The 139,418-nt window shown below is 55.8% G+C and overlaps 3 protein-coding genes and 1 pseudogene across 4 annotated transcripts; 2 read left to right on the forward strand and 2 right to left on the reverse strand.

Annotated features, from left to right (window-relative positions):
* Positions 1–5,145: 5,145 nt before the first annotated feature.
* Positions 5,146–75,216, forward strand: LOC135325595 (class I histocompatibility antigen, F10 alpha chain-like; the record flags this gene model as incomplete). The annotated part of the gene is made up of 7 exons (XM_064503694.1): positions 5,146–5,200; positions 5,540–5,800; positions 5,967–6,239; positions 74,224–74,496; positions 74,578–74,679; positions 74,811–74,843; positions 75,197–75,216. Coding segments are annotated over exons 1-7 (1,017 nt in total), but the record flags the coding sequence as incomplete, so codon positions are not given.
* Positions 18,672–21,231, reverse strand: LOC135325531 (class I histocompatibility antigen, F10 alpha chain-like; annotated as a pseudogene).
* LOC135325525 (apoptosis-associated speck-like protein containing a CARD) lies at positions 43,318–49,299 on the forward strand. 2 transcript variants are annotated; one of them, XM_064503652.1, is made up of 13 exons: positions 43,318–43,401; positions 43,509–44,413; positions 44,707–44,763; positions 44,857–44,910; positions 45,259–45,320; positions 45,767–45,828; positions 46,074–46,294; positions 46,466–46,722; positions 46,869–46,993; positions 47,687–47,828; positions 48,273–48,353; positions 48,569–48,616; positions 48,749–49,299. In XM_064503652.1, exons 10-13 carry the CDS (start codon positions 47,753–47,755, stop codon positions 49,000–49,002), a joined length of 459 nt encoding a protein of 152 aa, XP_064359722.1. In that variant the 5' UTR covers positions 43,318–43,401; positions 43,509–44,413; positions 44,707–44,763; positions 44,857–44,910; positions 45,259–45,320; positions 45,767–45,828; positions 46,074–46,294; positions 46,466–46,722; positions 46,869–46,993; positions 47,687–47,752; the 3' UTR covers positions 49,003–49,299. The 2 variants fall into 2 exon arrangements, with proteins under 2 accessions (XP_064359722.1, XP_064359721.1); XM_064503651.1 differs by lacking the exons at positions 43,318–43,401; positions 43,509–44,413; positions 44,707–44,763; ... (5 more) ...; positions 46,869–46,993; positions 47,687–47,828 and adding an exon at positions 47,850–47,986.
* A 41,572-nt stretch (positions 75,217–116,788) lies between the features above and the next one.
* Positions 116,789–117,274, reverse strand: LOC135325593 (olfactory receptor 14J1-like; the record flags this gene model as incomplete). The annotated part of the gene is made up of 1 exon (XM_064503693.1): positions 116,789–117,274. A coding segment is annotated over one exon (486 nt), but the record flags the coding sequence as incomplete, so codon positions are not given.
* Between the last annotated feature and the right edge of the window lie 22,144 nt (positions 117,275–139,418).

Raw genomic sequence — 139,418 nt, forward strand, 5'->3', positions numbered from 1 at the left:
GAGCCAGAGACTTGCTGCACACAGCCCTGTAGCACCTGCCGCAGCTCTGGAATCCACAGGCCTTGAGCTCGTGTCTGCAGCCTGGAGCTGTGCTGATGACATGAGTCTTGGACGTGACCGGCAGCTGGTGCAGCCTGATGTGGACAAAGGCACAAAGGAGCTCAGTGCAGCCGTGCCACGGAAGATATCGGCACACGCCCTTGGTCCAGCAGCAGTGGCAAAGAGAGCCCAAGAGGAGAGCAGCGAGCATGGCAAAAGCACAGCTGCCACAGCTCTGCAAGGGCCTGATGCCCACGCTCGTGATGGCAAAAGGAAGGTCACGGGGGCCGGTGCACCAGCTTCTCTGGGCAGTGGCCATGGACTGGTCACACTAGGATGGCAGCTTGCAGTGCAGAGGCCCAAACAGCAGCCTCTGGGCATCATCTGTCGCCTTCGAGGCACGCCGCTGCGCATACACCCCGACAACCCCGCGCAGTATCTCGCCGTGCTCTCAATCAAAACAGAGACGCTGGAGGAGCTCGACAGGAGCTGCGTGGCGCGCACCGGGCAGAGCTTGGCCCAGCTGCGAGAAGCCTGTCTGGAGAGGAAGGAGCCGAGGCCGAAGGAGAAGGAGGTCGAGGAAGAGGAGGGCAAGGGGAAACGTTTCTCCCTGACAGCATCGGGATGCCTCAATGTTCGCCCCAAGGAGGTGAGTGCAAAGGGTGGGCCGGGGCAGATGGTGACCCTCCGTGTGCTGGGGCCAGCCGCTGCGCCCTGCTGCAACAGCGTGATGGTGGCAGTGCTGGCAGGGCTGCGGGGGGCATTGCTGGTGGGAAAAGCAGCTGCCTTCACAAATCTCCCTCTCTGGCTTCAGCTCTGTGCCAGAAACTCCTTCTATAACCTGTGGCAACCGGAGGTGACGCGAGTGGAGCTCCTCAAGGACGCCAGGTCCAAGTGGGAGGTGCAGGAGCGGCTGTACGCCCATGCGCCCAGGAGGGAGCTGGGAGCTGGGAAGAGAGTCCGGGGAGCACCAGAGGATGCTGGCGTGGAGTGGAGCGATGAGGAAGAGGACGTTGATGAAGAGCCTTTGCAATGGGAGGAGCTGGAGAAAAACACGGCCTTGGTCATGAGCTGGGTCAGACCGAGCCTCAGGAGCCTCTTGGCAGACACAGAGCCGTGCCCTGCGGAGGTGCCCTGCTCCCCCGTTGTGAAGGGCAGAGATGCTGCCAGGGAGGCAGCTGGTGACCTGCAGAGCACGCCTCTGGCCCCAGCAGTGCCCCGAGGAGCCGAGGCAGCGGCATCTCCTTTGGCAGGAGGCTGCCAGGATGCGGGGGACAGTGTGCCTCTGTCCCCATTGGCCAGCACAGGGACAAAGGCGGAGGCCTCCCCCACAGCCAGAGGCCCTGAGGTTGCAGGGGAAAATGCTCCTCTGCCTCCATCGCTTCCCACAGAGGCTGCGCCAGAGGCCTCCCACTTGTGCGGAGGCCCTTGTGGGGAGAGCAACAGCCTGCCTCTCCAACCACCGTTCCCCGAAGAAAGCACAGCAGAAGGCTCTGCCCTGGCCGCAGGCCTTCCTCACCAGGTGAGCAAGGAGCATGGCGTCGGCACCCACCACCCAAGGGAGGTGCGGTGTGAGCAGTGTCTGGGGTGTGCAGGGTGGGTGAGAAGAGCTGCCCCATCGCATGGGTCCTCCCCGGCCGTGGTGAGAAGCTGTCCCCCCAGCCCTTTGCCCTCTGCACTCTCTGCCCTGGGGAAGATGCCTGGTGCTCTGCGTTTCCAAGTGCCAGAGGCCCAGGGCTGACGTGCCCTCCCCGGCCTGCACAGCACCCAGCCCTGGGGCATGGATGCTGAGCGAGGAGGGCAGGGGCAGCCCCAGCAGCAGCCGCCTCCCACAGCCAGCGAGCCAGCCCCCTTGTGCCCCGCACCCGGCCACCTCCATCCCCCGCTGCCCGCCGTGGCCCCCGGCCCAGCCCTGCTGCTACGGCCCCAAGACAAGCCTTGTGCCACTGCCCAGCCAGCTGCATGTGCCTCCCCTTGGGGCTCGCGGCCACCCACAGCATCCCCCCACCCCAGACCCTTTCCCCCCTCACATATCCCAGGGCACCAGGATGCTGAGCATGGCCAGCTGATACCACACAGGGGTGTGTTGCTGCTCTCCTCATGCAGGTTGCCTGGGAGCCCAAAGAGGAGCACAAGTCGTCGTCTTCCCTCCGGCCCACGCCAGAGGTGGACTCAGGTAGGTACCCAAGTCGAGAGCCGTTCTGGGGACGGCACAGCGAGCGGCACTGAGGTTGGCAGCAGGAAGCACCCAGGGGCTGGCCATGCCGAGGCCGTGAGCCCTCGGGAAAGCCCTTGGTGCCAGGGACAGGCGGGTGCTTGCCCTGCGCCTGCCCAGCCCCTCGCCCACGGCTCTCCTTCCTCCACAGGCATCACTGCTCTCCCGCATGCTGCGGCTTCCAGGCGATGGCCGTCGCGGCTCAGGGCAGCGCTTCGGGCTCTGCGCAGAGCTTTTAGCTGCCGCTGTGTCTCAGGGCAGTGAGAGGAACAGCGCGAGGATGCAGCTGCCAGACAGGTCGCCCGAGATGGGGCATGGCGCAGAGCAAAGAGGCAGAGCGACGGAGGCTCTCTCCTGGCTGCTACAGCAATGCTGCCGCGTCGTGTCCCACTGCCCATGTTCTGCTCCAAATAAACCCTTGGCAGCTGTTCCCGCCGTGTTACTTGGTGTCAGGGAACTGTCAGGAGAAAGACTAGTGCAGGCGCTGCCAAGGAAGGCAGTCAGGGCTGCAGAGAAAGCCCTACAAGCAGTCACAGAGTGAGAGAGCAGCTGGGGTGGGAAGGGTCTTCCGGAGGTGTCTGCTGCAACCTCCTGCTGCAAGTGGAGGCAAGCGGAGGAGGTTTCGCAGGGCCTGTCAGGGTCGAGCTCTGACCGTCTCTGGCGATGGATTCCCGCACGGCCCTGGCACCCTGCTCCAGTGTTGCACCACCATTCGGCTTCCAAGGCCATTTGCAGTCTCTGAGGGGACTTTTCCCTGCTGCAAGCTGTGCCGTTGCCCTTGTCCTGTCCCCAGGCCCCTCAGGACGTCTCTGGCTCCATGCTCTCTGCACGCTCCCGTTAGGCTCTTGCAGGCAGCAGTGAGATCCCCCTACGCCTTCTCTTCTGCCGGCTGCTCAAAGCCAGCACCCTTGGTCTCTGCTCCTGTGTGCTGTGCTGCAGCTGCCAGGCAGCTTGGGGGCCTGCGCTGGGCTTGCTGCAGTGTGGCCCCATCTGCGTGGGGCACGGGGCTGGGGATATGGTGCAATGGGGAGGGGCCCTGGGATATGGGTGCAATAGGGCGGGGGCCTGGGGATGTGGGTGCAATGGGGCAGAGGGCTGGGGATATGGGTGCAATGGGGCAGGGGGGCTGGGGACATGGGTGCAATAGGGCAGGGGGCTGGGGATATGGGTGCAATGGGGCAGGTGCCTGGGGACGTGGGTGCAATGGGGCAGGGGGCTGGGACCATGGGTGCAATGGGGTGGGGGGCCTGGGTCCATGGGTGGTGGTGGGTGTTGATGTGACCTCACGCCTGCGTCCATGGGTGGTGGTGGGTGTTGATGTGACCTCATGCCTGAGTCCAGGGGTGCAATGGGGGTGGACACCTGGCTCCATGGGTGGTGGTGGGTGCTGATGGGGTGGCCACCTGGGCCCATGGGTGACAACACGGGTGCAATGGGGCTGGACACCTGGGTCCATGGGTGGTGGTGGGTGCTGATGGGGTGGCCACCTGGGCCCATGGGTGACAACACGGGTGCAATGGGGCCGGACACCTGGGTCCATGGGTGGTCGCAGGTGCTGATGGGTGGCCACCTGGGCCCATGGGTGACAACACGGGTGCAATGGGGCTGGACACCTGGGTCCATGGGTGGTGGTGGGTGCTGATGGGGTGGCCACCTGGGCCCATGGGTGACAACACGGGTGCAATGGGGCTGGACACCTGGGTCCATGGGTGGTGGTGGGTGCTGATGGGGTGGCCACCTGGGCCCATGGGTGACAACACGGGTGCAATGGGGCTGGACACCTGGGTCCATGGGTGGCGGACAGTGCTGATGGGGTTGGACAGCTGGCTCCATGGATGGGTGTGGGTGCTGATGGGACTGGATGCCTGGCTCCAGGGGTGCAACGGGGCTGGACGCCTGGGTCCCCAGGCAGCTCCTCACCCATGGGTGCCACCTTGGGCAGGTTTCCACATCTTCCAGTAGACCTATGGGTGCAGGGGGTGGGCCGGGGGCCACCTACCAGCGCTCGGCCTTCGATGGGCGCCACTCCCTGAGCTCCCACTGCTGGCCCCGTGTCCCCATCGCCATGTCCCCGGGGTCTCCTGTCCCTATCCCTGCTCCCGTCCCTGCATCCTCGGGTCCCCATCTCCACCGCCGGGTCCCCATCCCTTGGCCGAGCCAAACTCCATCCCCGGAGCTGACCCCTGTCCCCACCGTGTCCCCCCGTCCCTGTGACAGAGCCAACTCCATCAGCGTCCCCACAGCATCCCCATCCCCACGGTGTCCCCATCCCCACAGCATCCCCATTTGCCTGCCGTCCTCGGCCTCACCATGTCCCCATCCCTGTGGTGTCCCCGTCCCCCTGCCCCTGCGACAGAGCCAACTCCATCTCCAGCCCCACGGCGTCCCCGTCCCCACGGTGTCCCTGTCCCCACCACGTCCCCCTGCCCCTGTGACAGAGCCAACTCCATCTCCAGCCCCACGGCGTCCCCATCCCCACATCGTCATCATCCTCCCACATCGCCTCCGCGCTCCCGCCCACCACGCGCTCCGCGGAGATATGCCCGGCGCCCGGTGGCGTCACCACTGCAGCGCCGCGCCATTGGCGGGCGGCCGCCGGCGGGGCCAATGGCTGCGTGACAAGGTGGAGCGGGAGCCGCGGCTCGGCCCTGCGCAGCGCCCTCCGCACGCGCCCTCGCTGTCGCTTCTCCCAACCTGCCGCGCCGGGATCTGCCCAGCGCCTGGTGACGCCTGGGTCAACGCAAGCCGCTATTGGCGGGTGGGACAGAGCGCAGCCAATGGCGGTGTGCCGCAGCAGAGCCAATGGCGGCGCGGGGGCGTGGCCCCCGTGGGCTTCTGCGCTGCGTGAGGGCGACGGCGATGGCAGCGAGGAGGCGGTAGCGGGGCGGGTGATGGGGCCGGGGCTGCTGCTGCTGCTGCTGGGGGGCAGTGGGGCGGCAGCGAGTGGTGAGTGCGGGCGGGGACCCCAGCCCCCCTCTGCCCCCCACCCCTGCCGCTGGGCTCCCCGTCAGCGGCCCCACGGACCGGCCTGCAACCGTCCCCGGGAGGTGCTGCCCCCCCGACCTGCCCCCCGAGACGTGCTACCCCCCTGGACCCCCTCGGGCTGTGCTGCCCCCCCGGAGCCCCCCAACCTGCCCCCCCAGGATGTGCTGCCCCCCCGACCTGAACCCTGGGACATGCTGCCCCCCCGACCCGCCCGTCTTGTCCCCCCAGGACATCTTGATCCCCCAGATGCCCCCCAATGTGCCCCCCCCCAGCCCCTCACTGCACCCCATGTCCCCACAGGCCCCCACTCCCTGCGCTACTTCAACACCGCCGTGATGAAGCCCAGCCCGGGGCTGCCCGCCTTCGTCTCCGTGGGCTACGTGGACGGAGAGCTCATCGATGGCTACGACAGCGAGACGCAGAGAGCGGTGCCGGGCGCGGCCTGGATGGAGCAGGAGGGTCAGGACCACTGGGACGAGGAGACCCGGATCAATCAGGACTGTCAGGAGACTTTCCGTGTGTACCTGGACACGCTGCAGAAGCGCTACAACCAGAGTGGGGGTGAGCACGGGCCGGGGCTCCAGGGGCCGGGCCGGGGCTCCCGGCAGCAGCCGCTCGCCGTCAGCCCTGGGGGCTGCGGGGCTGGGGTGCCCCCGGCCCTGCGCTGGGTGCCGGGTCTGAGCCTCTCTGCTGCCCCTGAGCCCCCGTCTCCCTGCTTGTGTCTCAGGGTATCACACAGTGCAGCGCACGTACGGCTGTGACCTCCTGGAGGATGGCGGGACCCGGGGGTTTAGGCAGCTTGGCTACGACGGGAAGGACTTCATCGCCTTCGACAAGGACACGCTGACATTCGTCACGGCGGATGCTGCTGCGCTAATCACGAAGAGGAAGTGGGAGGCTGAGAAGGAGCCTGAGCGCTGGAAGCACTACCTGGAGAACAGCTGCATCGAGGGGCTGCGGAGATACGTGGAGTACGGGAGGGCCGCGCTGGAGAGGAGAGGTGAGGGCGAGGCGGGACCCCCCAGACACGGGGACGGGCCCCGGGCTCGGCGCTGGGCCCAGGCGCCCGAGGGCGCTGCTGGCGGCACGGTGCGGCGTGTGCATCCGGGCCTGGGCGCGAGCTGCCTGACCTCCCTCCCTCGCGCCGTCTCCCCAGAGCGCCCTGCGGTGAGAGTGTCGGCCAAGGAGAGCCACGGCTTCTTGACCCTGTCGTGCCGGGCTCACAGCTTCTACCCGTGGCCCATCAGCATCAGCTGGCTGAAAAAGGGCCGCGTCCAAGCCCAGGAGACCAAGCGGGACAGCATCACACCCAACAATGATGGCACCTCCCCGCTTGGGCCAGCACTGAGGCCCTCCCCACAGAGAAGCACGAGTACCAGTGCCGCGTGGAGCACGCCAGCCTGCCGGAGCCCGGCCTCTTCTCATGGGGTGAGCGCGGGCGGCCAGAGCTCGTGGAGTGCCCGCTGGGGGCAGCTCCCGGCCCCTGCTCCCGGCCCCACTCTCTTCCAGAGCCACCGAGCTCCCTGCTGCCCGTTGTCCTTGGGGCGGTCGTCGCTGTGGTGGTTGTCATCGCGGTCTGGAAAAGCAGATGGGGTAAAGCTCCAGGGCCGAGGAGGCGGGGGGAGGGAGGCCGGGAGGAGAAGGGGCCCGAGCTGGCGCCCCAGGGCCGGAGCAGAGCCGGGCTGCGAGGGGCCACATGGCCTGATGCCTCTTTCTTCCCGCAGGGAGGAAGGAGCAGGGGTACGCGATCGCCAAAGGTGAATGCTGGGGCTGCTCTGTCCCAGGCCGCGCCCGGCAGTGGGGCAGCATTTGCTCTCTGGTTTCTGGCGGCCACGGGGCTGGCGCATCCCATCCCCCGCCTGCCCCCATCTCCCCTCTTCCGTGCCCCGCAGCTTTTCCCCGGCTGCGGGGCAGGGAAAGGGTTGGCATCCCGCCGCTGGAGGCTGAGGCGCCCGGGCGCTGCCCTCTGCTCCTGGCGCCTGTGAGGCGGCTCCAGGGCCGGGTTGTGGCCCAGCGGGCTCTGCCCTGGTCCGGCTTTGCCCGCGGCTGGTGCGGGGCCTGCAGTGCCACTGGCACGGGACCGGGGCTCACTGCCGCTCCTCTCTCACAGGCCACGACGGGGCATCCAGCAGCTCCGGAATGGGTCAGAGCTGGTGCTGGGAGCGGGGCGGGGGGCCCCAGCCCAGCGCGATACCAGGCTGGCACCCGCTGCGGGGCTGCCGGCTGGCTGGTCGCTGCGGCTGGGTTCCTGGGGGCTTCTGCCTGCTCCCCTGGCTCTGGGAGGGGGGATTTAGCCCCGCAGCGCAGCTCCCATGGGGGACGGCGACGTGGGGCTGGGACCTGCAGGACAGGGCGCGCACGGGGGTGCGGGGGTACCCCCGCCCCCCACACCTCTGCCTTTATTGATTTTTTCCTCTCTTGTCTTTGCAGGCAGCAATGCCGCCATTTAAGCGCTCCGTCCTGGTAAGCGAGGAGCCGCGGCCGGACCCGGCAGCGTGGGCAGCGGGGGCCCAGCCCACCCGAGCGCCTGCCGTCTCCTCGCTGCAGCTTCCGGGACGCCGCCAAGTCCCCTCGGCTCCCACAGCCTGGGAGCAGCAGCACCCGACGCCCCGCTCAAGGTTAAACCCGCCCCATTTGGGTGCTCGGGCACTGCGGGGTGCAGGTGGGCACCCGGGGGCAGGTCGGGGGGCTCAGGCTTTTGTCTCACTGTGCCTTGGATCTGCTCCCTGGCTCCGACGTGCTGCAAAAAGCTGTGAAGGTGGCAGAAAGCCCCCAGAGAAGAAGAGTGCTCGGAGCCTGCTCCTGCCGTGGTCCCAGCTCTGAGCTGGGGTAAAACCAGTTTTATCAGTGTGCGAGGCAGGGTTTCCATCTGCCAGTTGCCTGGGAAATAGAGAATTTGCTGGATTTTTTCAGCACTTGTCCTGGTGGCTCTCTTCGAACAAGAATGCTGTTTCTGTGGTGGGCCTCTTCAAACAAGAATGCTGTTTCTGTGGGGGGCCTCTGAACAAGAACGCTGTTTTTGTGGTGTGTCTCGTAGCACAGGAACGTTGTTTTTAGGTGTGTCTGTTACACGTGTGCAGTAATTACAGCTCGAGCTGGGTGCCTCCAAAGAGAGACCCCAACAAAAAAAAATCCTGGGCAATTACAGTTTTTTCAACTTACATTTCCCACCCCTCACGCAGTAGTTAGACCAATAGTAATTTTTAGGTCTGGGGTCTCCTGCTCCTCATTGGATCTCATTGTTGTTCCTAGGCAGGCTCTTTTTCTTCCTTATCTTTACTGTTGTGGTTTCTGCCAACGATTGTACCTTCATTTCTTGCTGGGTCTTACTGTTGTCTCTCAAGGTCCAGAGGAGGAGGAGGAGGTGATTCTAAATCATAACAATTAACACTGCCCCAGCAGTGAGCTAAGGCTTTGCCCCTCAAGGTCCTAATGCCCTGCACGGGTCTTATTTCAAAGCCTTGACACCCTCCCTTTCAGAGTGTGAGACGCAGGAATGCAGACTGCTTGTAACTCCCTTATCTTCCCAGCTGGAACCAGCTCTGAGGCCCTTTTCTTACTGGACTAAGTAAAAGTTCATTATTTTCTCTAAGTGCAGCCTAAGGCTTCAGCAAATGTAGCTCCTCATGCTAAGCAAGTTTTAGAGGAGTTGTGCTAAGCGGCTACCTCTAGACAGTTTCAGTTTGCTATTCTTTAACACAAGTGGCAGTGTCCCTCCTGAGGTGCCAAGAATCCCAGTCCCTGAGCCATGGGGCTGGATACAACCTCCTTGGATTATTCATGACATGGGCTCATGACACACACCCCAGAGTCAAATAAATATCTGTGGGAGAATGGGAGGAAGAAAGTAGAGATGAATCAAAGGAGGGGGAATACAGGCAAGGAGGCCCACCGGTAAACATCTCCAAATACAGGTGGATTTTGCCCCCACTCTGGCAAGGGCGTTCTTCCACAACCAGCAGCACCTGGGGGACGGAGGGTCTTTTCCTGATAGCCCTCATGGCACACAGGGCATCAGGATTTGAGACAGCCCTTCCAGCCAAGGGGCAATTTCTGGGGATCCATGGGATCTCTTCTTGCTTTCTCCGCAGGTCTCATTACTGATTACTTGCAGAAGAGATGGCTTTGGAGGGATCCCAGGGCAGCCTTCCAATGGCTACGAGGAGGTCATCAAGAAGATGGTGCCCGGCTCTTCACCAGGGTGCATGGGGGGAGGACAAGAGACAATGGGCATAAGTTGAGAGAAGAGACATTCGTGCAGGACATAAGGAAAAGGTTTCCACTGCAAGGATGGTCAAACATTGGAAATGGTTGCCCAGAGAGGCGGTACGGTCTCCTCCCTTGGAGGTTTCCAAGACCAGACTGGATGAAGGCCAGAGCAACCTGGTGTGACCCCAGAGCTGACCCTGCTGTGAGCAAGGAGACTGGGCTAGAGACCTCCTGAGGTCCCTTCCACCCTGAAGGAGTCCGTGATTCATCCCACTCTCGATCTTCTCTTGTTGATGTCAGGGAAACATGCAGGTTCCCTGTGACGGTGGAAGTAGGCCAGCTTTCTTGTGCTCCTCCAGGCAGAATTGTTCAGATGCAGGGCTTCTTGGCAGGAATCCCCAAGACAGCCATGACCAATGCTTTGCTTCACTTTTAATTTCCTTGTTTTTTTCTTTTCCCCCTTCTAAGTGTGTCTCTTTTACCATCCTAATCCCTTCCCCTACAGTCAGCCCACTCCTGATTACCCTTAACTCTTTGGTGCTGGGGATTTCTTGTTTTTTATTTTGGTGTGTGGGGGGTGTTTTTTTGTTTTGACACAGAGGAGCTTTTGTCCAGAAGGATCTTGAGAAACTCGGGTGATTCGGACAACAGATACCCTATGAAGATTTACAAGAGAAGTGTCAAGTCCTGTGCCTAGGCAGGAATGACCCAGTCCATGAGTAGAGGTTGAGGGACCTGGGCTTCTTTAGCCTGCTGACGTGGAGGCAAAGGGCAGTAGAGTAGGAGCCTGTGACTGCTTGAAGGGTGGTTTCAGAGATGATGGAGCTTTTCTTGGTAGTGGGAAACAGCATAAGAAGGGGAAAGAGCCACAAACAGCAGCTTGTGAGGTTTAGATGTGACATTAAGAAAAGAAAATGTGACTCGTAGGGCAGTGCTGTGGTGCAACAGGACACCCAGAGGGAGTCTGAGTTCAGCCCCTGGCTTTGTGTTTTAAGGAAAAGCAAGTGAGGACAGGAAGACATCAGGAGAGGTCGGGAGATCCCGGGGTGAGAACAAGGTGGGGAAGCAGGCTGGGTGTCTACATTCTGCAAGGAAACAGACACAGGCATGGGAAAGCATAGGACAGCCTGAGGTGAAGATGGCCAAAGGCACTGCCAGGGTTGAAAGCTTCTAACAGAACTAGGTCTTTGTCCTCTTGGCGATAGCTGGGTGCCTCTGCCACTGAGGCCCACAAGATGTCATTCCTTAAAGCACTGTGGCCTTGCTGCCTCCTTGTCCCTTGCAAGCACAGGAGGTGCCGTATCATGGTCCTGCACTCAGCATTGCGCACCCCCACCTGCACACTGCCCCCAGGAAGAGCCCTGAGCAATGCATGATGGAAAGGATCACCCTACCCAGGGGCTGGCTGTCAGTGCCTGGCTGCTCTGCTTGATAACACACATCCAGGTTGACTTGGCCTCAGAGCCACCTGCACATTGCCTTTGCCTACCTGCAATCAGGGCCTCCAACTTTCTGCTCTAATCAGCCCCTGGGGAGACTTTGTTGTTAATGACCCTCAGTGAGACCTGTTAACGCTCCAAGAAACTTGGAATTTTCTTCTGTATTTAACTTCTGGAGAGGTTTGTTCCATCTCCTCTCAGCATCTGAGGTTTGCAGGCTGAGCACCAAATACAGCTGAGGGGTCATTAAAAAGCAAAAACACCTAAGGAACCATGCATCTTTCCATAATTTTCCTCATTTTGTCAATTCTTGTGTGGCTAATTGGGAAACTTTCAGGAGAGTATTGAAATTAGGCAGATTTCAATGAACACCTGAAAAAGACAGATGTCTGCTTCTGAAGCTTTCTTTATCCCTCAGTTTTCAGAATAAGCAATACCCACATTCTCCAATTCACACTGACCCACTGGGTCTCCAGATGAAGTCTGGACATGTAGGACAAGCAGTATTTTTGATAGGAGACATGTATGGACAACCTTCTCTCCCAGCTCCCCAGCCCTGCCATTTCTCTCATCAGCCACTGGGGACTTAGATCACTCTTGTTAAAATCTAACCTTTTTCCACTCAAGGCTGTAGCTGAATGCTACAGCTCCTGTGCACCAGTTCCCATCTGCTTTCCTTAGAGAACTAGCTGCAAACAGGCACAGAAGGATTTGTCTTAATTGCAATCAAACGAAAATAAACATTATCCAGTTTCATAAGAAATAAAATACAGTCCTCAACTTTATGTCAACTCCACGTTGCCTGTACTGATGTCTAGAGTCTACAAGGAAATGTTCTTGACAAATAGATAGGAAAGGCTGGATAGACACACAGTGAAGGAGTTTGTTTAAGAGACAATGAGCCTGCTGAAAGACGAGGCAAGCTTCAGACTCCCAGAAGCTCTGAGCAGCAACTGGAGAGTTGAGAGCTATCTGAATGATAAAGAGCAAGGGGAGGAGGAAAATTGGGAAACTATGGAAAGTGCATATGTCCAGATCATCTGATGAAAAGATGCCTTTAGAAATGATCAGTTTAATCAGGATATTATGGAAGTTAGGCCTGTCGGCCACCATAACAGGGCTCGACCCTAGGTTCCCGCAGAAAAGTTCAGAGTTTCCCCAAGTGCATCTATTATCAATTGGTGATCTTTTTCATTCATTTTTTCCCATTGAGGTAATATCTCGGATGAAAGCCATTGGTTAGTTCCTAATGCTAATAAAGAAGACCTCAATGGATGTTTTAATCTGTATAAGTCACTTGTTGTTGTGCTCAGTTTATTTACGAGTACTTCAGCAGCTATACTGTTTAGTACTCCCAATCCTGTTCCTATGATACCGGTCACATCTCTCCTTGTTCGTTTTGGAGAGGTGAGAGTTCGGCTATGTAACCACGCTGTCCATCCCACATAGGACGTACCTAAGAATGGTGAACAGGTCGGTTTGATTGTAGAGATACTAATTTGCATTAATAGCTCTACTCGTCTGAGAGACCATGATGGATTAAATAACACTCCTTGTTGGCCTGTATTTCTAATCACATACGGTCCAATTTCAAAGATTTGTGGGGATAAGGTTTTCTTACTCTTCATGGTAACAGAGTTATTTATATTGGTGGAAATAATTGTAGTCAGGGTAGGTATTGCTGTACTGGGCTCAATAATGCCTATTTTAAATTTAAATGATAGTCCCACATTGTGGTGAGCCCACAGACAAACTATTAAAACAGGTTGTTCTAAGGTAAAATTGTACCAACAATCCAGTCTTTCAGTGGCTCAAATTTTCCTTTCTTTTTCATTTGATTTGATTTTAGTGAGAGATTTGAGTCGCCATCTCGTGGGTGGACCCGTTGATCATTCGACACCCTATCTTTATTTCCTTTCCTGTCCTTCCCAGGAGTTGGGGAAGTTGATTAGTATTATCCCAGCTCCATTCATTTTCTGAGTATACTTCAGTTCCGTGCATGACCAGGGTTGAGAGGTTTAAGTTTTTAGCAGAATTTAATCCCATACTTCCGGTATACTTAACACGAACTCTAAGGTTCTTTGACCACAGGTTAGGGAAAGTAGCATTGCCAGGGTTTGAAACAGCAACATCAGCACGGCACTTCTGCCTGCCATCCTGCACGGTGCAGTAAAGGCAGAGAGATTTGTGTTAGTGAGGCAAGTCTGAACAGATTACCCTGGGGAAGTTGTGTATCCCATTGAGCTTTACGTGGTTGTTTTCACTGTTCTGCTGCAACCTCTGCTGTGCTTGCTTCTTGACTGTCACTCGTTTCACGTGAGAGTGGTGAATCCAGTTCTCTTTTCCTAGAATTTTAACAGCGTAGTAAGAACTTAACAATACAGTATAGGGTCCTTCCCATTTTGGTTCTAATTTTGTTTTTCGCGAGAATACCTTTATCAACACTTTATCTGCAGGCTGTATATCATGTGCCTGAATGTCTGATGGCACCGGCTGAAACCACTGAGCCTGATTTTGCAAGGCCTTAAACCGTTCCTGTAAGGCTAGTACATATTGTGTCACTTGTTCATCTCTGTCTAATAGGCTGCTCTTAGCAGGGATATAAGTCCCTGGTATCGCTAAATGTCTCCCAAAAAGAATTTCTGCTGGTGGTAGTCCTATGGGTTGCCGTGGAGAATTTCGAACATCCCATAGAGCTAAGTTTAATGCCTCTGGCCATTTCAGGCTAGCATGTGTGCATATTCTTGCTATTTTCTCTTTCTTTCTTCATTCTTTCTACTTGTCCTGAAGATTGTGGGTGATAAGGAGTATGTAGGTTTCTTTTTATTCCTAACGATTTACATAACTGATTGATTATGCTTGCTGTAAAATGGGCAGCCCTGTCTGAATCAATGGCTTCTGGGACCCCATACCTGGGTATGATTTCTTTCAGTAAGGCTTTTACCACTCCCCCTGTGTCAGCCCTTCTTGTTGGGAAAGCTTCTACCCAGCCTGATAACTGATCTACTATCACTAACAAGTGTTTGTATCCATAGACAGATGGCATATGCGCATAATCTATTTGCAGCTTCTGGAAAGGGAAGTAAGCCCATGGTTGCCCCCCCAAATCTGAGCTTGGCTTGTTATTTGAAAACTTCTGGCAGGTCGGGCAGCTATTTGTTATTCTTTTAGCAGCTGCATAAATTCCTGGAGCAGCCCATACTTTCTGTACCTGCTTAGCTATTGCCTCGGCTCCCCCATGAGCTTTATCATGAAACCACCTAGCTATCGTAGTTAAATATTTTTTTGTTAGAATTGGTTTTTCCCCAATTGTCCATATTCCATCATTATTTTGTTTTGCTTCCCACTGCTCCCATTGTTTTTTCTCTTCCACTGAGCACTCTTTTTCATACATAGTTTTGGGGTCTATTAAGTTTGGCCACTCACTCTGGTCCATCCTTGGAACTGCCCCCATACATTCTCTCAGAGGTTGTCAAGCTGCAGCCCTCGCAGCAGCGTCTGCTAAAGCATTTCCTCTGCTAATTTCTGTAGTGTCTTTAGTATGGGCTGGGCAGTGCATTACCGCAATTTCTTTGGGCAGTTGAACTGCTTCCAGCAAATTACGTATTTCTTCTCCATTAGCTAATTTCTTTCCTGATGACGAAAAGAATCCTCGTTCTTTCCATAACATCCCTGTTACATCAAATACTCCAAATGCATATTTAGAATCAGTATAGATATTTACCTGCAGGTTCTTACCTATTTTTGCTGCTTGGGTCAATGCTATTAATTCTGCTCCTTGAGCACTTACAGACGGAGACAAAGGATTAACCTCAAGTACCTCAAAGACATTAGTGACAGCATAGCCGGAGTGACATCTTCCGTCCAAATAATAGGATGATCCATCTGTAAACAGAACTAAGTCCGGGTTCTCCAAAGGTTCATCTTTAAGGTCCTCCCGGGGCTTGCTCGAGCTGACGACCACCTGCTCACAGGAATGATATGGCTCTCCGTCCTCCGCTTGAGGCAATAGCGTTGCTGGATTCAAAATATTGCATCTCTTTAAAGTCACATTATCTGCATGCAGTATTATCAGTTCATAGCGGTGAGCTCTCTGTGGGGATAGTGCTTGAGTCGCATATTGTTTCATTAACAGTTCTACTTCATGTGGCACATACACAGTTAATGAGTGACCCAAAACTACAGGTTATGTTTTTTTCAATAAGAGCTGCAGTAGCTGCTATTGCTCTGATGCATCCTGGAGTGCCTTTAGCTACCTCATCTAGTTGCGTGGAGTAATAGGCCACTGGTCTACGGTGAGGGCCTAGTTTTTGGGTGAGTACCGCACTTGCTACTCCCTGTCATTCATGGACAAATAATTCAAATAGTTTGCTATAATCTGGTAACCCTAGAGCAGGGGCTGAAGCCAATGCTTTTTTCACAGATGTAAAAGCTTTCTCCCTCTCTGGGTCCCAGGCCAAAGGCTCTATCTCCTCCTTTTTTGTTGCCTGTACCAGAGGCTCAGTAAGTTCTGCTAACCCAGGAATCCACGGTCGGCATAATCCTACAGCTCCTAAAAATCCCCTAAGCTGTTTTTTTGTTACAGGACGAGGCAAATCAAGAATTGTCTTTACTCGTTCTGGATCAACTAACCTGTGTCCTTCTTTTAAGATAAAACCCAAATATTTTACCTCTCTTTGGCACAGCTGAAGTTTAGACAGAGATGCCCGATGCCCTTCTTCTGCAAGAGCGTTACATAGAGAAACAGTATCTTTTAAACGTGTCTCATAATCTTTACTTGCTAATAACAAATCATCTACATATTGTATTAATACAGAATGTCCTGGAAGTTCGATATCTGAGCGGTCATTTTTAAGTATATGCGAAAAAATAGTCGGAGACCCAGTAAATCCCTGTGGCAGCCTTGTCCAAGTTAATTGTTGTCCCTTCCAAGTGAAAGCAAAGAGATCTTGGCTATCTTCAGCTATCGGTATACTAAAAACGGCTGCGGTTAGGTCAATCACAGTAAAATAAGTTGCCCAATGGGGTATCTGTAGTAAAATGGTTGATGGGTCGGGGACTACTGGATGTGGAGCAACTACATGTTGGTTTATAGCCCTTGTACAAAGCGATACTCTGGATCACCATCAGCATCTTGCCTGTTCTTTTTAACTGGCAGAACTGGGGTGTTATATGGGGATTCACAGACTCTAAGGATACCCAGTTTCAGATAATGATCAATTTGTTTTTGGATACTCTTCTCTGCTTTCTTTGGGATAGGATATTGTTTAACTGCAGGAGGCAATCCCCCCTTTGTTTTTATCAAGACTGGACTAGCTGATTTTAGTAGTCCCGCATCCATTCCTGAAGAGCTCCACAACTTTTTAGAAACTGATTCTAAACCTGTTGGAATTTGCAGATTAGTTGACTCTGGTTCTGGTGTCTTAGCCAGAACACATGAACCCATAATTATTAGCTTTATCCCTTCCGGCTGTAAGCAGATCTGAGTATCCAAGGCTTGCAGGAGATCTCTCCCCAAAAGGCATATGGGTGCGTTTGTGGAAATTATAAAATGTCCCCACACTGTTTTACCCCCAATAGTGAGTAATAAGGGCTTAGATAACATTCGTTCACCTTTTCCCATCACTCCTTGTATCATTATTTTATCTGATGACTTGCATCCTTTAGGCTCAAAATTTAAAAGGGAAAGGGTGGCTCTGGTATCTACTAGAAAGGGAACTTCTAAACCTTCTATATTTGCCATTACGTGACCCTCAAAATCCAAATCTACATCCCATAAATTTACTCCAATTTCCACAGTATTTTCTGAGTCTCCTATCTCCTGTCATTGTGGACTGCCTGGGAATTGCCTGGTCTCCTTCTCAGTATTTGATTGCCTCATGCTGGCCCCTCTATTCCTAAATACATGGGGCCTCACTGGGCATTCCTGCTTCCAGTGCCCTTGTTCCCCGCAATAATGACAAACATCATTAACTCTTAATTGTACACCACGTTCACTTTGATTCCATCTATCTCCCCTGGTTCTTCCGCGCCCCCTCCCCTTGCCAGCCTGGCATATGCTCTTTAAAATACTTTGGTGTATCAGGGGCTGCTTGATCTATAAAAACAGTAATTGCAAGGAATGCAGACTGCTTGTAACTCCCTTATCTTCCCAGCTGGAACCAGCTCTGAGGCCCTTTTCTTACTGGACTAAGTAAAAGTTCATTATTTTCTCTAAGTGCGGCCTAAGGCGTCAGCAAATTTAGCTCCTCATGCCAAGCAAGATTTATAGAAGTTGTGCTAAGAAGCTACCTCTAGACAGTTTCAGTTCACTATTCTTTAACAGCTGCTCCGTATGGGCACCAAGGATCCTGCCTGGAAAGTACCAAGTGTGATGACATGGCTCTAGGCCTGGCAGGGCAGGTGGGGTTTTTCCTGCATGCTGCCAGTGAGGGGAATGGGCTTGAGCAGCAGTGCTTGGATCCAGCAGGTCAGCCCCTGGGTGTGCAGCTGCTGCTGGCAGTGTTAAAGAATAGCAAACTGAAACTGTCTAGAGGTAGCCGCTTAGCACAACTTCTCTAAAACTTGCTTAGCATGAGGAGCTACATTTGCTGAAGCCTTAGGCCGCACTTAGAGAAAATAATGAACTTTTACTTAGTCCAGTAAGAAAAGGGCCTCAGAGCTGGTTCCAGCTGGGAAGATAAGGGAGTTACAAGCAGTCTGCATTCCTGCGTCTCACACTCCCAAAGGGAGGGTGTCAAGGCTTTGAAATAAGACCAGTGCAGGGCATCAGGACCTTGAGGGGCAAAGCCTTAGTTCACTGCTGGGGCAGTGTTAATTGTTATGATTTAGAATCACCTCCTCCTCCTCCTCTGGACCTTGAGAGACAACAGTAAGACCCAGCAAGAAACGAAGGTACAACCGTCGGCAGAAACCACAACAGTAAAGATAAGGAAGAAAAAGAGCCTGCCTAGGAACAATGATGAGATCCAATGAGGAGCAGGAGACCCCAGACCAAAAAAATTACTATTGGCCTAACTACTGCGTGAAGGGTGGGAAACTTAAGTTGAAAAAACTGTAATTGCCCAGGATTTTTTTTTGTTGGGGTCTCTCTTTGGAGGCACCCAGCTCGAGCTGTAATTACTGCACGTGTGTAACTAAAATTTAATTATTTAATTTGTTTTGATTTGGCTCTGAATTTTACTTGCGGGAACCTAGGGTCGGGCCCTGTTATGGGGGCCGACAAGCCTAATTTCCATAACAGTACAGTCAGAAAACAGCATTGGTGTCGTAACAGACACACCTAAAAACAATGTTCCTGTGCTACGAGACGCACTAAAAAAACAGCGTTCTTGTTCAGAGGCCCACCGCAGAAACAGCATTCTTGTTCGAAGAGAGCCACCAGGACAAGTGCTGAAAAAATCCAGCAAATTCTCTATTTCCCAGGCAACTGGCAGATGGAAACCCTGCCTCACACACTGATAAAACAGATGAGTTTTACCCCAGCTCAGAGCTGGGACCACGGCAGGAGCAGGCTCCGAGTGCTCCTCTTCTCTGGGGGCTTCCTGCCACCTTCACAGCTTTTTGCAGCACATCGGAGCCAGGGAGCAGATCCAAGGCGTGGCGAGACAAAAGCCTGAGCCCCCCGACCTGCCCCCGGGTGCCCACCTGCACCCCGCAGCGCCCAAGCGCCCAAACGGGGCGGGTTTAGCCTCGAGCGGGGCGTCCAGTGCTGCTGCTCCCGGGCCGTGGGAGCCGAGGGGGCTTGGCGGCATCCCGGGAGCTGCAGTGAGGAGACGGAGCGCTTAAATGGCGGCATTGCTTCCTGCAAAGACAAGAGAGAAAAAATCAATAAAGGCAGAGGTGTGGGGGACGGGGGGTACCCCCGCACCCCCGTGCGCGCCCTGTCCTGCAGGTCCCAGCCCCACATCGCCGTCCCCCATGGGAGCTGCGCTGCGGGGCTAAATCCCCCCTCCCGGAGCCAGGGGAGCAGGCAGAAGCCCCCGAGGACCCAGCCGCAGCGCCCGGCCGGCCGGCAGCCCCATGGCGGGTGCCAGCCTGGTATCGCGCTGGGCCGGGGCCCCCCGCCCCGCTGCCAGCACCAACTCTGACCCATTCTGGAGCTGCTGGATGCCCCGTCGTGGCCTGTGAGAGAGGAGCGGCAGTGAGCCCCGGCCCCGTGCGAGTGGCACTGCGGGCCCTGCACCAGCCGCGGGCAAAGCCGGGCCAGGGCAGAGCCCGCTGGGCCGGGACCCGGCCCTGGAGCCGCCTCACAGGCGCCAGGAGCAGAGGGCAGCGCCCGGGCGCCTCAGCCTCCAGCGGCGGGACGCCAACCCTTTCCCTGCCCCGCTGCCGGGGAAAAGCTGCGGGGCACGGAAGAGGGGAGATTGGGGCAGGCGGGGGACGGGACGCGCCAGCCCCGCGGCCGCCAGAAACCAGAGAGCAAATGCTGCCCCACTGCCAGGCGCGGCCTGGGACGGAGCGGCCCCGGCACTCACCTTTGGCGATCGCGTACCCCTGCTCCTTCCTCCCTGCGGGAAGAAAGAGGCATCAGGCCACGCGGCCCCTCACGGCCCGGCTCTGCTGCGGCCCCAGGGCGCCAGCTCGAGCCCCTTCTCCTCCCGGCCTCCCTCCCCCCGCCTCCTCGGCCCCCGTGCTTTACCCCATCTGCTCTTCCAGACCACAAAGCCGGCGATCGCCGCGATGACAACCACCACAGCGACGACCGCCCCAAGGACAACGGGCAGCAGGGAGCTCGGCGGCTCTGGAAGAGAGTGGGGCCGGGAGCAGGGGCCGGGAGCTGTCCCCAGCGGGCGCTCCGTGAGCTCCGGCCGTCTGCGCTCACCCCAGGAGAAGAGGCCGGGCTCCGGCAGGCTGGCGTGCTCCACACGGCACTGGTACTCGTGCTTCTCTGTGGGGAGGGCCTCAGTGCTGGCCCAGGCAGGGAGGTGCCATCGCTGTTGGGTGTGACACTGCCCCGCTTGGTCTCCTGGGCTTGGACGCGGCCCTTTTTCAGCCAGCTGATGCTGTTGGGCCGCGGGTAGAAGCTGTGAGCCCGGCACGACAGGGTCACGAAGCCGTGGCTCTCCTTGGCCGACACTCTCACCGCAGGGCGCTCTGGGGAGACGGCGCGAGGGAGGGAGGTCAGGCAGCTCGCGCCCAGGCCCGGACGCACACGCCGCACCATGCCGCCAGCAGCGCCCTCGGGCGCCTGGGCCCAGCGCCGAGCCCGGGGCCCGTCCCCGTGTCCGGGGGGTCCTGCCTCGCCCTCACCTCTCCTCTCCAGCGTGGCCCTCCCGTACTCCACGTATCTCCGCAGCCCCTCGATGCAGCTGTTCTCCAGGTAGTGCTTCCAGCGCTCAGGCTCATTCTCAGCCTCCCACTTCCTCTTCGTGATTAGCGCAGCAGCATCCGCCGTGACGAATGTCAGCGTGTCCTTGTCAAAGGCGATGAAGTCCTTCCCGTCGTAGCCAAGCTGCCTAAACCCCCGGGTCCCGCCATCCTCCAGGAGGTCACAGCTGTACGTGCGCTGCACTGTGTGATACCCTGAGACACAAGCAGGGAGACGGGGGCTCAGGGGCACCAGAGGGGCTCGGACCCAGCACCCAGTGCAGGGCCGGGGGCACCCCAGCCCCGCAGCCCCCAGCGCTGATGGCGAGCAGCTGCCGCCGGGAGCCCCGGCCCGGCCCCTGGAGCCCCGGCCCGTGCTCACCCCCGCTCTGGCTGTAGCGCTTCTGCAGCGTGTCCAGGTACACACGGAAAGTCTCCTGACAGTCCTGATTGATCCGGGTCTCCTCGTCCCAGTGGTCCTGACCCTCCTGCTCCATCCAGGCCGCGCCCGGCACCGCCCTCTGTGTCTCGCTGTCGTAGCGATCGATGAGCTCCCCGTCCACGTAGCCCACGGAGACGAAGGCGGGCAGCCCCAGGCTGGGCTCCGTCACGGCGGTGTTGAAGTAGCGCAGGGAGTGGGGGCCTGCGGGGACATGGGGTGTGGTGAGGGGCCGGGGGGGCACGTTGGGGGGCATCTGGGAAATCAAGATGTCCCGGGGGGACAAGACGGGCGGGTCGGGGGGGCAGCATGTCCCAGGGTTCAGGTTGGGGGGGCAGCATGTCCCGGGGGGGAAGGTTGGGGGGCTCCGGGGGGGCAGCACAGCCCGAGGGGGTCCAGGGGGGCAGCACGTCCCGGGGGGCAGGTCGGGGGGGCAGCACCTCCCGGGGGCGGTTGCAGGCCGGTCCGTGGGGCCGCTGACGGGGAGCCCGGCGGCGGGGGAGGGCAGAGGGGGGCCGGGGTCCCCGCCCGCACTCACCACTCCCCACCGCCCCACCGCCCCCCAGCAGCAGCAGCAGCAGCAGCCCCGGCCCCATCACCCGCCCCGCTACCGCCTCCTCGCTGCCATCGCCGTCACCCTCATGTAGCGCCGAAGCCCACAGGGGCCACGCCCTCGCACCACCATTGGCTCCGCTGCGGCACACCGCCATTGGCTGCGCTCTGTCCCACCCGCCAATAGCGGCTCGCGTCGACCCAGGCGTCACCAGGCGCTGGGCAGATCCCGGCGCGGCAGGTTGGGAGAAGCGACAGCGAGGGCGCGCGCAGAGGGCACTGCGCAGGGCCGATCTGCGGCTCCCGCCCCGCCTTGTCGTGCAGCCATTGGCCCCGCCGGCGGCCGCCCGCCAATGGCGCGGCGCGGCAGTGGTGACGCCACCGGGCGCTGGGCAGATCTCCGTGGAGCGCGTGGTGGGCGGGAGCGCAGAGGCGATGCGGGAGGATGAGGACGATGTGGGGATGGAGATGATGTGGGGACGGGGACACTGGGGGGACGGGGATGATGTGGGGATGGGGATGATGTGGAGATGGGGACGATGTGGGGATGGGATGCCGTGGGCATGGGGACGATGTGGGGATGGAGATAGAGTTGGCTCTGTCACAGGGGCAGGGGGACACTGTGGGGATGGGGATGATGTGGGGTTGGGGACGATGTGTGGACGGGGACACCATTGGGATGGGATGGAGTTGGCTCTGTCACAGGGGCAGGGGGACGTGGTGGGGATAGGGACACCGTGGGGATGGGGATGCCGTGGGGCTGGAGATGGAGTTGGCTCTGTCACAGGGGCAGGGGGACGTGGTGGGGACAGGGACACCGTGGGGACGGGGATGCCATGGGGCTGGAGATGGAGTTGGCTCTGTCGCAGGGGCAGGGGGACGGGGACACCACGGGGATGGGGACATGGTGAGGACGAGGACGGCAGGCGAATGGGGATGCTGTGGGGATGGGGACACCGTGGGGACGGGGATGCTGTGGGGATGCTGATGGAGTTGGCTCTGTCACAGGGACGGGGGGACACGGTGGGGACAGGGGTCAGCTCCGGGGATGGAGTTTGGCTCGGCCAAGGGACAGGGACCCGGCGGTGGAGATGGGGACCCGAGGATGCAGGGACGGGGGCAGGGATAGGGACAGGAGACCACGGGGACATGGTGATGGGGACATGGGGCCAGCAGTGGGAGCTCAGGGAGTGGCGCCCATCGAAGGCCGAGTGCTGGTAGGTGGCCCCCGGCCCACCCCCTGCACCCATAGGTCTACTGGAAGATGTGGAAACCTGCCCAAGGTGGCACCCATGGGTGAGGAGCTGCCCGGGGACCCAGGCATCCAGCCCCGTTGCACCCCTGGAGCCAGGCATCCAGTCCCATCAGCACCCACACCCATCCATGGAGCCAGCTGTCCAACCCCATCAGCACCGTCCGCCACCCATGGACCCAGGTGTCCAGCCCCATTGCACCCGTGTTGTCACCCATGGGCCCAGGTGGCCACCCCATCAACACCCACCACCACCCATGGACCCAGGTGTCCACCCCCATTGCACCCCTGGACTCAGGCATGAGGTCACATCAACACCCACCACCACCAATGGACGCAGGCGTGAGATCACATCAACACCCACCACCACCCATGGACCCAGGCCCCCCACCCCATTGCACCCATGGTCCCAGCCCCCTGCCCCATTGCGCCCACGTCCCCAGGCTTCTGCCCCATTGTGCCCATATCCCAAGCCTCCCCGCCCCATTGCACCCATGGTCCCAGCCCCCTGCCCCATTGCACCCACCTCCCCAGCCCCCCGCCCCATTGCACCCGTATCCCCAGCACCCCTGCCCCATTGCACCCATATCCCCAGCCCTCTGCCCCATTGCACTCACATCCCCAGGCCCCCGCCCTATTGCACCCATATCCCAGGCCCCCACCCCATTGCACCATATCCCCAGCCCCCTGCCCCACGCAGACGGGGCCACACTGCAGCAAGCCCAGCGCAGGCCCCCAAGCTGCCTGGCAGCTGCAGCACAGCACACAGGAGCAGAGGCCAAGGGTGCTGGCTTGGTGCAGCCGGTGGAAGAGAAGGCGTAGGGGGATCTCACTGCTGCCTGCAAGAGCCTAACGGGAGCGTGCAGAGAGCATGGAGCCAGAGAAGTCCTGAGGGGCCTGGGGACAGGACGAGGGGCAACGGCACAGCTTGCGGCAGGGAAAATTCCCCTCAGAGACTGCAAATGGCCTTGGAAGCCGAATGGTGGTGCAACACTGGAGCAGGGTGCCAGGGCCGTGCGGGAATCCATCGCCAGAGACGGTCAGAGCTCGACCCTGACAGGCCCTGCGAAACCTCCTCCGCTTGCCTCCACTTGCAGCAGGAGGTTGCAGCAGACACCTCCGGAAGACCCTTCCCACCCCAGCTGCTCTCTCACTCTGTGACTGCTTGTAGGGCTTTCTCTGCAGCCCTGACTGCCTTCCTTGGCAGCGCCTGCACTAGTCTTTCTCCTGACATTTCCCTGACACCAAGTAACACGGCGGGAACAGCTGCCGAGGGTTTATTTGGAGCAGAACATGGGCTCTGGGACACGATGCGGCAGCATTGCTGTAGCAGCCAGGAGAAAGCCTCCGTCGCTCTGCCTCTTTGCCATGCCCCATCTCGGGCGACCTGTCTGGCAGCTGCATCCTCGCGCTGTTCCTCTCACTGCCCTGAGACACAGCGGCAGCTAAAAGCTCTGCGCAGAGCCCGAAGCGCTGCCCTGAGCCGCGACGGCCATCGCCTGGAAGCCGCAGCATGCGGGAGGGCGGTGATGCCTGTGGAGGAAGGAGAGCCGTGGGCGAGGGGCTGGGCAGGCGCAGGGCAAGCACCCGCCTGTCCCTGGCACCAAGGGCTTTCCCGAGGGCTCCTGGCCTCGGCATGGCCAGCCCCTGGGTGCTTCCTGCTGCCAGCCTCAGTGCCGCTCGCTGTGCCGTCCCCAGAACGGCTCTCGACTTGGGTACCTACCTGAGTCCACCTCTGGCGTGGGCCTGAGGGAAGACGACGACTTGTGCTCCTCTCTGGGCTCACAGGCAACCTGCATGGGGAGAGCAGCAACACACCCCTGTGTGGTATCAGCTGGCCATGCTCAGCATCCTGGTGCCCTGGGATATGTGAGGGGGGAAAGGGTCTGGGGTGGGGGGATGCTGTGGGTGGCCGCGAGCCCCAAGGGGAGGCACATGCAGCTGGCTGGGCAGTGGCACAAGGCTTGTCTTGGGGCCGTAGCAGCAGGGCTGGGCCGGGGGCCACGACGGGCAGCGGGGGATGGAGGTGGCCGGGTGCGGGGCACAAGGGGGCTGGCTCGCTGGCTGTGGGAGGCGGCTGCTGCTGGGGCTGCCCCTGCCCTCCTTGCTCAGCATCCATGCCCCAGGGCTGGATGCTGTGCAGGCCGGGGAGGGCACGTCAGCCCTGGGCCTCTGGCACTTGGAAACGCAGTGCACCAGGCATCTTCCCCAGGGCAGAGAGTGCAGAGGGCAAAGGGCTGGGGGGACAGCTTCTCACCACGGCCGCGGGGGACCCATGCGATGGGGCAGCTCTTCTCACCCACCCTGCACACCCCAGACACTGCTCACACCGCACCTCCCTTGGGTGGTGGGTGCCGACGCCATGCTCCTTGCTCACCTGGTGAGGAAGGCCTGCGGCCAGGGCAGAGCCTTCTGCTGCGCTTTCTTCGGGGAACGGTGGTTGGAGAGGCAGGCTGTTGCTCTCCCCACAAGGGCCTCCGCACAAGTGGGAGGCCTCTGGCGCAGCCTCTGCGGGAAGCGATGGAGGCAGAGGAGCATTTTCCCCTGCATCCTCAGGGCCTCTGGCTGCGGGGGAGGCCTCCGCCTTTGTCCCTGTGCTGGCCGATGGGGACAGAGGCACACTGTCCCCCGCATCCTGGGAGCCTCCTGCCAAAGGAGATGCCGCTGCCTCGGCTCCTCGGGGCACTGCTGGGGCCAGAGGCGTGCTCTGCAGGTCACCAGCTGCCTCCCTGGCAGCATCTCTGCCCTTCACAACGGGGGAGCAGGGCACCTCCTCAGGACACGGCTGTGGGTCTGCCAAGAGGCTCCTGAGGCTCGGTCTGACCCAGCTCATGACCAAGGCCGTGTTTTTCTCCAGCTCCTCCCATTGCAAAGGCTCTTCATCAACGTCCTCTTCCTCATCGCTCCACTCCACGCCAGCATCCTCCGGCGCTCCCCGGACTCTCTTCCCAGCTCCCAGCTCCCTCCTGGGCGCATGGGCGTACAGCCGCTCCTGCACCTCCCACTTGGACCTGGCGTCCTTGAGGAGCTCCACTCGCGTCACCTCCGGTTGCCACAGGTTATAGAAGGAGTTTCTGGCACAGAGCTGAAGCCAGAGAGGGAGATTTGTGAAGGCAGCTGCTTTTCCCACCAGCAATGCCCCCCGCAGCCCTGCCAGCACTGCCACCATCACGCTGTTGCAGCAGGGCGCAGCGGCTGGCCCCAGCACACGGAGGGTCACCATCTGCCCCGGCCCACCCTTTGCACTCACCTCCTTGGGGCGAACATTGAGGCATCCCGATGCTGTCAGGGAGAAACGTTTCCCCTTGCCCTCCTCTTCCTCGACCTCCCTCTCCTTTGGCCTCGGCTCCTTCCTCTCCAGAAAGGCTTCTCGCAGCTGGGCCAAGCTCTGCCCGGTGCGCGCCACGCAGCTCCTGTCGAGCTCCTCCAGCGTCTCTGTTTTGATTGAGAGCACGGCGAGATACTGCGCGGGGTTGTCGGGGTGTATGTGCAGCGGCGTGCCTCGAAGGCGACAGATGATGCCCAGAGGCTGCTGTTTGGGCCTCTGCACTGCAAGTTGCCATCCTAGTGTGACCAGTCCATGGCCCCTGCCCAGGGAAGCTGGTGCACCGGCCTCTGTGACCTTCCTTTTGCCATCACGAGTGTGGGCATCAGGCCCTTGCAGAGCTGTGGCAGCTGTGCTTTTGCCATGCTCGCTGCTCTCCTCTTGGGCTCTCTTTGCCACTGCTGCTGGACCAAGGGCGTGTGCCGATATCTTCCGTGGCACGGCTGCACTGAGCTCCTTTGTGCCTTTGTCCACATCAGGCTGCACCAGCTGCCGGTCACGTCCAAGACTCATGTCATCAGCACAGCTCCAGGCTGCAGACACAAGCTCAAGGCCTGTGGATTCCAGAGCTGCGGCAGGTGCTACAGGGCTGTGTGCAGCAAGTCTCTGGCTCTCAGCCCTCAATTCCATGCACGCATCTGCAAGGATGCTCTGAATAAGGCCAGCAGGCTCAGGCCAGGAAGGCCAGGAGGACTCTGCTGTGACCGTTTCACTGGGGCAGCTGCCAGCAACGGCTTTGGCAGAGCTGGGTGGCACCTCTGCGAAGCGGGGGCTGCTGAGCCCAACCTGCTGTGAAACACCTTTGGCCATTGTCTCCCACTGCGGGACCTCCCCCATGCCAGAAGAGGCTGATTCTCCTTGGGGATTCTCAGCGGGGGAAACTTGCCCTTCTGCAGGCTGCAGCTCAACACCTTGGGACGCTGAGGCCTTGCTCCGCACCAAGTCCTGCCTGTGCGCCATCGTCTCCAACCATTGTGCCTTGGTCTCCTGCGCACAGGCATCTCTGGGAGCTGCCAGCACCTTGCTGCCTAGCTCCTGGCACAGTCCTTCGACAGTTCTCGAAAAAGCCACCCTCAGCAGCAACGGTGGCAGCCTTGGCTCTGTCAGGCAGCCTGGCCACGGCTCATCCTGCTCCTTGCATGCTGGCATGCCTCGCATCTGCCTTTGAGGAATGCTCTGTGCTCCCGCAACAAAGGAGGTGCCTCCTGGCAGCTGCCGGCTTTGCACAGGAAGACTTGTCCTGGCACCATCAGCTCGCAGCAGCCTTGTTTTTCCCAGCGCGGAAGACCCAGCCCTGGCCTCAGGCAAGCAGCGGACAGGAGCTTGAAGTGCCCGGGGCAGAGCCCCAGCCTCCCGCTTGCCTTGTTGAAGGGCAGGCAAAGGAAGACGCACTGCCTGCAGACCTTCCTCTGCCAGGCTCTTCCTGCACTCCAGACACATCACAGCAGCACTAAGAGGCGGCAGCTGCTCCCTGGCTTTGGCCCTGCCTCTTGCAGAAGATCTGCAGGATGTCTCCAGAGCAGGCAGCTTGGTTCCACGGGCAGATCCTGCTGTTTTAGCTGCAGCGGCCTCCAGGCCTCCAAGGGGCTGCCTAGCTGCCTTGGGTGCACGAGGTGCTAAGCTGGGCAGATGGAGTGTTTCCGTTTCTCCCTTGAACGCTGCGATGAGAACATCTCTGGCAGTGTCCTTCACCGTCTGCAATCCAAGCCCAGGAGATAGGAAAGTGATTGCAGCCCTTTCCTCCCCCCCCGCCCCCACTCTCCATCCTTCCCACAATTTCCAGCACCTCTGATGCCCTCAACAGCGGCAGCGCTCTGCCACGCAGGCGGCTCCCACCCTGCTCCCAAAGGCTGCATGGGGACAGGGCTCATCAGCACTGCGCAGGACAGGGGCAAAGGCAGTTCCCCTGAGGACCCTGAGACCTCCTGGTCTCTCCCACCGCTTCCCGCCTGCTTCTCCGCAGCTGCAGCCAGGCAGGCAGAGGCTTTGCCACCATTGCTGCTCAGCTCGGTACCTCTGCAATGAGGTGTTCGAGGCCTTGCAAGCTCTGTGGGCCGGGCAGCAACGGCCGCCTGTCCCTTCGGTGCGACGAAGTCGGGGTCGGGATGCGTTGCAGTGCTGCGCGCGGCTCCCGCTGGCCCCCCTGCAGGGAGAATAAAGCCCATGATGGAGGTGGTTGCGTTCGTACAAGCGGCCCCTCAGGCACAGGAAAGCCCGGCCCCACGTCGAAGGGAAGCTCAAGGCCGAGCACGGCCCAGCTGCACTAAGCCCAGAGGTGCTCTCTGACCCTCAGCACAGCGCACAGGCTCCATTTGGGCCTTGCAGCATCCCGGTCGGTGTGCTTTGTGCACCAGAAAACCCCCAGCACCAGCAAGAAATACCCCCTGGCCGGAGAAGATCAGGCCTGGCTCGCTTGCCCCACCTCCTCTTCCCCACCGTCCTCACGCTTTCCGTGCGGCTCCCGGCCCTGCTGCCTGCCTCTCCCTCCAGCCCCACCGCTCACCTTGCTTCTGCGCTTCGGCCTCACAGAAAGCCCATCCACGGGCTGGGAGCCGGCATTCGCCTGCCGCCCCTTGTCCATCTGCAGGAGCTTCTCCTGCGCACCTGCCACTCTGGCCCTCAAGAGAGCTGCTCCCTCCTCAGCGAGCTGCTCTCCTCAGAGGACACACCCAGGGGCTCTGCTCCCAGCACGGACTCGGTCACCACGGGCACCGCCCCATCACAACGGCCTTGGGGGCAGGATGCCACCCCCATCACAAAGCCCTGCACGTTGCCATGGGGACCCCCGTGACCACCTCCTGCTGTGACCAGGGGCACCCGCATCACAAGGCCTTGCTGGTGACCGTGCTAGGACCAACATCACAAGGCCTTGCTGCTCACCGGGGGCACCTCCAGCACCACGGCTTTGCCTCCCAGCCTCTGGTGCCAGCATCTGAGCCCAGCTCCGAGCTGCCATCTGTGCCGCAGCAGGGATTTTCCTCTCCCCACCTCTCTGCCTCCCAGACCGTGCAGATGGTGCCCTTCTTCAGGCCCTCTAGAGCACACAGCAGCCACTGCAAGACCACTCCTCTTGCTGGGGCTACGAAGCCTCACCCATATGCCTCACCGTCCAGCCCTAGGCAGAGCTTCCTGCATTCCCGCTGCTTGCTCACAGAAAGGCCAACTGCCCCTCCGCCCCTTCCCAGACGGGCCTTCCCAAAGAGGCTGCAGCCATCCACCGCAGCGCTCCAGGCATGCCACGCTGCAGGCCCGCAGCTGCACACAGACTGCAAAGTGCTCCTGTCTGGTCCCCAGGCTGCAGGCATTAGCGGACAGACCCCCGAGACAGGTGCCCGGCTCTGCAGATTTCCCACAAAAGGTGCCAGAGATTCATTTCTCCAGACTGTTGCTCTCTAAGCACTTCCCCGTTGGCGTGCATGCACTGCGCTGGGCCCCTCCAGGCTTTCTTTGCTCCACATCACCCTGCACCTTTGCCTTGCCCTCCCATACCCTCCCTTCCTCACTCTTCCATGCATCCTCCTCTCCCCTCAGGGGCGCCGACTTTTGGGCTCTCCTCACCACCTTGGCCACCGGCTTGAGCCTCACGGCAGCACACGGGCACACTCTGCTTCCTGATGAAGCGTGACACCCCCCAGCCTTGGTGCCTCGCTGCTGGCTCGCCTTCGGGACGTCCAGCTGCTGGACCGCCAGGCCACCGGGGCAAGCAGGCCCTGCCCTCACCTGTGCACCTCTTCCTACTCACGGGGCTTGGGCTTTGCTTGCTTTTGCCCCAGGGGGCACGTGGGGACCATCTCTCCACGCCAGCCTTCATGCACAAAGAGGGGCCCACGCTCAGGAAACCAAAGCCCTGCTGCCAGCACCAGCTGCACGCCCAGGGGCTGACCTGCTGGATCCAAGCACTGCTGCTCAAGCCCATTCCCCTCACTGGCAGCATGCAGGAAAAACCCCACCTGCCCTGCCAGGCCTAGAGCCATGTCATCACACTTGGTACTTTCCAGGCAGGATCCTTGTGTCAAGGAATAGCAAACTGAAACTGTCTAGAGGTAGCCGCTTAGCACGACTTCTATAAAACTTGCTTAGCATGAGGAGCTAAATTTGTTGAAGCCTTAGGCCGCACTTAGATAAAATAGTGAACTTTTACCTAGTTCAGTAAGAAAAGGGCCTCAGAGCTGGTTCAAACTGGAACGATAAGGGAGTTGCAAGCAGTCTGCATTCCTGTGCTTCACACTCCGGGAGGGAGGATGTCAAGGCTCTGAAATAAGGCCTCGTTGGGTGCCAGGACCCTGGGAAACAAAGCCTCCTCCCACTGCTGAAACAGTGTTAATTACAGGGTCTGGACTATCTTGGGGTCTGGACTATATCCCCTTCATCAGGACCTTGGGAGATAACACCTACTGCCACTGCTGGGGCAGTGCTAATTGCTGGAACAACACCTCTCTGTCAGAGCCTTGAGAGACAAGGGCGGGACCCGAACAATTAAGACACATCTGTCAGCAGAAACCGCAACAGTAAAGATAAACAGCCTACCTAGAGACAGGGATGAGACCCAATAAGGAGCAGGAGACCCCAGACCTAAATATTACTATTGGTCCAAACTACCGCGTGAGGGGTGGAGAGCTCAGATTGGAAAGTATAATTGCCCAGGGATTTCTTTGCTCGGGGTCCCTCTTCGGAGGCCCCCGCTCGAGCTGTAATTACTGCATGCATGTCATTAAAATTTAATTATTTAATTTGCTTTGATTTGGCTCTGAACTTTTCTGCAGGAACCTAGGGTCGGGCCCTGTTATGGTGGCTGACAAGCCTAATTTCCATAACACCTGGGAGGAGGGAGGTGTAACCCAGGCCATTCCTGTGTCACCAGAATGCCAAGGGTGTTGTCCGCAACCCCAGGCCCCAGGGATTTGGAGCCATAACACCCTGTGGGGGTCAGGGACACTCGACCGCCCCAGGCTGGGGCTAGGCTCAGCACACACTTACTGGGGCTGGATTGTCTCCAGCTTGGCTGCTGCTTTCTTCTCTTCCACGGGGTGGGGGGAGGCTTTTCCACCTCTGCCTGTGCTCCTTTCTCCTTGGCTGGGCGGGAGGGTGGGGAGCCCAAGTCTCTTTACGGCCAAAGCCCTGCCAAGAAGGAGCGACTGACTGTCTGCAAACCAGACCGGGAAGAGAGGAGCCCTTTCCCAGAGGCCCTCTGGCAAGCACCCGGCAGCAGGAGCTGGGCAACCTCTCCACCACAGGCCCCCAGGGCAAGGGCAGGGTGGGAGCAGGGCTTCGCTGCAATTCCCAGCTGGCCCTCTGCTTTCCTGCTGACATCACTGAGAGCATGGGAAATGGGGAGGAGGGAATTGCCATTTGCAGGGCAGGAACTTCCAATGAGCTCCTCCCTAGGTTTGGCAGGGCACACCAAGCGATCCAAACCCTTCTGCACTCAGGTTTTACCCACAGCTTCAGGCCTCACTGCCCCACTGGCTGCTTCCCCAACCCCCGGCAGCCCAGCAAGGGGGATTTGATAACACCGTGACTTCTCCTCAGCAGGACACCCCTCTGCTGCTTGGCCTTTGGCTGCTGCAGCACTCACGGAAAAACACCCGGCAGGATTCACACAGCCATTAGTGGGGCGGGAACTACTGCTTTCCTTCCCCAAATGCTCCTACCAGGTGTGCTCTGCTCTCAGCTGTACTTCTGCTCCTGGCAGCTCTGGGCAGCTCTGGATCCTCCCAAATGCTGCAAGAAGCTTCCCTGGGGTGGAGGTCTTTCTCTGGGGCCAACTGTTAGGCAAAGAACAAAAAGAGGCCCTGCCTTTTGGAGGCAGCTGAGAAGAGAGCTTTCCGCAGCATCTGCAGCCTGAGGTGACTGCAGCACGATTGGGACCAAGAAGGAAAAAAGCAGTGAGGTGTACGCTGTTTGTCTGGCAGGAGTCTGTGTGGAGCAAGAGAGGCAGGTAGAGAGGAGGTGGGAAGCTGGTTGCAGCAAGAGAGCAAATGAGGCATGAGGACTCCAAAGAAGAAAGGAGGGGCCGGGGGAAACTGCAGCGGGGGTATCTTCCAACAGTGAGCGTGTGGATGTGTACACATGGCAGTGAGGCTGAGCTGCAGACCCAAGCTCATGCTGACAGCCTCGGAAAAGCCAGCAGACTCTCCACCAGTCTATGCGCAAAAGCCTTGGAGGGGCTGTGTGAAGTAGGGAGGGAACAAATTGCACCCTAGACACTAAGTGCTGGGCAGGGAAGGGAGATGCAATTGTAATCCAGTACTAGCTGGGTGGGAGTCCTAAGACCATGGGTGGTAATTAGTTGTGCTGCAGTTGCAAAGTGTCCCATTGACTGAGCAGCAACACTGCCCCCAAGGCCAGAGGACCTCCCGCCCTCGGCTCCGTGACGGAGAGGATGGCCGTTGTTCCGAAGGGTGTCCAATGGGGCCGGTACCTGAGCCGGCTCTGGAGCCTCCCCTGCACACCAGGCTTCCCACGCAGCCCATTCGGCCTCTGCTTGTTCCTGCCACTCTCTGTACAAGGAGCCCAGGCTCTGCCTTCGGTCCCACTGCGCACACAGCTCGCCGCTTTCCTGCAGGGCCACAGAAATGCCACAGCACACAGGATTAGTCTCAGCTGCTGCCAGGGCACGGCTTTCTGCAGGTCGTACCCTCACTCCTGGGCTCTCTCCTCAGCCAGCCTGTCGCCAGAGTTTGGCTCCGGAAAGGTGAGCAGGCCTGAAGTTACGCCCGGCTCCTCCCTTCACTGCACACACCATTGAGCGGTCTGGGAGGACCAATGATCTCAACTACCAAGGGTCTAGAAAAGACCTGTGCATTGCCACAGCCTCAGAATGCAGCAGGTCCTGCTGCTAGAGCCAACAGTGCCCTGGGGAAGTGTCCGTGGCTGCTTCCTGCAAGTACAGGAGGCAAGGACACACTGGAAAGGTAGAGCAGGCCTTTGGCCCACAAGGAGATCTGAAGGAAGGAAGAGCAATGGTCAACGGAAGAGTGCTTAAGGGCTCTTGGCAGAGTCGGTATGTGCACAATGGGGCTTTGGCACCGTTTGCAACAGCACAGTCATTACAGCAACCCAGGGCATGTACCTGCAATAGTCTCCAACAGCCTTCAGGAACAGCGAGAGCAGCCGTGGACCTGGCTGGAGGAGGTGGGTGCTGCTTGCCAGCCTCCTTGGTCCTGGGGGAGCTGCCTGGACACGGTGGGAGCAGACTACAAGGAGATAGCAGGAGGAGTTGGCATGAGCACAGCGGGACGTTGTTCTGCGTCCCGTGCGCCCGTGCTGGGCTCCTGCCTCTGCAGTGGGAGGCAGTTCTGCCAAAGATGCAGCTGTATTTCACTAATCGTGAAGCAGATCCTCGCTACGACACAGGGGCAAGCCCAGCTTTGAATCTCGCTTCTTACCAGGCCACGGGCTCTTCTCAGAGCTGAGATTCTTCTCCAGCAGAAACACCTTGTCCACCCGAAACACTCGTCTCCAAACATGCAAACTCTTCTTATCCACATCACACAAGTAGTTTCCCAGAACGGACATGTTACCCACGCCTGCTAGCTGGACAGGCTGAAAACAGGAGAGCAACAAAGGAACAAAAGCAGGGCTTTCACACACACAATAACGAAGACTAGACTTGTCAGGGCACACTAAGGGTGATCTCCAAAGGGGCAAGATGGGGCGCTTTGCAGGAGAGCCTTGCACTCTCCAGTCTCCCCCTCTCCCACGCCTTCACCTCCCACCAGCTGAGAGTTGACGCACAAGCAGGGAAAAACCCCTGGAGCCTCAGAACCTCCGAGGAGGGACCACACCTGGCAGAAACTCTCCACAGCATGCCACCATCTCTGGCGGGTTGTTCCACCCTGCCAGGAGCAGCTAGAGAGGGCCCCAGAGGAGAAACCCCACACTCGGCTTCTCCAGCTGCGCTTTGCTTCTGCTCTCCGGTGAGGGAGAGCTTGCTCTGGGGCAAAACTGCCAGCTGCAGGCTCCTGCTGGGGCCTGGCTGCTGCTTTCCAAGGCAGGCAGGAAGAAGGCTGCTCAGTGGCAGCATGCAAGCGGAAGCCAGCACTCATCAAGGTCGGAGGGACAAGGAGGACATGAGCCCCACCTCGTTCAGCAGCAGCGCTTGGCAGTAGCACTCACACACGCTCTCCCAAACTTTAGCCGCATCTGGGCAGCAAGAAAAACATGGGCTCTGCCTGAAGTCAACAAGCTCACCACCATCCCACCCGCTCCAAACCAAGCAGACACACGCAGCACCCACCACCACCACCTCCACCAATCCCAAGAGAACCTGCACAGCGGGCAGCTGCAGAGCTGACACGTTAACTGACATCCAGCCAGAAGCCCTCCGCTGGCCCCACCAGAGCTCTGGAGACAAAAGAAGGGCAGAAGAAAGGCTTGCCACGAGGGCTTCCTCCCAGCCAGGAGACCAAGGCGTCTCCGATGGCAGAGCCTCTTCCCCGCTCTGCAGGCACCAGCACAACCAGGGGCGAGAAACCAGGGGCCGTGACTGCGCTTCTCAACACAAAGCCAAGCTCAGCAGCAGGAATCACAGGCTCTGGCAAAGCAAACGATCCAGCTCGAACATGGGCGTTTCCAAGAGCCTCTCCAGAGCCCAGCAGCAGCACCAGGACACCTCAGCCTTCTGCCAACAGCACTCCTGTCCTTTCACAGCCTCCTCGCAAAGCCGGGCCCTCTCCTGGCAAAAACTGCCCCTTCGTCCCCAGCCCAGCAAGAGCACAGGCCTCTGCCCACGGGCACCTCGCGGGCTCGCGGAGCTCCAGGCCTTACCTGCCTTCCGGAAATGCACAGGCTGCCGAGACAGCGACAGCAGAAGCGGAGCAAGGCAGAAACGGGCCGGTTCCACGCCGTCGCCCCCAGCTCTGACGAATCCCCTCCGCGCTCAGAAAGGCTTTGGCCCAGCTCAACCCAGCCACAGCCGCCGCCCCACACCAGCACCCACTGCCCCACATGCCCCGCCTGCCCGCCCCCAATGCGAGTGAGGCCTCCCGCCTCGACGCTCTGCCCCCTGCCCCTCCCTGCTGCGCGCTCCCCATTGGCTGCGGCGGCGCGTGGCCTGCCGGGGCTGCACAGGCGGGAGGGCAGGGCAGGGCAGGGGAGGGGTGGGGCGAGCAGGGCAGGGGCGGGGCGAGGCAGTGGGCGTGCGCGTGCGCAGTGCGGGGCCCCGCGGCAGAGCGCCCCGGGCAGGGCGGGCGAGGGGCGGGCTGCGCGCATGCGCGGAGGCCGCAGGTGCTGGGGAGGCAGCAGCAGCTGCGTGTGCGCGGCCTGGGGCCTGGGCGAGGCGTGGGGGGGCTGCTGAGGTGCTGCCGCGGGGGCAGCAGCTGCCCCGGAGAGACCTTCCCGTGTCTCTGCCGGAGAGGATCCCCGAGGGCCTGGGGAGGGAGAGCTGCGGGGCCTGGATGCTTTTTGTGAGACTTCCAAAGCCAAGTGGAAGTGGGCAGTCAAAGCAGGGAGTCCCCTGCATCGTTGATGGGGAGCTCCAGAAGGCAGCTGCTGGAAGCTGCCCGTGACTGCACACGCCGGGTGAGCACCAGAGGGGTTTGGTCTCTGTGCCCTGCTGCCGAGCTGTGCGCCTGCCTGCGCAGCAGCAGGTGGTCCTGCAGGAGAGGGAGGTAGATGCGACTGCAGGCGTTGAAATCCACAAAGCGAGGGGCAGAGAGACAGAGGCACAAGAGGAGGCTCTAATTCCTCGTCAGGAGAAAAACGCAACCGATGGCAGAGTCTCCCCAAACCCTGGCACGCGCTTGCCCCTCCCAAGGAGACGCACCTCCCTGGGCCAGGTGTCCATCACTATTCCCAGGTCACACAGCTGTTGTGTCCGTGGGAATCACCTCGCTCCCCCATGGAGCACACGGCCCCCCCTTTTCCCTGGCCCAGACTCTCCCCTGGCAGGAGGCTCTTTGCCCACCCCTTTCTGCCTGTTGCTGCCTCCAGATGCATGGCAGTTATTGCGGGTGGAGGAGGCCCCCCTTGAAGGAGGAGGTGCAGCAAAGGGCGATTCCCTTTCTGACAAGGGAAAGCCCTTGGGACCTGTGTCTCAGTGACTCTACGAGCAAGGATGCCAGGCATCCCTACTTGCGCCAGGGGTAAAGGTGTCTGCAGCGGCCATCCAGTTTTCCTGAGTCCAAAGGAAAGGACGTTTTGGCACTTTCAGACTCCTCCAAGGAAAGAGCAGTTTGCAAGGCAGGCGAGGGAGCGCATTGCCATGGGAAAAGATCCCTTGGAGGGTCGGCTTCTCTAAGTATTTGTGCTTAAAGGTGGCCTGATAGGCTTCTCCGTGGAGATGACTAGCTTGGTGCCTGAGGGGAGAGCAGTGGAGGTTGTTGCCCTGGACCTGAGTAAGGCTTGTGAACCTGGAGGCTTTCAGCGTGCACAAGATGGCCAGAAAGTGTGTGAAGAGAATCAGGGACCAGAGTGGAGTAAAAGAGTGAATGTTCCCCTTGGACAACCCTGTTATTTTTCATACATGTAGCACTCTTGAAACGGTTTGTTTAAAGAACAGGGTTCTCTTCTGTTTCTTGCTTTCCACAGGCTACTAGTCACATTACAGGAAGCAGCCACTCCTCTGCCCCAGCGCGGGTTCCCACCAAGGCAGCTGTCCCTCAGGCATGTGCCTGCTCCAGCGTGGGTCCTCCCCGGGCGGTGGTCCCTCGGGGCTGTCCCTGCTGCAGCGTGGCTCCTCCCCGGGCCACGGTGCCCTCAGAGGAGGACCAGCTCCAGCATGGAGCACCTCCTTGCAAGAGTGCAACTCCAGCCATTTGCCTGACAATGTCCCCTGCCACGTAGCTCCTGCCTTTTGTTTCTCCAAACATGGTTCATCACAGTTCTCCTCACGGGGGCCTCTCATGTCTCCTGTATCTCCTCCCATGTGCCTCCTCCTGTGTCTCCTGCCTGCAGCGTCTCCTGCCCGTTCTTCAGCACGTTGGAGCAGAGGCACCATGGGCTCCTCTGACTGCCTGAAGTCCTGCTGCGCAATGGGCTGTTGTCGTCTGTTGCAGAGTTGGCTGGAAGTGGCTGAGCCTGGCCCAGGGCAGCTCGTGGTCTCCTCGCACACAGGGCCCCTGCAGAGCCCTGCTCCCAAACCGAGCCATCTGTGCCCAGCACGGCCCTCACTCTCACACACACACACCCGCACACGCGCACACACCCGCACTGTGGCTCCCTCCAAGAACTGCCCTTAGACACTCAGTCGGTCCTGTCGTTGGCCCTGGATCCCCTGGTTTCCCAGTTGTCACACACACACACACACACACGCGCACACACACACACACACACACACACACACACACACACATTCAGCAAGGCCCTGCCCGGCAGGGCCCCCACAGGTGGGGACGGAACCAGGCATGCCGTCACCACGGCCCACCTATGTCATCAGCAGTGACCTCAGCACTGCTGTTCCAGAGCTGTTGGGAGACCGTTGGTGGGAGAAGGGCCAAGACGGTGCTCTACGTTCCTGCCCGCCATGAGCCAGCCGGAGCGGCTGTGGATGAGGAGGAAGGCGGCGCTGCGCATCAGGAGGAAGGTGGGCCCGACCATTTGGGACCGCCGCGCCGCCCTCCTGCCGAGTGCCGCAGCCGCCCCGGAGCCCGTGGAGGTGGAGCGCACGGAGGAGGAGGAGGAGCCCATGCAGGTGGACCCTGTGGAGGGGCAGCCCGCCCCGCAGCCCCTGGACCTGCCCCAGGGGCCAAAGAGGAGGAGGAGGCGCTAGCCCGGCAGAAGGCCCCCGCTGCCCACAAGCCAGGGCACGGCCCCCCAGCAAGACCAGGCTGGGGCTGGCACTCAGCCCGGGGGAGCCGAGCCCAAGGCGCCGGCCTTGGAGGCTGAGGAGCGCCGGGCTGCGCGGCACCTCCTGGCCTGCCCCTGACTGCCGGGCACCAACATCTGCCCGGCAGAGGCAGGGCCGACCACGGGGCCACCTCCCTGCCAGGACTCCCCTCCACCTCCGCTGCAGGATGGAGACAGCACCCAGGAACGGCTCCCACCACCCTACCACAGCTCTCTTCAGGCGATAAGTTAGTTAGGATTATTAGTATTTTAGGATTAGGAAGATAAGTAGTATGAAGATAGTGTAGGTATAGTTATTGCAGTCTTAGTGGGTTCTTAGGCAGTTACTTTGAGAATTCTTAGAGCAGTTGTGGGGGGGGGGGTCTAAGTTCATAGGTATTTGGCTAAGTGTAGGATAGAGTTCTTATTTTTAGTTCCCCTTGGGTCAATTATTTCTTATAGGCATCCTAAGTAGCATTGGTCATAGTTATTGGTTAGAGCTATTCGGCACCATTAGGAGCATTAGTCCTAGTTATTAGTTATAGTTATTCTTAGTCAGATTTAGGGCATAGTTCTTCTTACCGTAGGACAGTTCATGTTAGGGCCCTGTTATAGTGGCCGACAAGCCTAGTTTCCATAACAATTTTGGCACCCCCGATGGGACCCTAGGCAACCACTGTCAGGGCCTCTCATCTCCAAACGATCATCTGGCGCCATCGGGTGAGTTCACCTGGGATCTTTGGCACCGAGAGGCACCGAAAAGGTGAGTCTTAAATTCCTGCCTAAATTCTAAATCCTGGTCTGGGAACAGTGCACTGTAAGGGGTATGCGGGCTGATCACCGTAAGGCGTACCAGGGGGACGGGTGCGAGTCCCATCCCCAGGGTTTGAGTGGGTTGTAAGTCCCAGCTCGGTCCGGCCGGAGAAGGGGTGCGCAGCTTGATCAGCATAAGGCGCACTGCAAAACTGTAAGACAGAAATCTAGAGTCACTGTGACTGGTGTGAGCGTGAACAGTGCTGTGTGTGAGTGCGTATAGCTTGGGAACCGATCGGGGCACCCGTTGGCTGAGGAAGCCGCCCGCTGCGAAGGGACAGCAGTCCTAGCAGTTAAAGACTCGGGGGGTGTGACTGCGGTTCCCAGAGAGTGAGAGAGAGAGAGTGTGTGATTAAAGGAAAAAAAAAAAAAAAGAGTTGCTCCAACTATGTCAGGAGGATTGCCCATTCCTGACAAAGGAGGAAAACTCAGCAGAACCCAGCAAGGGGCTTTGGATCAGCAGGCTAAATTGTCCCACAATTTTTTTTTTTCCACTAAAATGCAAAAGCGCCACAAAAAACTTATCATATCACAAGGGACTAGGCCCAAAACTTTATTCAAAGTTGCCCTGATTGCCAAAATGTATCCCTGTTACCACCCTACTTAGGGACCAACCCTCGAGGCCTGCAACCCTGCAGTATTTGACAGACAGACGTTACCCATTATGCCTTATTCAGAAATTTGAAATATGTCCATGTCTCTGTAGATACCTTTTCCCATTATGTTGTCGCTATTGCCCATTGTGGGGAAAAAAGCCGTGATGTATGTCGTCACTGGCTTGCCTGTTTCACCACAATGGGGGTTCCCACTCAAATTAAAACTGACAATGGTCCCGCATACAACGAACGCGGGCATTTCCTCAAACCTGGGGGTCACTCACGTGACCGGAATTCCCTATTCCCCAACTGGCCAGGCAATAGTGGAACGTACCCATCGTACTCTAAAAAGGGGGAATAGCCCCAGTGCCTCCCCACAAGAGCAGCTCTGGAAAGCCTTATATGTTCTCAACCTCTTAAACCGTTATACAGACCAAAGTGCAGTTAATAAGCATTTCTCATGCCCAACGTGGCGAGGACAGCCTCAGGTTCACTACAAGAACCTGGAAACAGGTCAATGGAGTGAACCAGTAGACTTAATAACATGGGGGAAAGGTTATGCTTGTGTCTCCACAGGTAATGGGCCTCGTTGAATGCCTGCACGGCTGATTCGACCTGTTGACGCATCCCTCAAAACACCAAACGAGGACTGAGAGCCAGTTAAGATGAGCCCATTTCAGGACATTTTCTGGCAATACCTGCCTGCCTCGTGCAGGGTCATAAAAGCTTACCGCGACTACGCGACCTTACTAATAAGTTGTAGATAGAATCAGAGTGGAACCCTTTTGAGGGACAGGACTGGATGTTAGGTTTGGGGTCGTGGGTTAAGAAGGTACTGGCGTGTGGACTGGTAATCTTGCTAAGATTTCTAGCCCTTGCTATCTATCTCCCCTGCTTAATAAGCCTTATGCAGAGAACGACTCGAAGGGCTTTGCATCAAGTACTTGCTGTACAAATACACACTGCACTGGCAATATTTAGTTTAGAAAATAAAAAAGGGGGAGATGTAGGGGCAGACAGCGAGGGATTGGACAAGATAAGAGTTAAGGAGCCGAAAGCCTTGGGAGGAATAAATAGCAGTATGTAGATAAGGTAGTAGCCGCGCGGAGTAAGGAGTGATGATGGGAACGTGACCTTCGGGAAAGTACAGATCCGGGCTAGAGCTCATGTAAAGGGCTTGCTTGCTTGAATAAAGTTGATTCTGATCCAGCACATCGGAGTCCATGAATCAATCCACCACAGTCCCTAAATAGCCCCCCCTCCCTGTCCCCAACCCCCTGTCCCCCCCCATCCCCAAATAGCCCCCAGGGTCAGTCCCTAACCCCCCTCGTCCCCAAAGAGCCCCCTCATCCCTGCCCCCCCGTGCCTGTCCCCAACCCCCCCTCCCTGTCCCCAAATAGCCCCCAGGACCTGTCCCTAACCACTCTCGTCCCCAAAGAGCCCCCTCATCCCTGTCCCCCCCCCAAGCCTGTCCCCAACCCCCCTTCCCTGTCCCCAAATAGCCCCCAGGACTTGTCCCTAACCCCCTCCCATCCCCAAATATCCCCTCATCCCTGTCCCCAAATCCCTAATCCCCAAATACTCCCCATCCCCCAAACCTCCCTATCCCTGTCCCCACCCTCGTCCCCAAATAGCCCCCAGGGCCTATCCCTACCCCCTCGTCCCCAAATACCCCCCCATCCCTGTCCCCCCCTTCCTATCCCCAAATAGCCCCCAGGGTCAGTCCCTAACCCCTTCCATCCCCAAATACCCCTGTCCCCAAAACCCCCCATCCCTCCATCCCTGTTCCCAAATAGCCCCCAAGGCCTGTCCCTAACCCCCCCATCCCTGTTCCTCCCATCCCCGTCCCCAAATTCCCCCCATCCCTGTCCCCAACCCCCCCATCCCTGTCCCCTCCTACCCCTGTCCCCAACCCCCCCCCCGTCCCCGTCCCCTCCCATCCCTGTCCCCAACCCCCCCGTCCCCAAATAGCCCCCAGGGTCTGTCCCTAGTCCCCCCCTCCCTGTGCCCAAACACCCCCCATCCCTGCGCCCCCCGTCCCGGTCCCGCCCCCCCCCAGACCCTGCGCGGGGGCCGCGGAGGGCGGCAGCGGCAGCAGCTCCCCCGCGCCAGGGCCCGCGGCCGCCTCCAGCCGCTCCGTCGCCATCTTCCCGCCCCCGCCCCCTGCCCGCGCGCGGGCGCCGCCGCTGCCTCAGCGCCCGCCCAATCCGTGGACACGCCGCCCCAGCGCCCGCCCCCTCCCCGCGGACGCGCCGCCGCCTCAGTGCCCGCCCAATGCGCGCGCGCGGGACGCCGGGAAGAGGGGGGGCGCGGCGGCCGCACGGCCTGCTGGGAGTTGTAGTTCCCGGCGGGGGGGACCCAGGCGGCGGAGCCGGCCCTGAGGTAACGGCCGGGCGCCCCGGGTGGGGGGAGGGGAGGTGCTCGGACGCCTGAGCCCCTGGGGGTTCCCGGACGCCTAGGTCCCTGCGGGGGGATGGGGATCCCCATGGCACCTGGGGGGGGGGGGGCCTGGACGCCTGGGTCCCTGGGGGGAGGGGACGGGGGACACATGGCCCTGCTGGCCCCCGCCCCCTCACACACACGTGTGCCCCCCCCCCCGGCATCGCCGTGCGGCTGCCTTGCACACACGTGTGCTGCCAGGCTGCCATGGGGCCCTGCTGTGGGGCTGCTGTGTGCGTGGGGCTGCTGTGTGCATGGGGCTGCTGTGGGGTCCTGCCGTGGGGCTGGCGTGTGCGGGGGGCTGCTGTGGGGCCCTGCTGTGGGGCTGCCATGGGGCAGTGCTGTGGGGCTGCCATGGGGTTGGCAAGCCTGGGGGCTGCCTTGGGCTGTGTGGGGCTGGCCTGTGCGTGGGGCAGGGCCGTGGGGCTGCTGTGGGGCAGCGCTGTGGGGCCGGTATGTGTGTGGGGCTGGCGTGTGCAGGGGGGCAGTGCCATGGGGCTCTGCTGTGGGGCTGCCGAGGGACTGGTGTGCATGTGGGGCAGTGCTGTGGGGCTGCCGTGGGGCCCTGCCATGGGGCTGGCATGTGCATGGGGCAGCGCCATGGGGCTGATGTGGGGATGCCGTGGGGAGGCCACGGGGCGGCCGTGGGGCTGCCACGCGGCTCCCGTGGGGCTGCTGTGCGGCTGGCGTGCACGTGGTGCAGTGCCGTGGGGCTGCCGTGGGGCCCTGCCGTGGGGCTGGCGTGTGCGTGGGGCAGTGCTGTGGGGCTGATGTGGGGCTGCCATGGGGCGGCCGTGGGGCAGCCATGGGGCAGCACCATGCACCCCCCCACCCCGAGCGGCCGCCAGGTTCCAGTTCCGGCAGGAGCAAAAAGCGAAAGCAGCTCCAAGCGAAAGCGGCTCCGGGGTGGCGGCGGCGGCGGCGACGACAACGATGACGACAATGAGGGTGCGACGGGGGTGCGAGGGATGGGGTGACATGGTGCCCAAGGGACAGGGGTGCAAGGGACGGGGTTGAGGGTGTGCAAGGGACTAGGGGTGCGAGGGATGGGTGTGTGAGGGACGAGGTGACGGGGGTGCGAGGGACCTGGGGTGCGAGGGACCGGGTGACAGGGGTGCGAGGGATGGGAGTGAGAGGGACCGGGGTGACATGGTGCCCGAGGGACGGGGGTGTGAAGGACGGGGTGTAAGGGGGATTGGCGTACACTAGGGACAGGGTGTGTGAGGGACAGGGTGTGCGAAGGATAGGTTGTGCGAGGGACGGGTGTGTGAGGGACAGGGGTGCACGAGTGATTGGCGTACACTAGGGACAGGGTGTGCGAGGAATGGGGTGTGTGAGGGACGGGGGTGCGAGGGCCAGGGTTGTGCAAGCAATGCACTGACCTTTTCAACATTTGGGTGGAAATGGCCTCGTTTGATCTCCCTGGTGGCCCCGAACTCCCCCAGCTTTTGGGGTGGGAACGGCCTTTTCCGTCTCCCTGGTGACACTGACTTCATTGACCTTCTGGGGGTGGGGTTGACCTTCTCCAGCCTTCTAGGTGGGCTTGATGCCATCCAGCCTTCTAGGTGGGCTTGATCCCATCCAGCTTTTGGGCCGGGACTGAGCTTTTCTAATTTGCCAGGTGGGATTGATCTCGGCCAGCTTTTGTGGTGGGATCGACCTTTTCCGGCCTTCCGGGTGAGTTTCAGCTCCTGCAGCTCTCCAGTTGGGATTGACTCCTTCTGATTTTCCCGGTTGGATTGTCCTTGTCCTGTTTTCTGGGTGGGATTGACCTTCTCCGACTTGCCTGGGGGGATTCAGCTTTTCCAGTGTTCTTGGTGGGATTCAGCTTGTCCAGCTTTCAGGGTGGGATTGATATCATCCAACCTTTGCGGTGGGATTGACCTCATGCAACTTTTGGAGTGGGATTGACCTCATCCAACCTTCTCTGTCTTTCCAGGTGAGATCTTCCTTCTCCTCTGGCTCTCCAGGTGGGATTTGGCTTCTTCAGCTCTCCTGGTGGGATTCACACCTGTTCTTCCAGGTGGGATTTATCTCCTCCTCCAACTCTCCAGGTGGGATTTGCCTTTTCTAATCCTCCTGGTAGGATTCATATTTGATTTCTCAGGTGAGATTTTCCTTCTCTTCCAGTTCTCCAGGTGGGATTCATCTCCAATTCTCCTGGTGGGATTCATACTTGATTTTTTAGGTGATGTTTATCTTCTTCAACTCTTCAGGTAGGATTTACCCTCTCCAAGTTTCTGGGTAGGTTGTATCTCCTCCCGCTTCCCAGGGGAGATTCAGCTCCTCCAGCGCTCGTGGTGGGATTTGGCCCCTCCAACCCTTGCGGTGGGATTCAGCCCCAGCTTTAGACACCAAAACTCCTTCCAGCTCCCAGTACTGCCTCGTCCTTCCAGTCAGTCATCTCTGTCGGGTCTTGGTGGGCTCCTCCGTTTCCGAAGTACGTGTGGTCCCTCGGACACGTGGTCCCTTGGACACATGAAGCCTCCAACACGTTGTCACTTCAATGCATCTCTATGGACTCTCAGCCAACAAGGATGCGATCTACCAGCTGAGTTGCTCCCAGATCATGTTTTTACTTCTTCTGGTGCTCAGTCTGGCCCTGTTTTTGGTTCTTTTTGACTGCTGAGGGTGCAGAAGAGCTGCTTGGACCCTCCTAGTTGGAGCAGCTACCTTTCTCCTCCTGGCTTTGTCCCAACAAGTGACGTCCACCTCCTTGCACGTGCGTTTTCTGAGGAACGAAACGCCCTGGAGCCATGGCTCGGTTTGACCTAGGTCACTTGGAGAAGGAGCCGGGACTTCCCAAGCCAAAAGCGGGGCAGAAATAATGGGTGTGAAACCTAGTCCTCTTTCCTTGCACCCCCTCCCTGGGACGGAGGTTGGAGGGGGGTTAAGGGTGTCCTCTTGGGTTGGGGTCCTCGTCCCACGTCGCGCCGCTGTAACGGGTTTCCCACCGGTTTCCTCTCTGCGTCTCCTTCCAGAAATGAGCAGAAGCAACAATTGTGGCTTTTCTCTGGTGGCAGCAAGAGAAGCAGGTCGGTCCCATTTTCATCCGCTTGGGGACGGGGTGTTGTGGTGGTTTCAGCCATAGCGTTGTGGGAACACGGGGACAATCCAACTCGGCCGGGACCTTGGGAGGTCTCTGGCCCAACCTGCTCGAAGCAGGGCTTGATCCAGCTGGGTCCTGAACCCTTCTGAGATGGCACAAAGTCCCTCCTGCTTGCTACGGGGAATGGGGCAGCCTGGCTCCTGCCTGCAGCCGGCAGTTTAGCGGAGAGCTGATCCGGGCTCCAGATTTTGAGGACTTTCCCCTCTCTTTCTCCTCCAGAAACCCACGGAGGAGCTGAAGTTGTGTCCTGGGTGCAGCAAGATGCTGCGCTGACGGGTGAGCGAGGTTATGTTTCCGACCTCCGCTGAGGCTCTGTGTCGCTCATTGTCTTTCTTTTGTGTCTTTTAACCTATTCTCGTGTCTCTTCAGTGATGTCCAGGTTTGGCTTTTCATCCAGCTCCGAGGAGGACTCATCTAATCCCGGTGAGTGGTGCTGAGCTTGTCCACAGGGAGGTTTCACGGGCGTTTCAGGGGCTTCGTGTCCCGTTGCCGGCGCACTGAATTTTGCTGAAACGGGGAGCTGCCTTTCACCGAGGCTCAGCCCTGGTGGGACCAACGGCGGGATGCAACTCACCCAACCTTCAGCCGGGGAGAGGAGGATGGTCCAGGTCTGATCTTGGTTGAAACGAGGTCAAAGGGGATCACGCTGTAGCGTCGCACACCGCGAGCGAGAGCGCAGCTGCTCTCGCATGCAGTTACCATTGCCTCACAACACCCTGAAGAGCCTCGAAAGCCGTCTGGGATTTATTTCTTCTGCTATTTCCGTGACAGATGTTTCCCTGGTGGCCCGACGCAGGGAGGAGGACAGCTGTGGCCGCTGTCAGAGGGACAAGGTGGGAGCTCCTTATCTCCGGCGTCCCTCTCCGTTGTCCCCAAGAGTCACCTCGCCCAGGGTTAGATGCCTGGGCAGCCCTGGCCGCATGGTGGGAGAGACGTACATCCACCTTGGGTCTCTGGGGACCTGCTGGGATGGGCTTGAGATGGGTTTTTTCATTTTTTCTGCCTGCTTTTTAATTTTTCCTGCCCATTTGCTGAGCTGGTGATGGAGAATGGTGTGATGCATCTTCTCCATCTGCTCTGCCTTTCCTTCCTTGCGCTGAATTTTGGGGATCATCTCCGTGCGCGTGATACTCCCGCAAGGATGCAAACCACGAGGCTGGGCTTTGGTCCCTCTCACCTCCTCGGCTCCAAAACTACCAAGCTCTTCTCCCACGGCACCTCGCAGAGCTCCTGGGACATCTCTGGTGGGTGCCAAGCTAACGCTCGTTCCTCTCTCCAGTATCTCCCAGAAGCGACTGTGCCAGAGATCATTTGAGATGAGGGTGACAAGAAAGCCTACAGGTGAGAGGTGGTGGCTCCAAATTGGGGGCATCTCAGGCAACATGGCCGAATGCTTGGCGGGACTGAGGTAGGAGCAGCCTGCTTGAATTTATGGTGTCTACCAGGCGGCTGCTGTTATCTGAGAGCTTTTGGCCTCTCTAGGAGGCAGGTTTTAAGCGCTGCTCGTGCAGGATGTTAACTCCATCATGGGTCCAAGCTAGACCTCCTGACCGTTCCCTGATCCAGCTCTCCTCTTTGCCACTCAGAGTTTCCCTCCCTGGTGCCAGCTTGTTTCGGTGCGCTGAGACCTATCTGTGCTTCGACGTGAAGGCGGTGGTTACCCTGAGCTACGAGTACGGCTCCTGGCAGCAGCACCTGTGGGGAGCTGACGCGGAGAGATGGACCTTCGTCGGCCCGTTCAACATCTGGGTGGAGCCGGCTGGCGCCGTGGGTGCCGTCTACCTGCCACACTTCGTGTGCCTCGGAGGTGGAGCAGCCGGGCCGCGGCTTTGCCCTGGCTTTGTGGGGTCCTGCACCTCCTTCTCTGTCCTCCTCTTCCTCCAAAGCCAAGGTCTGGGAGTCCCTGCTCCGGGCTCACAGGTTAAACCCTTGGCGGGAGCCTCTGGAAGCCGAAGCAGACCTCGTTTCCTCCCGGTAGGCCAAGACGACGCTTCCAAGATGCGAACTGGCCGCTTCATGGATGGGAAGCTGATCCTGGAGATGCCGGCGGAGGTGTAGCCGTTCCACACGGTGCTGGAAGACCCCAGCTTCTCCTTTCTGGGGGTGCTTTGGAGGAAGGTGGCTTCGCTTCTCCATTTGCCTCTCCACTCCCTTGTGCTGATCTACCACGCCACCAGGAACGAACCTGTCACCCTCCATCTCTACTTGATCCCCGATGACCGCTCCATAAAGCAGGTGAGATCCCAGCAAGCACATGCCACACTGTGGAAGCGTCACCGCTCCTCCAAGGCTGGGCGGCGCCTGACGAGTCCGGATCTACATGTACGTCCGTGTTTGCTCATCTTTCCCTCTTGGCGCTGACCATGTTTGACTTTCTGCAGGCAATCGAAGAGAGGGAGAAGTCATCCATGTCCTACCGGGTGGATAAACCGCCGTTGACCAAGCTCTCAACTGCGGGAGGTCCTACGTTGTTTCTGGCTCCGCACCCGCAGCCGTACACCCCAAGGTAACTGGGATTTGGGGAAGAGCTGAGGCCGGTGGTACTTCACGTGGTAGAGCCGAGCGTTTTAAGGGTGGAATAAGCCCAATCACGTGGCAGAGCGACGGTTCTTGCGCTGTTAGCAAGCCTCAACTCCTATATAAACATCCTCAACATGAGCTGTGACCTCTAGAAAATGGCCTGTGTCTCCAGTTCCTTCCTATGATCCCTTTAGGTTGGTAGAATGTGATGGTTCTCCAACTTCTGTTACTAAAAATGCATCTGTCTCAGGTGGAAGAACCATCTCAGGTTGCTCCACAATCAAGGAGACTGGTTTCTGTCAAAATGTAGTTTATCCCACCCCAATATCGGTGTCTAAGGTTGGGGCAAGAGTTGCCGCCTGGAGCCTAAGCTATTTGTTTACATGAAATATCCAAATTTTGGGGACATATGCTAAGACAAGGTTTCTTCTACTCTTCCATCTCATTCATACTCTTCCAAGATGAGCTTGACCACGATGGACAGTCATGGAGTTGGTTTCTTCTGCTCCTCCATTAAGTGGATGAGCTTGACCATGGCGGATGGTCATGGGGTTGGTTTCTTGTGCTCCTCCATCAAGCGGATGAGCTTGACCATGATGGATGGTCACAGGGTTGGTTTCTTCTGCTGTGCTGGCTATGAAAGAGCAGCTCCTGAGAGCAATTCCTGCCTTTCCACCAGATCCTGGACTTCCATCTCAGAGGGGCAGAAAAGCAGCAGATCTTCAGTGAAATCTACCTTAGTGTCATGGTAGAGGAAGTCAAACTCAGCTTGAAAGACAAAAGGAAGGACAAGTGCGTGTGGCACGCGGTGCTGCGAAGAGGTAGGTGTCTCGCGTCCTTTCCCCTCCAGCATGGTGAAGCTGTGAGATGTCCCAAGGAGGGAAGGCTGGTGCCCAAGTCTTTTCAGACAGAAGCAGAACCTTCAAAACGTCTCTTTTTCTGCTGGCTGCAGAAGAAACCGAGGGTGACGAGCTCGATCGTACGTATTTGCCGTGACGGTGTCTGAAATTAGGTTAAAGCTCCACTGCAGTGAGTTCCCAGGAAGACATACGTGTTGAACCAGGTGATGGGATCTCACCTCCGTGTCAGAGGTGCCCATCAAACATCACCCGTAGCTCCAGCAGCTCCCACGGCCAATGTGAGAGTGGTGGTGGGCCCTGATAGGGCTGTAATTAGCTTTGCTGCCACGTGATGGCACCAGCTGGCCGGGAACGGGAGCAGCCCTAGGGTGGAGGAACCCAACCTTGGTTCCTGTCCTCTTCCAGGAGACATCGCACCCAGCGGGGCGGGCGCAGATGCACCGCGCGCCAGTTGCCGGCCCCCCAGATCGCGGCGCAGCCGGCCAGGTAGGAGGCGAAGCCGTGGGAAAAGGTCACCAAGCCAAGGTCGGGAGGTGGCCTGGGAGGCTGGGTGCTCCTGCAGGACGGAGCTTCCCGTGGAAGTGCGTCTGCTCCGTCCCTGTGTCCTCCAGCGCCCCGTTGACCACGCGGGGTTGGAGATCCCTCGTTGGGCCCCGCCATCGCTCACCCTCTCGTGTCTGCTCCGTCTTGCTCTCCCACAGGCTGGGCAGACAGAGGACAAATCCCAGGAGCCTCCGCGACGACGACAGGTGAGACCTTTGGGGGTGAAATGCCCGCCCTGAACCCCACCATCGACCTTGGCACGGCCCCGGATCGGATGGGACCTTCTCACAGGCCTCCGCTTCGGGCTAGTCCGCTGAGTTCGCTTGTGGCCTCCGCAGAGAAGCACTTCCTGGATCTGCACCGAGTGGAGCTGATCAACCGCGTCGTCGAAGTGAAGGGCGTCCTGGACCTCCTGCTCGGGGATGTTCTGGACTTCGAGCAATACCAAAGGATCCTGGCGGAGAAAACGTCCCACAGCAGGATGCGCGAGCTGTTCAAGCTGATGCCGAGCTGGACTCCCTGGTGCAAGGACCGCATCTACGAGGCCCTGAAGGAGAAGCACCCACACCTCGTCGAAGATCTTGAGAAGTAACCAATGCTGCTCCTCAATACGGTCTTCCGTGGAGGAGCAAAGTCCCTCAGGCAGCTCACAAGTGACCTCACCAATGGCAGCATCACCGCAGGATCAACGGCTTGCTGAGGTCGGAAAGCACCTCTGGAGATCACCTACCCCCACCGCCTTTTTTATAGCAAGGTCACCTAGAACAGGTTGCCCAGGACCATGTGTGGTCGCATTTGGAATATCTCCAAGAATGGAGACTCCACAACCCCCCTGGGCAACTTGGTCCAGTGTTTCCATCACCCTCACAGTAAAAAATCTTATGTTTAATGGGATTTCTTGTATTTCTGTATGTTCCCGTTGCCTCTTGTCCTGTCCCTGGCTGTCACTGAGAAGAATCTGTGTCCGTCTTCTTCACCCCCTGTCCCCATCGGGCGTTTCTAGACATTGATAAGATCCCCCTGAGTCTTCTCCCCTCCAGGCTGAACAGTCTTGGCTCTCTCAGTCTCTCCTGGTATGGGAGCAGCTCCAGGCCCTTAGTCATCTCGGTGGTTGCACTTGCTCCACTAGGTCCATGTTGTACTGGTGGACCAAGCCCTCCAGGTGTGGCCTCACCAGCGCTGAGGAGAGGGGAAGCATCTCCTCCCTCGACCTGCTGGCAACGCTGCTCCTGATGCAGCCCAGGATGCCATGGGTCTTTGTGGCCACCAGAGCACGTCGCTGGTTCACCGTCAACTTGGTGCCCACCAGGTGCTTCTCTGCAAAGCTCCTTGCAGCTCAGCCAGGTTTTGGTCCACCTCCCTGGCCTCTTATCCAGCTCGTACTTCATCCGTGCGTCTACGAAGACACAACGGGAGAGGCCCAGGCTGCAGAAACATTTGGTTGGACCCAGTGGCCCCTCTCTCCCCTCCTGCACCGAGCTCGGCGACGCTCCTGATGCCTCCCCAGGCAGGTTGCTCCTTCCTAAGCGTGAGCAGCAGCCATGTGCCCGCCGCTGGCCTCTCCGGTGCCGAGGCACAAGTGACCTCACGAGCAGAAGCAGCAGCCATGTGCCTCCTCCTGGCTTCGCAGGGAGGCTGGAATAACCTCACAGGCAGCATTGACGTCATTTTAGGCACAAGGGACCTCACGGTCAGCCTCGAAGTCATGGGCCTGCTGCTGGCCTATCAGGTCCTGGCGCAGAAGTGACCTCACAAGCAGCATGGACACCATGGGACTGCTCCTGCCCGTCAGGCACTGCCAATTCGTAGCTGGAAGAGGCTTCCTGAGCTCACTCTTCCCCTCGGGACAGATGTTCTTCCTTCTCGGCAGTTGGGAGGGACTTGCTGTGTCCCAGCAGCCTCGGATCGCTGCCCACATCTGCAGCGGTGGGATGACAAATGCAGATGTTCAATGACGGCAGGGAGCGTGCCGAGATAAGCAATGGCGTGTGCTGGGGAGACCCACATCCCCCTGCTCCGCCCTTCTCCGGGGTGACAGCGCTGGCATGGTCATCTCCTTGCAGCACCCAAAAGCTTCGCTCTTCTCCCAGGCCAACTGCAGAAAGGGTTGAAGAATGAGGCGGTGGGGACACGCATACACGTAGCATCACGTCCCTGGAGGTCTTCTCGCAGGAGGTGTTTCCAGAGCGGTTGGTCTCGTGGCTGAAAGCATGGAGAGCTGCGGCGTTGCCGTTCCGGGGAGGCCCCGAGGACACAGGGACCTGGCCAGGCCATCGCCCGGCCCAGACGCCCGCACATAGACCGGGCGAAGGCTCCCTCCGCTCTCCATCCCGGACAGCACGGCGGCGTGCGAGCGGAGGCCGCAGCGATGCTGGGGGCCACGGCAGGACTCGGGCAGACACGGCATGACGACAGCAGCCCCGGGGGGGCTCCTCGAGGCCTGGCCCCATGGGGGCTTGGCCCTGCCCACCCACAAGTAGCCTGGGAGCTGGCCTCCACTCCCGGAACCACAGAAGCTCATCAGGGTTGAGGTTGGACGGGACCTCTGGAGGTCCTGTAGTCCACCCGGCCTGCTCAGGCAGGGTCACCTGGAGCAGCTTGCCCAGGACCCTGGCCAGATGGCTTCTCACTCGCTCCAAGGATGGAGACTCCACAGCCTCTCAGGGCAACCTGTTCCAGTGCTCAGTCACCCTGCGAGGGAAGAAGCTTGTCCTTCTGTTCAGATGGACCTTCCTGGATTTCAGGTTGTGCCCGTTGCCTCTTGTCCTATTGCTGGGCACCACTGAGAAGAGCCTGGCCCCATCCTCTCGGCACCCTCCCTTCAGACACTTACACACGTTGATGAGATCCTCCCTCAGCCGTCTCTTCTCCGGGCTGAACAGGCCCAGCTCTCTCCGCCTTTCCCCCTAGGAGAGATGCTCCGCTCCCTTCCTGACCTCAGTAACCTGTGCTAAGTGCTGGACTTTGCACTTGTCTTTATTGACCTTCATGAAGTTCCCCTCCGCTCGTCTCCAGCCTGTCGAGGTCCGTCGGAATGGCAGCACAGCCCTCTGGGTATTGGCTGCCCCTCCCAGGTTTGGATCAGCATGCAGGCCACCGATGAACACGTTGAGGATTGGAGCCAGCGTTGAGGATGTCATGGGAGACAGCGTTGGAGGCCGTCCTGGAGTCAAGGCAGACAACGTCCACTGCTCTCCCCTCATCTGCCCAGCCAGTCACTCCATTGTAGAAAGCTCTCAGGTTGCTGAAGCGTGATTTCCCCTTGGCGAAGCCGTGCTGACTGCTCCTGATCACCTTGGCAATGGTGTGCAGGATGAGCTGCCCCTGCAGCTTTGCAGGGCTCGAGGTGAGGCTCACCGGCCTGTCGTGCCCTGGGTCCTTCTTCTTGCCCTCTTGGAAGACCGAGGGGACATTTGCTTTCTTCCAGAGTGCCATGATGTATGTCCGCTTTGCTGAAGTGACCCCTAACCCAGTCCTCCCGCAGCAAGGGAAAGACGTGCTCTCTGCAGCCTTCCTCTGTGGTCTGCAGGGCCGGGGACTCCTGAGGCCCAGGCTTAGCAGTAAAGACTGAGGCAAAGATGGCAGCTGAGGAATGAACCCAAGCACAGCCAAGGCCTCTGCTGCCACAGCAGCCTGCAGCTCTCACAACCCTGGAACAAGCATTTAGGGATCTGCAGTGTGCAAGCAGAACCTCGGTGTCCGTGTAGGACATCTGCCACAGCAGACGTCCTGGACTTCTGCAGGCCCTCCTCTGGCTTTGCCAAGGCAGTTGCAAGAGTTGGTGTGGGCTTTCTCTCGCAGCGCCTGCTGGGGGGGTTAGTGAAAAGCTGTGGAGGATGAAGAGGCTGGAAACTTGTCTGAGGTGCACGTTCTTCCCCTAAGCTTGTCACTTTGCAGGGAGAAGGGCACTTGATCCTCGTGAAATGCTTATGAATGTTTTCATGAGCGGGCTCGCAAGCAAAGCTCCTGCATTTGCAGATGTGCACTTACCAGATGTAACGATGAAGCCCTGTCCTATGGAATCTGCCATTCCTAGTGATGGGCTGTAAGCTTTGCACTGACTTGGCAAGGCCTCAGGCCTGAGGCTTGTCAGGCTTGCTGTCACTGACCTCTGGGAGACCTGCCTGCAGCTTGCTTTCACTTGGTTTAGCTGTGAGAGCAATTTCTCTCTTGCACCACATTCATATGGCTCATGGGTTTTGTTTCTCTTTGAGTGCTATGACGCTAGTTTGATCTTGCTCGCAGTAGCAGGTAGTTCTTGGCTTGGAGTCCACAACACAGAAGTTGTGGCCTGGGAGAGGAAGAGATGGGGTGCAGGCTTGGTCCTGGAGACACCACAGCGAGAAACACCTCGCCACTGCTCACTGAAAGACATGCAGACCTGGAGGTGCACAGAACGGGCAGAACAGACTTGGCTGCTTCCTTGGTCCAGTAGCAAGGTGGAGCACTGCAGCACTTGGAGAAGGCTGTCCCTAAAGACCTTAAAGACCTGCCAGATCTCCCAAGCTCCTTTGTCCTAGCAGGTCCCTGCAGAAGGGGAAGTCTGCTCGCCTCAAGGCCAGGCTCTGTGCTCTGCTGCTCTCCTTCCTCGCTCCCCTCAGGCTCTGCAACTCCCGTAGTTCATGGATGCTACCGCCAAGGTGGCCATGGACTCTGCTGGCACGAAACCTCCTGGGTGGCAGCTTCCCCTTCTGGCCCTTGGCACCGTCCTTAGGCCCCTCACACCCGTAAAAGCCCCCACTCAAGGGCACCCAACACGTGTGTACACACACACACACACACACACACACACACACACACACACACACACAAAGGTGAAAGCTCCCTCCCACCATGCAGCCAGCACTGGGCACCAGTAAGGGAGGCTCAAGCCCTTCTCTGCCTCAGAGGCCTAAACCAGCTCTCTCCCCACACGCCCCTTGGCCCCAGGGCATGGGCTGCCCAGGGCACAGCCCTCTCCACGCATCTCGCAGGCACCAACAACATGCAGCACACCCCTACGCCACAACCACAGCTGCAGCCAAAGAGCTACAGCAGCACCTTGGCAGAGAGCTGCCCTGGAAGCAGCCACCGACATCCAAGCCCTGACTCCGCAGCTGCCCTGTTCAGGCCTCCCCAATGCTCCCATGCTGCAAGCAACAGAGGTCACAGCACACCCAGCAAAGAGCCACACCACTTGGGGCAGGTGGTTTAATTCAACCGAAAAAAGCTTCCTGTGTGCCCGCATGCCTCGCAGTCACTGCTGCTGCTTCTTCGGCCTCCGCCGACGGCTCCTCTTCCCCCTGCAGAAGGAGGGAGAAAGGAAGAGGCTGTGTTCTGCCTGGGCAGAAAGGCCGAGAAATACTGCTGACTAGTTGAGGCCAGCGATGTTTGCAGGGGCTTCTGCTGGTGGTGCCATGCTCACCGGCATGGGACACAGGCCCCTGGGTCCAAACAAGGTCCTGCGTGCAGCTCAGCAGCCTGTGGCTGAGTCTGCTGGCGCCAAGACTGGTGGAGGTGGGGAACGTGTGTCTTGGCTTCAGCAGTCAGTGAGAGCTTTGCAAAGGGGCACACAAGCATTGCAAGGATCCCTCTGCACTCAGCTGCTCAGAACTGCTAGGTGCCACCATTGAAGCTGGTTCTGAGCACCCAACAGCTACCCCTTGGATGGAAGGCAAGGCTGAGCCAAGGCCAGCCCTGTGGCTTGCTCCGGGTGCAATGGGGCTGCAGCAGCACTGACACCTCCTCTCTCTCACTCTGCCTCCGACCCCTCCTGCTCCTCTCCTCCCACAGCCCCTCCACCCTGCTCCCAGTTGCAGCCACAGCCCTTCAGCTCCACAGCAGTGCGGGCCATTTGCTTGGGGCTGCAGAGCGCTGCTTAGTGTCAGGCTTCCAGCCACCTCAAGCCCCTCTCAGGAAAGGTCACAGCATGCTCTAGGCAACCCAGGGGCTCTGGCACTGGGAGGGGCACCCCTCGCTGCCTCACTGCCCCTCAGCTCTGCCAGGTTTCTCCTGGAGCTGCCACATACCTGCTCTGTGGGGGAGGCCCCGCTTCAGCCGCCAGCCTTTTGGCCTCTTCCTCCAGGCGTGAGAAGTAAATGTTCAGGATCACCTCCTTATCTTCTCCCAGCTGGTACTTCATGACATTCCGAATAGTTAGCTTTTCTCCAGGCAGCTTCTCATCAGCCCGCCGCACCTGCCAGACAATTCCACACCCCTTTGTGCCCCACTTCCAAGTCCACTCAGCTGCTCGCAACATGCACCTCTCCAGCACCCAGTGCCTGCAGGACCTGGGCAGTCACCAGCCCCCCGGCTCTGGCCTGCCCTCAGGCACCCCGCATGACAACTGCTGCCCCAGGCAGCCATGCTGCAGCCCCAGCTGCAGAACAGCGAGGGGACTGCAACACGCCCCAGGCTAGCTCTCAGCCTGCGCAGGCTTCCCTCTCTTTCCCATGGGCTCAGTCTCTGATTTCTCTTGCTGTCAGAAAAAAAGTGGAGGGAATTGCTACTTGCAGAGCTTGAAATCTGGGGGAGACAGCTGGTCTGCTTTCCCGCAAGGGAAGGTTACTTCTCACCGTCTCCTCTGCCCCTTGCCCTGAGCCTTCCTGGCAGCACCCTTTTGCCGGAAAGGGAAGCCCAGCAAGGCTGAACAGCCCTTACTTGTTTGGACCAAGCAGCTAAATAATCACACAGCTCAACAGCCACCGCCCATAGCATGATGCTTTTGCAGAACGCAGGCTGGCTCAAGAAGGACGTCGATTCGGAGCACTTACCAGGCCTGTCCTCCGACGGCCGGTGTTGGCAGGGCGTGCAGCACGTGCTCGGGCTTCTGGAGGCTGCTTCCTTCCCGCTGGTGCTGCCTTCGGGGCAGAGCACTCCGGGATGACTGGCAATGGGCTGCGATCGCACGTCGTGGGGAGGTGGGATGAGCACAGGGGGAGTTGGGTCTTCCGCTCATCCTCACAAGGTGGGCACCTGCTCCTGCAGCAGAAGGCAGGACTGCAGCAGAAGCACATGCGTTCCACTGAGTTGAGTCACATCACTGTACATGGAGATCACCCCCCAATGAAACACCCAGGGCTGCACAACATGTCCGAAGGGAGCTCCGGGCTTGCCCACAGCCAGACTTTCTATCCATGCCACACGGAGAGCAGCAGGGTCATCTACAAGGACCCGCAAGACACACCATTACCCACTGCCCTGCGAAGTCCATTAGCCACTGCTCGGTGGCCCCAAAGACAAGGGACTGTTGCTGGGCACCCCGTGTCGAAGGAGGAGGAAAGGATCAAGGCAGTAAAGCACAAACCACTTGCAAGGTGGGAGCCAGCACAGAGCTCAGCAGAACCTCCCCCCCACAGAGCCCTTATGAAGGAAGAGCGTGCCTGCAGGTGCCTGGGAAGCAGCTGTTGGGAAGACTTGCTCCCAAAGCACTGCCTGAGCAGCCTGCGCAAGCCCTGGCAAGGCAGCCCTATCAGACCTGTGCTGAGAAGATGCTCCCTTCGTCAGCCAGGGGCGAAGAAGCAAACAAATACACTCACGGTAGAAACATATCGGGATGAGCTGGAGGAGCAGGGGCCTCAGTTCTAGGTTTTTTGCTGGCTGTGAAGGTAGAATTCCAGTCTGGTAGCATCTGCAAAGGTGAGAAGCACAGGTGAGATGCTACCAAGAAAAAGGTCTCGCTGCTCACAAGGGCACCCAACATTTCCACTGTTCAGAAAAGCAGCTGCTTCTCAGAGACTCGGAAACAACCCTCGCTGTTTCTCACAGCAGCTCCTCAATTCTACAGAGCAGCAGCTGCAGGGCAATACAGGAGGATGGCTAAAAGCCCTCGCGGGTTTTTGGCAAGGGCAAAGGCCAAGAGGCTCAGCCAGCACACCAGTTCTTGCCTAATGGAGAAGGCAAGGGAGGCAAGCACAGGGGAAGGCAGCTCACTACAATCTAGGGCAATCTGCAGTGCAATCCTGCCTGGGAGTGTGGGAGGGGGCAGTGGGGGCTAAGGCAGGTCTCTTTTCCTAGGAAGCTTATTGCTCACCCTCTCCTCTGACCGTGGTCTTTGGAAGAGCTCTTGTACAGCCAGCGCCCATAGCACAATGCTTTTGCAGAATGCAGGCTGGCACAAGAAGCACCTCTGTCTGCAGCACCTACCTCTCCTGCCTTCTCATGGCCTTCATTCACAGCCCATGCAGCTCGTGCTCTAGGGTCTAGAGATTGCTTCCTCCTGCTGGGTGCTTCATCCTTGGCAGAGCACGCTTGGATTGCTGGGAGCATGCTGCAAATACACACATCATGGGGAGGTGGGATGAGCACAGGGGGAGGAGGGTCTCCAAGCTGTGCTCACAGGCTGGGCACCTGCTTCTGCAGCAGAAGTATGTGGGTTCCACTGACTGGGGTCACATCAATGGATGCGGAGATCAACCCCCCGCCAAAACACGCAGTGCTGCACGACATGCGTGAATGAGAGCTCTGGGTGCCCACAGACAGACTGTCTGTCCATGCTACAAGAAGAGCTGCAGGGCCATCTATAAGGAGCAGCTCCAAAAAACACCATTACTTGCTATCCTGCCAACTCTGTTAGCCATTCCTCCATGGCCAGGTTTCTTGGAAGCTTCGGAAACTGAAACGGGAATACCTGCTTGGTCGCTTGCACTCCTTCAGTCTTCAGGCTCTTATGTCCCACAGTTACATCCTCTTCCAAGTGACAAAACAACCAGCCCTGGCCTCTAAGGACTGCCTGCGGCAAGGGCACACCTCTCAAACCTGCTGCTCAACACCGCCTGACGGCGGCCTGGAGAAGACCCTCCTTGCGCGTTGCTGATGGAAGGCAAAGGAAGGGCATTGCCCAAGGGGAAACATCACTCCTTTGGGCAGATAATCACCCAAGGCGCTCCTCCCCTCCAACACCATTCCTTGACTTGCAGCCCTCTCTTCCATCTCTTCCACCAACTTTGCACAAGTTTTTGGCACTCCTTTGGGGACGCAGAAAGGCTCCTGCTAGCAGGGTGTAACCACACCCTGCTTGTGCCAGCCACCAGACAAGATTTCCTGGGAAGGAAAGGGCTCCCAGGTCCCAGAATTCCAGCGAGGGATGCCTAGTCCTTGCGGCACGGCACAGCTTCAAAGGCATCCAGAGCTCCGAGGGACGTTGGGTCCAAGGGAAACCTCTCCCTCCAAGACACGCAGGGCTACAGGGTCATCCTCCTCCCTCGCTCCAAGGCTCCCACCTGCCAGGAGGCTCTTTCCCCTTGTCCTTCACCCCCTCGTCTTCCTCCATAGGCACAAACGCTACCCTGGGTGCCGGCTGCCTCTCTCGCAGCAGCAGCCGCTGGCCAGACACTTTCTCTGCAAGCAGGAGACAGGAACACACTTCAGAGCAGCATCACGGTGACCCTTGGAACCAGAGTGGCGTGCAGATCCTTTGACACATGTGACAGGCCTACGTTACCTCTGGTGACAGAGTCAACCCGAGGGCAGCGCTTTTGGGAATGTGTCTGAGAAACTCACAAGAAAAGGCTAGAACTGCCTGCTTTGAAAACCCAAGGAAGTCTCTGCACGTGTGAGCAGACTTTGGACCCTCTACTCTAGGGGACTTTTCCCATGAGAGGAAAGTCCCTGGATTCCAGGAGAGAGGGCCCTCCTTCCTTTTGCATTCTGCTCTGGGCAGACGTGATGAGTCACAAGGACCGTCCTCCAGTTGCACTCCCTTCTTCTCCAACTCCTCAAATGGAGGAGTACTTTGCAGTGTACACTAGGGCACGGGGTCCTGTGGCCAAGGGGAGCTTGGCAGGACCAAGGGCTGTTGGGAATCTCGAGCTGCCCTGAGCTCTTGTTGCCTCCGCAGTCCGTTGCCTCACGCTAGCCGAGCCATGGTGCTGCAGCCTGGGCTCCGATGCCCTGCCAAGGAGGACCGAAGGAGAAGGCACAAAGCCCTGTCAGCAGCCAGCCACTCCATTACCTTTCTTGCTGCTGCCCACATCTTGCCCCTTCTCCTCCTCACGGGTGGGCTTCACAGCTCGCACAGCTTGTGTTCCAGGGGCCGTCTCCAGCACGTACCTGGAAGCAACGAAAGACACCACTCGCAAGCAAGGGCTCCACATGCCCTTTGCCACTGAAGCCAATTCTGGGCACACAGACACATGTCAGAGCTGCTCGGAAGCCAACCCTTTCCCAAAGGGGAATGTGCGGAATAGGCCAGCTCCTGCAGGACTCTCTTAGGAAGCCCAGGGACCCAACAGGCCTGCCTGCAGGGCCACAAGCTTCCTCCTCACGCTGCTCCAGGGCTTCCCCTCCCTCTCGTCAGAAAGCTCCTTTGCAGCTTTCCAAGACAAACCCTCCAGGTCACCACTGGAGCCTGTCTGCCAGCCCTGTGCATGCTCATGTCCAGGCACAACAGAGGAGGCTCCTTCCCTCCAGCTTTCCACCACCAGGGGAAATTCCTCCACAGCCCTTGCAGTCCCTCCCACGCGCAGGGCGGTGCCTGTGCAAAGAACAGCCTCCATCCCCAGGCCCTTAATGCAACAAAGCCCTCAGCAAGGTGGGAGCCAGCACAGAGCTCGGCAGAACCCCCCCACACACACACCCAGGGCTATAGGAGGGAAGAGCATGCCCGCAGGGCACTGGGAACCAGCCCTTGGGAAGACTTGCTCCCAAAGCACTTCCTGAGCAGCCTGCACACGCCCTGGCAAGGCAGCCCTTACCAAACCTGTGGTGAGCAGCTGCTGCCTTGGTGAGCCAGGGGCGAAGAAGCCAAGGAGCCAGCCAAAGTACTCACATTGGAAAGACAATGACGGAGCCAGAACGGATCTGGGAAGAAGCTGTCTTGGTGCCCGAGAGGACCGAATCCCTCATCTCTGGCATCTGCAAAGGGCAGACACACAGGGGAAGACACGGAGAAGAAGCTGCCTCTCCAAAACTTAGAAAGAAGCCTCGCTCTTCCTCACAGCAGCTCCTCAATTCTGCAGAAGAGCAGCTGCGGGGCAATACTTCTGGAGGAAGCCTAGCAGGGAAAAACACAGAAGAAGAACTGGGCAGGGAGCTAGCGTTCCTTGAGGCTAGATAGCACTGTCCACGTACCCAGACAGCTTGTGGCAGGCCAAGAGAAGGCTCTTCGTTGCCACTTGGCTAGGGTTTCAAGGAGCGAGAAGGAGCGCTGCCAAAATGGGAGACTTACGGCAAGAAGAGCTTCTAGCAGCTGTGGAGAGCCGTTCAGCCTGTGCAGAAGGCCTTTGTGAAATCGCATCTTCACCTCTTTGCCTTCGATGACAAGCATGCCAATGCCCTCCAAAACAAGGGCCACATTCTGCCCATTCGCAAGGCAGCAGGAGAGAAGGTGCACGGTCTCCTCTACGCCAGCTGCCACTGTTTTCCAAGGGATGGAGATGGCCACAGCTACGTGAGGATATTTCAGGGTCGCAGCTTGCTTGTGCCCTAGGCAGCAACGAAAGAGCAGCACCGTCACAGACAGAGCACTTCAGCAGCCTCCAACCCAGTGCTGGGAGCTCAAAGGCCTTCCAGCAGCACAGGCCTACAGAGCTGTCTTCTTTAACCCCCTGCCAAAGCCCATCAAGGAGGCTCATGTCCTCCCTCCCCAGCAGAAATTAAAAGCACTTTGCCACCTCCTGGCCCAAGGCTACAGTAGTGCTTCCTTCCCAGGCTGATGTTCCCAGCACAGAGAAGACGGAGTCATAGGAGAGGAAAGGCCCCCTCCAGACACAGCTCCGAGCTCCTGCTGCCCCACAGCCATCCCCAGCCGCACACTGCAGCTGCAGATGGCTTGGAGCCACTTCGAAGCACAGCAGCTTGCAAGAGCCAGCAGCAACGCTGCTCTTTCCCCTTCCAAGGGCTGCTGTGGCATAAACAGGGAGCAGCAGTTGGAAGGACATGGCCCATGACACACCCCACCCATGTCCCCAGGGCAAGCAGAAGTTTCACTCTCCCTTCTTACCCCCAACAGCAGCCTTATCATGGGTGAGGCCGTGCAGATCCACAAGGTTGCTGCAGAGGCGAAAGGTGGGTCTACGAACAGTCAGAAGACCCTTCTTGCCAGCAACGAGTTGTTCTGCAACAACACTGAAGGTGCCCAGGGGAGGAATTCTCACGTCCTGCAGCCAGAGAAGAAGAGGAGAGAAGCATTAGGAGCATGGCAGATGGACGAACAGAGCCAAGACTTCTCCGAGCATGGCCATGGTGCTACGTGCCCTGCCCACACCCGGTGTACAAAGGGGCAAGATGGAGCCTTCTGGAGAGCTTGGGAGAAGCCTTTGAGAAGTCCTTGAGAAGAACATTGCAGATCGTTCCCTCCCCCTCCTCCTCCCCCTCTCAACCTTACAAGGCAAGCCTGCCTCACCTCCAGCAGATCCATCAAAGGGTTTCCAAGAAGGCCCATCACCTTGGAGAAACGTGCCAGGCTCTCGCTTTGGCCTTGCACGCTGCCAGGGGCACCAGAGAAGGCCCAGAAAGCCTCCCACCCTTCTGCAACTGCCCCTGCGCTGGACATTTGCCATCTCCCTTTGGGGAGAACTTGGTCTGGGGCACAGCTGTCCTTTGCAGCATGCTTCTCCAGGGGGGCTTCCTTTGCTGTCAGAGGAGGGGCAGGACCATTGCACCCAATGGCACAGAGGGGTCAGGGCTGCTGAAACCGTTGGGGCTGGAGGGGAGGAAGAGGATGGCCCACCCACCTTGTTCAGCACCAGCTTCTCCAGAACGTGGTCGCACACGCCAGCCCAGATGGGCACGGCCACTGCAAAGCAAGGCAAAGAAACGTCCTGCTCTGGGTGGGCCAGCGTCCCGGAGCTCCATCCCTGTCACCAGCGCTGCCCTGGCCTCCCCTGGCAGCTCCCGCTCGGGGCTCCGTGCCTTCCGGCAGCAGAGTGGGCCAAGAGCAGCCCCGGCACCTGGGCTGGCGCGGCCTCACCGGGACGCGTGGGCAGGGGCCGGGGCCGCGTGGGAGAGGGCATCACACGGGATGTCCCCTATGACGCTCCTGCAGCAGCCCTGCGTGTAGCCAGCAGGGTCTGTGCTCAGTGCTGTGGTGGGACTCAGCTGGTGGCACCAGGCCCCAAATCCATTGCAGATGCCCCGCGCTGGGTGTCCAGCATCCACTCGCAGCTCCCCTGCTGTCCCTGCCAGCCGTAGGTGCTTCTGCTGGACACCCCGGCATCTCACGGGGCCCCGGAGCAGCAGGCTTAGGCCACGACATCGAGTATCTGCCCCGAATCACCTTACGGGCCCACAACGCAGGTGCGGACATGTGTCTAAGCCACCGAAGGAAGGGAGCTCTCGTAAATATAGTGGATGGAGCCCAGGCAGAGACACAGCTCTGCGGATCACACATGTCTCCTGGGCTCAGCTGAGGAGCTCTGCAGGCTGCACTCCACTCCGTGCCCAAGGAGAAGTTTCCTTCTCCCAGGCGTGGGCAGCTGGTGCGTTTCCTGCGGCCAGGGAATCCCCCCCAGCTGATGCCACACCAGGCTGTGTTTCCTCCTTTCGTGGGAAAAGGACACTGTACTTTAGTCTGCTTCTGGGTGAGGGTGGTGGAGCTGCCGGGGAATTCGATGGGCATTAGCTGCTGTTGTAGTGCAGCGTGGAAGGGACGTTCTCAAAGGTTTCGCTTAAGTGATGAGAATGGGACTCGGTCTCGACTTGGCAGCGTAAAATGATGAGCCCTGCACAGCTGCCATCTCCGCTGCCGTGGAGGAAAAGGGCTTTGAAAAGAAGAAGGCCTGAAGGTGTGGGAGTCCAGGTAGAGTTGTAGCGCTTTTTTGAGAGCTTCCTCTTCTCCTGGCGTTGCTGAGGAGGGAAGGGAAAGGATGGGCACGAATGGGCCCAGCCTTCTCTGGAGTTGTGGCAAGATGTGCTTGTGTTTTAGAGCAGGTGTTGTTACCATCGCCCGGGACTGAAGCTGTAGTTCTCTCTGAACGTGCCATGGGGAAGGTTGCATTGTACTTTGTCTCTGCTGGCAGGCTGATGGTGGCAAGGTGTGAGTGAAGCCGTCTCGACTGAAGCTTATGTCTTGCTGAAAGCTGAACTGGAGGACACAGCAATGTTTTGCCTCCTTGAGTTTTACCTTCTGAACTAGCCGACTCTGCTGAATGAGCATCTATTTTGATAGGAATATATTTGCGTTTACCATCTCCTACCCCCACCCAATACCTTCTGCTTGACTTTAGTAATATCTGAACAGCAAGTCTTGCCTGTGGTCTCTGGAAGGTGAAGTTAAGGCTCTCCATGAGGTCGTAGGGACTTTTTGTGGCCCTGACACGAAAGGGAGATAGTGCAGTGGTGATAGTAGCAACTGGGACTGGGAGCCCAAGAGTTGAGAAGACCTGCTTTTGTTGAAGAAAGCCTTAAGAGCCGTGACGGTGCTTCCTAGTCTTTTTTTGAAAGCAACTAGAAGAAGCTGAGAAGGTGCTTTCACTCTCCGTTCTACTTCTCCCAAGTAGAAGAGTTTGCAAGGCAAAACCCTCTTTGTATGAGCTGATCTGGTATTTGAACTGACTGTTGCCCTCTGCCTAGGGAGGAAGCAGCAGCTGCGGCTTCTTGGAAGACCTAGTTCTGAGCAGGGCTTTAGCATACGTTCTCCTCCGAGGCATGATATTATCTCTGCTGTTTGAATGAATGAAACCAAAGAATGGATCGGGGTCATGTCCCGATCCAATACCGGGAGGGTTTCGTTACGATCCCAAGGATGAGATTAAGACGCTAACACCGGTCAAATGTCGTACAACCTTTTAACTTTATTTTCCACGAAGTGGGGAGAAAAGGTGGGGAAAGGCGAAGGGGAGGTGAAGGGGGGAGGGGAAAGAGGGTAAGGGGAGAAGATAAAGTTGGAAAAGAAGAGAAGAAGCTAGCTACCACCACTCCGAGTCCGATGATGTTCTGCTGACTCCGTTTGAATTACAGCTCGAGCTGGGTGCCTCCGAAGAGGGACCCCGAGCAAAGAAATCCCAGGGCAATTATACTTTCCAGTCTGAGCTCTCCACCCCTCACACAGTAGTTTGGACCAATAGTAATATTTAGGTCTGGGGTCTCCTGCTCCTTATTGGGTCTCATCCCTGTCCCTAGGTAGGCTGTTTATCTTTACTGTTGCGGTTTCTGCTGACAGATGTGTCTTGATTCCTTGGGTCCCGCCCTTGTCTCTCAAGGCCCTGACAGAGAGGTGTTGTTCCAGCAATTAGCACTGCCCCAGCAGTGACAGTAGGTGTTATCTCCCAAGGTCCTGATGAAGGGGGTATAATCCAGACCCCAGGATAGTCCAGACCCCCTAATCCAGTTTGAACCAGCTCTCAGGCCTTTTTCTTACTGAACTAGATAAAAGTTCATTATTTTATCTAAGTGCGGCCTAAGGCTTCAACAAATTTAGCTCCTCATGCTAAGCAAGTTTTAGAGAAGTCGTGCTAAGCAGCTACCTCTAGACAGTTTCAGTTTGCTATTCCTTGACACAAGGATCCTGCCTGGAAAGTACCAAGTGTGATGACATGGCTCTAGGCCTGGCAGGGCAGGTGGGGTTTTTCCTGCATGCTGCCAGTGAGGGGAATGGGCTTGAGCAGCAGTGCTTGGATCCAGCAGGTCAGCCCCTGGGCGTGCAGCTGGTGCTGGCAGCAGGGCTTTGGTTTCCTGAGCATGGGCCCCTCTTTGTGCATGAAGGCTGGCGTGGAGAGATGGTCCCCACGTGCCCCCGGGGGCAAAAGCAAGCAAAGCCCAAGCCCCGTGAGTAGGAAGAGGTGCACAGGTGAGGGCAGGGCCTGCTTGCCCCGGTGGCCTGGCGGTCCAGCAGCTGGACGTCCCAAAGGCGAGCCAGCAGCGAGGCACCAAGGCTGGGGGGTGTCACGCTTCATCAGGAGGAGAGTGTGCCCGTGTGCTGACGTGAGGCTCAAGCCGGTGGCCAAGGTGGTGAGGAGAGCCCAAAAGTCGGCGCCCCTGAGGGGAGAGGAGGATGCACGGAAGAGTGAGGAAGGGATGGTGTGGGAGGGCAAGGCAAAGGTGCAGGGTGATGTGGAGCAAAGAAAGCCTGGAGGGGCCCAGCGCAGTGCGTGAACGCCAACAGGGAAGTGCTTAGAGAGCAGCAGTCTGGAGAAATGAATCTCTGGCACCTTTTGTGGGAAATCTGCAGAGCCGGGCACCTGTCTCAGGGGTCCGTCCGCTAATGCCTGCAGCCTGGGGACCAGACAGGAGCACTTTGCAGTCTGTGTGCAGCTGCAGGCCTGCAGCGTGGCATGCCTGGAGCGCTGCGGTGGATGGCTGCAGCCTCTTTGGGAAGGCCCGTCTGGGAAGGGGCGGAGGGCCAGTTGGCCTTTCTGTGAGCAAGCAGCGGGAATGCAGGAAGCTCTGCCTAGGGCTGGACGGTGAGGCATATGGGTGAGGCTTAGTGGCCCCAGCAAGAGGAGTGGTCTTGCAGTGGCTGGCTGTGTGCTCTAGAGGGCCTGAAGAAGGGCAGCATCTGCACGGTCTGGGAGGCAGAGAGGTGGGGAGAGGAAAATCCCTGCTGCGGCACAGATGGCAGCTCAGAGCTGGGCTCAGAAGCTGGCACCAGAGGCTTGGAGGCAAAGCCCTGGTGCTGGAGGTGCCCCCAGTGAGCAGCAAGGCCTTGTGATGTCGGTGCTAGCACGGTCACCAGCAAGGCCTTGTGATGCGGGTGCCCTGGTCACAGCAGGAGGTGGTCACGGGGGTCCCCATGGCAACGTGCAGGGCTTTGTGATGGGGTGGCATCGTGCCCCCAAGGCCATTGTGATGGGGCGGTGCCCGTGGTGACCGAGTCCGTGCTGGGAGCAGAGCCCCTGGGTGTGTCCTCTGAGGAGCGCAGCTCGCTGAGGAGGGAGCAGCTCTCTTGAGGGCCAGAGTGGCAGGTGCGCAGGAGAAGCTCCTGCAGATGGACAAGGGGCGGCAGGCGAATGCCGGCTCCCAGCCCGTGGATGGGCTTTCTGTGAGGCCGAAGCGCAGAAGCAAGGTGAGCGGTGGGGCTGGAGGGAGAGGCAGGCAGCAGGGCTGGGAGCCGCACGGAAAGCGTGAGGACGGTGGGGAAGAGGAGGTGGGGCAAGCGAGCCAGGCCTGATCTTCTCTGGCCAGGGGGTATTTCTTGCTGGTGCTGGGGGTTTTCTGGTGCACAAAGCACACCGACCGGGGTGCTCCAAGGCCCAAATGGAGCCTGTGAGCTGTGCTGAGGGTCAGAGAGCACCTCTGGGCTTAGCGCAGCTGGGCCGTGCTCGGCCTTGAGCTTCCCTTCGACGTGGGGCCGGGCTTTCCTGTGCCTGAGGGGCCGCTTGTACGAACGCAACCGCCTCCATCATGGGCTTCCTTCTCCCTGCAGGGGGGCCAGCGGGAGCCGCATGCAGTGACGCAACGCATCCCGACCCCGACTTCGTCGCACCGAAGGGACAGGTGGCCGTTGCTGCCCGGCCCACAGAGCTTGCAAGGCCTCGAACACCTCATTGCAGAGGTACCGAGCTGAGCAGCGATGGTGGCAAAGCCTCTGCCTGCCTGGCTGCAGCTGCGGAGAAGCAGGCGGGAAGCGGTGGGAGAGACCAGGAGGTCTCAGGCTCCTCAGGGGAACTGCCTTTGCCCCTGTCCTGCGCAGTGCTGATGAGCCCTGTCCCCATGCAGCCTTTGGGAGCAGGGTGGGAGCTGCCTGCGTGGCAGAGTGCTGCCGCTGTTGAGGGCATCAGAGGTGCTGGAAATTGTGGGAAGGATGGAGAGCGGGGGCGGGGGCTGGGGGGGAGGAAAGGGCTGCAATCACTTTCCTATCTCCTGGGCTTGGATTGCAGACGGTGAAGGACACTGCCAGAGATGTTCTCATCGCAGCGTTCAAGAGAGAAACGGAAACACTCCATCTGCCCAGCTTAGCACCTCGTGCACCCAAGGCAGCTAGGCAGCCCCTTGGAGGCCTGAAGGCCTCTGCAGCTAAAACGGCAGGATCTGCCCGTGGAACCAAGCTGCCTGCTCTGGAGACATCCTGCAGATCTTCTGCAAGAGGCAGGGCCAAAGCCAGGGAGCAGCTGCCGCCTCTTAGTGCTGCTGTGATGTGTCTGGAGTGCAGGAAGAGCCTGGCAGAGGAAGGTCTACAGGCAGTGCATCTTCCTTTACCTGCCCTTCAACAAGGCAAGCGGGAAGCTGGGGCTCTGCCCCGGGCACTTCAAGCTCCTGTCCGCTGCTTGCCTGAGGCCAGGGCTGGGTCTTCCGCGCTGGGAAAAACAAGGCTGCTGCGAGCTGATGGTGCCAGGACAAATCTTCCTGTGCAAAGCCGGCAGCTGCCAGGAGGCACCTCCTTTCTCGCGGGAGCACAGAGCATTCCTCAAAGGCAGATGCGAGGCATGCCAGCATGCAAGGAGCAGGATGAGCCGTGGCCAGGCTGCCTGACAGAGGCAAGGCTGCCACCGTTGCTGCTGAGGGTGGCTTTTTCGAGAACTGTCGAAGGACTGTGCCAGGAGCTAGGTAGCCAGGTGCTGGCAGCTCCCAGAGATGCCTGTGCACAGGAGACCAAGGCACAATGGTTGGAGACAATGGCGCACAGGCAGGACTTGGTGCGGAGCAAGGCCTCAGCGTCCCAAGGTGTTGAGGTGCAGCCTGCAGAAGGGCAAGTTTCCCCCGCTGAGAATCCCCAAGGAGAATCAGCCTCTTCTGGCGTGGGGGAGGTCCCGCAGTGGGAGACAATGGCCAAAGGTGTTTCACAGCAGGTTGGGCTCAGCAGCCCCCACTTCGCAGAGGTGCCACCCAGCTCTGCCAAAGCCGTTGCTGGCAGCTGCCCCAGTGAAATGGTCACAGCAGAGTCCTCCTGGCCTTCCTGGCCTGAGCCTGCTGGCCTTATTCAGAGCATCCTTGCAGATGCGTGCATGGAATTGAGGGCTGAGAGCCAGAGACTTGCTGCACACAGCCCTGTAGCACCTGCCGCAGCTCTGGAATCCACAGGCCTTGAGCTTGTGTCTGCAGCCTGGAGCTGTGCTGATGACATGAGTCTTGGACGTGACCGGCAGCTGGTGCAGCCTGATGTGGACAAAGGCACAAAGGAGCTCAGTGCAGCCGTGCCACGGAAGATATCGGCACACGCCCTTGGTCCAGCAGCAGTGGCAAAGAGAGCCCAAGAGGAGAGCAGCGAGCATGGCAAAAGCACAGCTGCCACAGCTCTGCAAGGGCCTGATGCCCACACTCGTGATGGCAAAAGGAAGGTCACGGGGGCCGGTGCACCAGCTTCCCTGGGCAGTGGCCATGGACTGGTCACACTAGGATGGCAGCTTGCAGTGCAGAGGCCCAAACAGCAGCCTCTGGGCATCATCTGTCGCCTTCGAGGCACGCCGCTGCACATACACCCCGACAACCCCGCGCAGTATCTCGCCGTGCTCTCAATCAAAACAGAGACGCTGGAGGAGCTCGACAGGAGCTGCGTGGCGCGCACCGGGCAGAGCTTGGCCCAGCTGCGAGAAGCCTTTCTGGAGAGGAAGGAGCCGAGGCCGAAGGAGAGTGAGGGCAAGAAGCGGAAGGGCAAGGGGAAACGTTTCTCCCTGACAGCATCGGGATGCCTCAATGTTCGCCCCAAGGAGGTGAGTGCAAAGGGTGGGCCGCGGCAGATGGTGACCCTCCGTGTGCTGGGGCCAGCCGCTGCGCCCTGCTGCAACAGCGTGATGGTGGCAGTGCTGGCAGGGCTACGGGGGGCATTGCTGGTGGGAAAAGCAGCTGCCTTCACAACTCTCCCTCTCTGGCTTCAGCTCTGTGCCAGAAACTCCTTCTATAACCTGTGGCAACCGGAGGTGACGCGAGTGGAGCTCCTGAAGGACGCGAGGTCCAAGTGGGAGGTGCAGGAGCGGCTGTACGCCCATGCGCCCAGGAGGGAGCTGGGAGCTGGGAAGAGAGTCCGGGGAGCACCAGAGGATGCTGGCGTGGAGTGGAGTGATGAGGAAGAGGATGTTGATGAAGAGCCTTTGCAATGGGAGGAGCTGGAGAAAAACACGGCCTTGGTCATGAGCTGGGTCAGACCGAGCCTCAGGAGCCTCTTGGCAGACCCACAGCCGTGTCCTGAGGAGGTGCCCTGCTCCCCCGTTGTGAAGGGCAGAGATGCTGCCAGGGAGGCAGCTGGTGACCTGCAGAGCACGCCTCTGGCCCCAGCAGTGCCCCGAGGAGCCGAGGCAGCGGCATCTCCTTTGGCAGGAGGCTGCCAGGATGCGGGGGACAGTGTGCCTCTGGCCCCATCGGCCAGCACAGGGACAAAGGCGGAGGCCTCCCCCACAGCCAGAGGCCCTGAGGTTGCAGGGGAAAATGCTCCTCTGCCTCCATCGCTTCCCGCAGAGGCTGCGCCAGAGGCCTCCCACTTGTGCGGAGGCCCTTGTGGGGAGAGCAACAGCCTGCCTCTCCAACCACCGTTCCCCGAAGAAAGTGCAGCAGAAGGCTCTGCCCTGGCCGCAGGCCTTCCTCACCAGGTGAGCAAGGAGCATGGCGTCGGCAGCCACCACCCAAGGGAGGTGCGGTGTGAGCAGTGTCTGGGGTGTGCAGGGTGGGTGAGAAGAGCTGCCCCATCGCATGGGTCCCCCACGGCCGTGGTGAGAAGCTGTCCCCCCAGCCCTTTGCCCTCTGCACTCTCTGCCCTGGGGAAGATGCCTGGTGCTCTGCGTTTCCAAGTGCCAGAGGCCCAGGGCTGACGTGCCCTCCCCGGCCTGCACAGCACCCAGCCCTGGGGCATGGATGCTGAGCGAGGAGGGCAGGGGCAGCCCCAGCAGCAGCCGCCTCCCACAGCCAGCGAGCCAGCCCCCTTGTGCCCCGCACCCGGCCACCTCCATCCCCCGCTGCCCGCCGTGGCCCCCGGCCCAGCCCTGCTGCTACGGCCCCAAGACAAGCCTTGTGCCACTGCCCAGCCAGCTGCATGTGCCTCCCCTTGGGGCTCGCGGCCACTCACAGCATCCCCCCACCCCAGACCCTTTGCCCCCTCACATATCCCAGGGCACCAGGATGCTGAGCATGGCCAGCTGATACCACACAGGGGTGTGTTGCTGCTCTCCCCATGCAGGTTGCCTGGGAGCCCAAAGAGGAGCACAAGTCGTCGTCTTCCCTCCGGCCCACGCCAGAGGTGGACTCAGGTAGGTACCCAAGTCGAGAGCCGCTCTGGGGACGGCACAGCGAGCGGCACTGAGGCTGGCAGCAGGAAGCACCCAGGGGCTGGCCATGCCGAGGCCAGGAGCCCTCGGGAAAGCCCTTGGTGCCAGGGACAGGCGGGTGCTTGCCCTGCGCCTGCCCAGCCCCTCGCCCACGGCTCTCCTTCCTCCACAGGCATCGCCGCCCTCCCGCATGCTGCACCTTCCAGGCGATGGCCGTCGCGGCTCAGGGCAGCGCTTCGGGCTCTGCGCAGAGCTTTTAGCTGCCGCTGTGTCTCAGGGCAGTGAGAGGAACAGCGCGAGGATGCAGCTGCCAGACAGGTCGCCCGAGATGGGGCATGGCGCAGAGCAAAGAGGCAGAGCGACGGAGGCTCTCTCCTGGCTGCTACAGCAATGCTGCCGCATCGTGTCCCACTGCCCATGTTCTGCTCCAAATAAACCCTCGGCAGCTGTTCCCGCCGTGTTACTTGGTGTCAGGGAAAAGTCAGGAGAAAGACTAGTGCAGGCGCTGCCAAGGAAGGCAGTCAGGGCTGCAGAGAAAGCCCTACAAGCAGTCGCAGAGTGAGAGAGCAGCTGGGGTGGGAAGGGTCTTCCGGAGGTGTCTGCTGCAACCTCCTGCTGCAAGTGGAGGCAAGCGGAGGAGGTTTCGCAGGGCCTGTCAGGGTCGAGCCCTGACCGTCTCTGGCGATGGATTCCCGCACGGCCCTGGCACCCTGCTCCAGTGTTGCACCACCATTCGGCTTCCAAGGCCATGTGCAGTCTCTGAGGGGACTTTTCCCTGCCGCAAGCTGTGCCGTTGCCCTTGTCCTGTCCCCAGGCCCCTCAGGACGTCTCTGGCTCCATGCTCTCTGCACGCTCCCGTTAGGCTCTTGCAGGCAGCAGTGAGATCCCCCTACGCCTTCTCTTCCGCCGGCTGCACAAAGCCAGCACCCTTGGCCTCTGCTCCTGTGTGCTGTGCTGCAGCTGCCAGGCAGCTTGGGGGCCTGCGCTGGGCTTGCTGCAGTGTGGCCCCATCTGCGTGGGGCAGGGGGCTGGGGATATGGTGCAATGGGGTGGGGGCCTGGGATATGGTGCAATGGGGCAGGGGGCTGCGGATATGGGTGCAATGGGGCAGGGGCCTGGGGATATGGGTGAAATGGAGCGGGGGCCTGGGGATGTGGGTGCAATGGGGCAGAGGGCTGGGGACATGGGTGCAATGGGGCAGGGGGGCTGGGGATATGGGCGCAATGGGGCAGGGGCCTGGGGACGTGGGTGCAATGGGGCAGGGGGCTGGGACCATGGGTGCAATGGGGTGGGGGGCCTGGGTCCATGGGTGGTGGTGGGTGTTGATGTGACCTTACGCCTGCGTCCATTGGTGGTGGTGGGTGTTGATGTGACCTCATGCCTGAGCCCAGGGGTGCAATGGGGGTGGACACCTGGGTCCATGGGTGGTGGTGGGTGCTGATGGGGTGGCCACCTGGGCCCATGGGTGACAACACGGGTGCAATGGGGCCGGACACCTGGGTCCATGGGTGGTCGCAGGTGCTGATGGGTGGCCACCTGGGCCCATGGGTGATAACAAGGGTGCAATGGGGCTGGACACCTGGGTCCATGGGTGGCAGACGGTGCTGATGGGGTTGGACACCTGGCTCCATGGATGGGTGTGGGTGCTGATGGGACTGGATGCCTGGCTCCAGGGGTGCAACGGGGCTGGACGCCTGGGTCCCTGGGCAGCTCCTCATCCATGGGTGCCACCTTGGGCAGGTTTCCACATCTTCCAGTAGACCTATGGGTGCAGGGGGTGGGCCGGGGGCCACCTACCAGCACTCGGCCTTCGATGGGCAGCACTCCCTGAGCTCCCACTGCTGGCCCCGTGTCCACATCGCCATGTCCCCGTGGTCTCCTGTCCCTATCCCTGCCCCCGTCCCTGCATCCTCGGGTCCCCATCTCCACCGCCGGGTCCCCATCCCTTGGCTGAGCCAAACTCCATCCCCGGAGCTGACCCCTGTCCCCACCGTGTCCCCCTGTCCCTGTGACAGAGCCAACTCCATCAGCGTCCCCACAGCATCCCCGTCCCCATGGTGTCCCCATCCCCACAGCATCCCCATTCGCCTGCCGTCCTCGTCCTCACCATGTCCCCATCCCCGTGGTGTCCCCGTCCCCCTGCCCCTGTGACAGAGCCAACTCCATCTCCAGCCCCACAGCGTCCCCATCCCCACGGTGTCCCTGTCCCCACCTGTGGAGGACTGGCTTGAGGGCAGAGGTCATGTGAAGATTGAACAACTAAAGGAAGCAGAACTAAGTGCATATCGCACACAGTTGATGTGAGCCAAATCCCGTACGAGAGTAAAAACAGCTAGAGCCAAGGACACATTGTCCTTGGCTCCAAGGTGTTATCAATGATTAGTCCTGGGAACTTGTGGGTGATGTAATGCAGAAGTTGCTGGGTAAACCAAATTGCTGTTACCAATAAGGAGCTCAGCTTTTGCAATATGTATGAGCCTGATTAGTCCTGTGCTATATAAAGAAAGACCACACCTAATAAAGTTGAAGTACGCTGATCACTCATATTGAGCGTCTGGGTCTTCCCTCCGTCGGCTCCTCCCGTGCAAGTTTCCAACACCCACCATGTCCCCCTGCCCCTGTGACAGAGCCAACTCCATCTCCAGCCCCACGGCATCCCCATCCCCACGGTGTCCCTGTCCCCACCACGTCCCCCTGCCCCTGTGACAGAGCCAACTCCATCCCATCCCAATGGTGTCCCCGTCCACACATTGTCCCCAACCCCACATCATCCCCATCCCCACAGTGTCCCCCTGCCCCTGTGACAGAGCCAACTCCATCTCCATCCCCACATCGTCCCCATGCCCACGGCATCCCATCCCCACATCGTATCCATCCCCATGGCATCCCATCCCCACATCGTCCCCATCCCCACATCATCCCCATCCCCCCAGTGTCCCATCCCCACATCATCCCCATCCCCACATCATCCCCGTCCCCCCAGTGTCCCCGTCCCCACATCATCTCCATCCCCACATCATCCCCATCCCCCTAGTGTCCCATCCCCACATCATCCCCATCCCCACATCATCCCCGTCCCCCCAGTGTCCCCGTCCCCACATCATCTCCATCCCCACATCGTCCTCGTCCTCCCACATCGCCTCCGCGCTCCCGCCCACCACGCGCTCCGCGGAGATCTGCCCGGCGCCCAGTGGCGTCACCACTGCCCCGCCGCGCCATTGGCGGGCGGCCGCCGGCGGGGCCAATGGCTGCGCGACAAGGCGGGGCGGGAGCCGCGGCTCGGCCCTGCGCAGCGCCCTCCGCACGCGCCCTCGCTGTTGCTTCTCCCAACCTGCCGCACCGGGATCTGCCCAGCGCCTGGTGACGCCTCAGCTGACGCGAGCCGCTATTGGCGGGTGGGACAGAGCGCAGCCAATGGCGGAGCGCCGCAGCGGAGCCAATGGTGGTGTGGGGGCGTGGCCCCGGTGGGCTTCTGCGCTGCGTGAGGGCGACGGCGATAGCAGCGAGGAGGCGGTAGCGGGGCGGGCGATGGGGCCGGGGCTGCTGCTGGCGCTGGCACTGCTGCTGGGGGGCAGTGGGGCGGCGGCGAGTGGTGAGTGTGGGCGGGGACCCTGGTCCCCCCTCTGCCCTCCCCCGCCGCTGGGCTCCCTGTCAGCGGCCCCACGGACCAGCCTGCAACCGTCCCCGGGAGGTGCTGCCCCCCCGACCTGCCCCCCGGGACGTGCTACCCCCCTGGACCCCCCCGGGATGTGCTGCCCCCCCGGAGCCCCCCAACCTGCCCCCCCAGGACGTGCTGCCCCCCCGACCTGAACCCTGGGACATGCTGCCCCCCCGACCTGCCCGTCCTGTCCCCCCGGGACATCTTGATCCCCCAGATGCCCCCCAATGTGCCCCCCTGGCCCCTCACTGCACCCCATGTCCCTGCAGGCCCCCACTCCCTGCACTACTTCAACACTGCCGTGACGGAGCCCAGCCCGGGGCTGCCCGCCTTCATCTCCGTGGGCTATGTGGACAGAGAGCTCATTGATCGCTACGACAGCGAGACGCAGAGGGCGGTGCCGGACGCGGCCTGGATGGAGCAGGAGGGTCAGGACCACTGGGACGAGGAGACCCGGATCAATCAGGACTGTCAGGAGACTTTCCGTGTGTACCTGGACATGCTGCAGGAGTGCTACAACCAGAGTGGGGGTGAGCACGGGCCGGGGCTCCCGGCGGCAGCCGCTCGCCATCAGCGCTGGGGGCTGCGGGGCTGGGGTGCCCCCGGCCCTGCGCTGGGTGCTGGGTCCCAGCCCCTCTGGTGCCCCTGAGCCCCCGTTTCCCTGCTTGTGCCTCAGGGTATCACACAGTGCAGCGCATGTACGGCTGTGACCTCCTGGAGGATGGCGGGACCCGGGGGTTTATGCAGCTTGGCTACGACGGGAAGGACTTCATCGCCTTTGACAAGGACACGCTGACATTCGTCACGGCGGATGCTGCTGCGCTAATCACGAAGAGGTAGTGGGAGGCTGAGAATGTGCCTGAGCACTGGAAGCACTACCTGGAGAACAGCTGCATCGAGGGGCTGCGGAGATCTGTGGAATACGAGAGGGCTGCACTGGAGAGGAGAGGTGAGGGCGAGGCGGGACCCCCCGGACACGGGGACGGGCCCCGGGCTCGGTGCTGGGCCCAGGCGCCCGAGGGCGCTGCTGGCGGTGCGGTGCAGCGTGTGCATCCGGGCCTGGGCGCGAGCTGCCTGACCTCCCTCCCTCGCGCCGTCTCCCCAGAGCGCCCCGCGGTGAGAGTGTCGGCCAAGGAGAGCCACGGCTTTGTGACCCTGTCGTGCCGGGCTCACGGCTTCTACCCGCGGCCCAACAGCATCAGCTGGCTGAAAAAGGGCCGCGTCCAAGCCCAGGAGACCAAGCGGGGCAGTGTCACGCCCAATGGCGACGGCACCTACCATGCCTGGGCCAGCATCAAGGCCCTCCCTGCAGAGAAGCACGAGTACCAGTGCCGCGCGGAGCACGCCAGCCTGCCGGAGCCCGGCCTCTTCTCCTGGGGTGAGCGCGGGCGGCCGGAGCTCGTGGAGCGCCCGCTGGGGGCAGCTCCCGGCCCCTGCTCCCAGCCCCGCTCTCTTCCAGAGCCGCCGAGCTCCCTGCTGCCTGTTGTCCTCGGGGCGGTCATCGCTGTGGTCGTCGTCATCACGGCAATTGCCGGCTTTGTGGTCTGGAAGAGCAGATGGGGTAAAGCACGGGGGCCGAGGAGGCGGTGGGAGGGAGGCCGGGAGGAGAAGGGGCTCGAGCCGGAGCCCTGGGGCCGGAGCAGAGCTGGGCCGTGAGGGGCCGCGTGGCCTGATGCCTCTTTCTTCCCGCAGGGAGGAAGGAGCAGGGGTACGCGATCGCCAAAGGTGAGTGCCGGGGCCGCTCCGTCCCAGGCCGCGCCTGGCAGTGGGGCAGCATTTGCTCTCTGGTTTCTGGCGGCCGCGGGGCTGGCGCGTCCCGTCCCCCACCTGCCCCCATCTCCCCTCTTCCGTGCCCCACAGCTTTTCCCCGGCTGCAGGGCAGGGAAAGGGTTGGCGTCCCGCCGCTGGAGGCTGAGGCGCCCAGGCGCTGCCCTCTGCTCCTGGCGCCTGTGAGGCGGCTCCAGGGCCGGGTCCCGGCCCAGCGGGCTCTGCCCTGGCCCGGCTTTGCCCGCGGCTGGTGTGGGACCTGCAGTGCCACTGGCACGGGGCCGGGGCTCACTGCCGCTCCTCTCTCACAGGCCACGACGGGGCATCCAGCAGCTCCAGAATGGGTCAGAGCTGGTGCTGGGAGCGGGGCGGGGGGCCCCGGCCCAGCGTGATACCAGGCTGGCACCCGCCATGGGGCTGCCGGCCGGCCGGGCGCTGCGGCTGGGTTCCTGGGGGCTTCTGCCTGCTCCCCTGGCTCTGGGAGGGGGGATTTAGCCCCGCAGTGCAGCTCCCGTGGGGGACGGCGATGTGGGGCTGGGACCTGCAGGACAGGGCGCGCACAGGGGTGCGGGGGTACCCCCTGCCCCCCACACCTCTGCCTTTATTGATTTTTTCCTCTCTTGTCTTTGCAGGAAGCAATGCCGCCATTTAAGCGCTCCATCCTGGTTAGCGAGGAGCCGCGGCCGGACCCGGCAGCGTGGGCAGCGGGGACCCAGCCCGCCCGAGCGCCTGCCGTCTCCTCGCTGCAGCTTCCGGGACGCCGCCAAGTCCCCTCGGCTCCCACAGCCCGGGAGCAGCCGCACCCAACGCCCCGCTCGAGGCTAAACCCGCCCCATTTGGGTGCTCGGGCGCTGCGGGGTGCAGGTGGGCACCTGGGGGCAGGTCGGGGGGCTCAGGCTTTTGTCTCACTGCGCCTTGGATCTGCTCCCTGGCTCCGACGTGCTGCAAAAAGCTGTGAAGGTGGCGGGAAGCCCCCAGAGAAGAGGAGCGCTCGGAGCCTGCTCCTGCCGTGGTCCCAGCTCTGAGCTGGGGTAAAACCAGTTTTATCAGTGTGCGAGGCAGGGTTTCCATCTACCAATTGCCTGGGAAATAAAGATTTTGCTGAATTTTTTCAGCACTTGTCCTGGTGGCTCTCTTCGAACAAGAACGCTGTTTCTGTGGTGGGCCTCTGAACAAGAATGCTGTTTCTGTGGTGGGCCTCTGAACAAGAACGCTGTTTTTTTGGTGTGTCTCGTAGCACAGGAATGTTGTTTTTAGGTGTGTCTGTTACGACAACAATGCTGTTTTCTGACTGTACTGTTATGGAAATTAGGCTTGTCGGCCACCATAACAGGGCCCGACCCTAGGTTCCCGCAAGTAAAATTCAGAGCCAAATCAAAGCAAATTAAATAATTAAATTTTAGTTACACGCGTGCAGTAATTACAGCTCGAGCTGGGTGCCTCCAAAGAGAGACCCCAACAAAAAAAAAATCCTGGGCAAATACAGTTTTTTCAACTTAAATTTCCCACCCCTCACGCGGTAGTTGGACTAATAGTAATTTTTAGGTCTGGGGTCTCCTGCTCCTCATTGGATCTCATCGTTGTTCCTAGGCAGGCTCTTTTTCTTCCTTATCTTTACTGTTGTGGTTTCTGCCGACGATTGTACCTTTGTTTCTTGCTGGGTCCCGTCCATGAGGAGAGGTTGAGGGACCTGGGCTTCTTTAGCCTGCTGACGTGGAGGCAAAGGGCAGTAGAGTAGGAGCCTGTGACTGTTTGAAGGGTGGTTTCAGAGATGATGGAGCTTTTCTTGGTAGTGGGAAACAGCATAAGAAGGGGAAAGAGCCACAAACAGCAGCTTGTAGGGTTTAGATGTGACATTAAGAAAAGAAAATGTGACTCGTAGGGCAGTGCTGTGGTGCAACAGGACACCCAGAGGGAGTCTGAGTTCAGCCCCTGGCTTTGTGTTTTAAGGAAAAGCAAGTGAGGACAGGAAGACATCAGGAGAGGTCGGGAGATCCTGGGGTGAGAACAAGGTGGGGAAGCAGGTTGGGTGTCTACAGTCTGCAAGGAAACAGACACAGGCATGGGAAAGCATAGGACAGCCTGAGGTGAAGATGGCCAAAGGCACTGCCAGGGTTGAAAGCTTCTAACAGAACTAGGTCTTTGTCCTCTTGGCGATAGCTGGGTGCCTCTGCCACTGAGGCCCACAAGATGTCATTCCTTAAAGCACTGTGGCCTTGCTGCCTCCTTGTCCCTTGCAAGCCCAGGAGGTGCCGTATCATGGTCCTGCACTCAGCATTGTGCACCCCCACCCGCACACTGCCCCCAGGAAGAGCCCTGAGCAATTCATGATGGAAAGGATCACTCTACCCAGGGGCTGGGTGTCAGTGCCTGGCTGCTCTGCTTGATAACACACATCCAGGTTGACTTGGCATCACAGCGACCTGCACATTGCCTTTGCCTACCTGCAATCAGGGCCTCCAACTTTCTGCTCTAATCAGCCCCTGGGGAGGCTTTATTGTTAATGACCCTCAGTGAGACCTGTTAACGCTCCAAGAAACTTGGAATTTTCTTCTGTATTTAACTTCTTGAGAGGTTTGTTCCATCTCCTCTCAGCATCTGCGGTTTGCAGGCTGAGCACCAAATACAGCTGAGGGGTCATTAAAAAGCAAAAACACCTAAGGAACCATGCATCTTTCCATAATTTTCCTCATTTTGTCAATTCTTGTGTGGCTAATTGCGAAACTTTCAGGAGAGTATTGAAATTAGGCAGATTTCAATGAACACCTGAAAAAGACAGATGTCTGCTTCTGAAGCTTTCTTTATTCTCCAGTTTTCAGAATAAGCAATACCCACATTCTCCAATTCACACTGACCCACTGGGTCTCCAGATGAAGTCTGGACATGTAGGACAAGCAGTATTTTTGATAGGAGACATGTATGGACAACCTTCTCTCCCAGCTCCCCAGCCCTGCCATTTCTCTCATCAGCCACTGGGGACTTAGATCACTCTTGTTAAAATCTAACCTTTTTCCACTCAAGGCTGTAGCTGAATGCTACAGCTCCTGTGCACCAGTTCCCATCTGCTTTCCTTAGAGAACTAGCTGCAAGCAGACACAGAAGGATTTGTCTTAATTGCAATCAAACGAAAATAAACATTATCCAGTTTCATAAGAAGTAAAATACAGTCCTCAACTTTATGTCAACTCCACGTTGCCTGTACTGATGTCTAGAGTCTACAAGGAAATGTTCTTGACAAATAGATAGGAAAGGCTGGATAGACACACAGTGAAGGAGTTTGTTTAAGAGACAATGAGCCTGCTGAAAGACGAGGCAAGCTTCAGACTCCCAGAAGCTCTGAGCAGCAACTGGAGAGCTAAGAGCTATCTGAATGATAAAGAGCAAGGGGAGGAGGAAAATTGGGAAACTATGGAAAGTGCATATGTCCAGATCATCTGATGAAAAGATGCCTTTAGAAATGATCAGTTTAATCAGGATGTTATGGAAGTTAGGCCTGTCGGCCACCATAACAGGGCTCGACCCTAGGTTCCCGCAGAAAAGTTCAGAGTTTCCCCAAGTGCATCTATTATCAAGTGGTGATCTTTTTCATTCATTTTTTCCCATTGAGGTAATATCTCGGATGAAAGCCATTGGTTAGTTCCTAATGCTAATAAAGAAGACCTCAATGGATGTTTTAATCTGTATAAGTCACTTCTTGTTGTGCTCAGTTTATTTACGAGTACTTCAGCATCTATACTGTTTAGGACTCCCAATCCTGTTCCTATGATACCGGTCACATCTCTCCTTGTTCGCTTTGGAGAGGTGAGAGTTCGCCTATGTAACCACGCTGTCCATCCCACATAGGATGTACCTAAGAATGGTGAACAGGTCGGTTTGATTGTAGAGATATTAATTTGCATTAATAGCTCTACTCGTTTGAGAGACCATGATGGATTAAATAACACTTGTTGTTGGCCTGTATTTCTAATCACATACGGTCCAATTTCAAAGATTTGTGGGGATAAGGTTTTCTTACTCTTCATGGTAACAGAGTTATTTATATTGGTGGAAATAATTGTAGTCGGGGTAGGTATTGCTGTGCTGGGCTCAACAATGCCTATTTTAAATTTAAATGATAGTCCCACATTGTGGTGAGCCCACAGACAAACTATTAAAACAGGCTGTTCTAAGGTAAAATTGTACCAACAATCCAGGTTTTCAGTGGCTCAAATTTTCCTTTCTTTTTCATTTGATTTGATTTTAGTGAGAGAGATTTGAGTCGCCTTCTCATGGGTGGACCCGTTGATCATTCGACACCCTATCTTTATTTCCTTTCCTGTCCCTCCCAGGAGTTGGGGAAGTTGATTAGTATTATCCCAGCTCCATTCATTTTCTGAGTATACTTCAGTTCCGTGCATGACCAGGGTTGAGAGGTTTAAGTTTTTAGCAGAATTTAATCCCATACTTCCGGTATACTTAACACGGGCCTGGGACCATGGCCACTCTAAGGTTCTTTGACCACAGGTTAGGGAAAGTAGCATTGCCAGGGTTTGAAACAGCAACATCAGCACGGCACTTCTGCCTGCCATCCTGCACGGTGCAGTAAAGGGAGAGAGATTTGTGTGAGTGAGGCGAGTCCGAACAGATTACCCTGGGGAAGTCGTGTATCCCATCGAGCTTTACGTGGTTGTCTTCATTGTTCTGCTGCAACCTCTGCTGTGCTTGCTTCTTGACTGTCACTCGTTTCACGTGAGAGTGGTGAATCCAATTCTCTTTTCCTAGAATTTTAACAGCGTAGTAAGAACTCAACAATATAGTATAGGGTCCTTCCCATTTTGGTTCTAGTTTTGTTTTTCGCGAGAATACCTTTATCAACACTTTATCTCCAGGCTGTGTATCATGTGCCTGAATGTCTGATGGCACCAGCTGAAACCACTGAGCCTGATTATGCAAGGCCTTAAACCGTTCCTGTAAGGCTAGTACATATTGTGTCACTCGTTCATCTCCATCTAATAGGCTGCTCTTAGCAGGGATAGAAGTCCCTGGTATCACCAAATGTCTCCCAAAAAGAATTTCTGCTGGTGGTAGTCCTATGGGTTGCCGTGGAGAATTTTGAACATCCCATAGAGCTAAGTTTAATGCCTCTGGCCATTTTAGGCTAGCATGTGTGCATATTCTTGCTATTTTCTCTTTTAATGTTCTATTCATTCTTTCTACTTGTCCTGAAGATCGTGGGTGATAAGGAGCATGTAGGTTTCTTTTTATTCCTAACGATTTACATAACTGATTGATTATGCTTGCTGTAAAATGGGCACCCCTGTCTGAATCAATGGCTTCTGGGACCCCATACCTGGGTATGATTTCTTTCAGTAAGGCTTTTACCACTCCCCCTGTGTCGGCCTTTCTTGTTGGGAAAGCTTCTACCCAGCCTGATAACTGATCTACTATCACTAACAAGTGTTTGTACCCATTGGCAGATGGCATATCCACATAATCTATTTGCAGCTTCTGGAAAGGGAACTAAGCCCATGGTCGCCCCCCCAAATCTGAGCTTGGCTTGTTATTTGAAAACTTCTGGCAGGTCGGGCAGCTATTTGTTATTCTTCTAGCAGCTGCATAAATTCCTGGAGCAGCCCATACTTTCTGTACCTGCTTAGCTATTGCCTCGGCTCCCCCATGAGCTTTATTGTGAAACCACCTAGCTATCGTAGTTAAATATTTTTTGGGTAGAATTGGTTTTTCCCCAATTGTCCATATTCCATCATCATTTTGTTTTGCTTCCCACTGCTGCCATCGTTTTTTCTCTTCCACTGAGCAGTCTTTTTCATACATAGTTTTGGGGTCTATTAAGTTTGGCCACTCACTCTGGTCCATCCTTGGAACTGCCCCCATACATTCTCTCAGAGGTTGTCGAGCTGCAGCCTTCACAACAGCGTCTGCTAAAGCATTTCCTCTGCTAATTTCTGTAGTGTCTTTAGTATGGGCTGGCCAGTGTATTACAGCAATTTCTTTGGGCAGTTGAACTGCTTCCAGCAAATTACGTATTTCTTCTCCATTAGCTAATTTCTTTCCTGATGACGAAAAGAATCCTTGTTCTTTCCATAACATCCCTGTTGCATGACACACTCCAAATGCATATTTAGAATCGGTATAGATATTTACCCGCAAGCTCTTACCTATTTTTGCTGCTTGGGTCAATGCTATTAATTCTGCTCCTTGAACACTTACTGATGGAGACAAAGGATTGGCCTCGAGCACCTCAAAGACGTTAGTGACAGCATAGCCGGAGTGACGTCTTCCGTCCAAATAATAGGATGACCCATCTGTAAACAGAACTAAGTCCGGGTTCTCCAAAGGTTCATCTTTAAAGTCCTCCCGGGGCTTGCTCGAGCTGACGACCACCTGCTCACAGGAATGATGTGGCTCTCCGTCCTCAAATGCATATTTAGAATCGGTATAGATATTTACCCGCAAGCTCTTACCTATTTTTGCTGCTTGGGTCAATGCTATTAATTCTGCTCCTTGAACACTTACTGATGGAGACAAAGGATTGGCCTCGAGCACCTCAAAGACGTTAGTGACAGCATAGCCGGAGTGACGTCTTCCGTCCAAATAATAGGATGACCCATCTGTAAACAGACCTAAGTCTGGGTTCTCCAAAGGTTCATCTTTAAAGTCCTCCCGGGGCTTGCTCGAGCTGACGACCACCTGCTCACAGGAATGATGTGGCTCTCCGTCCTCCGGTAGAGGCAATAGTGTTGCTGGATTCAAAATATTGCATCTTTTTAAAGTCACATTATCTGCATGCAGTATTATCAGTTCATAGCGGTGAGCTCTCTGTGGGGATAGTGCTTGAGTCGCGTATTGTTTCATTAACAGTTCTACTTCATGTGGCACATACACAGTCAATGAGTGACCCAAAACTACAGGTCGTGTTTTTTCAAGAAGAGCTGCAGTAGCTGCTATTGCTCTGATGCATCCTGGAGTGCCTTTAGCTACCTCATCTAGTTGCGTGGAGTAATAGGCCACTGGTCTACGGTGAGGGCCTAGTTTTTGGGTGAGTACCCCACTTGCTACTCCCTGTCGTTCATGGACAAATAATTCAAATGGTTTGCTATAATCTGGTAACCCTAGAGCAGGGGCTGAAACCAATGCTTTTTTCACAGATGTAAAAGCTTTCTCCCTTTCTGGACCCCAGGCCAAAGGCTCTATCTCCTCCTTTTTTGTTGCCTGTACCAGAGGCTTAGTAAGTTCTGCTAACCCAGGAATCCACGGTCGGCAGAATCCTACAGCTCCTAAAAATCCCCTAAGCTGTTTTTTTGTTACAGGACGAGGCATATCAAGAATTGTCTTTACTTGTTCTGGATCAACTAACCTGTGTCCTTCTTTTAAGATAAAACCCAAATATTTTACCTCTCTTTGACACAGCTGGAGTTTAGACAGAGATGCCCGATGCCCTTTTTCTGCAAGAGCGTTACATAGAGAAACAGTATCTTTTAAACATGTCTCATAATCTTTACTTGCTAATAACAAATCATCTACATATTGTATTAATACAGAATGTCCTGGAAGTTCGATATCTGAGAGGTCATTTTTAAGTATACGCGAAAAAATAGTCGGAGACCCAGTAAATCCCTGTGGCAGCCTTGTCCAAGTTAATTGTTGTCCCCTCCAAGTGAAAGCAAAGAGATCTTGTCTATCTTCAGCTATCGGTATACTAAAAAAGGCTGCTGTTAGGTCAATCACAGTAAAATAAGTTGCCCAATGGGGTATCTGTAGTAAAATGGTTGATGGGTCGGGGACTACTGGATGTGGAGCAACTACATGTTGGTTTATAGTCCTTGTACAAAGCGATACTCTGGATCACCATCAGCATCTTGCCTGTTCTTTTTAACTGGCAGAATTGGGGTGTTATATGGGGATTCACAGACTCTAAGGATACCCAGTTTCAGATAATGATCAATTTGTTTTTGGATACTCTTCTCTGCTTCCTTTGGGATAGGATATTGTTTAACTGCAGGAGGCAATCCCCCTTTTGTTTTTATCGAGACTGGACTGGCTGGTTTTAGTAGTCCCGCATCCATTCCTGAAGAGCTCCATAATTTTTTAGAAACTGATTCTAAACCTGTTGGAATTTGCAGATTAGTTGACTCTGGTTCTGGTGTCTTAGCCAGAACACATGAACCCATAATTATTAGCTTTATCCCTTCCGGCTGTAAGCAGATCTGAGTACCAAGGCTTGCAGGAGATCTCTCCCCAAAAGGCATATGGGTGCGTTTGTGGAAATTATAAAACGTCCCCACACTGTTTTACCCCCAATAGTGAGTAATAAGGGCTTAGATAACATTCGTTTGCCCTTTCCCATCACTCCTTGCATCACTATTTTATTGGATGACTTGCATCCTTTAGGCTCGAAATTTAAAAGGGAAAGGGTGGCTCCAGCATCCACTAGAAAGGGAACTTCTAAACCTTCTATATTTGCCATTACGTGACCCTCAAAATCCAAATCTACATCCCATAAATTTACTCCAATTTCCACAGTATTTTCTGAGTCTCCTGTTTCCTCTCATTGTGGATTGTGTGGGAATCGCCTGGTCTCCTCCTTAGTGTTTGATTGTCTCATGCCAGTTCCTCTGTTCCTAACTACACGGGGCCTCACTGGGCACTCCCGCTGCCAGTGTCCTTGTTCCCCGCAATAATAACAAACATCATTAACTCCTGACTGTACAGCACGTTCACTTTGACTCCATCTATCTCTCCTGGCTCTTTCACCTCCCCTCCCCCTGGGTCCTTTAAATCCATCTCTTAACACAGCTGCTAACACACTAACTTCCTCTTTTTTTTTGCTGTCTCTTTTCTTTTGCCCTCTCCTCCTCTCGACTATTATAGACAAATGTGGCTAAACGTAGTATTTCATCCATTTGCTTTCCTGGCCAGTCAGGGACATGTTTGGAAAAATACTTTTTAATGTCCGGGGCTGCTTGGTCTACAAATGTGGAAATCATTAATGGCCTGTTAGCCTCAGCTTCTGGGTCTAGTCCTCCCCCATACATTCTGACTTGCTTAATTAGCCTAGCAAAGTAAGCCGAGGGGTGTTCCTCTGCCTGTTGCTGACACTCCCTTACTTTAGACCAATTTGCAGTCTTTTGTCCTGCCAAAGGTATAGCTTCTTCTAAGCCCTCTCTGGCTAATTGCAACTGCCTGTAATCTGCATCTACATTATGATTCCACCCGGGGTCCACAGCTGGCCAGGCTGTTGGAGCAGCCCCAACACCCCCCTCTGCTGCCCAACGGCGGTTTGCATCCAAAATTGAGCACCTTTCATCTGGAGTGAACACAGATTCAAGGAGTGTTTGTACATCTCCCCAGGTAGGGTCATACGCCCGCATAATTCCCTTCATGATTTGTAACACTCTCTCTGGATCATCCCTAAGTCTGGGGAGCCGTTGACTCCATATAATTAAATCTTGGGGTCTCCAGGGTCGGTAGACTCGTGTAGTGGCGATCCGAAGTACCCCTTCCAGATCGGGTGGGGCTGCTCCTGGCACAGGAACGATTTCCAGAGGAGCTTGAAGGACGGGGGTGGAAGGCAAGGAGGGGTATAGGGAAGCTGAAGCAGGGGGTGGCGCATAGGGTGGAATAACTGCCACAGGCTTTTCAGCAGCTGCGGTACTAACAGCATTCTGAGGAAAGATTCTCTCTTTCCCAGGCGCCTCTTTTCGTCTAGCAAATGCCCAGTTGTCCCATACATACCAGTAATCCATTTGACTGGGGAACCTGTTCTCCAAATGATGACGCAGGAAAGCTAGCTCCTGGTAACCGAAGGCCCCCTGGGGCGGCCATCGCTCTGCCAGATTACCTTCCTTAGTCAGGAACGGCCAATCCTCCTGACATAGTTGGACTAACCTTTTTCTCCCTAAATTTTTGGTGCCATCGATTTTACTCCAGTTTTCCAAAATTTCGGCTAAGGGCATCCCCTTGTCTATGTCAAGATTATTTCCCATACTGAGTTTCTGGAAAGTGCGTCTTAAGCAAAGCAGGCAGCGCACTTCCTTACCGGTAATACCAGTCCCTGTAGCTGGTGTGATCACACACTTTCACACTTCCTTTCTCTCTCTCTCGCTCGCTTGCTCGCTCCCTGGGAACCGCAGTCACACCACCCGAGTCTTTAACTGCTAGGACTGCTGTCCCTTCGCAGCGGGCGGCTTTTCAGCCGACGGGTGCCCCGATCAGTTCCCAAGTTATACGCACTCACACACACACACATACACAGTGCTGTTTAAACTCACACCAGTCACAGTGACTCTAATTTTCGGTGTCAAAGTTTTGCAGTGCGCCTTACGCTGCTCAGGCTGCGCACCCCTCCTCCGGCCAGACCGAGCTGGGACTTAGACCCACTCTAACCCTGGGGATGGGACTCGCGCCCATCCCCCTGGTACGCCTTACGGTGGCCAGTCTGCGTACCCCCCCTTCAGTGCACTGTTACCAGACCAGGATTTAGAATTTAGACGGGAGTTTAAGACTCACCTTCTCGGTGCCTCTCGGTGCCAAAGATCCCACATGAACTCACCCGATGGCACCAGATGATCGTTTGGAGACGAGAGGCCTGACAGTCGTCGCCTAGGGTCCCATCTGGGGTGCCAAACTGTTATGGAAGTTAGGCCTGTCGGCCACCATAACAGGGCTCGACCCTAGGTTCCCGCAGAAAAGTTCAGAGTCAAATCAAAACAAATCAGATAATTTTAATCACGCACGTGCCATAATTACAGCTCGAGCTGGGTGCCTCCAAAGAGGGACCCCAACATAAACAAATTCTCGGTAATTATAGTCTTTTTGACTTACATTTCCCACCCCTCACGCGATAGTTAGACCAATAATAATTTTTTGGTCTGGGGTCTCCTGCTCCTCATTGGGTCTCATCGTCATTCTGAGGCAAGCTGTTTTTCTCCTTATTCTTGTTTTTTGCAGTCTCTGATGATGGTTGTACTTCTGTTTTTGTTGGGTCTGGCGGTTGTCTCCCAAGGTCTTATTTTTCCCCATTGTTTTGGTGTCTTCCCTCTCGGAGTTGGTGACACAGGTGCGCAGACTGCCTGTGGCTTCCTTATCTTCCAGCCTGAACGAGCTCTGAGGCACTATTTTTTATTAAACTAAGTAAAGATTCGTTACTTTTCCCACGCTTGGCCTAAGGCTTCAGCAAATCTAGCCACTCATGCTAAGCAAGTTTTATATAAGTTGTGCTAAGCAGCCATTTCTAGACAGTTTCAATTCACTGTTCTTTAACAAGAATGCCCAAAGCACAGGAGTTGTCTGAGATAAATTAGGAAACACTTCTGAAGAGGGATGGGCAGTTTATTGCTGCTGAACTTGTACCAATTGAACCAATTTCTTCAGTGCTTCCCTGAGGTCCTTGTTCCTCAGGCTGTAGATGAGGGGGTTCACTGTTGGAGGCAGCATCGAATACAGAACAGCCACCACCAGATCCAGAGCTGGGGACGAGACAGAGAGGGGCTTCAGGTAGGCAAAAAATGAGGTGCTGACAAACAGGGAGACCACGGCCAGGTGCGGGAGGCACATGGAAAAGGCTTTGTGCCGGCCCTGCTCAGAGGGGATCCTCAGCACAGCAGTGAAGATCTGCACATAGGACACCACAATGAAAAGGAAACACCCAAAGGCTAAACAAAGACTAACCACAAGAAGCCCAACCTCCCTGAGGCAGGAGTCAGAGCAGGAGAGCTTGAGGATCTGGGGAATTTCACAGAAGAACTGGCCCAGGGCGTTGCCTTGGCAGAGTGGTATTGAAAATGTGTTAGCAGTGTGAAGTACAGCATAGAGAAAACCACTGGCCCAGGCAGCTACTGCCATTTTGACACAAGCTCTGCTGCCCATGAGGGTCCCATAGTGCAGGGGTTTGCGGATGGCAATAAAGCGGTCATAGCCCATAACAGTGAGAAGACAATACTCAGCTGAAGCAAAAAAGACCATCAAAAATATCTGCGCAACACATCCTGAGTAGGAAATGGCCCTGGTGTCCCATAGGGAATTGGCCATGGATCTGGGGACAGTGGTGGAGATGGAGCCAAGGTCAAGGAGGGAGAAGTTGAGGAGGAAGAAGTACATGGGGGTGTGCAGGTGGTGGTCACAGGCTACAGCTGTGATGATGAGGCCGTTGCCCAGGAGGGCAGCCAGGTAGATGCCCAGGAAGAGCGAGAAGTGCAAGAGCTGCAGCTGCCGGGTGTCGGCAAATGCCAGGAGGAGGAACTCATGGAGGGAGCTGCCGTTGGACATTTGCTCTCTGTTTGGGGCACTGTCAAAGGAAGAAATGGCATTGACAAGTTAGGACAGACTTCTCTGAGCAAAACCCATTCCACTCCTCCAATCCCCCCCACACCGCCTCTCTCTTCTCCCTTTGTTCAGCTCCCTTTCCTGACCTCCGGTTTGGGCTGACTGAGTGTGGTACATAGAGGAGGGGCCTCTGCCCATGGGCTCCAAGGGAGTCACTCCTATTCTACCAGAGTGTGTAAATGGAGTTGTCAAACTGCCCTGTGTATTCGGTGGAGATACCTGGGGATGGGCACCATGAACGGAGTGAAGGGGATTTGGTCCAGTGACCCAGTGGGAATACTCTCTATTTACCATTTTGAGATGAATACAGCACTCATGCCAGCTGTAGCTAAAAAAGATCATCGTGAGGGATTCATCTCCCCCAACCCTGCCTGCTTGAACAGAGGTGCCTGTACTGAATCAGTCACATCAGCTCCCACTTTGGCCAGGGAGAGAAACTGTGAAGTGAAGGCAGGGGCTGACTCGATCCTTCCTAGATGCCTCTGTCCCAAGGAGATGAACCCTGTCCTCACACTGGTTTACCATCTGCACTCTTTCTCCAGACACTGCAGTGGGAGGGGGAAGTGACTAGGTCTGATGCACATATTCTGCAGCAGATTACACCCACTTGTTTTGTGGAAAGGCTGTTCAACATTTTAACATGCATTTTCTTCAGAAAATAGGCTGCAGTGGATAGTTTTATATATTTCTCTAGTTTTTAGATGCCTCCATCACACCATGGAAGCATGACAGAAATCTCTGGCATGACAGTTGCTCTCAACATGAGCACTTGTGCATCCTAAGAAGAAAAAGGGGCTCACCATGACTGCGGGCAGAGTCAGGGCATCTGGTCTGTCCATGAGTCTCACTCCTCACTGCCCTGTGCTTGCACCTCTCCCAGCTAAAGGAGAATTGCACTCACAAGTTACTCTGAGAAAGAAACTGCACTGAGGTGAGAGCAGAGGAGTTCAGTTTCAAAGTGAAGACTGCCAAATTTTCTCTGAGCCCACATATGGGGAGAGTGCTATGGAGAGCTCTTCAGAGCGTGTGACGAGGTCTCTGACTCACACGACCAGCACAAGCACTCTCAGCTATCACAAATATGCTCTGGGAGAGCTGCGGTCTTCTGGAGGGCAGGTTGCAGCCTGGCAGGACACCCCACAAAGACAGCCAAGAGTGCTAGAAATGGGGTCTCCTTAAGGGAGAGTCAGCTCATTCCCCGACCAGATGAAATGCATTGCCTAGAAGGGGGACTGGAAGGGGACTGGGACATGTCACTGCCATGAAGACAACTCCATGCAGGACCTACAGGGCAAATGCCTTAACTGCAGCTGAACCCCCCTCCTTAACCCCAGAGAGCACAAGAGCAAGAACCAGAGCAGCAGAGAGGTGAAGAAACAAGAAGTAATACTGTGAGCCTCCTACCAAGGGAAAGCAAGGAGGGAGAGACAGACAGGCACGCAGGAAAGCCGTCACCTTACCCAGCTGTGCACACCACCTCCCAGACAGCGACACTGCCGGACAGTCGCTCTCAGCCCTCTGTCATGCTGTGGAAAATGGGCATATTGCAGGAGAGATGCCCTTCTCCTCTGCTGGAGAGCGGGCTGCTGAGGAAGGGGCTCATGGCCTGGACCCCATGGCCTTGAGGGCAGAGGCTCTGCTGGGGGGGAGAGGAGACACAGGGGGCTTATTTAGAGGAAAATGTCTGCATTGTAGGGAGCGATGGAGAATTTCCCAATTTCCCCCTCCCACAGAATTTCTGTCTTCAGTTGCCCCTCATTCTCTGATTGCTCCACTACCTGGAGCTTTTCCTCCCGGGAGCTGTTTCTCTACCCTATGTCTTTTCCCTGCCAGTGCTCTGCAAACAGTAGGAAAATGAAAGCATAGGTTCAGGGAAGATCCTGATCTTTAAGGCAATCCTTGCCTTGACGGCTCCCTTGAAAAGGCCCCTCAGAAGAACACTGTGGATGAGCTGGAGCTGTGGGCAGCCCTGACCCACACAGCACCCTCTCAACAGGAGAAGGAACCTGCCCTGCTGGGGGTCACTCCTTCCACCCAGAGCTTCTCCCCACAGCGTTGTGGGAAGTTTCCTGGGCAGGCTGAGTGCTGACTCTCGCAGGCGGCAGAGTCACTGCCTTGGGCACACAGCACCCTGGGGCGCAGGGACACTGCTCTGAGTTACAGCCCATGCAGACCCGGGTGCACTCCCTGGCCTCACAACCCTGCACCGCCCCTGGGAAAAGGTGCCCATGATGCCCTGTCCCTCTGATGGTGTGGCTGGGAATCCCTGCTCTAAAGCACCACAGACCCTATCAGCTGTGGAAGGTGCCAGCTTCAGAAGAGCCCTCCGGGAACTACAGCAGCGTTGCCCTGCAGCCAAAGACTTACTGTGTCAAGGGCGGTGAAGATTTCTCCCCACAGTGAGCTCTCAGCTGTCCTCCTCTTGCTGACTGTCTTTAACTTCTGAGTTGCTCCTCTCATCCCAGCACCTGCAGGCACTGCTCTGAGTCTTGTTGCTCCATTAAGAGCAGCTGCTCCTGGACAGAGCTGTCTCTCTGCAGTGCCTGCCAGGTTGCCATGGGCACCTGCAGTCCCAGGAGCCAGCCCCAGCTCAGGAGCAGAGGCCCAGCTGAAGACATGACTTTCTCTGTGCCCTCTGCACTCCTGAGATGTTCCTGGGGCTCCAGGACTGACAGTTCCTGAAAGGCAGCAGGGTCACCCCTGGGAAATGTCCACTGAAGCAGACAAAAATAATCACTGATGGTCCCTCTCTCTGAACAGTGGAGAGAGTCCAGCATTGCAGTTTGTCTCATCAGAAGATGGTTATCTAAGAGAGGTGAAAATATCCCACTCTAGAAGGCCCTGCTCCCATCTCATAAGAAGACAGGACACCTAGGCAGGAACAAAAAGGGAGTTCATTGCCTCATGCTTCAGGGACTGATTTAGAGGTATTAATCAACACATGCAATGCCCATTGAGAAGTCCCTGGGATGGAGTGGGATTCAGTTGCCTCCCAGGCACTCTACAAACTCATTGGAGGTGGGATTCCCCTTGCCCAAATTTTGGTGCACACAAAATGGGTGTCTGCATGGCAGCTCCTTGTCTAAGCTCCTGTTGTAACCAAAGGAGCGGGAGGGTGGGAGTCAGGTGTTCACACACAAACACCTTCCAACATTTGAGGTGCCAGACATGGTCCAAGACATTTGCCACTGCTTGCTTCTTCTGATGCAGTAACTATGAGGCCCACAGCCTTCTAGAGCATCAGGTGGATGAAGAATCTCCTTGGCCATCTGAAATGACCCTTGGTGCCTACTGCTACAAGAGCTCCACTCTCTATGAAGGCAATACCTATGCAAATCCAGACGCTGCAATCAGCTCATGTAATTCAGAGCAGACACTTGATTTCATGCAATGACAATAAGCTTGCAGGGCCATGTCAGATGCATGGGGTGTCCAGCACAACCACCGTGTTTCTAACAGGTACAGATAGCATGGGACCTACAGGAAAACCACATCCTTTTAGAGTGGTTGCTGGACAAACACCCCAGAGCATCTCGGGTTTCCTACCCATTCCCAAACAATGGATTCCAGTCACTGCCTTTAGGAAAAGTCCATCCTGTCTACATCTGAGCATGCTGCCAAGATGGAAGGCACATCACGCCAAGGTCTCCATGCACAGGCCCACACTTGCAAACGCCACTAGTTTCTCTTGTCCCTAAACCTTTTCTGATCCCCAATGCTATGAACAGGGACTGTACTAATGATGCTGCCACAGCACGGCTGGATCGCAGGCTGTTCAGGCCCAGGGACTTTCTCAGGGGCACCTTGTCCTTCCTGGAGATACGGTCACCTGGAGATACCTTCATTGCAGGCCCCAAGGTGCTGCAGAGTCAGCTCAGGCACCAAACACCTCTCCTGCCATGGCTGCATGGCCCAGCTCTGTTTCTCTCCGGCCTTGGGTACTGCAGGGTTTGCTCTCTTGTGGGTGCCTCATACCATCATTACATTGCTGTCTGCTATCTACACCAGCAGGTCTCTGTGCTGAACTTTGGCCTTTGCATACACAGTGTCTTTGGGTTGCAGAACCTCAGCTGTGGCACCAGGGCTGAGTGGAGAGTTGTTGCTGTGAAACCTGTTCCCAAGAGCCAAATATACACAAATGCACAAAGCCTGGGCCACAAAACAAGAGGAAGGGGAGATGTGCAAGCTGTCACAGAACTGCAAATCTCTAAGCAACCTGAGGAAGTCTGTGGATCACAGACCCTGGTTCTTCTAGGGGGACTTTAATCTCCCTGACATAAGAAGGCACTGCAGCAGGGTGCCAAGAGTCCAGGAGGATACTGGGGAATGTGGAGGACCACTTCCAAGCACAGCTAAGCCAGATCTATCAATAGGGGTGACACTTTTCTGGGCCTGGAACCTGCAGACAAGGAGGAACTGTTCAGGGATGTGAAAATCAGTGTCAGCCTTGCCTGCAGTGGCCACAAGGTAGTGAAGTTCCTGCTCCTGAGGGGAGTGAGGAAGAAGAGTAGCAGAGTCCAGATTCTGGATGTCAGAGGAGCAGACTTGGGCCTACTGGGGAGACTGGTTGAGGAATCCCTTGGGAATCAGCTCCGGAGGGCAAAGGAGCTCAGGAAAACTGGCAGGTCTTTAAGGACAGCATGCTCCAAGCTCAAGAATGGCCCATACTGATACTCAGGAGAACAAATAGACATCTCAGGAGACAGGGTGGCTAAACAAGGAACTTGCCCCTGAGCTGTAGTATGAAAAGGCAGCACACAGGAATGGGCAGCAGGGAGAGGCTGCAAAGGGGGAATTTAGAAATATTGTCCCGGGAAGTGTGGAAGTGGTTAGGAAAGCCAAAGCTCCTCTAATATTCATGCTTCCAAGGGATGTCAAAGGCACAAAGATGATCTGCTGTTCCATCAGAAACAGTAAAAGCATATACAAGGAAAATGTGAGCTCATGGCTGAATGGGGCAGGGAATCTGGTATCAGCAGAGGCAGATAGGTCTGGGGAACTCAGTGCCTTTGCTTCAGTCTCCACCAGCAAGGTCTCCCAGGCCACTGTGCTTAGAGTCAGGACTTCCAAGGAGAAAAAAAACCCAGCAGTGCCTGAGGGTTGAGTCAGGAATGATTTGCAAGAACAGAAGTCTACAGGATTGGATGGGCTGCAGCTAAGGGTGCTGAAAGAGCTGGCTGCTATCTAGTAAGGCCTCTCTCTATCATCTTGGAAAGCTGTGGAGACTCAGGGAGGTCCCAATGACTGGAGAAAGGCAAATGTTGCATCCATTTTCAAAAAAGGCCACAAGGACAATGCGGGGAACTACAGGCCATTCAGCATCACTTTGATTAGGAGAGTGTCATGGACCGAGTCTTCTCCGATCCCATTTCTAGGTAAACAAAGGAGAAGAAGGTGACTAGGAACAGTCAGCATAGATTTACTGTGGGGAAATGATGCTTCACCAACCTGATGGCCTTCTGTGTTAAAAGAACTGTGTTTGTGGAGGAATGGAGAACAGTGAACATCAGTTAACTCAAGTTTAGGAAGGCTTTTGACACTTTCTCCCACAGTCTACTTGTATCCCAGTTAGTATGCAAGTTAGTTAGACAGCAGTGTGCCCAGGCAGCAAGGAAGGCCAACTGCCTGAAACAGGCTGAAAACCTCCAACAGGCCTGATGTCTTTATCCTCTATAGCTGTTGTCTCTGCCACCAAGGCCTATGAGTAGACACCAGGGCTTCATTGTCCCCTTGTCCCCTGGGGAGCCCAGGAGGTCTCGTGTCATTCTCCTGCATTCAACATTGTACACCCTGACCTGCACACTGCCCCCAGGAAGAGCCATGGAAAACATGTGGGGGAAAGGATCTCCCTTCCCAGCGTCTCAGTGTCCATGCTTGGCCATTTTGCTTGAAAAACACATCAAGGGTTAACATGGTATCAGAGCCACCTGCACATTTCCTTTGCCTACCTGTAATGGGTGATTACAATTTTCTGCTCTGATCAGCCCCCAGTGAGTCTTTGCTGGTAATGGCCCTCAGTGGCATCTATTAAGGCTCTACAACAGTTTGGGATTTGCTTCTGACTTTGACTTGAACGTTTTGCTCAATCTCCTCGCAATAGCTGAGGTTCATGGACTCAGCACCAAATCCACCATGGGGCTCGTTACAATGCAAAAAGCCCCAATGAACCATGTCTCTCCCTGTAATTTTCTTCAAGTAATGTACGGCTAATTGGTTTCAGCAGTATAGCTAAAAGACAGTGACTTCAGTTAGAACAGAATGTAAAGGTATTTCTGCTTTTTAAGGTTTTTATGATTAGTATTCTTATTCAGCTTTCACAATAAGTGACAGCAACATTCTCCAAATGATAGAGATCCAGAGTGTCTCCTAAGGAAGTGTGGACATGTAGGAAAAGCAGTGTCCCAGAGGTCAGACACTGTATAGACACTCTTCCTCCCCATCTCCCCAGCCCTGCCATTTCCCTCATCAGCCACCTGGAACTTGCATCACTCCTGTTAAAGTCTAACCTTTCTCCACTGAAGTCTACAACTGAATGTTGAAGCTCATACGCCCCAGTTCCCACCTGCTTGCCTTAGAGAACAAGCTGCAAATAGACACAGAAGATTTTTTCTTAATTGCAAGCAAAAAAACAAAAAAAAAAAGGCATGATGCAGTTTCCTAAAAATAATTACACTCCTCAACTGCATGCTAAGTCCAAGCTGCCTCCAATGAGGTCCCCTTTCCACAAGGGATAGCCTGACTAGAAAGCTTTTGGACAGATAGGAAATGTTAGATAGAAAAAGAATTTAGGGGACTTGCACAGAGGAACTAACTACTGAAAGACAAGCTTTAAACTCCCCAAAGCGCAAATCGGCAGCGCAGTATGGGAATGAACAAAGAGTAATGGAAGGAATTGCAATGTTACAACCTCCAGACAGTGTGCTGTAAAGGGCATGTTAGAAATTGTCAGTTTAATCAGGACATGCAGAAACAGGAGAGAGAGTCATACAGCTCCTGGGGGTCCTGGACCATGCTGGGGGCTGTGCTGCTCTTGGGCATCTTGGACCAGGCTGTGTTTCTGTACAAAAGTCTGGAAAAGCCTTGAGGCAAGCCCCTAGAGAAGAGAGATCTTCCTGGGCACTCAGAGCAACTCATTCAGTACGCAGGGATGTCGAGGGAAACCCATCCGACCCACACCAAACCCACTGCTCTCCCCAGAGACCTCCCTGGGGCCTTGGACCAGGAGCAGGAGGGGGCGTGGGGGCATGGCCACGTCCCAGACTAGCTTCCATCAGGTCTGCAGCTCCATGACATGTCACAGCTTCAAGTGAGCTCTCCAAAGCAACACTTCCCATGCCCCTGGTGCATTGGCAAGACTTTGGGTAGACACCCAGGAGACAGGGCAGAGAAAGGACAGAGACCTCAGGGTGCAGAGCTGGGCTCACAGCGTAACAGAGGGGGTGCCACAGGCTGGAGAAGCAACCCAAAGAAGTAAACGAGTCCTTCCTTTGGCAGTGACTTGGAAAGCCCCTTCTCTGACAGTATTCAAGTGGGATGGAGTCTCCCTTCCGCAAGAGTCACCCTGGGACTGTGCAAAGACTCGGAAGAGCAGGAAGGCTGGTTGCAGGGATGTTCTCAAGCTTCAGCAGCTGCAGAGGTGGGAGCTGGTCACCTCACAAGCCTCTGAATGACCCCAAATGCAGGTCCTGAGACATTGCACTGCCTCACAGGCTCTGCACTGGAGCCTGGACAGCAGCCCTGCAGTGTGTGGGCATGTCGGGAGATGCCCAGAGTCAAAACTGTGGGAGATCCAGGGTGTCAGGGCTGTAAATTCCCTCAGGAAAGCTTGGGTGGTGGCAGGGTATGTCCTGGGTGCCAGAGGCTTTAGCAACCCCCTAGGCAAGAAGCACTGCTTTGAGGGGACACTGAAAAGCCCAAGGCCCAGCTGAGGCCCAGGGAGGAGAAATGGCTTCCCCACATTTTCTCCCTGGCCTGACCCTCCAGGTGATGCATGTTAAGGGCACATTTGCTCTTCCCTCGTGTATCATCTTCATCTTAAGCACCACAGGCAGAGAAACATTGCTGAGGACTTTTAAAAACAAAGAGCCTGCTTTGGTGCCTAAAGGAGGAAGGCAGTGTCCTGTCCCATATGGTCTTACATCCTACTTTGACAAAAAGAGCAACCCACAGCAGAAACCAGTTTTGAAGCTCACCAGAGCATCTCAGCCTGTGGCCACGCTTTGTGCTGTTTGATCTCACGTGACTTCGATCCTGGCCTTGAAAAATGCCAAACCTTAAACCAGCCCTGAAGCCCTAGCTTCCCGTACAGGTCTGCCCAGGGCAGAGATATGTCAGTGCAGAGGTGCAGAAGTAACTTCTCCAGTGCCCCATTTTAGATATTTCACAGCCTTTGGCACCATGTGGAGACATTCCTGAAGGATTTATCAGCAAGTTCTGGAAAATAACTGGGGTGAAGGGAGGCGACGGCTTTCCAGGACGTGAGGGGACATCTCTCTGCTCTCTCCCTGGCTGTGCCATCTCCATGGCAGTGACCTCCTGAGCCCCCTGATGACACGAGCTGAGGTCACAGTGGGATGTGCCGCATCACAGGGAGGTCTCCCTGGTGCCACAGCGGGGCCCTCACTTCCCTGAGAGGCCCGACTGCTGCTGGGCACCACTTTTGCACTCTCCACCACTGCCTTTTGGAGCCACTCCGTGGCAAGGAGAGGGGACGGGAGCCGTGCTGGGGCTCCCTGCCAACATGCAGAGGAGCAGGGGCACGTTGGAGAGGAGTTTTGGGTGATGAGACGGGAAGAGCATGCCAAGGGCAAGGGGCACCGAGATGGAGGACTGCTGGACTGATACCATCAGCCCAGACCACAGTTCCTTGTTCCCAGCGCTCCTGCAGCTCTCCACTGAGGGTAAGGGCTTTGGGAGCTCCTTCCTGAGGGGTCGCACAGAGACTGTGAACTGCCAAAAGGGCTGTGGATCCAGGGCTGTGGGGGTGGCTGCACAGGGTGGGGGCTGCCATGACAGCCCTGCTGTAGGGTCGTGATGGGGCCGAAGAGATGAGAGGACGCTGCCCTTCCCTGCCCTGCCTGGGGGCAGCAGGATGCTGCCTGTGGGCTCCGGTGCCCCTGCCATGCCCAGGGCCCCCACACCAGCACCAGCACTGGCACCAGCACCGGCCTCGGGGCTGGTCCCCTGCACCTGGCATGGCCCCCGGGCGCAGGGCAGCCAGGAGTCCCGCAGAGCCTCTGCGGCAGAGCCCAGACCCTGCGGGGCAGAGGCCCGGCCCTGGGGTCCCGCATTGCTTAGGCACATGGCACCAGGATGCCCCCAGGCCCTGCCACACCCCTGCTGCCACCCACAACATGGTGCCCCACCACTGTGGGGGGGGAGGGAGGGGTTGCCCGCTGGGTCACACAGGGCTGCAGCGTTGCCATGGCATCACCCCCAGTGCTGCCCTCCCATTGGCCAGCAAGGGGAGGAGGGCAGGCTGGCCTTGACTGGTGGCTCCGTCAGCCAATGGGAGTGCAGCAGGCTGCTGGGGGCCTCGCCAGGGCCCTGCCCCAGCCTCGCTTTTGTCCTGAACAGGGCGTTTCCCAGGGCTCACAGAGAGGCTGTCCCTGCGGGTCCCGCCGGGCCCCAGCCGCTGCGGCTGCTCCGTGCCTCTTGCTGGGCCGCAGCCCTGCGGCCCTGGCAGCAGCCGGGAGGGTGTTTGCAGAGCAGCTCTGTGCTGGGAGCTGCTGGGCTCCTGCAGGGCCTTGGCAGCTGCTGGGCGGCCAGTGCTGCCCTGGCCGGTGCCATTAGCCCTGCTCCCAGGTGGGGCTGCAGAGCTGCTGAATCCCGGCTCTGCTGGTTCCACCCGCTGAGATGCCCTGGCCACAGTCCTTCCCCGTGTCTCAGAGTGTCAGGGCCCCAAGCAGGAGAGTGCTTGTTGTCCTGGGGGTGTGGAGGATTTGCTGGGTGTGTTCAGCACTGGGGCAGGAACCAGACTTGGGAGTTGCGGGAAGGCCTCTCCCTCTGCCTGGGCCATGAGGCCCTGCTGTCTCCAGCTCCATGGTCTCTGCTCCCATGCAATCCTCCTGTTAGGAGATGTTGCCCAGAATTACTTGCAGGCCTTTCTGCAATTGCTAAGTTTCACGGGCCAGGTGGAGGTGCTACCTAGGCACAGGCTGATGTTCTCTTGGGGCAATAACTGGTGCGTAATGGGTGGTTTTGCTGCACTGTGATCGTTGTGAGGCCCCGGGGTGAGTCCAGGCAGCCACTCAGGAGCTGGCTGAGCCTTGGGGGAGGCAGGGGAGCTGCAGGCAGCAATACCTGTGTGGCCGGGCTGTGGGCAGGGAGGTCACAGCTGTCTGCGAGATCTGGGCCAGAAAATCACCGGTGTCAAATCAGTTCTTGGTCAGTAGCTGACAGGCCAGCAGGAGGCACGTGACTTGGCTGTTGATGATGAGGTCACTTCTGCCTGAGTCCCTCATAGGCCAGCAGCAGGCAGATGGGTGTGGAAGCAGATTGTGAGGTCTCCTGGGCCAGAGTACCTCAGGCAGGGGAAGTTATTTTGAGGCAACTTCTGCCTCTGAAGCCCTTAGACCATCAGCAAGCACCTGCTGGGGGTGTGGACTTGTGAGGTCACTTCTGTCTGAGCAGCTGATAGGCCAGGAGAAGGCCCATGGCTTGGATGTTGGCGGTGAGGTGACTTCTGGGTTTGGTGAGCGTGCCGGAAGGAGGGATTGACACCTGCAGAGGTCTACAGCAGTGTAGAGATGCAACTAGTAAATCAAGCAGAAGTAGATAATAATATTCCACACCATCTGTCACAAATATTATTCCATTGCCTCATCATGAATTTAGTAGTGCTACATTTAAAATGTGGATGATGTTCGCTGGCGAATGTAGATGTGGACTTTAACCATGCACTTCTTGCTAAGTATAGGCTTCCAGCCTGCTGCCGGTGGAGGAGGGCGTCCAGCTAGAATATGTACGCTGCTAAATGAATGAAGTGCTGGTGTGAGCAGTGACATTAGTAATCTCTGATTTCCAGTGTCTATGTGCTGCAGAATATTCTTCCACATCAAAATGCCAGGAGGCTTCTGAGATGTTTTCTCTGAGATCTGAACGATATCTCTGTTCTTTAATTCTTGGAGGTGGGAAGTGAGCAGGCGCAGGGCTGTGAGTGACTGTTGAGTGGAAGTCCGTGTTGCAAGGCCTTGGAGGCATAGATGAGAAACGAAGGGCTGGAGAGTTGGTCTATATATGTTTTGGGGCACTAGGGGTGCCCTGTCTGGTGCCATGTATGGTCATGTGCCCTGTGTGTCCCTGCTGCACAGGCACGTGTTGGCAGGCCACCCTCTGTGAGGCGAGAGTTGGGGGTGTGGTGTGTCACAGTGGAGGGGTGCCCTGTGGTGGGGATGGGTGGTGGCCCCTGTGTCTTGGCACTTGTCCTGGGAGGAGGTGCCTGGAGAGAGCAGTGCTGTGCGTGGGGAGTGCCGCCAGACTGGGGAGCTGGGGAGCCCTCAGAGGTGAGGAGGTGACTTGGCTCGCAGGGCCCAGGCTGCCATGGTGGCGAGAGCCAGGGATGCTGGCAGCCTGCTGCCTTCTGTGTGCTGAGGTTCAGGCCTGGAGTTTCCTCAGCTCTTGCCAGGATCTGCAGCCAGATATCCCACACAGACTGTGAAATACATAGAAATATGGAGCTTAGAGTATTTGCAGTACAAGATGTCATCTTTCAGAAAGGGTTCCTTGTTGGAGATTCTTGAAGTTAACACTTCTGGGATCTGTCCAACCACCAAGTATTTTTAGGTTAGGTGCATAGCAGTTGCCTCCCTCTCCTATTAGCAAAGGCTAAGGGCAGATACTACCCGTATACCTAATTGGTGCAGACACTCTTTTCTTCCCGTGTGGCAGGACCCTAGAAACTCTTTGCTAATAATGCGGTAGTATCCCCCCAATTAGCCATTACTTAACTATCCAATTAACCCCCCTCCAATCCAGTGAATTATAGAGAGGATCTTGAGCTCTTCCTGCTGAAGACCTCACTGATTCGGGGCTCTGTGCTGCACCCTGCACCCTGTGCACTGCCCTGGGCGCTGACACGGGACATCCAGGGGCTGACATCCAGCAGGAGGATGCAGAGAGCAGTTTAGATCACATGGGACTTTTGTCACCCACACAGTTAACAAGGAAAAGGTCTTGCCACAGTGCAGCACTGAGAGGTGCCCTTTTAAGCAGCAGTGTCACAGTCATTAGCTTTTAAAATGGCCAAAATAAGGAAAACTTCCAAAGACAATGTATTTCTTCAGAAAACAACTGGTCTTTAAAAGCACTTCTCCCAGATGTGCAGTGACTACAGCGAGTCGTGATGCTCAAGCAATTTCCAAGTCAGCAGGAAATACTTCAGGGATCATAGCTGAGACTCAGCTTGCAAAGCAGAAGTTGTTTTGTGCAGATAACTTGCAAGCCCCCTCAGAATTATGTTCCTCACCTTTCCACATGCTCCTCTCTGCTCTTAGGGAGTCATTTCTGACCTGACAGATCAGGTGTCCAACTCAGCTGGGCACATTTTCCAATGTGTCACTGAGCTGGCTGAGGCCTGCAGGTTTTGAAGCTCCTGCCCAATCAGCTTGGGCACAGCCTGGGTATTAGCTCACTTGTGGACTCTTCCTTGCAAGTGAACCCCCTGTGACATGGCATCCCAAGTGTGGATCTGAGGCTAATTTCGAGAAAGGTGCCCTCTTGGCAGTGAGGTGTGGATAAAAGCAAGTGAGGGTCAGTTCCTTCTGGAGTGGTCTGGGCTGTCCCAGCAGGCCTTGCACAGTTCATCTCACCCACCCATCATCAAAGTGTACATTGGAGCTTGCAGGATGACTCCTTCTTGGTAGCACACTATAAAAATTCCATCTGACTGGTAATAATGCATCATGCACTACTTTGGGAAGGTTGAGCTGCCAAAGGAAGCCTCCAGATAATGTCCGTGGTACCTGTAGGCCACAGGGGCAAAACGCTGGGCTCGGAGAAGACCTAGGTGAGGAGCTGTGCACTTCCTGGTGGCAGGTCCACTCCAGAGAGCTAGCCCTGAGCAGGGTGGCCATGAGCCGTGCCTGCCTGCCTGCTGGCTGCAGGCTGGTGGGGTGGCTGCAACAGAGGGGCCCTCACAGTCAGCACCCAGATGGGCCCGTCACCTGCATCACACCCTCTCCTCCCCAGGCCTGTCATTGCTGCTGGGTGGGCTCTCTGAGGCAGTGGATGACATCACAAAGCCTGCTGGCCAGCACATCTGCTGAGGGCCAATCAGGCTGCTGCAGTGCAAGTGACCTCAACATCAACACTGCAGCCATGTCCCCTTTGCCTGCCTCTTCCCATCCTCCTGCCCATATATGATCTCTGGTGGGATGAGTAGTGGCGTGATTATCTTCCTGTCCTCAAAATGGCTCCTACCAGAACCCAGCCCATGAGGTTCCTGTACAAGAGGTGACCTCACCACCAACGTTGCACATGCGTCACTTCTATCTTGTTCTCCCCTGTCCCTCTTCTGAGTCATCCTCGCCTCTGGACCCCCACATTTAACATCCCAGCCATGTCCCCTTTACGGATACCTCCCTCTCCCCTGTCCCTGTGGAATTACACACATGTGGTGGGACAGCTCACATGGCAGGATGAAACTGGGCTCCTGAGGAAGGCAGGCTGGGACAGCGAGGAGGTGCAGGTGTGCTCTGTGCAAAGGGGTGGCTGGAGTGCACAGGGCTTTGCCTTGGAGCAGGTGATGAGCCAGCTGAGACCTTGTAGGAAGGATGAGAGGACACAGCAGTCTGGGTGACATTCTGGGAGTGTTTGCTAACGGCTGCCTGAGGAGGGAAGGGAAGCAGCTGAAACCTTGTGCAGGCAGCTGGGGGAAGCCTCATGGTCTCAGATCCTGGTTCTCACAGGGTAGTTTAACCCCCTTGAAATCTGCTGGGAGGGCAGTGGGCCTGGGCACAAGCAGCCCAGGAGATTCCTGGAGAATGCCGAGAACAGTTTTTTGGCACAGACAATGAATGAGCCAACACCAGCTGGACTCTGTCCATCACAAGCAGAACAGACCTGGATGGGGATGTCAAGGTTGAGGGCAGCCCTGGCTGCAATGATCATGAGATGGTGGAGAAGTAAGACAAGAAACAGAATCACAGCCCAATACTGCAGGAGAGCCGATTTCAGCTAATTGAGGATCTGCTTGGCAGGATCCCCCAGGAGACTTCCCTGGAGGGCAGAGGGGCCGTGAGGCCTCTGTAAAGACAGACTAGGCAGAGGAAGAGAGAACGGAGAGACAGAGGAAGAGAGCGGAGACATGTCAATTTGAATACAGTAGTTTCTCAGAACAAAGTTTCTCCATTCGGAGTGTTGGTAGGAAATGTATCATGATAAATAACTGTACATTTATATAAATATATACACTCACATAGAGTAATTACTGAAGTGCATACATATGGTGCTGCCAGTCAAAAAGAAAGAAATTATTCATTAGGACTGATAAGAATGTTTGAAGTTCTAAAAACAAAGATTTTTTTTTTTTCAGTCCTTGCATAGAGCTGTTTTTTGCATAGATTTCAACCAATGACAAGAACTTTACATTCAGGCCTTTATAGACTCATATCGAAGCCATTGCTGCTTGAGATGCCCTGCTGTGGTGCTGGGAAATGTGACCCAGGAACTATGGGAACCTTTCTGGAGCATTGGCTGGTCACCAGGAGAAGCATCTCCAGACCTCTCAGTGGGACAACTTATTTCTTTCCATTGACTAGAAAGGGAAGTCCAGACAACTGGGTTAGCCACAGACATCTGCAGTGAAGGGGTCTGGCATCGGGTGAGAAAATTCCCATCCCTGTTTTCACCTCAAATGGAGTCACACTTCATTGACCATAGAGGGAATGAAAAGGGAGAGTGGCTAGATGTGTAAGGACTCCTTTAAGACGTCACTGTAACACAGGTCCATTGAGATTGGTGCAATTTTGGCCATCAATAAATAGAGCATTTTATCGAAGCTGCTCAGTCTGCTTTCCCCTATCAGCTGTGAGAGCTCGACACCTCATGGTGTGACTCACTGTGTGCAAAGAGCGAGGAGCGGCAAGAAAGATTCTGGGCAGGGAGTGGTTTGAGGGGCGCTGGACTTTTGCGAGACACAACAATAGTATTTTTAATAATGTAGGCATTATTATAAAAGAAATCTTTAGAAACTGTCAAGAAAAAATGAAAGAAAGAAATTTAAAAAAATTATCAAAACCAAAAAAAGAAACATGTTTCAATACACTTTTCAGCTTTTAAAATTTGTGTTCTTATTTTCGTTTTCTCATTATCTTTGTGTTCTTATTTTCTCCTTTTTCTTAGTATCTTGTTTTGTTTAGTTCTTTTTTGATGCACTAGTGTTTTGGGGAGAATCTTTTTTTTCTTTTTTGAAAGGGAAAGTGATTTTCAGGGCAGGGGTGGGATGCAGTCACAGGGTCATGGACATGTGGTGCCATTGCAGATGCCCTGCTCCCCTCTGCCCAGCCTCCCTCTGCAGCTCCCAGGGGCTCTGGTCTCCCGCAGTTCCCCTGTGAGAGCTGCCAGGCCCAGGCAGGTGCCTCAGAGACACTGGGGCCTCTCCAAGTGCCACTGGGTGCTTGTGGGTGGACACCTGAGCTTTGCCTGGAAAGGGGAAGAACTGTTTTCAATGTTAGAAAAATATGAGTCCGCTTTCATCAGCTCAAATGATTGGCTAATTTTAATGTCAATGTTTTCCTGTGATGAAAGAGTGGAAATCTTGAAGAGGGGTCTTAATCTGGGGAAGAGAAATATTGATCTGCTCCTGACCTTGTGTTTCCACTGCTTTGTCTATTTGACTGTAGATAAAATCTCAGTGATCTCTCCCATATTTTCACACATCCGGATTAAATGGATCATTTCTAAAGGCATCTTTGCATCAGACGATCTGGACATACACATGTTCCATAGTTTCACAGGTTTCCTCCTCCCCTTGCTCTTTATCATTCAGATGCCTCTCAACTCTCCAGTTGCTGCTCTGAGCTGCTGGGAGTCTGAAGCTTGCCTCGTCTTTCAGCAGTCTCATTGTCTCTTTAGCCAGCTCCTTTGTTCTGCTTCTTGTTTGTCCTTTCCTATCTATCTGCCAAAAACATTTCAGGGAAGGTTATGTCTTGTGGGCAGTGGAGCTCACCGGAGGCAGCTTGGACTTGACATACAGTTGAGGAGTGTATTTTATTTCTGATGACACTGCTTCACATTTTATTTTGGTTTGTTTGCAATTAAGACAAATCCTTCTGTGTGTCTTTGGAGTTAGTTCTCTAAGGAAAGCAGGTGGGAATTGGAGCACGTGAGTTGTAACATTCAGCTACAGACTTGAGAGGAAAAACGTTCTATTTTAACAAGAGTGCTCTAAGTTCCCAGTGCCTGATGAGAGAAATGGCAGGGCTGGGAAGCTGGGGAGGAAGGTTGTCCATATGTGTCTCCTATCAAAAATGCTGCTTTTCCTACATGTCCAGACTTCATCTGGAGACACTCTGGATCAATATCAGTTGGGGACTGTGGGTATCACTTATTCTGAAACCTGAAGAATACAGAAGGCTTAAGAAGCAGACATCTTCAGGTCCTCATTGAAATCTGCCTAATTTCAATACTCTCCTGAAAGCTTCCCAATTAGCCTCACAAGACTTGAAGAACTGAAGAAAATTATGGAGACAGGCATGGCTCCTTAGGGGTTTTAGCATTTTCATGGCCCCTCGGGTGTATTTGATGCTGAGCCCACGAACCGCAGATGCTCAGAGGAGACTGAAGAAACCTCTCAAGAAGTTAAAGTCAGAAGCAAATTCCAAGTTTCTTGGAGCGTTAACAGGTCCCACGGAGGGCCATTACCAACAAAGTCTCCCCAGGGGCTGATTAGAGCAGAAAGTTGGAGGCCCTGATTGCAGGTAGGCAAAGGCAATGTGCAGGTGGCTCTGATGCCAAGTCAACCTGGATGTGTGTTATCAAGCAGAGCAGCCAGGCACTGACACCCAGCCCCTGGTAGGGTGATGCTTTCCATCATGAATTGCTCAGGGCTCTTCCTGGGGGCAGTGTATGGGTGGGGGTGCGTGATGCCGAGTGCAGGCAATGATACAGCTCCTCCTGAGCTCTCAGGGGGACAAGGAGGCAGCCAGGCTACAGAAGGTTTACTTCCACTGTCATAGGGAAGCTGTGTCCTTTCCCTGACATCAACAAGCGAAAATCGAGAGTGGGATGAATCACAGACACCTTCAGGACGGAAGGGACCTTAAGAGGTCTCTAGCCCAAACTCCTTGTCAGAGGACGGTCAGCTCTGGGGTCAGATCAGGTGGCTCTGCACTTCATCCAGTCTGGTCTTGGAAACCTCCAAGGCAGGAGGCTGCACAGCTTTTCTGGGCAACCACTTCCAATGCTTGACCATCCTCATAGTGGAAAAGCTTTTCCTCATGTCTTGCACAAATTTCTCTTCTTTCAACTTATGCCCATTTTTTTGTCTCTTGTCCTCCCAACATGCACCCTGGTGAAGAGCCTGCCTCCATCTTCTGGATGACCGCCTGGTAGCCATTGGAAGGCTGAGATGAGATCCCTCCATAGCCATCGCTTCTGCAAGTTGAACCAGCCCCATTTCCTCACAGAGCAAGTGCTCCAGCTCCCCAACTACTGTGAGGGCCCTCGGCCAAATTCGCTCCCAGTTATCAGCCTCTTTCTTTTCATGGGAATCCCAAACTGAATGAAATGTTCTCTATGTGGTCTAATGAATACTGACTAGAAGGTGATCATCATTTCCCTCGACCTCCTGGCTGTGCTCCTGCTCAGACAGCCCACGATGCTTCTGGCTTCTTTGCTGCCAGGGAATGCTGCTGGCTCATGTTTTGCCTCTCCACCAGAACCCTCAGGTCCTTTTCCACAGAGCCGCTCCTCAGGCTCCAGCCTGTAACACTGCAGGGTGTTGGTTTCTTCCAGGTGCAAGACCTGGCATTTGTCCTTGTTGAATTTCCTGAGGTTCCTGACAGCCCATTCCTCCTGCCTGTCTAGCTCCCTCTGCATGGCAGCCCTCAAGCATATGGCTGGGCTCCCCGCTTCCAGTCTGGGGTCATCTACAAGCATGACAAGTGTTGCCTCCTGCATGTAACCAATACAGAGGATAAACAAGAGTATTGGGGGAGACAGGGTCAAACACCTTGCTAAAGTCTGGGTAAAAGACATTTACTCTTCTCCAGCCACAAATACTGTTATTTATTCATAGCAGGCAATCAGGTTGCTGAGGCACAATTTACCCTGGGTAAATCCATGCTAAGTGTTCTCAGGCATCTTCTTCTCCTTCATGTGCCCAGAACTGTGATCTGGGAGGATTCATTGCATGACTCACTCCTCACCAAAGTGAGGCTGAACTGCCTGCAGCTCCCCAGGTTGCCCCTGGGGCCTCTTTTGAAGATGGATGCAACATTTGCCTTTCTGTAGTCATTGAGAATTCGTCCCATCTCCACAACCTTGCAAAGATGGTAGCAAGTGGCCTTGCAGTGACAGCAGCCAGCTCTCACAGCATCCTCCTATGCAGCCCATCCAGCCCCACTGACATGTGCAGTTCGATTTCTTACAAGTAATCCCTCACTAACTTCATCCACCACTGGCTGTTTTTCTCCTCTGGAGTCCTGACTCAAGGCACAACATCCTGGGAGACCTTGCTTGTGGAAACGGAAGCTAACCATGGGTTGAGTTCCTCAGACCTATCTGCATCTGCTGCTAGAGGATTCCTTGTCCCATTTAGCAGGGAGGCCACATATTCCTTTTTATTTTTCGATTTTTACTGGAGCAGTGGCAGCTCATCTTCATGCCCTTGACGTCCCCTGCAAGTGTCAATCCTACGGGAGCTTTTTCTTCCCTAACACCAAGCCTGTGATGCTGGACAATATTTCTAAATTCCTCCTTTGCCTCTCCCTTCTTGCCCCTGCTGCATGCTGCCCTATTACCCTGGAGCTCAGCTGTGAGGTCCCTGTGTAGCCAAGCTGGTCCCCTGAGGTGTCTGCTGGTTTTAGCGAGTATCGGGATGGCCCATCCTTGTGCTTGGCACGTCTGTCCTTAAAGACCTGCTGGTTTTCTGGATCTCCTGGGCCCTTGAGAGCTGCCTCCCATGGCATCCCCCACCAGTCCCCTGAACAGCTCAGGATGTCTGTTCCTCTGAAGTCCAGGGTCTGTACTCTGCTATTGTCCTTCCTCATTTCCCTCAGGATCTGGGACTCCACATTTTCATGGTCACGGTAGGCCAGGCTCACACTTACTATCCCATTCCTCATCAGCTGCTCCCTGTTTCACATTTCCAGATACAAGAAAGCATCACCCTTCTCTGTTCATCTGGCAGCTGTGTGAAGAAGTTGTCCTTGATGCCCTCCAGAAACCTCCTGGCCTGCTTGCACTCTGCGGTTTGCCCTTCCACTTCATGTCAGGCAGATCAAAGTTCTCCCCACAAGAACCAGGGCCTGTGATTGACAGACTTTCTCCCATTGCTTATAGGAGACTGCATCCACATCCTGACCCTGCTTAGGTGGTCTGTATCTGTCATGATGTCACCCTTACTGTGATGCTCACCCACAAGCTCTCACCCAAACCCCTATCCATCCCATGGAAGAGCTCCACACACCCGAGCTGACCCTTCACATAAAGGGCATTCACCCCTGCTCATCTTTCCTGGCAGCCTCTGCTGAAGAGATTGTAGCCTACAAGCATCGCCCTCCCATCTTGTGAGTGATCCCACCACATCTCCGTCATTCCAGCAATGTTTCAGACCTCTGACAGCTTGTGCATCTCCAGCTGTTCCTGTGTGTACCCCAGGGTGCCTGCATGTGCATACATTTGGGTTGCAGAGCCTCAGCTGTGGCACAGAGAACACACTGGTCATGGTGAAACAGGTTAGCAAGAGCCAAAGACACTGTGTGTGCAATGGCCCCACTTGAGAGCAGAGACATGCTGGCGTAGATAGCAGGTGGCAATGTAATGGTGAAAGGAGGTTCCCACTAAGAGAGCAAACCCTGCAGTGCCCAAGGCCAGGGAGAAACAGAGCTGGACTGTGCTGGAATGGCAAGAGAGGGGTTTGCTGCCTGAGCTGACTCACCATGGGGCCTGTGAGAGAAGTGCATCCATCTCCAGGCAGGACAAGGTGCCTCTGAAGAAGTCCCTGGGCCTGGGCAGCCTGTGATCCAGGCACCCTGTGAACATCATTAGCCCATGTCGTCTGGGGGCAAGAGGAGGTTCATGTGGAAGAGAGCAAGAAGGGTTTGAGGGTGCAGAGGCTAAAGCGGAGACCTTGGTGGGATGTGCCTCCCATTTATGCAGCACACTAATGCAGACGAGATGGATTTTGCCTAAAGAGAGTGGTGCGATTCTGTTGCCTGGGCACAGGTAGAAAAACCTGAGATAACCTGGGGTGTTTGCCCAGCAAGCACTCCAAAAGGGCATTGTTTTCCCATAGGTCCCACCCACGTGGCTGTGCTAGAAACCCAGGCATCTGACATGGACCTGCCTGACTATTTTGAGGTCTTGATATCAAGTGTCTGCACTGAATTACATTAGCAGTCGGCACTACAGGCATCTCCATGTGTCTCAGCTTCATAGTGAGTGGTGCTCGAATAGTAGTGGGCATCTAGTGTCCTTTGAGATGGCCAAGGAAATTCCCCATCTGGCCCCCACCGGAGGCTCCAGAAGGATGGGGGTCACACAGTCACTCCAACAGAGCAAGCAGACACTGGCACGTGCCTTGTACCATCTCTGTCTCTTCACATGTCACCAGGTGTTTGTGTGTGGGCAACTGACTCCCATCCTCCATCTCCAGGGATTCCAAAGGGAGCTTAGACAAGGAGATCGTGGACAGATCTCTCTGTTGTGCACGCTTCAGCTTAGCAAGGGGAATCTCAGCTCCTGTGTCTTTGTGGATATAATGGGAGGGATCTGAATCCCACTCCAGCCCGGAGACTTCTAAACCATCATGACATGCCCAGATTGACTCATCTGAATCAACACCTGAACCATGTGTCAGTGAACTCCCTTCTTGTCCCCATCCAGGTGTCCTGCCTAGTGAAGAGATGGGAATAGGGGCTTCCAGAGTGGGACATTTCCACCTCTCGTAGATAACCATCCTCTGATGAGACAAAAGGCAATGCTGGAATCGGTTTCTCTCCACTGTTTAGAGAGGGACCATCGGTGATTATTTTGGCATGCCCCCTCTGCACACCTTGCCACTTCTCCTTGCAGATCTTCAGCATGTTTCTGTTGTCCAAATCCCTGAGCAACTCTGCCCTTCACAGCTGCCTCCCTTTGTCTCCCTTCTTGGCCCCATCTAGGTGTCCTGCCTAGTTAAGAGATGGGAATAGGGGCTGACAGAGTGGGATGTTTCCAACTCTTGCAAATAACCCTCCTCTGATGAGACAAATTGCAATGCTGCAATCAAGTCTTCCTTCAGTGTTCAGAGCAGGACCATCGGTGATTATTTTAGTTTATTGCAGTGAACATTTCCCAGGAGGAGGGAGCACAAGGGACAGGGAAATTTGTGTCTTCAGCTGGGCCTCTGCTCCTGAGCAGGGCCAGGCTCCTGGGATGGAGGGAGCTCATGGCAACCAGGCAGCACTGTCCAGACACAGCTGTGTGCAGGAGCAGCTCCTCTGCAAAGAGCAGCAGGGCTGCGGGCACTGCCTGCTGCTGCTGACATGAGATGAGAGAAGGCAGAGAGAAGTGGAAGGCAGTGTGGAGTGGGAGGACAGAGAAGAGCTCCTTGTGGGAGAAATCTTTGCAGTGCTAGACATGGTAAGTCTCTGGCTGCAGGGCAATGCTCCAGAGGTTCCTGGAGGGGTCTTCGGAACCCAGCCCAAACCATGGCTGACAGGATTTTTAATGCTCTCTCTCCTGGATTATCCAGGGGATAGCAGGAGGAGGAGATGCTTCAGAGCAGGGATTCCCTGCCAGAGCGTCACAGGGACAGGACATCCTGCTTTCTCCCAGGGATGGCTGTGTACACCCAGGCTGTGCACCCAGGTCTACCCAGGTTCATGAGTCAGAGCAGCATCCCTGCACCCCAGGGTGCTGTGTGCCCGGGGCAGTGACTCTGCTGCCTGCGAGGGTCAGTGCTGCAGGGAGAAGCTCTGCGTGAGAGGATCGACCCCCCGGCCAGGCACGTTCATTCTCCTGTCAAGAGGGAGCTGCATCGGTCAAGGCTGCTCACAGCTCTAGCTCATGCACAGGACATGTCCAAGGGGTCTTTTCAAGAGGAAGATCAAGAGAAGGGCTACTTCCAAGGGAAGGAGCTTTCCTTCTAGTGTCTGTGCTTTTGGTTTTCTCCCTAATTTTAGCACGGAGAAAAAAAGAGAGTTTTCTCTTTTGGCAAGGATCTGGGACTCCTGAACCTTCCCTCTCAGAGATCAGGAGGTCTGGGAGAAAGCGCAGCAAACTCCTTCAGCCGCACCTTAGCCTGGAGACAGCATCAGCATCAGCATCACCTGTGTGCTCTCCCTGGGGTTTATGGTACCTGCTCCTTACGAACTGCAGGCACAGAGACACCTCTGGACAGTGCACTGTCCTGGGAGGTTTCTGTAGGGCAGATCTGAGCACACAGAAGGGGTGATGTGGTCTGTGAGCACTGACTGGAAATGATGTTGGGAGAGAGAAAGGTCCCAGCAGGGACTGCTCCAGGCAGCAGAGCTGGGCAGGGAAGGAGAAGGGACTGCTGACAGAAGCATCCTGGGAGGATGGATTTGGGCAAGTCATGGTCAGTCCCTCCAATGCAAACACATTCCACTCAGCAAGCCCCGCACGTCTCTGCTCCCACCCAGCAGAGCCTCTGCCCTGACAGCCGTGGAGTCCAGGCCATGAGCTGCCTCCTCTGCAGCCAGACCTCCAGCAGAGGAGAGGGGCATCTCTCCTGCCAGGGGCCTGTTTAGTGCTGCCCAGCAAAGGGGCTGAGAGTGACTGCCCTGCAACTTCGCCATCTGCCAGGTAGTATGCCCCACAGGTAAGGTGAAGGCTTTCCCAAGTGTCCCTCTGTCTCTCTCTTTGCCTCCCTTGGCAGCAGGATCATCCTGTTGCTACTTGTTTCCTCTCCTGTCCATCCTGCTCCTGTTCTTCTCTCAGGCTTTCCGGGGTGGATGAGTTTTCAGCTGCAGTTCAGACACCACCACTGCGAGTTGGGCAACAGAGGGGTCTGCATGGAAGTGAGGGGTCTGCAGCCCCCTTCTAATCTGTGAGGCTCCAGGAAATGCAGTCTGTGGGGTTGGGAAATGAGCTGATCCTCCCTTAAGGAGAGCCCATCTTCAGTCCTAATGGTCCTTTGACTGTTTCCCTGAGGTGTCCTGCCAGGCTATGAGCTGCCCTCCAGAAAAGCACTGCTGTCTCATAGCATCTCCGTAATATCTGAGAGACTGTGAAGACAGTACAAAGAGGCTGAGAGTATGGAGATGATGGTGGGAGGCCGCATATGGGCATCTGAAAAGAGCCCTCTGTGTGTCCTTGGCTAGAAGGGGAGTGTGGAGACCTCCCTCTGGTGCCTGGAGAAAGGGTGAGAAGGTTGGAGACCTGCACTTTGAAACTGGACTGCTCTGCTCTCAGCAATGACTGTTTTCCTTTTAGGGCAACGTATGGGTGTCATCATCCACTAGCTCAGCGAGGTGGGAGCACAGGACAGCTGGGAACAAGACTAATAGACAGACACGCTGTCCTCACGCTGCAACAAAGGAGAGTAAATCTGTTTTTCTCAGGACTCACAGTAGAAATGCCAAGGATTTCTACCTTTGAGGAACACTCCCCAGGGGTGACAAGAACATCTCAAAGAAAATAAAAAATCCCAGAAACTCTGTTCCTCAAACCTCATTCTTTTGAATGGGGAGTGAAGATGGTGAAAAGCCCTTCTACATGATGAGTGTATTTCAGCTGACAGAAATGGTGAATGTCAGAGCTGGTCACCCCCTTTCCCCTGTGCCCACTGCTGCACAGCAGAACTGACTCCTCTGGAGCCCAAGGGCAGAGGCCCCTGCTCCTCACAGCAGCACACTCAGCCAGTGCAACGTGGAGCCCAAGCAAGGGAGCTGCACAAAGATCCTCTCAGTAAAGAGAGAGGCAATGTGGGGGGGTTGTATGAGGACTGCAACAATTTTTTTTTTTTTTTAACTTGAAGATTGTCTCCTAACTTGTCAATGTCTTTTCTTCTTTGGACAGTCCCCCATGCCTGGAGATAGCAAAATATCCAACAGCAGCTCCCTCAGTGAGTTCTTCCTCCTGGCATTTGCAGACACCCGGCAGCTGCAGCTCTTGCACTTCTCGCTCTTCCTGGGCATCTACCTGGCTGCCCTCCTGGGCAACAGCCTCATCATCATAGCTGTAGCCTTTGACCACCGCCTCCACACCCCCATGTACTTCTTCCTCCTCAACCTCTCCCTCCTCGACCTTGGCACCATTTCCACCACTGTCCCCAAATCCATGGCCAATTCTCTGTGGAACACCAGGGTCATTTCCTATTCAGGATGTGCTGCTCAAGTCTTTCTGTTTTTCTTCTTGTTTGGAGGAGAATATTCTCTTCTCACAGTCATGGCCTATGACCGCTACATTGCCATCTGCAGACCCCTGCGCTACGGGACACTGATGAGCAATAGAGGTTGTGTCAAAATGGCAGCAGCTGCCTGGGGCAGCGGTTTTCTCTATGCTCTCCTACACACTGCTAGTACATTTTCAATACCACTCTGCAAAGGCAACACCGTGGACCAGTTCTTCTGCGAAATCCCCCAGATCCTCAAGCTCTCCTGCTCAGAGTCCTACCTCAGGGAAGTTGGGGTTCTTGTGGTTAGTCTTTGTTTAGCTTTGGGGTGTTTCATTTTCATTGTGCTGTCCTACGTGCAGATCTTCACTGCTGCGCTGAGGATCCCCTCTGAGCAGGGCCGGCACAAAGCCTTTTCCATGTGCCTCCCGCACCTGGCCGTGGTCTCCTTGTTTATCAGCACCTCATTTTTTGCCTACCTGAAGCCCCCCTCCATCTCCTCCCCAGCTCTGAATCTGGTGCTGGCTGTTCTGTACGCAGTGGTGCCTCCAGCAGTGAACCCCCTTATCTACAGCATGAGGAACAAGGAGCTCCAGGATGCACTGAGGAAACTGATTCAGCTGGTACTAGTTCAGCAGCAATGAGCTGCCCATCTCTCTTCACAAGCAATTTCCAGTTTACCTCAGACAGCTCTTGTGTTTGGGAGGTTCTGTCTGTGATAGCCATGTTTGTACACAAATGTTTGAATTCATCCCACTTCTCCAGGAGCACAAGCCCCATCTGTGTGACCCAGAGGCCTTCTGTAAATCTGCCTATCACTGTGTCAGAGCTGGCCTCCCAAGTAGCATCTCTGTAATAAAAGGGGATCTCCTTAGTCCTGTGCCTGAAGATTGGGTTCTTCTTCCCAAGCTGGAGCCAAGAATGTGCTCAGGCAATTGTACCTGAAAAGGCCTGGGATTTCCATGGGTTAAGGGAGATGGGTTTATAGGGTGATGTGTTAGGGTGCCCAGTGGGTACCCAGTGCCTCTGGAGAGGGTGAGTGGTCAAGAGGTGTCTGCTGGGGACTGTCTCACATATTACCGGGCTGGTGACAGATGCCCATCCTTCTGGAAGGCAATGTGGAGCCACCCGGAGAGCAGAGGGGATCTCCAGGGGCAGTTTGTGTCTGCAGTGGGCAGTGAGTGGAGACTCCCAAAACCAAGCAGCATCACCTGAAGGTGAAGGGCCAAACCGAGGAGTGCACCACAATCTCTGCAGTCTCAGGAGAGGCAGTGGGCTGGGTCCAATGACACCCCTGAACACCTCCTGAGCAATGTGAAATGGCCTGTGATTGCTCCAAGCATCCTCCACAGCCGCAGACCCTGGGGAGGGGCTTGTCAGGTGCAATGATGCTGGTCCAGCTGGGTCTGGCCTCACCAGCACGGCCAGTGAGGATTCACCCCAGGACCCCACAGCCTGCTCGCCCTGCGGAGCAGCACTGCCAGCCTGGGGCCGTGCAGGGAGCACAGGGGAGAGATAGAAGAATGGCTGGCCAGGCCAGCATGGACACACTGATGTGGAGAAAGGCTATCTGGGGAGCAGGGATGTCTACAGAGAAGAGCAAAGGAGCAACTGTGTGCTTGTTGCCGGGGGGGGGGGGATAAATGAAAACCTGCTTCTGTGTGTGTGAGCTCCGGGCAGGCTGCTCTGTCACTGGAGCTGCCTGAGGAGCCCCGGGGCCAGGCCTCTGGTGCTGCCCTGGGGAGAGGGGCTGCCCAGAGGGGCTGCAGGCAGCCAGGGTCAAGGATCTCTGGTCATGAGAGCAGTGGAGACATGGGGTGCCTGGCCTCCGTTTCCTTGTGCCATTGCTGGTCCCCAGGAGTGGGGCTGATGGGGAGGCTGTCACCCCTCTCTGCCCCCCAGCAGCTGCTGTGCCCTGCAGAGGGGCTGGGGCTGTGGGGTGAGTGCCCAGAGCTCTGCAGCCCCCTGCGGTGGGCACTGCTGTGGGGCCACCCCAGCCTGGTCTGCTCTGCTGGGTGGGCTGGGGAGAGGGCAGGGGAGGTGGGGAGAGCTGGGGAGGGTCTGGGCTGGGCTGGGCTGGAATGGGCCCAGGAGAGGACAAATGCCAGCAGGCAGCTCCTGCGTGTGAATGGCAGTGTGGGAGCACAGAGCCATGTGCTTGCAGGCAAATGCAGGTCTGCTGGGAAAGGCACCAGGACATGGAGGGTGCAGGAGAGGAGAGCCCAGGTTGTTCCCTGTGTTGCATGGACACAGTGGGGAAGCTGCCCCAGGGCCATCGTCCCCGAGCAGCCCCTCACATGACCCCTTTCCAGCACTGGCTGCTCACCCAGCTCTGGGGTGGTCCATGGCCAGCTCCGTCCTCCTGCAGGTCTCCATATCCCAACAGAGGGGAAAAGGCCAGCTTTGCATGGCCTCTCTTCTGCACCAGAGCCTGGCAGATCCTGGAGCACAGTTGTCTGCTAACACCAATGTGGGGCACAGCCTGGGGTGGGCAGTGGGTGGGGGATTATTTAGGAGTCATTTAATAACACACCAGCATTTTCCCTGTCTAAGGCATCTGGTGTCAGCTCCAGCTGAGCTCTGGCTTTCCTCACTCCATCCCTGCCTGCACAGACAAGGTCTCAATGCTCCCCCTGGGCAGCCCATTCCCCTTCCCCCTCTGTGCACTTCCACCCCAGCACCCTGAGCGCTGGTGCTGCTGCCAGGGCAGAGGTGGAGGATCCCCTGGAGCGGCTCCTCAGGGAGCTTCCCAGGGAAAAGCTGTGCCCAGCCCCAGCCCCAGCCGCAGCCCCAGCCCCAGCCTGGCAGAGGGGAGCTGCCCTCTCCCAACCCACCCTGGCAGTGCCAGCCCCACCTCAGCCTGCTCCTGAAAGGCTCCAGCGCAGCCCTGGAGGGAGCTGGAGCTGCCTCAGGCCCCAGGGCAGTCTGGTGGCAGGAGGGTTTGACATGAGCACAGCAGCAGCAGTGCTGGGAGCAGGGCAGGAGCAGGGAAATTGGGGCAAAGACCCCTGCCCTCAGCTGCACGGCCGGGGCACTGGATGGATGATGCCTTGGTGGCCAGCCAGGCTGCAGTTTGGGGTGGATGCCCACTTGAGGGTGGGAGCACCGGGATTTTCATGCGCTTCAGTGCAGCCATGACCGTGGTGAAGGCAAGTGGGCAGACCCAGGCCCAGGCAACTGTGAAGGTCAGGGGTGGAAAAGTCAGCATGGGGCTGGGGAAGGCCCTCCCTCTCCTCCTCATGGGGAAGAGAGTCCCCAGGCGATGCTGGACTTCACTTTGGCTGACTGGAGGGGAGCACAGGGAGGGTGGAAGAGGCAAATGGAGCCTCTCGGGGTGTGTGAGGGAGTTTTCCAAAGGCCAGGGCTGAGCCAGGGACCTTTAGATCTTGCTCCAGATGCTCTCCCAGGTGGGCTCGTTCTGCCCTGCCCCAGGTGCTCTCGGGCCCGTGCCAGCTGTGCCAGAGTAGAGGTTGAGAATTCATGGAATCACAGAGGAATTTTGGTGGGAAGGGTCCTCTGGAGATCTGCAGTCCAACCTCCCACACAAAGCAGGGCTGGTTGGAGCCCTCCAGTATTTTCTGGCCATCACTGGACTGTGCCTGACCCCCGTTTCTATCCCCAGACCCGCTCTGCTCCTCTTATGCAGCCACTGCAGGACGGCACCTCTCATCAGTGGGTTCCTGCCCCGCCTGCCTTGCCGGCACCCTCAGCTCCTGGCTCTGCTTCCCGTACAGAGCAGCCCTGCTGTGGGGCCACGGGCCATGCTGATCGGGGTGGGAAGCAGACCCAGCTGGACAGGGATCACTACTGCTAATACTGCTGGCACCTGTCTGTGCTCATGGACAGTGCTCAGAGTGACCCCAGGGCAGTGGCAATGGCAGATGCATTTTTCTCTCCAAGACACTTTCAAGCCCAGTTCCACTTCCTTCTCATCTCTCCCAGTCACTCCTCTGACCTTGCTGGCCATTCCCACACCCTCTCCCCTGTTCTCCTGCACAGCCCTGAGCTGGTGGTGCTGCTCTGCAGAGCGAGGGGGCTGTGAGGCCACGGGGCCACAGGGTGACTCTGCACTGGCCGTGCTGGTCAGGGTGGGAAGCACACCCAACCAAATGAGGATCATGGCCTCTAATCCCTCCAGGGGACTGCAGATGTGGCAGGTGCTTGGAAAGACTATGGAGCATTTCCAAGGGTGCTAGTTGTGTCCAGGGGTGCCTCTAGATCCTGCACATGCTATTTCATTGGTGATGACATGAATCACTCTCCAGTCTCTCTCTCCCGTGCCAGCTGGGTCCCCACTGCCTCTCCTGGGATTGCAGAGTCCTCCATTGCCCCCAAATACCTGGGTTTAGCACTTTACCTTTAGGTGACTCCACCTTGGACAATCTCTCCCTCTATGAGGCTCCACTTACTGCCCACCCCAGGCACACACTGTCTCAGGAGATCCCCTGGGCTCTCCTGGCACCTCCAGCTTCCCCTCCAGAAGGATGGGCATCTGACACTGTGCTTTAACGTGTGGGACAGCTCTGGGTATATAAATCTGTGACCATTCATCCCCTCCACTGTCATTGGACACTGATTGGGGAGTCCTAAATCCAGCCCTTGGTCTCTAAGAGATGATTACATGATTATGAGCTTTTTGCTCTTGAACCCATGGAGAACCCAACCAGCTACAGCCCGTTTTGGCATGATTTCCCTGGGCCTATTCTTGACACCAGCTTTGGAGGAAACCCAGCCTTCAGGCACTGCACCAGGAAGAACCTACTTTATTACAGGGATACTGTGAGGGAGTCAGCTCTGACCAGTGTTAGACACAATTTTATATGGGCACCAGGTGAGACAGAGCAGTCTCAGTAAAGGTGGAATGCATCCAAGCATTTCCGCAGCAACATGATTACAAATACTACTACTACTACTAACAATACTACTAATAAAACTAAAGTGAACAAACAATGCTCTGTCGTGGTAAGGGTTACAGTGGGAGTCATTTGTGGAGAGCAATGGCAATGTTACCACTGCTGAAAAATGTCCATGAAATCACTTTCCTCAGGGCATCCTTGAGCTCCTTGTTCCTCATGCTGTAGATGAAGGGGTTCGCTGCTGGAGGCACCACCGCGTACAGAATGGCCAGAACCAGATCCAGAGCTGGGGAGGAGACGGAGGGGGGTTTCAGGTAGGCAAACATGCCAGTGCTGATGAACAGGGAGACCACGGCCAGGTGCGGGAGGCACATGGAAAAGGCTTTGTGCCGGCCCTGCTCAGAGGGGATCCTCAGCACAGCAGTGAAGATCTGCACGTAGGACAGCACAATGAAAATGAAACACCCAAAGGCTAAACTGGCACTAACCACAAGAGCCCCAGCTTCCCTGAGGTAGGAGTGTGAGCAGGAGAGCTTGAGGATCTGGGGGATTTCACAGAAGAACTGGTCCACTGTGTTGCCTTGGCAGAGTGGTATTGAAAATGTGTTCCCAGTGTGCAGGAGAGCATGGAGAAAACTACTGCCCCAGGCAGCTGCTGCCATTCTGACACAGGCTCTGCTGCCCATGAGGGTCCCGTAGTGCAGGGGTCTGCAGATGGCAACATAGCGGTCATAGGCCATGACCGTGAGAAGAGAAAACTCTCCTCCAAACAAGAACACAACCAGGAAGACCTGGGCAGCACATCCCGAGTAGGAAATGGCCCTGGTGTCCCACAGGGAATTGACCACAGATTTGGGGACAGTGGTGGAGATGAAACTGAGGTCGAGGAGGGAGAGGTTGAGGAGGAAGAAGTACATGGGGGTGTGGAGGCGGTGGTTGCAGGCTACGGCTATGATGATGAGGCCGTTGCCCAGGAGGGCAGCCAGGTAGATGCCCAGGAAGAGGGAGAAGTGCAAGAGCTGTAGGTTCCACGTGTCTGTGAATGCCAGGAGGAGGAACTTGGTGAGGGAGCTGCTGTTGGACATTTTGCTATCTCCAGGCATGGGGAACTGTCCAAAGAAGAAAAGACATTGACAAGTCAGGAGAGACTTTTCAAGCAAAAAAGGCCCCAAATTGTTGCAGTTCTCATACAGCTCCCCCACATTGCCTCCCTTTACTGAGAGGATCTGTGTGCAGCTGCCTTGCTTGAGCTCCAGTTTGCGTGGCTGGGTGTGCTGTAAGGAGCAGGGACCTCTGCCCTTGGGCTCCAGAGGAGTCAGTCCTGCTGTACAGTAGTGGGAACGGGGGAATGGGGGTGACTAGCTCTGACATTCACAATTTCTGTCAAATGAAATCCACCCATCACGTGGAAAGGCTTTTCAGCATCTTCACTCCCAATTCTAAAGAATGAGGTTTGAGGAACAGAGTTTTAAGGATTTTTTAAATAGCGTTTATTTTCTTCGAGATGTCCTTGTCACCCCTGGGGAGTGTTCCTTAAAGGCAGAAATTCTCAGCATTTCTACTGTGAGCCCTGAGAAGATCAGATTCAATGTCACCTACCGCGGAGTGAGGACATCTTGTCTGTCTATTGGCTTTGTTCCCAGCTCTCCTGCGCTTGCACCTCTTTGAGTGAAGGATGATGTTACCCTAAAAAGAAACCAGCCCCTGCTGAGAGCAGAGCAGTCCAGTTTCAAAGAGCAGATCTCCAACCTTCTCACTCTTTCTCTGGGCACCTGAGGGAGGTCTCCGCAATCCCCCTCTAGCCAAGGACACACAGGGCTCTTTTCAGATGCCCATATACAGCTCCCACCACCATCTCCATACTTTCAGCATCTCTGCACCTTCTTCATGGATCTCTCAGATGTCACAGCAATGCTGTGAGACAGCAGTGCCTTTCTGGAGGGCAGCTTGCAGCCTGGCAGAACACCACAGGGAAACAGTCAAAGGCCTGTTAGGACTGAAGATGGTCTCTCCTTAATGGAGGATCAGCTCATTTCCCAACCCCACAGACTGCATTTCCTGGAACCGCAAAGGTTAGAAGGGGGCTGGGGAAACCTCATTTCCATGCAGATTCCTCTGTTGCCCAACTTGCAGTGTCAGTATCTGAACTGCAGCTGAACCCCGCCTCTACCCCAGGGAGCCTGAAAGAACAGGAGCAGCATGGACAGGAGGGAAAAAAAGGAGCTACATCATGATCCTGGTGCAGAAGGAGGCAAGGAGAGAGAGAGACAGAGGGGCACTGGGGAAAGCCTTCACTTCACCCACCTGGGCATGCCACCTTGCAGACAGTGACATTGCAGGGCAGTCACTCTCAGCCCCTTTGTTGGGCAGCAATAAACAGGCCCGTAGCAGGAAAGATGCCCCTCTCCTCCGCCAGAGATCTGCCTGCAGAGGAGGCGGCTGATGCCCTGGACCCCATGGCTGTCAGGGCAGAGGCTCTGCTGGGTGAGAGAGGAGACAGGGGCAGCTTGCTCAGAGGGAGGGGTCTGCATCGGAGGGACTGACCATGACTTACCCAAATCCATCCTGCCAGGACAATTTTGTTAGCAGTTCCCTCTCATTCCCTGCCCATCTCTGCTGCCTGGAGCTGTCCCTGATGGCAGCTCTTTGTCTGTCCCAACATCCTTTCCCAATCAGTGCTCACAGATGCCACCCCACCCTCTGGGTGCTCAGTTCTGCCCTACAGTAACCTCCCGGATCAGGGCACTGTCCAGGGGCATCTCTGTGCATGCACATCCTAAGGAGCAGCTCACATAAAGTCCTATGAGGCCACAAAGGTGATGTTGATGCTGTCTCTAGGCTAAGGTGGGGATGAAGTGGCTTGTTGAGATGTCTCACAAGCCTATTAATCTCTCAGAGTGAAGGTTCAGGAGTCCCAGTTCCTTGACAAAACAGAAAACTCTTTCCTTCATTCTCCCTGCTAAAATTAGGGAACTGAAATCACAGACACCCGAAGGAAAGCTCCTTCTCTTTCAAGGAACCCTTCCCTTGATCTTTCTCTTGAGCAGACCCCTTGGGCATGTCCTGTGCACGAGCTAGAGCTGTGAGCAGCCTTGACCCACGCAGCACCCTCTCAAATGGAGAATGAACTTGCCCTGCTGGGGATCGATCCTCTCATCCAGAGCTTCTCCCTACAGTGCTGTGGGGAGCTCCCCGGGCAGGCTGAGTGCTGACCCTCGCAGGTGGCAGAGACACTGCCTGGGCTCACAGCACCCTGGGTCATAGGGACACTGCTCTGAATTACAGCACAGGGCAGACTGTGTGCACACCCTGGTTTCACACCCCTGCAGGGTCCCTGGAAGAAGGTAACAGCATGCCCTGTCCCTGTGACGGTGTGGCAGAGAATCCCTGCTCTGAAGCATCTCCTCCTCCTATGCGCTAGAAGAACAGGGAGAGCAATTCTTAAAAAGCCTGTCAGTCATGGAATGGGCTGGGTTCAGAAGACCCCTCCAGGAACCACAGTAACGTTGCTCTACAGCCAGAGACTGACCGTGTAAAGGGATGTGAAGATTTCTCCCACAAGGAGCTCTCCTCTGTCCTCCCACTCCACGCTGCCTTCCACTTCTCTCTCCCTCTTGTCTCATCTTGCATCTGCAGCAGTAGGCAGTGCCTGCAGCCCTGCTGCTCTTGGCAGAGGAGCTGCTCCTGCACACAGCTGTCTCTCAGCAGTGCTGCCAGGTGGTTGCCATGAGCTCCCTTCATCCCAGGAGCCTGGCCCTGCTCAGGAACAGAGGCCCAGCTGAAGACACAAATTCCTCTGTCCCTTGGGCTCCCTCCTCCTGGGAAATGTTCATTGAAGTAGACTAAAATAATCACTGATGGTCCCTCTCTAAACACTGAAGACTGATTCCAGCATTACAATTAGTCTCATCAGAGGATGGTTATCTGCAAGAGGTATAAATGTCCCACTCTGGAAGTCCTCTTCCCATATTTTAACCAGGCAAGACAGGGACAAGAAGGGAGTTCACTTCTCCATGGTTCAGGTGTTGATTCAGATGAGTCAACTGAGGCATCTTATGCCAGGTTAGAAGTCCCTGGGCTGGAGTGGGATTCAGTTAACTCCCGTGAATTCCACAAGCACAGAGGAGGTGGGATTACCCAAGCTGTGCACAACAGAGATGTCTTCAAGCAAGCTCCTTGTCTAAGCTCCCATTTCAATCACTGGAGATGGAGGGTGGGAGTCAGTTGCCCACACACAAATACCTGGTGACAGTTGAAGAGACAGAGGTGGTCGAAGGCATATGCCAGTGTCTGCTTGGTCTGATAGAGTGACTGAGAGACCTGCATCCTTCTAGAGCCTCATGTGGGGAATTTCCTTGGCCATCTGAAATGACACTAGATGCCTTCTGCTACTACCAGAGCTCCACTCACTATGAAGCAGAGACACAGGCAGACCTCTACAGTGCAAAAAACTAACAGAATTCAGTGCAGACACTTGATTCAATGACAGAAATAGGCCTGCAGGGCCATGTCAGATGCTTGAGGTGTCCAATGCAACCACATGTGTCTGGCAGATACCACATGGGATGTACAGGAAAACCATGCCCTTTTGGAGTTGCTACGGGGCAACTGTCCCAGAGCCTCTCAAGTTTCCTACCTGTGCCTGGACAACTGAATCCCACCTCTGCCTTCAGGCCAAGTCTGTCCCATCTACATCCAAGTGTGCTACATAAATGGGAGGCACATCATACCAAGCTCTCCACTCCACTCTGCAGCCTCTAACCCTTCTGGATTTCCTCCCCCTGAACCTCATCTCACACCTGGATGAACAGGGAATGGGCTAATGATGACCTCAGAGTGGCTGGATCACAGGCTGTTCAAGCCAAGGGACTTTCTTCAGTGGCACTTTGTGCTGCCTGGAGATCAGTTCACCTCTGTCACAGGCCCCATGGTGCTGCAGAGTCAGCTGAGGCAGCAAACTCCTCCCCTGACATTCCTGCACAGCTCAGCTCTGTTTCTCCCTGGCCTTGGGCACTGCAGGGTTTGCTCTCTTAGTGGGAACCTCCTTTCACCATTACATTGCCACCTGCTATCTATGCCAGCAGGTCTCTGCTCTGAAGTGGAGCCATCGTACACATGATGTCATTGGCTCTTGCTAACTGATTTCATCATGACCAGTCTGTTCTCTGTGCCACAGCTGAGGCTCTGTAGTGCAAATATATGGAAATGCCTGCAGCCAGGAGCAGAAGCTGTCACAGGACTGCTACATCATTGGAATAACTGAGACGTGGTGGGATCACTCACATGACTGAAGGGCTCTCCTTGGAGGGTACAAGCTCTTCAGGAGAGATTGTCAGGGACAACGAGGAGGGGGGATGCCCTTTATGTGAAGGGGCAGCTCGGATGTGTGGAGCTCTTCATACATCAAGGCAAGGGTTTCAGTGAGTGCTTGGCTGCAGTCTTTGTTAAGCAAGCTAAGAAAGTCTGTGGATCGCAGACCCTGGTTCTTAAGGGGAGGACTTTAACTTCCCAGACATTCACTGGAAGGGCAAACAGCAGAGTGCAAGCAGGCCAGGAGGCTTCTGGAGGGCATCAGAGACAACTTGTTAGCACAAATGCATGATTTGTGATGCTTCTTTGTATCTGGAAATTTCAAACAGGGAAGAATTCATCAGGCATGGGATAGCCAGTGTCAGCCTTGCTTACGGTGACCATGAAAAAGTAGCATTCTGGATGTTGACTTTAAAGGGAGTGAGGGAGGACAGTAGCAGAGCACAGACCCTGGACTTCAGAGGAGCAGACTTGGGCCTGTTCAGGGGACTAGTGGGGGATCCCAGTGGAGGCAGCTCTGAAGGGACAGGCAGCTCTGCAAAGCCAGCAGGTCTTTAAGGGCAGCACCTGCCATGCACAAGGATGGTCCACTCCAATACTCAGTAAAACTAACAACCATCTCGGGAGATCGGCTTGGCTGCATTGGGAACTCAAAACTCAGCTCCAGGGCAAGAAGGCAGCATGCAGGAAGCAGGAAGCAGAAGGAGGGAGAGGCTGCAATGGAGCAACTCAAAAATATTGTCCAGTGAAGCAGGGACAGTGTTAGGGAAGCCAAAGTTCTCCTAGGATTGACAATTGCAGGGAACATCAAGAGCATGAAGAAGAGCTGCTACAGGTTCAGGTACAGTAGAAGAATATAAAGGAAAATGCTGGCTCACTGCTGGACTGGGCAGGGAATCTAGTAACAGAAGATGCAGGAAGGCCTGAGGAGCTCAGTGCCTTCTTGGCTTCAGTCTTCACCAACAAGGTCTCCTGGGCTGTTGTGCCCAGAATCAGGACTCCAGAGGAAAAAAATCAACCAACGGTGGATGAGAGTTCAGTGAGAAATGACTTGCAAGAACTCCACCCGCACAAGTCTATGGGACCGGATGGGCTGCATCTGCGGACTTCGAGAGGGCTGTCTGCTATTGCCACAAGGCCAGTCTCTGTCATCTTTGAAAGGTTGTGGAGATCAAGGGAGGTCTCAATGAGCAGAAAAACAAATATTTTTTGCCTGTCTTCAGAAAGGCCACAAGGACACACCAAGAAGCTGCAGGCCATTCAGCCTCATTTGAGTGAGGGGTGTTTCATGGAGTGAATCCTCCCGCATCACATTTCTGGGCACAGAAGGAAGAAGAATGTGCCTGGGAACAGTCAGCATGGATTCACTGAGGTTCAACCATTCCAGACCAACCTGATTGCCTTCATGATAAAGGATCTGTACTTGTGGAGGAGAGGAGAGTAGTGGATATCATTTGTCATGACTTTAGCAAGGTGTTTGACACTGTCTCACACTATATTCTTGTATACAAAAAAGGCATTATGATAGGCTGTGTAGACAACCAGATGGGTGAAAAGCTGGTTGGATGATCAAGCTCAGAGGGTTTTTATGAATGGGTTGTGATTTACCAGGAAGCCAGTGACAAGTGGAGGATGCAGGGCTCTATACTGGGACCTATCCTGTCTAACAAGTTCATCAGTGACCTGGAGGACACACCTCTCATCACATTCACAGATGGTACCTCATCAGGAAAACAGTCATAAGCCCAAGGGCTGCCATTCAGAGGGACGTCAGCTGGCAGGAGGAATGCACTGTCAGGAACTTTGTGAAATTCGAGACCAAAACCAGTGCCAGGCCCTGCACCTGGTGTAGACCAACACCCTGCAGTGATATGGTTGAGCAGTGCCCAGCTGGGCAACTGTAGAGAAAAGGACATGGGCGTCTTTGTGGGCAGCAAGGTAAGCATGAGCCAGCAGCATGCCTTGGCAGCAAGGGAGGCCACAGCATCCTGGGCTGCCTGAACGAGAGCACAGCCAGGAGATCGAGGGAAGTGATTATCGCCCTCTACTCAACACTCGTTAGAGCACTTAGAGATACTGCATCCATTGGGGGCCCTCTGTAGAAGAACACTGTTGATCACTTGGGGTGAGCTCAGTGGCAGGCCTCCAAGGTGTTCGGCACTGGAGCACTTGCCCTGTGAGGAGAGGCTGAGGGAACAGGCCTTCTTCAGCCTGGAGAGGGAGAGGCTTTGGGAGGAACTCATAGCAGCTTTCCAACTCAAGGTTATCATCAATAAAGAACCAGGCTTTTGCAGAGTTGGCAGCACAATGAGAGGCAACAAGTATAAGCTGACACAAGTGCAGTCAAAATTGGATAGAAGGAAGAAAATTCACCGGGGATAATGAAGCATTTGAAGAAGGGTCCAGAGAGGTTATGGACTTTCTGTTTTTGGAGGCTTTCAGGACTCTGTTGCACAAAGTCCCAAGAAACTTGGTGTGAATTCAGTGTTGATCACCATGTGAGCAGGAGGCTGGACAGGAAACCTCCCAAGGTCCCTTCCAACCTGAATGGTTCTGTGATTCCATCATCTCTGGTGATAGCTACTGCAGTTCTTGCAGGTCTAAATTCCTTTGCTGCATGTGAGTTAGTCCCAAACATGGCCTCTCCAGAGCCAAGCCCTCCTAGTGGTGTGAGGTTGCCTCTTGGGCCGGGAAGGTTTTCAGTTCAAAGTTTAATTATGAGTCACTGCTTGTGATCATGCAAGTAGGTCTCACAAAAGTATGATCAGATCAACTGCATGTTTCTTGTCCTGCTCCGATCGAAGTAGTTCAAATTCAGAACTGCTTGGCAGGTACCCAGAAATAGCCTGATTCTCTTTTTTTCTTTTGCTTCACCTTTTATTACATTTTTCCCTCTTTTCCACCTTCCAAGTTCTTCTCTTTTACCACCCCCATCCCCCTGCATGCAGTCAGCCAAGCCCTGTCTCCCTTTCCGATTGGCCCTGGTTTTGCTTTCTTTGTGCCTTCATTCAGCTTTTCTGAGATGCTTGCCATGCTGATTTCTACCGTTGTAAGCAGTTCCTCTTTTACTGTATCTGCAGTGTCCTGCACTTCCTCATGCTGTTATCCTGCCAGAGGCACTGCAAGACAGGATGAGCCTTCTGCACACACACATCAACGGCTGACACAAAGGAGCTTCAGTCCAGAGGGGCCTTGAGAGATTTGGAGCTTTGGCCAACAGAAACCTCCTGACGTTGTGTAAGGAGTAGTGGACAGTCCAGCACTGCACGGCAGAACAACATGTGCATCAGGACAGGCTGAGATCTGATCGGCAGAGGAGTGACCTTGAGGAGAAGGGCCTGGACGTTACAAGGGATGCCATAGGAGCCAGTGGTGTGGGCTCATGAAAAATCAGGCCAACTGCATACAGGACTGTATTAGGAAGAATGTGGCCACCCAGATAAGGGAAGTTATTACTCCTCCTTGAGTCAGGACTGGTGTGGCCACATGCGGAAGAGTGTGTCCCAGTGTGGGCTGCCCAGTGCTGGAGGAATGGGGAGCACCTGGAGAGGGTCCAGAGGAGATCTGCCAAGATGGGGCTGGGGGCCTAAAGTGCATGGGGAGGCTGGGGAACCTGGGCTTCCTTAGCCTGGTGAAGTGTTACAGCTGAGGCCAGTACAGTAGGTGCCTGTGACTGCTTGAAGGGTGGTTTCAGAGATACTGGCACTCTTCTTGGTAGTGGGAAACAGCACAAAAAGGGGAAACAGCCACAAACAGCAGCTTGAAAGGAACAGACTGAACTCCAGGAGAAAGAAATATCACTTGTGCTGTGGTGCAACAGGTCATCCAGAGGGAGTCTGTGAGCAGCCCCTTGGTTTGTGTTTCAACAAAAAGCAAGTGAGCAAAAAGGGACATCAGTAAAGGTGGGGAGATCCTGCAGTGAGAGCAAGGTGGGGAAGCAGGTTGGGTGTCTGCAGGCTGCAGGGAAACAGGTGCAGGTTTGGGACAACTTAGAACAGTCTGTGGTGAAGACAACCAAGGGCAATGCCAAAAGCCTCCAACAGAACTCAGGTCTCTGTCTTCTTGGCTATGGCTGTTCTCTCTGCCACAGAGGCCTACAAGATGTCCTTTCCTTATTGACCCGGATCTCATTGCCTACTCACCCCCGGGGAGCCCAGGAGGTGCCATATCACTGTCCTGCACTCGGCATTGCGCCCTTCCACCCTGACACTGCCCCCAGGAACAGCCCTGAGCAACATGTGAGGGAAAGCATCACCCTACGCAGGGACTGGGTGTCAGTGCCTGGTCACTCTGCTTGGTAACACACATCAAGGTTGACTTGGCATCAGAGCCACCTGCACATTGCCTTTGCCTACCTGCAATCAGGGCCTCCAAATTTGCGCTCTAATCAGCTCCTGGGGAGGATTTTTTGGAAATGGCCCTCAGTGGGACCCATTAACACTTCCAGAAACTTTGAGATTTTCTTCTGACTTGAACTTCTTGAGAGGTTTGTTCAGTCTCCTCTCAGCATTGGAGGTTCATGGACTCAGTACCAAAAAAACCAGAAAGATCTTTAAAAAAAAAATCCCTAAGGAGCCATGCCTCTTTCCATAATTTTCTTCAGCTCTTCAATTTTTGTGTGGCTAATTGGAGAGATTTCAGGAGAGTATTTACAACAGGAAGATTTAAATGAGCAGGTTAAAAAAAAAAAAAGGATTTCTGCTTTTAAAGTTTTCCTTATTTTTCAGGTTACAAACTAGAGTGATATCCGCATTCCCCAACTGACATTGATCCAGAGTGTAGGGAACGGCGATCGGAAGATCTCGCGATGGCACGGAAAGAGGAAGGAAGAGGAAGGATATGACGTAGAGATAGCAGTATGCTTGTAGGTACATAAGCGAATACATGCGTACAATAAACGCCATTTGCAGCATCCTCATATTGGTGTCAGTGCTCATTGGCCCGGAGGCTGGGGGAGCCTCCGTGCCGTCTCAGGCGAACGGGAGAGTGTCGCATCAGAAGGCGACACCAGAGTGTCTCCTAATGAAGTCTGGGCATGTAGGAAAAGCAGCATCCTTGAGGTCAGACATCCATGGAAAAGATTCCTCCCCAGCCCTGCCAGTTCTTTCATCATCCACTGGGGACTTAGAGCACTCTTGGTAAAATCTAACCTCTTTCCACTCAAGGCTGTAGCTGAATGTTACAGCTCATGTGCACCAATTCCCACCTGCTTTCCTTAGAGGACTAGCTGCAAACAGACACAGAAGGGTTTGTTTTAACTGCGATCAAACAAAAATTAACATGATCCAGTGTCATAATAAATAAAATATACTCCTCAACTGTATGTCAAGTCCAAGTTGCCTCCAGTGAGGTCCACAGTCTACAAGGAACAACCTTCCTTGAAATGTTCTTCACAAATAGATAGGGAAGGCTGGATAGAGACACAGTAAAGGACTTGGTTGAAGAGACAATGAGACTGCTGAAAGACGAGGCAAGCATTAGACTCCCAGAAGCTCAGAGCAGCAACTGGAGAGTTGAGAGCTATCTGAATGATAAAGAGCAAGGGGAGGAGGAAGACTGGAAAACTATGGAAAGTGCATACACTAAAGTTGACTTTAGAAATGATCAGTTTAATCAGGACACATGGAAATAGGGGAAAGATTAGTGAGGTTAAAGCCACAGCATAGGAGACAGAGCAGTGCTAACACAAGTTAAGGGGCAGATCAGCATTTCTTCTCCTGAGATTCATGCCCTTCCTCAAAATCTCCATTATGTCATCACGAGAAAACACAGATGTCTAATTAAAATTATCCAGTCCAAATCAAGAAAGACAATAAGAGCACAAAAAAGAGAAAAAGCTGGAAAGTATAAAAATGTATTTATTTGCTTTAAATCTGATTTTTTCAGTTTCTTTCTTGTTTCGTTTTTAATGTCATTTTCTAAACAGTTCTGCTATAATCAGGCCTGCACCGTTAAACAAGGTATTTTTGTGTCTCACACAGAGCCCAGTGCTCAGAAAACCATCCCCTGCCCACGGCCGTCCGTGCCACTCCTCACTCTTTGCACAGAGCACGTCGCACTCTGAGGTGTCGGGCTCTCTCGACTGCTAGAGGGAAGCAGGGTGACCAGCTTTGTCTATTTTTGGATGGCCAAATTTGCACAAATCTCAGCATACCTGTGTTACTGTGACGTTTTAAAGGAATCCCTAAAACATCTAGCCACACTCCCTTTTCATTCCCTGCACGGTCAATGAAGTGTGACTTCATTTTCAGGGACAACAGGGAGGAGGCTGCTCTCTCCCCATGCCAGGCCCCATCAGTGCAGATGTCTCTGTCTGACCCAGACTTTGATCTTGTTTTTAAAAAATGCCAAACCCCAAATCAACCCCCCATCCTCCTGCACAGGTTTGCCCAGTGCAGAGACCTGACAGTGCAGGGGTGCAGAAGTGACCTCTCCAGGGCCCCCTTTAAGGTATATCACAGCCTTTGGCACTGTCTGGAGATGGTCCTGAAGAATTTATTAGCAAGTTTTTGGAAAATACCTGGGGTGAAGGGAGGTAAGGGGAGGAGAAATCTGTTTGCTCTCTCCCTGGCTCTGCCATCTCCATGGCAGTGACCTACTGAGCCCCCAGATGACACGAGCTGAGGTCACAGTGCGATGTGCTGCATCACAGGGAGGTCTCCTTGGTGCCATGGCAGTGCCCTGACTTCGCTGCAAGGCCCAGGAGCTGCTGGGCACTGCTCACGTGCTCCCCACCGCTGCCCTTTGGAGCTGCTCCATGGCAAGGCATGGGGACAGGAGGCAGGGGGTTATGTTGGGGCCCCTCTGAAAAAGGCAGAGGAGCAGGTTGGAGAGGAATTTGGGGAAATGAGATGCGAAGAGCGCCCTTTTCCCCTGAAGGGACAGAAGAGCTGAGGGCAAGGGGGAAAGCGAGATGGAGGATACTGGACCAAGACCATCAGCCCGGAATGCAGTTCCTTGTTCCCAACACTCCTGCAGCTCTCCACCAAGGGTAAGGGCTTCAGAAGCGCCACCCCGAGATGTCGCACAAATAGTGTTAACTGAAAAAAAGGGCTGTGTGTCCCGGGCTCTGGGGGTGGCTGGATGGGGTGGGAGCTGCCACAACGGCCCTGCCTGAGGATCCCATCTGGCTTGGAGGACACTGTGGCAGCCAGGACTCCTGGGTCCTGAGCCTCGGGCCGGCCTGAGCCCCAAGACTCCTGTGGGGCTGGCTCCATCCCCTTGTGGAGGGTGGGGAGCAATTCATGGCTAGGCTTCCCTGGGAGTGGGACCCACTTTGGGATCTGGCTCTGGCAGGAAAGGGGTCCTGTGTCCTGGAGGCTGGGCTGTCCTGCAGCTCCCGGGGGGCTCTCAAGAGCCTGCTGGAAATGCCCAAATGGGAAATGAAACCTTCACCTTGTAATAACCCCAAGGGGTCTACTCATTTGGGAAAACTTTTCTTCCTTACACCTGGATCCTTTTACTCTTATAACATGGCAGAGCATGTTTTGGGCTGAGAGATGTTGTCCTCAGATAGCTACAGCCCCTGTCCTCCTGCAAATGGGGTCAGACCTCCGCACCCAGAAGACAGCCTGTTTGGGGGAGCAGCTTGGGAACAGGTGGGGGTGCCATCGCCACCCCACAAGTCCCTGCTGACCCCAAGCCTGTTTCTCTGAGCCATGGGGGACAGTGCTGGGGGGAGCCCAGCAGGGCCATCCCCCCCGTCCCCTCCTGGCCCCACACCTCCGCTGCCCAGCACTGGCAGGCCCAGAGCTGCTCTGGCGCTAGCTGCCCCGGGGCCCTGGGGGTCCTCAACCCTGCGGAGAGATGTGCTGGGGCCCAGCCCAGCCCCACATAGAGCAGCCCCTGCCTGGCCATGGCCCAGCCCTACTGAGCCTCAGGGCTGCCGAGCCCAAAACATGGTGCCCCACGGCGAGGGCAGAGGGAGGGGCAGGGGAAGGGAGGGCAGGGGCTGCCCACAAGGTCACACAGGGCCACAGCATTGCCATGGCATCGCCCCCAGTGATGCCCTCCCATTGGCCGGCAAGGGGACGAAGGGGGGCTGGGCTAGACTGATGGCTCCGTCAGCCAATGGGAGTGCAGCAGGCTGCTGGGGGCCTCGCCAGGGCCCTGCCCCAGGCTCCCTTCTGTCCTGAACAGTGCGTTTCCCAGGGCTCGCAGAGAGGCTGTCCCCGCGGGTCCCGCCGGGCCCCAGCCGCTGCGGCTGCTCCGTGCCTCTTGCTGGGCCGCAGCCCTGCGGCCCTGGCAGCAGCCGGGAGGGTGTTTGCAGAGCAGCTCTGTGCTGGGAGCTGCTGGGCTCCTGCAGGGCCTTGGCAGCTGCTGGGCGGCCAGTGCTGCCCTGGCCGGTGCCATTAGCCCTGCTCCCAGGTGGGGCTGCAGAGCTGCTGAATCCCGGCTCTGCTGGTTCCACCCGCTGAGATGCCCTGGCCGCAGTCCTTCCCCGTGTCTCAGAGTGTCAGGGCCCCAAGCAGGAGAGTGCTTGTTGTCCTGGGGGTGTGGAGGATGTGCTGGGTGTGTTCAGCACTGGGGCAGGAACCAGACTTGGGAGTTGTGGGAAGGCTTCTGCCTCTGCCTGGGCCATGAGGCCCTGCTGTCTCCAGCTGCATGGTCGCTGCTCCCATGCAATCCTCCTGTTAGGAGATGTTGCCCAGAATTACTTGCAGGCCTTTCTGCAATTGCTAAGTTTCACGGGCCAGGTGTAGGTGCTACCTAGGCAGAAGCTGATGTTCTCTTGGGGCAGTAACTGGTGTGTAATGGGTGTTTTGCTGCACTGTGATTGTTGTGAGGCCCCGGGGTGAGTCCGGGCGGCTGCTCAGGAGCTGGCTGAGCCTTGGGGGAGGCAGGGGCAGCTGCAGGCAGCAATAGCCGTGTGGCCGGGCTGTGAGCAGGGAGATCACGGCTGTCTGTGAGAGCCGAGCCAGGAGATAACCAGTGTCAAATCACCTCTTGGTCAGTAGCTGCCAGGCCAGCAGGAGGCACGTGGCTCAGCTGTTGATGATGAGGTCACTTCTGCCTGAGTACCTGGTAGGCCAGCTCAGGAGCAAGGCTTGGATGTTGATTGTGAGGTAATCACTTCTGAGTGATGAACTGATTGGATAGCAGCAGAGCTGTGGCTGGAAAGGTGCTTGTGACATCACTTCTGGCTGAGCAGTTGATGGGGTGGCAGCAGATCCATGCCTGGGACATGGGCTTTGGAGCTCGCTTCTGCCAGAGCAGCTGATAGGACAGCATTTGTGTCATGGCTGGGGAAGTTGTCATGAGAGTATTTCTGTCCCAGAGGTTTATAAACCAGCTACAGACACATGGCTGTGAAGTTGACTGTGAGGTCATCTCCTTCTGAGTCCCTGATAGGCCAGCAGCAGGCAGATGGCCGTTGATTGGGAGGTCTCTTTTGTCAGAGTACCTCATAGGCCAGCATTAGCAAATGGCTGGGGAAGTTACCTTGAGGTGCCTTCTGACTTGGAAGCCCATAGGCCAGCAGCAGGCACATGCTGGGGGTACGCGCTTGTGAGGTCACTTCCATCTGAGCAGCTGATAGGCCAGGAGAAGGCATATGGCTTGGTTGTCATTGGTGAGGTCACTTCTGGGTTTGCTGTGTGTGCCCAGAGGAGGGATTGATGCCGGCAGAGCTCTACAGCAGAATAGAAATGCAACTAATAAATGAAGCAGAAGTAGATGATAATGTCCCACACTATCATCTGACACAAATGTTATTCCACTCCGTCATCATGAGTTAGTAGTGCTACATTTAAAATGAGGATCATGTTCTCTAGTAAACGTAGATATGGAGTTTAACTTTGTACTTCTTGCTAACTGGAGGCTTACAACCTGCTTCCAGTGTCCAAAGAGTTCAGCTCAATTTTTTAGGCCGCTAAATGAATCTAGCACTGGTGTGAGCACTGAAGTCGGTAATCTCTGATTTCCAGTGTCCGTGTGCTGTAGAAATTCTGCCACATCAAAACACCAGGGGTTGTGAAATTTCCCTTCAAGGTCTGAACGGCATCTCTGTGCTTTGTTTCTTCAATGGGGAAGCTGAGGAGGACCGAGGCTGTGAGTGGCTGTTCAGAGGAAGTGCCTGTTGCAAGGCTTTGGAGGACTAGAAGGGAATGGAAGGGCTGGAAAGTTGGCCTTTGTGTCTTCTGGGCCCTTTGAGGGTGCCCTGGCTGCTGCCATGTGTGGTGCTATGTCCTGCGTGTCTGTGATGCAGTGGCACGTGTTGGCTGGCCACCCTCTGTGAGGTGAGGGGCAGGGGATATGGGGTGTCATACTGGCCAGGTCCCCTGCGGTGGGGACGAGTGGTGACCTCAGTGTTTTGCTGCTTGGCACGGGAAGATGTTCCTGGAGAGAGCAGTGCTGTGCGGGGAGTGCTGCCAGGCTGGGGAGCTGGCGAGTGGGGTGAAGTGAGGAGGTGAGTTGGATCGCAGGGCCCAGGCTGCCCTGGTGGTGTGGGTCAGGGGTGCTGGCAGCCTGCTGCCTTCTGTGCACTGAGGTTCAGGCCTTGAGTTTCCTCTGCTCTTGCCAGGATCTCCAGCCAGATATTCCACACAGACTGAAATACATAGAAATATGCAGCTTAGAGTATTTGGAGTGGTCACCTTTCTGAAAGGCTTTGTTTTTGGAGATTCTTGAAGTTAACACTTCTGGGATCTGTCCAACCACAAGTGTTTTTAGGCTAGAGGCACAGTAGTTGCCTCTCTCTCCTATTAGCAAAGGCTACAGGGGCATACTGCCCATATACCTAATTGGTGCAGACACTCCTTTCTTCTCATGTGGCAGGACCCTAGAAACTCTTTGCTAATAATGCAGTAGTATCCCCCAATTAGCCATTACTTCACGATCCGATTAATCCCCCTTCAATCCAGTGAAATATAGCTGGGAGAGAGGGTCTTGAGCTCTTCCTGCAGAAGGCCTTGGTGGTTCAGGGCTCTCTGCTGCTCCCTGCACCCTGCGCACTGCCCTGGGCTCTGACACCAGACATTCAGGGGCTGACATCCAGCAGGAGACTGCAGAGAGCAGTTTAGGTCATGTGGGACTTTTTTCACCCCCACAGTTAACAAGGAAATGGTCTTGCCACAGTGGAGTGCTCAGAGGCACCCTTTCAAGTGGCAGTGCCACAGTCATTAGCTTTTAAAATGCGCAAAATAAGGAAATCTTCCACTGACAAAGTATTTCTTCAGAAAACAATTGGCCTTTAAAAACACTTCTCCCAGAAGTGCAATGGCTACAGTGAGTCGTGATGCTCAAGCACTTGCCTTCAAGTCAGCAGGAAATACTTCATGGGTCATAGCTGAGACTCAGCTTGCAAAGCTGAAGTTGTTTTGTGCAGATAACTTGCAAGCCCCCTCAGAATTAAGTTCCTCACCTTTCCATGTGCTCCCCTCTGCTCTAAGGGAGTCATTTCTGACCTGACAGTTCAGGTGTCCAACTCAGCTGGGCACATTTTCCAATGTGTCACTGAGCTGGTTGAGGCCTGCAGGTTCTGAAGCTCCTGCCCGATCACCTCGGGCACAGCCTGAGTCTTAGCTCACTTGTGGAGAGGAGATTCCTGGAGAGTGCTGAGAACAATTTCTTGGCACAGGCAATCAGTGAGCAAACAACAGCTGGACTCTGTCAGTCACAAGCAAAGCAGAAGCAGATGGAGACGTAAAGGTTGAGGGCAGCCATGGCTGCAATGATCATGAGATGGTGGAGAAGTAAGACAAGAAGCAGAATCACAACCGAGGACTGAAGGAGAGCTGACTTCAGCTTGAATCCTGCTTGGCAGGATCCCACAGGAGACTTCCCTGGAGGGCAGAGGGGCCATGAGGGCTCTGTAAAGACAGACTAGGCAGAGGAAGAGAGGACAGAGAGGCAGAAGAAGAGAGTGGAAAAATGCCAATTTGAATGCAGTAGTTCTCAGAAGAAAGTTTCTCCATTCAGTGTTGCCAGGAAGTATATCATGAAGAATAAAATATACATATATATAAACATGTAAACTCACATAGAGTAATTACTGTAGTGCTCAAATATGGCCAGAAGAAAGAAATAAATTATCAAAAATGGAAAAAAAAAGTTTTGCTACACTTTTCAACTTTTTAAACTTCTTTGTGTTCTTATTGCCCTTTTTTTGTTCGGTTCTTTTTTGATACACTGGTCTTTTGGGGAGATTCTTTTTCTTTTCCTTTGTTTTTTTTTTTTTTTTTTTTTGGAAAGGAGAAGTGATTTTCAGGGCTGGGGTGGGATGCAGTCCCAGGGTCCTGGACATATGGTGCCATTGCAGGTGCCCTGGTGCCCTCTGCCCAGCCTCCATCTGCAACTCCGAGGGGCTCCGGTCTCCCGCAGGTCCCCTGTGAGAGCTGCCAGGCCCAGGCAGGACCCTCAGAGACATGAGGGACACTCTCCCATGATGAGATACTGGAAATTTTGAGGAAGGGTATGAATCTCAGGAGAAGAAATGTGGATCTGCCTGCTAACTCATGTTTCCACTGCTCTGTCTTATGCCGTGGGTATAATCTCAGTAACCTTGTTAAAGAATATTGAGCTGAAACTGTCTAGAGGTAGCTGCATAGCACAACTTATATAAAACTTGCTTAGCATGAGTAGCTATATTTGTTGAAGCCCTAGGCCGCACTTAGATAAAATAATGAACTTTCTTACTGAACTAGGTAAAAAGGGCCTGAGAGCTGGTTCAAACTGGAATGATAAGGGAGTTGCAAGCAGTTTGCATTCCTGTCAAAAGGGAGGATGTCAAGGCTTTGAAGTGAGGCCTGCTTGGGCGCTGGGACCCTGGGGAGCAGGGCCTCCTCTCGCCGCTGAAACAGTGTTGATTGGAGGGGGAGTCTGGACTATCTCGGGGTCTGGATTATATTCCCTTTGTCTGGACCTTGAGAGATAACACCTACTGTCACTGCTGGGGCAGTGCTAATTGCTGGAACAACAACTCTCTGTCAGGGCCTTGAGAGACAAGGGCGGGACCCGAGGAATCAAGACACATCTGTCAGCAGAAACCGCAACAGTAAAGATAAACAGCCTGCCTAGGGACAGTGATGAGACCCAATAAGGAGCAGGAGACCCCAGACCTAAATATTACTATTGGTCCGAACTACCGCGTGAGGGGTGGAGAGCTCAGATTGGAGAGTATAATTGCCCAGGGATTTCTTTGCTCGGGGTCCCTCTTCGGAGGCCCCCGCTCGAGCTGTAATTACTGCATGCACATCATTAAAATTTAATTATTTAATTTGCATTGATTTGGCTCTGAACTTTTCTGTGGGAACCTAGGGTCGGGCCCTGTTATGGTGGCCAACAAGCCTAATTTCCATAACAACCTTTCACATATTTCCACAAATCCTGATTAAACTGATCATTTCTAAAGGCATCTTTGCATCAGACAATCTGCACATATGCACTTTCCATAGTTTCCCAATTTTCCTCCTCCCCTTGCTCTTTATCATTCAGATAGCTCTCAGCTCTCCAGTTGCTGCTCTGAGCTTCTGGGAGTCTGAAGCTTGCCTCATCTTTCAGCAGACTCATTGTCTCTTAAACTCCTTCACTGTGTGTCTATCCAGCCTTTCCTATCTATTTGTCAAGAACATTTCCTTGTAGACTCTAGACCTCACTACAGGCAACGTGGAGTTGACGTAAAGTTGAGGACTGTATTTTATTTCTTATGAAACTGGATAATGTTTATTTTCGTTTGATTGCAATTAAGACAAATCCTTCTGTGTCTGCTTGCAGCTAGTTTTCTAAGGAAAGCAGATGGGAACTGGTGCACAGGAGCTGTAGCATTCAGCTACAGCCTTGAGTGGAAAAAGGTTAGATTTTAACCAGAGTGATCTAAGTCCCCAGTGGCTGATGAGAGAAATGGCAGGGCTGGGGAGCTGGGAGAGAAGGTTGTCCATACATGTCTCCTATCAAAAATACTGCTTGTCCTACATGTCCAGACTTCATCTGGAGACCCAGTGGGTCAGTGTGAATTGGAGAATGTGGGTATTGCTTATTCTGAAAACTGGAGAATAAAGAAAGCTTCAGAAGCAGACATCTGTCTTTTTCAGGTGTTCATTGAAATCTGCCTAATTTCAATACTCTCCTGAAAGTTTCGCAATTAGCCACACAAGAATTGACAAAATGAGGAAAATTATGGAAAGATGCATGGTTCCTTAGGTGTTTTTGCTTTTTAATGACCCCTCAGCTGTATTTGGTGCTCAGCCTGCAAACCTCAGATGCTGAGAGGAGATGGAACAAACCTCTCAAGAAGTTAAATACAGAAGAAAATTCCAAGTTTCTTGGAGCGTTAACAGGTGCCACTGAGGGTCATTAACAACAAAGTCTCCCCAGGGGCTGATTAGAGCACAAAGTTGGAGGCCCTGATTGCAGGTAGGCAAAGGCAACGTGCAGGTGGCTCTGAGGCCAAGTCAACCTGGATGTGTGTTATCAAGCAGAGCAGCCAGGCACTGACACCCAGCCCCTGGGTAGGGTGATCCTTTCCATCATGCATTGCTCAGGGCTCTTCCTGGGGGCAGTGTGCAGGTGGGGGTGCGCAATGCTGAGTGCAGGACCATGATACGGCACCTCCTGTGCTTGCAAGGGACAATGAGGCAGCAAGGCCACAGTGCTTTAAGGAATGACATCTTGTGGGCCTCAGTGGCAGAGGCACCCAGCTATCGCCAAGAGGACAAAGACCTAGTTCTGTTAGAAGCTTTCAACCCTGGCAGTGCCTTTGGCCATCTTCACCTCAGGCTGTCCTATGCTTTCCCATGCCTGTGTCTGTTTCCTTGCAGAATGTAGACACCCAGCCTGCTTCCCCACCTTGTTCTCACCCCGGGATCTCCCGACCTCTCCTGATGTCTTCCTGTCCTCACTTGCTTTTCCTTAAAACACAAAGCCAGGGGCTGAACTCAGACTCCCTCTGGGTGTCCTGTTGCACCACAGCACTGCCCTACGAGTCACATTTTCTTTTCTTAATGGCACATCTAAACCTCACAAGCTGCTGTTTGTGGCTCTTTCCCCTTCTTATGCTGTTTCCCACTACCAAGAAAAGCTCCATCATCTCTGAAACCACCCTTCAAACAGTCACAGGCTCCTACTCTACTGCCCTTTGCCTCCACGTCAGCAGGCTAAAGAAGCCCAGGTCCCTCAACCTCTACTCATGGACGGGGTCATTCCTGCCTAGGCACAGGACTCGACACTTCTCTTGTAAATCTTCATAGGGTATCTGTTGTCCGAATCACCCGAGTTTCTCAAGATCCTTCTGGACAAAAGCTCCTCTGTGTCAAAACAAAAAAACACCCCCCACACACCAAAATAAAAAACAAGAAATCCCCAGCACCAAAGAGTTAAGGGTAATCAGGAGTGGGCTGACTGTAGGGGAAGGGATTAGGATGGTAAAAGAGACACACTTAGAAGGGGGAAAAGAAAAAAACAAGGAAATTAAAAGTGAAGCAAAGCATTGGTCATGGCTGTCTTGGGGATTCCTGCCAAGAAGCCCTGCATCTGAACAATTCTGCCTGGAGGAGCACAAGAAAGCTGGCCTACTTCCACCGTCACAGGGAACCTGCCTCCTTTCCCTGACATCAACAAGAGAAGATCGAGAGTGGGATGAATCACGGACTCCTTCAGGGTGGAAGGGACCTCAGGAGGTTTCTAGCCCAGTCTCCTTGCTCACAGCAGGGTCAGCTCTGGGGTCACACCAGGTTGCTTCGGCCTTCATCCAGTCTGGTCTTGGAAACCTCCAGGGGAGGAGACCGCACCACCTCTCTGGGCAACCATTTCCAATGTTTGACCATCCTTGCAGTGGAAACCTTTTCCTTATGTCCTGCACGAATGTCTCTTCTCTCAACTTATGCCCATTGTCTCTTGTCCTCCCCCCATGCACCCTGGTGAAGAGCCTGGCACCATCTTCTTGATGACTTCCTTGTAGCCATTGGAAGGCTGCCCTGGGATCCCTCCAAAGCCATCTCTTCTGCAAGTAATCAGTAATGAGACCTGTGGAGAAAGCAAGAAGAGATCCCATGGATCCCCAGAAATTGCCCCTTGGCTGGAAGGGCTGTCTCAAATCCTGATGCCCTGCACACCATGAGGGCTATCAGGAAAAGACCCTCCGTCCCCCAGGTGCTGCTGGTTGTGGAAGAACGCCCTTGCCAGAGTGGGGGCAAAATCCATCTGTATTTGGAGATGTTTACCGGTGGGCCTCCTTGCCTGTATTCCCCCTCCTTTGATTCATTTCTACTTTCTTCCTCCCATTCTCCCACAGAAATGTATTTGACTCTGGGGTGTGTGTCATGAGCCCATGTCATGAATAATCCAAGGAGGTCGTATCCAGCCCCATGGCTCAGGGACTGGGATTCTTGGCACCTCAGGAGGGACACTGCCACTTGTGTTAAAGAAGAGCAAACTGAAACTGTCTAGAGGTAGCCGCTTAGCACAACTTCTCTAAAACTTGCTTAGCATGAGGAGCTAAATTTGCTGAAGCCTTAGGCTGCACTTAGAGAAAATAATGAACTTTTACTTAGTCCAGTAAGAAAAGGGCCTCAGAGCTGGTTCCAGCTGGGAAGATAAGGGAGTTACAAGCAGTCTGCATTCCTGCGTCTCACACTCCCAAAGGGAGGGTGTCAAGGCTTTGAAATAAGACCAGTTCAGGGCATTAGGACCTTGAGGGGCAAAGCCTTAGCTCACTGCTGGGGCAGTGTTCATTGTTATGATTTAGAATCACCTCCTCCTCCTCCTCTGGACCTTGAGAGACAACAGTAAGACCCAGCAAGAAACGAAGGTACAACCGTCGGCAGAAACCACAACAGTAAAGATAAGGAAGAAAAAGAGCCTGCCTAGGAACAACAATGAGATCCAATGAGGAGCAGGAGACCCCAGACCTAAAAATTACTATTGGTCTAACTACTGCGTGAGGGGTGGGAAATTTAAGTTGAAAAAACTATAATTGCCCAGGATTTTTATTTGTTGGGGTCCCTCTTCGGAGGCACCCAGCTCGAGCTGTAATTACTGCATGCGCATCATTAAAATTTAATTATTTAATTTGCTTTGATTTGGCTCTGAACTTTACTTGGGGGAACCTAGGGTCGGGCCCTGTTATGGTGGCCGACAAGCCTAATTTCCATAACAGTACAGGCAGAAAACAGCACTGTTGTCGTAACAGACACACCTAAAAACAACGTTCCTGTGCTATGAGACGCACCAAAAAAACAGCGTTCTTGTTCAGAGGCCTACCGCAGAAACAGCGTTCTTCTTCGAAGAGAGCCACTGCAAAAACAGGGTTCTTGTTCAGAGAGCCACTGCAAAAACAGCGTTCTTGTTCAGAGAGCCACTGCAAAAACAGCGTTCTTGTTCGAAGAGAGCCACCAGGACAAGTGCTGAAAAAATCCAGCAAATTCTCTATTTCCCAGGCAACTGGCAGATGGAAACCCTGCCTTGCACACCGATAAAACCAGTGAGTTTTACCCCAGCTCAGAGCTGGGACCACGGCAGGAGCAGGCTCCGAGTGCTCCTCTTCTCTGGGGGCTTCCTGCCACCTTCACAGCTTTTTGCAGCATGTTGGAGCCAGGGAGCAGATCCAAG

The sequence above is a fragment of the Dromaius novaehollandiae genome, unplaced genomic scaffold (genome assembly GCF_036370855.1).
Source record: "Dromaius novaehollandiae isolate bDroNov1 unplaced genomic scaffold, bDroNov1.hap1 HAP1_SCAFFOLD_31, whole genome shotgun sequence".
Classification (NCBI taxonomy): Eukaryota; Metazoa; Chordata; class Aves; order Casuariiformes; family Dromaiidae; genus Dromaius; species Dromaius novaehollandiae.

What these genes read in the sequence shown, in the direction of transcription:
- LOC135325525 (XM_064503651.1), top strand. Translation starts at nt 47,875, where the DNA reads ATGTCCCAAGGAGGGAAGGCTGGTGCCCAAGTCTTTTCAGACAGAAGC. An exon ending in CGAGGGTGACGAGCTCGATC is followed by an intron (nt 47,987 to 48,272) that starts GTACGTATTTGC and finishes GTCCTCTTCCAG; the next exon opens with GAGACATCGCACCCAGCGGG. An exon ending in AGCCTCCGCGACGACGACAG is followed by an intron (nt 48,617 to 48,748) that starts GTGAGACCTTTG and finishes TGGCCTCCGCAG; the next exon opens with AGAAGCACTTCCTGGATCTG.